This window comes from Rhinoderma darwinii, chromosome 10 (assembly GCF_050947455.1).
Source record: "Rhinoderma darwinii isolate aRhiDar2 chromosome 10, aRhiDar2.hap1, whole genome shotgun sequence".
NCBI classification, from domain to species: domain Eukaryota; kingdom Metazoa; phylum Chordata; class Amphibia; order Anura; family Rhinodermatidae; genus Rhinoderma; species Rhinoderma darwinii.
In genome coordinates this window covers 100317380-100441515 of record NC_134696.1, presented here as the reverse complement: position 1 = coordinate 100441515, position 124136 = coordinate 100317380, and the positions used below count along the sequence as shown (strand labels likewise).

Genomic DNA, 124136 nt, shown 5'->3' with positions numbered 1-124136 from the left:
TTTGACAGCTGTCAAACGACGACGCGTAAATGACAGGTCGTCTGCACAGTACGTCGGCAAACCCATTCAAATGAATGGGCAGATGTTTGCCGACGTATTGGAGCCCTATTTTCAGGCGTAAATCGAGGCATAATACGCCTCGTTTACGTCTGAAAATAGGTCGTGTGAACCCAGCCTTAGGCCACGTTGAAACGTGGCAGAATTTTTCCGCTGCAAATGTTGGTGCAGATTTGGGGCAATTACGCAACGAATCTGCAGCAACATTTGCATATTTGACATGTAATTCAGACGTTGCAGATATGACAGCGGACGCCACAGATTTCAGTTTTTGCATTGCAAAGGCTAAAATCTGCTGTGAAATTCCGCTTCTTATCCGCAATGTAATGAGCTGCTGCGGAGGGGAAATTCTGCACCGCAGCCTGATTTCCGCAGTTATTTTCTGCAACGTCTGAACTAAGTTTCCTAAAAATGTATAGAAAGAAATGTAAAAATCGGCCGCTGGAGAATTCCACTGCGTTCCAAAATTCCAAAGAATTTTCTGCAGGCTGTCTGTCTGCATTCCGTTTGCCGCGTTTTTTGTGGCATTTTTGTCCACGGCCATTGAGCGCCGCGGGGAAAAATGCAGCGAAAAACTATTTCTCTACCTCCCATTGATGTCAATGGGAGGTCATAGACGTAAACGCCAGAAGATAGGTCATGTCACTTCTCTTTCCTGTGTGCCGGTTTTACCGCTCGCGGGAAAAAACGCGTCCGCCTCGCATTGAAATCAATGGGACGCGTTTTCAGACGTTTTTTTGGGCGCGTTTTCCGACAGGGTGTGACGCCAGTCAGCCAGTTATCACCTTATGGGTAAGCTGCTATAATGCATATATGACCTATACATTTTTCTGTTTTGGCTAGGCAGACATTGTGCATATATGACCAGCACATATATATATATATATATATATATACATATACATGTCTGACCTCCATCTATCACATTGTGGCAACCATCTATGATTTTAATATGTATTATATGTTGTTGTAACTAATAAAATGTATATGTTCTATAGTATTTGTGTGGTATTGACTCTATTTGTAGGGTCATTATTTTTATTTCTATAAGTCCTCACCGGTGATATCATGTAATATTGGGCTTACATATCCCCTCACCCCATATATGATATATGACATATCTATTGGATTATGACTGAGAGGGGGATCTCGGTTGTTCTCCATATTGGTTTAGAGGCTTAGTATATAACTCTGGGGCTTTCTCGCGTTATAGACGTCACTGTCCAGGTTCCTCCTCTGCTTCTGGCTGTTCTGAGGTTCTTGGCGCTGCCGAGATCCTATCTAACAACACTAGGTAAATGTTTCCGTGAAGCTATTTATATTGTTGTATATTCTGAGTAATTACAACTGCCAGAAATTTTTCTTAAGGTGTCACAATGTTCTGTACCTTAACAGTACTGGGACAGTGCGCCAAAATATAATCTGCATGCTGCGAATATGTTCTTATTGGGCAGCGTTTGACTAGGTCACCTGAGGACATTAAAGCTCCAGCAGAAGAAAACCCTATTTGTAGATAACTTTAGAGCCAATCACTGACCACTAGTGTAATGACAGGGATAGGGAAACAGACAAGTGAGCCCTAATCTACCCGCCACTCAGTCCCTGCCTACTTGCAACGACCCGCCCTAGGCGACGGGGTACAACTGGGCGACGGTCCCTACACTCAATAAGTGCACGACAGACAACCAGACAAGGAAACACAGAACAAAGGGAAACGGGGCAGTTGCCCACGGCAACACCGTGAGCAACAAGAGTAGTACACAAGCCGAGTCAAACCAGGAGAGTACGAGGTGCCAAACGCAGAGCAGGAGAGTAGTGAACAAGCCGAGTCAAACCAGGAGTGTACGAGGTACCAAACGCAGAGCAGAAGAGTAGTCGGTAAGCCAGGGTCAATACGAAGCAGGGACAAGTAGTTCAAGAAGCTGCAGCAGGGCCAGGAAACAGACAGAGAAGAATCACAAGCAAGGAGGAACAGGAAAGGCAGGTATAAATAGACAGAGGGCGGGAGCTAGCTCCGTCTGGCCAGGCTGTGATAGGCTCTCCCACTCCTAAGCCTGCTATCCTGAGTGGTGGAAGATGGAGTCAGTCTCACAGACATAGAAGCAGGTGCAGACTGATTACCTATGGGCGTGGATACAGAAGCTGTGCCTGGCAGATCCTTAACAACTAGGGTCTATTTCTTATGGGAGGATTCTCGAACATCAATTTAGTCATTATTAAAGGGGTTATGTGGGGACCATAAATTATTAGCGTGTAGTCATTGCAGTATGTGATACATTCCGGTCCCCCGTCGCGCTGATTCTGAGATTTTCATAGATTTTTATAGCACTGCCAGGGGACCGGAAGTCTAGTAGTACAGTCTTCCTCGATGACGATACGACTCTTCGTCATGTGACCGGCCCCGCTGTACTCTATGTACAAGCAGGAGCAGCAGTACAGCGATTACATAGAGTACGGTGGGGTCGATCACATGATGAAGAGTCGTATCGTCATCGAGGAAGACTGTACAACTAGACTTCCGGTCCCCCGGTAGTGCTATAAAAATCTATGAAAATCTTAGAATCAACGTGACGGGGGAGCAGAATGTATATTAGTGAGCGTACTCACAAACTGCAGGGACTACACTGCTAAAAATTGATGGTCCCCACATAACTCCTTTAATGATGCATCATGTGAGTTCAATGATAATAAAGATTACAATGCAATTAAAAGCCGACGTGTACATGTTCTGTAGATGGAGGGTGGTCGTCAGGATCATCTCCTTTGGTCGGCCCACGGAACCCCAGTCCGACATAGTGTTACTTTCTTAAGGGATTGTGGGGCGGATTTTGCCAACTTTCTGATTCATCATCCATTTTATTCACATCTCTCGGGGGCACGGGTGTAAAGGGTGTATGATGAATAACATGAGACATATGTGACATTTCAATGCAGTCGTACTTGTGCATCAATGTCTAATTTATTACACCCTTGTACGTGTACCCGTGTCTATTTATAATTGAGTTTTAATGATATCTGATATTGGTGCTACTCCACTCAATACTCCCTACGTCTCCCCCAATGTCTAGCGTACACACATGACTGGAATAAGGAAATTGGGTTATTGGCTGCACTGCAGAATTTTTATGTAGTCTGCATTTTTGTCACCGCTGCCTGTTTTTAATGGAAAAACAAGCACAGGTGACACAGAAGGGAAGGATGAGAAACTGAACCCGATATCCTATTCCTTAGTGATAAACAACCCCCCAAATTCACATTGATTAGTCTTTCACTCTTCTCCCGTTTTAATGCAAATTAAACCCGTAAAGAGCAGTAAAGCATTCTTGTGTGAATATTGCCATTCCTTGTAGGCAGCATAGACTAGAAAAATTTTGGTCTTTTCATTTTTATTTTTTTTTTGAATTATCCTCCTATTTTAGGCTTTGTTCACATCTGCGTTGGAGGCTCCGTTAGGGGTCTCCCTCAAATTTGACGTATCCAAACATCATAGCCGGGTAGGGAAAGTATGGAATGGGCTCACAAAGTGAACACGCTCCATACGATGCGGGTGTTGGCTGTATGTTACAGCCGACACTTCAGAGTAATGAGCAGGATCGCGCTAGAGCGTGATACCGCTCGTTTAACCTGTTAAATTCGGCGGTCAACAGCGACCGCGGCATTTAAATCATTAGAAAGAGGGGGGCGACCCCCTCTAGCAGCTTATCGTGCCCCCTGCAATGCAATCGCGGGGTGGCGATGGTTGCTATGGCTGCCTGGGGGCCTAATGAAGACCCCCAGGTCCGCCATCTTTGTGCTCCTACTAAGCCCTGCCTCTAGCTCGATAGAAGCCAAACTGCAATACATTAGTATTGCAGTATATAGTGCAAGCGATCCAACGATCGCTGGTTCAAGTCCCATAGGGGGACTAATAAAAAAAGTTAAAATTAGTAAAATAAAGTCGTTGTTTTTAAAAAAAAAAAAAAAATTAAAAATTAAAAGTTCAAAAATAAATAAACAAACATAATTGGTGTCGCCGCGCCTGTAAAAGTCTGAAGTATTACAATATATCATTATTTATCCCGCACGGTGTGCACCGTAAAAAGAGAAAAATTGTAAACGCCAGAATCTCTATTTTTTGGTCACCTCATCTCCCACAAAAAATGGAATAAAAAGTGATCAAAACGTCGCATGTACCCCAAAATGGTATCAGTAAAAACTACAGCTTATCCTGCAAAAAATAAGCCCTCATGCCGCTTAATCGACGGAAAAATAAAAAAGTTTTGCCTCCCAGAATTTCGCGACACAAAATAAATTTCATTTTTTACACTTAGTTTTTTACTAAAAGTAGTAAAACATATAGAAAGAAACAATATATATTTGGTATCGCCGTAATCGTATTGACCCCAATTTGTTCCAAAAACTGGTGTACGTCTTCAATAAATTTGTCTCCTGTTATGACTCCTCTTTCATTCAATATATTCGTAAAAACGTCATTGTCTCGTAATAAAGTTGGCGCACACAACATTTGCCATAGAACTCTGCTTAGTAAATCTTCTCTATTATGTTTAGTCCTAAAAATGGCCTTGACCTTATCTCATGTGTAGGGTATAACAAGTACGCCTGCGGCCCCATAACAATACTCGGAGTGGGGTCCCATTCTACAATGGGCACAATCAGTGGCAAATGAGTTCACAAAATGGAATGGTCTCCACCATTCACCCAAGTGATCCTTAACTATCTCTCGAATGTGAGGATCCTTTAAGAGTGGAAGTTGGCCCCCCGAGGGTCATGGAAGCCGGGGATTTATTCTGATTGCTATAGTTGGGGTCGAGATGGAACAATTCATGAGTTCAATGTAGAATTTAAGGTTTTTTCTTTGCTTCCTCTGGATTATGGAAGTATTTAAAGGGGTTAATTGGGCTTCTTCCACCCTCTGGCACCATTCCCAATGAAGGTGTGAGAATATTTTATAATTGTTTACAAATCTAGTTACATTTCAGGAGAAGAGGAAGATTGATTTGGCTTTCGTGTAACATCTGCCCTCTTCAGCACCACAGGACATACTAGTTCCTGGGTAGATGCCATCGTCCTGTATCCACTCCTCCAATCTAGAATAGTATATATGAGCCCAGTCCACATCACTCATCACTATCTGAAGATTTCATCTCGATCACATCCTTCTGATCTGCTGTCAAGATGAACTCATTATCCACTACTTTCCTCATCGTCTTCTGTGCTTTGCTGGGCTCAGGTCAGTATATACACTACATGGACAAAGGTATTGGGACACCTACAAATTACTCCTGCAGGACCTTTTATGACATCCCATACTAAATCCATAGGCATTAATATGGAGTTTCCCACCCTTCCTTTGCAGTAAAGCACTTCCACATTTCTATAAGATTTTGGAGGATGTTTGTGGAAATTTTTTCCATTCATCCAGAAAAGGCCAGACACTGATGTTGGGGGAGGGTTGGTTTGGGTTGACATCAGGACTCTGTGCGGCCAGTCAAATTCTTCCACACCAAACTCACCCAACCAACCCACTTTGTCTTTATCAACCTCGTGCACTGGGGCGCAGTCATGAGGAACAGAAAAGTGCCGAACAGTTGTTCAAAATGTCTTGTTTGCTGAAGAATTAAGATTTCCCTTCACTGGAACTAAGAGGCTGACCCCTAAAAAGCAAACCCCATAGTATTATCCTTCTCCACCAAACTTTACAGATGGCACAATGCAGTCAGGCAGGTAACATTCTCCTGGCAATTACCAAACCCAGACTTGTCCATCAGACCCCAGATAGAGAAGCGTCACTCCACAGAACACGCCAGATAGAGAAGCGTCACTCCACAGAACACGCCAGATAGAGAAGCGTCACTCCACAGAACACGTCACATAGAGAAGCGTCACTCCACAGAACACGTCATATAGAGAAGCGTCACTCCACAGAACACGTCATATAGAGAAGCGTCACTCCACAGAACACGTCATATAGAGAAGCGTCACTCCACAGAACACGTCATATAGAGAAGCGTTACTCCACAGAACACGTCATATAGAGAAGCGTTACTCCACAGAACACGTCACATAGAGAAGCGTCACTCCACAGAACACGTCATATAGAGAAGCGTCACTCCACAGAACACGTCACATAGAGAAGCGTCACTCCACAGAACACATCACATAGAGAAGCGTCACTCCACAGAACACGTCACATAGAGAAGCGTCACTCCACAGAACACGTCACATAGAGAAGCGTCACTCCACAGAACACGTCACATAGAGAAGCGTCACTCCACAGAACACGTCACATAGAGAAGCGTCACTCCACAGAACACGTCATATAGAGAAGCGCCACTCCACAGAACACGTCATATAGAGAAGCGTCACTCCACAGAACATGTCACATAGAGAAGCGTCACTCCACAGAACACGTCACATAGAGAAGCGTCACTCCACAGAACACATTTCCGCTGCACCAGAGTCCAGTGGTGGCGGCTTTACACCCCTCCATCCGACGCTTGGCATTGTGCTTGGTGATCTAAGGTTGGCGTGCAGGTCTGTACTCTGTAGTTATTAAGTCAGCGGAGCATTGGCGACTTTTCTGCACTTCTCAGGACTCGGCGCCCCCGCTCTGTAACTTTACGTGGTCTGCAGTTCGTGACTGAGTTGCGTCGGTTTCTTCCACTTTACAATAATATCAGTCACAGGTGATGGTGGAATATCTAGGAGGGAATACATTTCCGGAAATGACTTGTTGCACCGGTGGCGTCCTATTACAGGACCGCGCTGGAATTCAGTGATCTCTTTGCAATGACCCGTTCTATCACTAATGTCTGTAAAGTGACTGCAGGACGAGTGCCGGATGTTATACACCGGGGGGATGGGACTGAAGGAAATGCCAGAATTCAATAATTAAGAGGGGGGCACATACTTTTCTCCATACAGTATATTATCAATATTTGTGGAACTCAGATAGAGGTTGGGATTGTGTAGCATACAGCATAACTTTCTTAGCCCCATATACACTAATATTTATTCATGTGTAATCTTTTTGTGTGTCACCGCTGCCTGTTTTCAATGGAAAAACAGGCACAGGTGACACCGGAGGGAATAAGGATGAAAAACTGAACCAGATGTCCTATTCTTTAGAAATAAAAAGCCAGCAACAAGTGTTCACCTTGCTTAGTTGTTCATTCTTCTCCCTCCCATTGTAATAGTCATGGAAACCAGAAATAGGGGTAAAGGAATGCTAGTGTGAAAATTGTCATTCTTTGTAAGCTGCAAACTCTGGACCTCCTATATGAAAGTTTTTTTCATCCAAGTTGCCAAGAGACCACTAGACCTCCTGTCTGGATGACCACTATTCATCTACATGTAGCTACATGTATTTAGGTGACCACAGAAAATTCCATCTGCTGTACAATAGACTGCCTCTCCAGGCTACACGGACTTGTTCAGGCCCCAAAAATTCAGGTAGCTGTAAGCATGAAAAGATCAATGTGATTTTTTTTACTCAGAGTGAGGCTTGGGTGGCAAATGGAGATTTTTAGATTATGGGATTATAATTATTATTGTCAATCCAACCCAAGAAAATAGTCTCTAATGTACAACTTCTGTTTTCTAGCATTTTCCCATCAATGCATATATTGCCTGTCTACCAACTCCACCGTGTGTAACGAAACTGAAGTTGAATGTATTGGAGAACGATGTATGACCGGCTCCCAATACTATCACAATGGTGAGTCGTTTTCGCATTAATAAGATGCTTATGTCTTTATTCAGATTTTGCACTATGAGTAATAATATAATCTATTTTGCAGACGACAAAGTATTCTATTCAATCTATAAAGGATGCGCCAATGAATCTCTGTGTGGAGCTATGGGATCGATGACTCGCGATTTCAATGTTAAAATCAGAATTTACGCATCTTGCTGTACTGGAAATAAGTGCAACACTGACGCATTTCAGCGTAAGTGATATGAAGGTGACATCACTTCCATCTATACTATGCATATAGTCTTACCTTTGTATATGTTATATAGGTTCCCTTACTCCCCCCACTGGAAGGGTGAGGAATGGCAGAAGACATGCAATGATGCCCCTTTGACTTCACTGAGGAATATCCAATTAGTACTAGATCTCCAGTGTTTCATATCTCCCATTCCCTATAGTAGAAAGTGACTGCATATGCGCACAGCGATTTCTTTATAGGGGGCATGGGATTAGACCCCCCCTTGTGGCCATTATATATCCCAGTAGTTGCACCTCCAGCGGACACATATTTACAGCAAACCTAATCTATATAATGTCAGTGATAGGAAAATATATTTAACACCTATATTCACCTTTAAACAGCATTTCACGGTTTACACATAGCATGACTCTATATAAAAAGTTGGTTCACCTTGTACATGCATTATATTATCTTGTTCTGATTCTGATGATAAATAATGTAATGTCTGTACACAGTGACTCCACCAGTAGAATAGTGAGTGCAGCTCTGGAGTATAATACAGGATATAACTCAGGATCAGTACAGGATAAGTAATGTAATGTATGTACACAGTGACTCCACCAGCAGAATAGTGAGTGCAGCTCTGGAGTATAATACAGGATGTAACTCAGGATCAGTACAGGATAAGTAATGTAATGTATGTACTCAGTGACTCCACCAGCAGAATAGTGAGTGCAGCTCTGGAGTAAAATACAGGATATAACTCAGGATCAGTACAGGATAAGTAATGTAATGTATGTACACAGTAACTCCACTAGCAGAATAGTGAGTGCAGCTCTGGAGTATAATACAGGATGTAACTCAGGATCAGTACAGGATAAGTAATGTAATGTATGTACACAGTGACTCCACCAGCAGAATAGTGAGTGCAGCTCTGGAGCATAATACAGGATGTAACTCAGGATCAGTACAGGATAAGTAATGTAATGTATGTACACAGTGACTCCACCAGCAGAATAGCGAGTGCAGCTCTGGAGTATAATAAAGGATGTAACTCAGGATCAGTACAGGATAAGTAATGTAATGTATGTACACAGTAACTCCACTAGCAGAATAGTGAGTGCAGCTCTGGAGTATAATACAGGATGTAACTCAGGATCAGTACAGGATAAGTAATGTAATGTATGTACACAGTGACTCCACCAGCAGAATAGTGAGTGCAGCTCTGGAGCATAATACAGGATGTAACTCAGGATCAGTACAGGATAAGTAATGTAATGTATGTACACAGTGACTCCACCAGCAGAATAGCGAGTGCAGCTCTGGAGTATAATAAAGGATGTAACTCAGGATCAGTACAGGATAAGTAATGTAATGTATGTACACAGGGACTCCACCAGCAGAATAGTGAGTGCAGCTCTGGAGTATAATACAGGATATAACTCAGGATCAGTACAGGATAAGTAATGTAATGTATATACACAGTGACTGCACCGGCAGAATAGTGAGTGCAGCTCTGGAGTATAATACAGGATGTAACTCAGGATCAGTACAGGATAAGTAATGTATGTACACAGTGACTCCACCAGCAGAATAGTGAGTGCAGCTCTGGAGTATAATACAGGATATAACTAAGGATCAGTACAGGATAAGTAATGTAATGTATGTACACAGTGACTCCTCCAGCAGAATAGTGAGTGCAGCTCTGGAGTATAATACAGGGTGTAACTCAGGATCAGTACAGGATAAGTAATGTAATGTATGTACACAGTGACTCCACCAGCAGAATAGTGAGTACAGCTCTGGAGTATAATACAGGATATAACTCAGGATCAGTACAGGATAAGTAATGTCATGTACTTGCAGAGTGACTTAACCTTTTATGTAGGTCAATGCAATTTAAAAACTGTAAATGTGTGACATACACTTTAAAGTGACTTTTTTGGCAGAAACAGAAAATCAAGGTTTGGAGAAATGTATCACCCTTAAATCTTCTCTTACCTGTACCCCACCGTTCCAGAGATCTATGGAGTCTTCTTAAACCCCTGCCGCCTTCTAGCATGTTCTGAACTTGATCCGTGGCTCTTATTGCCCTCTCAGGAACTTGTATAAGAGATACTTTGGAACTTTGAATACAGAGATTATAAATTAATTAAATATATAAACAATTAAATAAATACATAACAATGTTGAGAATTATCTAAACTTATAATAACCATAACAATTAATAATTCATGGCTATAATTCTATTTGCTTCTCCAGTTCCTGCAGAAGATCCAAAACCAAATGGTGTAAAATGTCCATCCTGCTACAGTAAGGGAACTACTAAGGAATGTACGAGCACCAGGCCTATGAAGTGCACTGGAAGCGAGAAACAATGTATAAACTATAGGGGGACAGTAAGCAATCCAGGTAACCAAATCTTTATTTCCTTCAAAATTCCAGGTTTACGTTTGGTGAACCTCAGATAATATATTGGGGAATTGCCTACATATCAACTGCTTAAAATGAATCTGTGGATCCAGAAGAAGAAGAAGAAGAATCATCAATGAATTTTATGGGATTTGAACCTGAGATAACATCCAGTTTCAGCCCATAAGGACCATGTTACGCAATAATTTTGGCCCTATGATGCGTTGTTCTAGGGGGTCACACAACTTAAGATGTACAACCTTCTTGAGTGATAGTCTGATAGAACTCAATGGTAACTGGTAAGAGAGCATCAACTTATGACACATTCCTATTGGAGAAATGCTAATTTCCATTTTAACCCTTAAATGTTATACATATATGTGTCAATTAATCTGATTATTATTAATAATTATACAATAATATAATAAAAAATAATTTGGTAAGAAAATTATTATAAATGATATAATAATATAATATCACTCAAATAGTATAGTAATACAACTATTAATAACTAGAAAAATTTAATATAAAAATAATAATAATGTGGTAATTATAGTATTAATAATTATACAATAATATAATAAAAATAATTTGGTAAACAAATTATTATTAATAATATAATACAAATCATATGGTAATATAATTATTATTAATTATATAATAATATAACACAAATAATTTAGTAATATAAATATTAATAACTATATAAAAATCTAATGCAAATAATATGGTAATATAATTATGACTTATATAATAATATAATATATAGCACAAATAGTATAGTAATATAACTATTAACTATATAAAATGTAATATAACAAAACTAATATGGTGATGGTAGTATTAATAGTTATACAAAAATAGAATTTACTACAAATAGTATTGTAATAGATTGAATAATAACTATATAATATAATTAATATAATAAAAAAGAATATTATAATAAAACTAATAGTAATGTTATTATTACAATTTATTTATAATATAATGTAGAAATAATATAATATTATAATTATTCATAAAATAAATAATAATGATGATGATGATAGTAGTAATAATCATAATAATAATAATAGCAGTACTGTGGCCACCAGGGGAGCAGCAGTATTCAGTTCATATAAAACTATACAACTTCCCATTAACCCCACCCCTGCAGACCCTGCCCTTCCTGTGCAGGAGCTGGCCAGTAGCTTCAGTGGTCACACATTTAATTGGTTGTACTCCCAGAGGTGATCTTCCCTTTTTCATGATATTTTTGCTTTATTTTTACAGATGGGAGTGTGGAGAAATACTCCGTAAAGTCATGTATTAACTATGACGGATGCTTGAATAATTTTAACTGTCTAATCAAAGTGGAGGAGCAAAATAGGGTTTTTCTGAAATGCTAAATCAAGAATCCATCATGAATCAATCACCTTCAAAGACGAACCAATTTTTGAATGATATGGCTTGACTAATTTTTGAAGTTCTTTTTCTCAGCTCTACAAATTTGCTTTACTCCCAAATGAAAGCCAACTGCATAAAGTGTATTATGAACGGGTATATTGGGGCGCTATGAACAGTGTGTTTCTTTAGTAAATGTTCTTTTATCAATCTAATCTCCTGTTGGAAACCTTTATCAAGCAGGCTAGCTCCTATTGACAGATCTTGCTCCATTTAATTCTAATTATGGATTGCATCTCTTTATTTAGTACTTTGAGTGCAGAAGGATGAATGACCCTAGAAGCCTGGCTACATATCAACTGACTAACCTCCAAATAGTCCAAATCATATATGGATACCAATACGTTCCTGCATTAGACTACCCATAGTTATTTATATATTAATGGTACAGGCTGCAGGCTACACTCTTGTGCACTCAGAGTACTAAGTAGAAATGCATTTAGCCCATAGCAAGATCTGTTAGTCATAGCTAATCTACTTGTTGATGGCTTCCAGGTAGTAACAGGAGATACGGTGAAAGTGAACTGCAAAATTAGTGGAAATAGCATAAAATGTCACAGAGATTTCATCCAGATACAATATCACATGGATAAAAAAAAAACATACCTGAACATTGAATGTTTATTGCTGAAACCTATCACTCCCCCAACCAGTTTCAAATACAGAAGGCGACTTTTAATTCTTTGCAGATTTAGATCAAGATGTGATTATCTCAATATTACAATAAACTATTTCCTAGCAGCATGTTGTTGTCACGTTTCTGTTTGACCTGTAACAAAAATGGCCCACTTCATCGCTCAGATGCAAGGGGAGAAAAAAAATCCTGTATTTATATTCACTCTTAGCAGAGTAAACATAAAAACAGTATTTTGCTACACAATAGGAACATTTATCCCAATCCTGAAAGGATGTCATCAAAAAATTACCTATTGTTTAAATCAAGTTTTTAAACACCTTTTTTGCACTCCAGTTTATCCAGTTTTCACTCTTGCTACTGAGACTCACAATAGACTGACCCTTCCTGTTCTGTAGAGATCACTTTTCAGCATCATCTCATTATCATAACAGGCAGGATTACACTGACAGGTAACAACTATATATAGATAACACAGGATCCACCATTCATAATAGACTGACCCTTCCTGTTCAGTAGAGATCACTTCTCAGCAGTCATGTCATTATAATCACAGGTAAGATTACACTGACAGGTAACACCTATATATAGATAACAAAGGATCCACCAATCATAATAGACTGACCCTTCCTGTTCTGCAGAGATTACTTTTCAGCAGGCATTATCATCACAGGCAGGATTACAATGACCGGTAACACCTACATATAGATAACACTGGATCCACTATTGACAATAGGTGATGGACACAGCTCCCCACTTCAGCCTCCCTGCACAATGGCCTTGGCACAGGTCACAGAGCTTGCCTATAACACGTTTCTATAGAAGTCAATGGGTCTTCTCCTGTTCACAGGTTCCTATTGTCCTTGTGGCCACTGTAAAGAATATCTCTAAATGCTGTTAACAGCAGCTCAGGCAAGATCGCTGTCCCCCATAATCCTGTACAGGAAATAGAATAAAATGGCACCTATCTCCAGTATGAGTGTCACCCCAAACCCTAGTAGGTCCAGCTACTTCCGTAACTCCCATAGAAATGACCGTGATAAGGACAAAATTGTGATATCTAGGCGACTGGGTCAGAGCATCTCCAAAATACCCGGGCTTGTGGGGTGTTCTCGGTCTTGTGGGGTGTTCCTGGAATGCAATGGTTTAGTACCTTAAAACGCAATACAATTGATATAAAGCAAAAGATAGATATAAAATGAGTCCTACAGTCTGTCCCGCTATTGGAATGACAGTCAGTAATATAAGACAAATATAGTATAGCGCTTCCTATGCATGAAAATGAATAATAGTACAGTCCCATGGACTTCTCACCATTCCATGTGGTTTCCAGTCTGTGAATTTATTTCATTTTTGGCCCGTTTCAGTGTTCTCGCCGAAAGCTCAATGCCTCCATTGCTGTGACTACAGATATACACCAGGTTCAAGCTTCCAGAATCCTTCACTGTTTTCAGATGGTGTAACACTCGGAGAAATCCCATTTTTTTACAGGGTACTTCTGGCAGCTCTATATGGAGGATATTAGGAAGAAAGCACACAAAGACTGCGTAGGACCAGATTAAAAAATATTTTCCTTCTTTTTTAATATATACTCACAAGATAAAAACTTCTATCCAACACATAAAATCACCATCTAAAATCCAGTGAATGTTGGCTGCCGGAGCAGCCGCCAGTGAGGATAAAGAGAGTGGCAGCGTGGACCAGGAGGCCGGGGACTGGTAAGTATAGAGTGGCGGGAAACAGGAGCCATTACAATTGTAAGAACAATGTCCTACTGAGGTTTTATGGGGTCACCAGAGTACATAATTATGAGGGCCACCCTCCATCTATACATGACACGTATACATCTATTTTTAATTGCATTATAGACTTTGTTGTCCTCACACAGGACATATCTTCATCATCCCATAAGACATAGACTGTAGTGACAAGTGATGGGCTCCAAAGTCACCTCTAGAACTGTCTTCTGCTGGAGCTTTGGAGCCCATTATTGTGTCAGAACCTGGGTGACCGGAGGATCGTCTGGTACGCTAGTAGTTCACTTGTGAAGCTCCACACCTATTATCTTGGCACTATGAAGAGTCAATATTCGTCCTTTGATGGTGTTATAGAGTTTTACCTCTCACACTTTAAATGGTGACTTGGTAGGAACAATATATAGTAAGTATCGCTGTTCAGGGTGCTAGTAGCCAATTTCTTTTTACCTCATTTGAAGCTGCTGCTTCCATATTATGTTGTCATTTCGAAAGATTTCTTTTTAGAAAATTTGGTTATTGATGATACAACACATATCTTCGGATAACGGAAGAAACCTGAGTCTACATGGCTTGATTATATTTCAGCTCCCCATAAAATATCCAATAGATTGCAACTTTTACATTCCAGCCCTCTCCCATACATGCCAATGCTGCCTCTCAACCAACGGTTGTAGATCAAGGTATGATTGTACCCAAATACTTTCACAATGATGCGTATGAATTACAAACCTATTATAAGAGGCCACCATTGACTGGAGCTTGATCATTGTGTAAGGGTGACACATCCAGTGCAATATATGAGCACAGGAACCAGACAGGTGGCAGATTTTACACAACTTTACTTCAGAAATAAAATTAATATCTGTGGGTGTTAGGAAAGTTTTATGAATTTATGTATCGGAAACTAAAATGTGTATTGAGCTATACAAGTTTCTCTGCAAAAGTTTTTCTGCTGACAAAGTGTTTAATATGTTATCAAGTAGAGGAGGGTGGGCAGCTGAATTCCTTTAGAGAGAGAAGTGAAGTATTTATATAAGTGTCGAGGTCGAATAAAGAGATAACAAAGCTGACTAAGGACTAGTTTGAACTAGGTTTATCCCATGTATACAAGCCATGATACTGAAGGTAGCGGCAGACATTTGCTGATGAATTTTTGATCTACCTGTCATAATGTTTCCTTATCGATAAGAATAAAGATGCACCATTTTTATTCAGATGACTCCTCGATTCTATTTGATAAGAACCTAAATTCTTCTATCAGTGGGTTATACAGTGACACTATATCAGTCTCTGCAAATATCCACATATCACAGTCACAGGCTTCTCCTCAGCTCCCACCTGCCACATCAGTGAGGACAGTCCCAGCAGTTCTCAGCCACACGCCTGTAACTGCTCTCTTTCCAGACTTTCCATTCAGGGGTCTCTCTTTATACTCTCCTCTCATGAGTTTCTCTGCAGTCTCTCTCCTTCACTCTCTTGTCTGCTCCTCCAGCACAGAGCTCCTCCTCCTGCTGCTCCTCCTGCACAGAGCTCCTCCTCCTGCTGCTCCTCCAGCACAGAGCTCCTCCTGCTGCTCCTCCAGCACAGAGCTCCTCCTGCTGCTCCTCTGCCACAGAGCTCCTCCTCCTGCTCCTCCTCCTTTCTAGAACTTTCCTCAGTCTGCTATGCTGGGCTTTCTGGGCATGCTCAGTACAATCTGTCAAATTATTCATTAATAAAAATATTCCTTCTACAAATATAATCAGACAGATAACAGTAATAACAAACTACAGTTACAGAATACGCAGAGTACAGCAGAATACAGGTTACACAGACTACAATCACTTATCCCAGCCATGTTCACCCCTCTTACAATTACTTACCAATTATAATTATACTTGCCAACTTTTGAGAAGTGACATCAGGACGATTCCAAAACATGGAAATACAAAGAGCAAAGAATGACAAGGGATGGAGTAAATTGAGTAGCCACTATCGCAATGTGGATTTACGATGGTGTCCAAACAGGTTTGCTTACGGTACATAGAGGACTCTGCTTACATAGATAGAGCACTCGTCTAAACAAAAAATGCAAATGTCTCCTTCCCTGACCTATTTGGGACATCACATTTCAGGTTCTCCCTTTGTTACATGTTCCTCCATTGATGTTAGCTTACAGCCTGGTATCCCCTACCCACAACCTTCTTAACTGATGGTAGCACATTACTTAATGTACCTCCGTGTCCTCTTTGTTATGTCACATCCCACCTCTAATGTTAGAAGAGGGATGTGGTGACTACAAAGGGGCATTTAGAAGTATCAATGTAACATACTTACATGGCAAAGTCTCAGACATGGGATTTCCTTAGTTTCCGCCATAGCAAGGAGCAAGCCCATGGAACTTTGAAGACTCCTTATTTTGGTAAACCTTGTTCTAGTCATACTGACTCAACATATAAGGATTAACCTTACCATCACAGTTGTCAAAAACTAAAGTGATTGAGCTGCAGGGTTTATGTGATTGCCTCATTGACGGGTTCCTTCCTAATATTGAGACTCATAAAGGGGTAGTAGTGTCAATCTCGAACATAGAGTAGAGGGTCAGTGAAATTCTAAGGATCACATTTGAGGACCATATTTGTTAGTTTGGAGGCAGAGCACATTATCTGTTTGCCCACATAACGAATCACAACCTGAAAACCATAACCCAAGATCAAAGACCAAAAATTACAGCAAGATGCATGACAACTTTTGAATAGGAGTAGAAGTTGGACATAAAGTAACTTCTGTTTGTGTATAAGTCATTTACTATTCAAAAGTCAACTATAAAAAGTGACTGTACACAATGAGAGTCTTCCTCCTTAGCATATAACTCGAAGGTATTTGTAATGTAACCATGATGGCCAATATTCTCCAATGCTTCTGGCTGTATTGATGTCCATGGTGCTGCCTACTCCGCAAATAAAGTAAATATTACTCCAGTTTTGCCCTTGGTAAATGTCCCCAATGATGACATAACCATCCATCATCTGAATGTATGACTATTATCCACTCTGCTCCCTTTTTGGTCTAGAGATTTCTAATGAAAGTACAATAATAACCCAACGGCTTGGCTTGGTGGTTCTAACCACAGGTCAATGTCCAAATGTAAATCTTTACCGAATCAGGGCATAACTGTCTGGGGAAAGGGTCACAGGTTGCTAAATAAACAGTTTGATGAAAATAATCTGTGTGTCTAGTTTTGAAAACCCATTTCCATACACCCTGTTAGGAAATTCTGAGGTAGTAGAGGGGGTCCTCTGTTCAAGATCCTCATCTCTTGGCTGGAGGGGAGAGCGGTTGGAAAGAGTATCTCTCTTCCTGGTGGACCTGTCCTCTTGCGTTACACAGACAACCCATCTATACTAATGGGCGCTGTGTAATACTTAGTTTTCTTTTGTGGTGGCGCTGTAGGATGCACACCTAGCTGGGGGACACTTTGTGATCTGTTTATTGTCAACAGACCCTTCTAACAAGTAGGAATTGTCCAAAGCGGAAAACCACTTAAAAAATGTAATACAATGAAAGAAAGGGATTGGGAATGTCCTGTTCTGTCTCGGTGATGTCACATTCAGGGTTTCCTTAGAAGTGGAGAAGATCCTAGGTCTGGTACGACCCATATAAGTTCTCCTATCTTAATTAAGAAATGTAGAGACCACATTGTCCCCCACTACCTCTAGCTAAAGCTCCTCTAACAACATGTAGTGGAATAAGTCGAAAAGGGGCAAAACTAAGGATCAGTACATGTATTCCCTATTTTTACTTACTTTACATGTAATACAGGATACCAAATAGAAGCATAGTGTAGCCCAAAAAAATCAAAACAGTAATAAAACAATGTATACAATACCCGGGTGGCCTACAAGAAGAGTTACTCCAGGGAGAAATGACCAAATATTGGTTAAAATTGACCAAGACTGGTTGATCCTCTGCATTTAAAGAAAAAGCTCCAGGGATATTATGGTTGGAATTAAAGCCAAAGGGCAAAACTATCCAAGACTATTTTCACTTAGAGGAGCCTGGCCAGCTGGGGAAGATGTATGTTTCTGCCACAAGCCATCTGCCTTGCCCAACACCACAGGGCATGGCACATGGTTAGTATATTTAATCATCCTATTTCCTCAGTTCCAAATAGGAATGGTATATATTAAGCCAATCTTGATCATGGTAAGACATCATCTCACTTGCACTCTTCGGATTACCTGTCAAGATGAATTCCTTCTCCACTACTGGCCTCCTCATCTTCTGTGCTATGTTGGGCTCGGGTGAGTGTATCGATTACCATATACTATATGCTGCTTCCTTATTACAATCTACAAAGGCCGTACATGTTGATACAAGGATAAGTATACGCTGTATATCAGTATGTATGACCTTTTGTCATCAAGATGTCAGTTATTTTGATCCCGCTTTGACCCACATACAGTAGTTGCATAGGTTAAATATTAATGTGGGGGAGACACTCCAATACATTATTTCTAGTCATGGTTTTATGAGGAACCCCCCCCCTTAAAATGTCCTCTTAAGGTTCTTCCTATGAAGTTCCTAGATCCAGCACCTGGACAGAGTTATTATATAGACCCAACTCTCAAACTTTCATATAACACCTACTCTAGCACTACCAACAGGGGTTTTATATGAACGCCACTCTCCCATGTACAGTTCAGGTTATATATGGATCCACCTTTTCTAGTTCCAGTGGTGGTTTTATATGGACTCACCTCTTATATTTCCAATGGTGTTTTTATATGGACCCACCTCTTCTACATCCAGTGCTGGTTTTATATGGACCCACCTCTTCTACATCCAGTGCTGGTTTTATATGGACCCACCTCTTCTACATCCAGTGCTGGTTTTATATGGACCCACCTCTTCTACATCCAGTGGTGGTTTTATATGGATCTGCCTCTTCCATGTCCAGTCGTCGCTTTATATGGACCTGACACTTCTACTTCCAGTGATGGTTTTTTATGGACCCACCTCTCATACCTTCAGTGATGATTTTGTATGGATCCACCTCTTATACCTTCAGTTGTGGTTTTATATGGACCCATCTCGTCTACATCCAATGCTGGTTTTATATGGAGCCACCTTTTCCATGTCCAGTGGTGGCTTTATATAGACCTGACTCCCACTTCCAGTGATGGTTTTATATGGACCCACCTCTCATACCTTCAGTGATGGTTTTGGATGGACCCACCTCTTATACCTTCAGTGGTGGTTTTATATGGACCCAGCTCTTCTATGTCCACCTCTTCCACTTCCAGTGGTGCCTTGAAATGGACCCACCTCTTCCAGTGGTGGTTTTAGATGGATCCACCTCTTCCACGTCCAGTGGTGATTTTCTATTGACCCTGCTTGTCCACGTCTAGTGGTGGCTTTATATGGACCACCTCTTCCACGTCCAGTGGTAGTTTTTAGTTGACCTTCCACTTCCATATCTAGTGGTGGCTTAATATGGACCCACCTCTTCAACATCTAGTGATGGTTTTATATTGAACCACCACTTTCACATCTAGTGGTGGGTGTCACAGGGCGGGGTGTGGAGCCACTGGGCCGTACCGCGTAGCGGGATGGCAGCTGGCCAAACAGGTATGGTACAAAGTCTATAGTCCAGAAAAGGGTACCTGAGGCAATGTAGACAGCAGCAAGGCAGGATCAGCTGGGACCAGGCGGCAGGTAGACGTCAGGCGTGGAGCAGCAAAACAGACGTGGAGATGAAGCACAACACGACAACAGCTCAGAACGGCAGTAGACCAGGATGGTACAGATAGCACGGGAAACAGGATACAGGTACGGGGAACACTGGGAAGATGGAAGACACTTAGGAGACCTTTCACAAGACAGACAAAGGGAAACAACAACACTCAGTCATAGAAGCAGGGGGCTGGACCCCTCTTATAGTCCAGGGTACTCACGGGTCAAAGTCTGCTGCCCCTCTAAGAGCGGGCACAAGCGTGCGCGCGCAGCCTACGGGATCCGGCTGAGGTGAGTGGACGCGAGCGCTGGCATCTCCTGTGGAGGAGGCTGGGGCCAGCGCTTGCCGACTCATGGCTGCAGCTTTCAGGGGGAGGTTGGAGCTGACGGCCCGCAGCCGCGGACATTGCAGTGGGTTTTATATGGCCCACCTCTTTCACGTCCAGTGGTGGTTCTATGGAGTCAATCCTTACCCTTTAGTAAAGATTCTAAAAAGTTAATTCCCTTAAAATACAAGTGGCGGTTGAAGCTTGTTCCCATATTCATAGTAGTCAAGTGAAAAAGAAACAACAAACAAAAATAAGGCACCTATCTTAACAAAAAGTCTGGTTCATGAGTCAAGAATTCAAGTCACTGAAGAGTCAAGGTGGCAATGTTGGCAATGACCAATGTCTGGGTCTCGTTGGCTATGATTATGATTCTGCTGTCAACCAAGGACCCAAAATAATTCACTTTACCTGCATCCCCCTATCTGACTGTCCCATAACATATCACTGGATTGTCTCCTTTATCTTCCAGTCTTTTCCTATAAATGTATTTCATGCTTGTCTCTGAACTCCACAACTTGTAACGAGACTGAAACTGACTGCATTGGAAACCAATGTATGACCGCCTCCCAATACTACTACAATGGTGAGTGCAACTTAATTCGTCTTTTTAACAAAAATATCACCATCGTAGTTCCGGTTTTGTGATGTCTATTTTCTTCTTTTGTAGGTGGAGATTGGTTTCAGTCAATATTCAAAGGTTGCGCTAATGATTCTATGTGTGAAGAAAAGGGCTTTCTCTCGCAGGAAAATGTCAAAGTCCGAGGTTATATACATTGCTGCACTGGCGATTTATGCAACACTCAAGGATATAAACGTAAGTGTTACAATGGTAGGAACTATAAGGGAATAATTGACACAATCACCAAAACCCACGACCTCTTAGGGGAATACTGATGTAATAAATGGGACCACTTTCTGTTAGACAAAGCGGAAAGCTATTCACAAAGGGCAGCTGTCGTTCGGCCTATCCATATATCAGATTCATTTGAATGGCCGTCATGTAATACTACATTTCCCCTGTAGTGGCCGCTGTATAGAAAATGCATAGCTGGCCTCAGCTACCTCTGGTGATAACCGCTGATCATCAAAGGCTTCTGATGCCAGAACCGCGGCAATTTGCTTATACAAGGTTTTGTCTTCATGAGGTTATCCCTTTAAATATGTGGTTGGATCATTCAGCCTTTAGGATGGTCCCAGTGCATTGTAGATTTTAAGGCTTACTGTATATTTTCTTAAAGGGATTGCTCCGCTCGAAGCGTATGAAAAGTTTTTCAACTTTTTACATTTTGTTTCAATTCCTATACAAAGATACCTGTTAGCTGTCAATGAATGGGACCATTCCTGTTTAAAGGCTTAAATCTGGTACAGACCTAGTTATACAGCTGATGGGCTTGTTACAATGTATTAGTATAGATTAGAGAACTGGAGATCACAAAAGGAGAGATTTGTCCCGCTGCTGTGTTTGGCTCATAGAAGAATTATTACATTGTAACAATGTGCAATTCAAAAAGGTAAACATGTTCCCTTTCATGACAGCAAGCAGAGATTTTGAAAATAATGGGAATTAAAACACAAAGTATATTAGAAAGTTGCAGAACTTTTTCCTTATAAAATGTTTAAGACTTACATAAAACTGGACAATCCCTTTAAGTAATATGATGAATAAATTAGTATTACCTGTGTATTGGAATGACATTTATACATTTTAGATGAAATATTGAACTAAACTTTATTTCTCCAGTTCCTAAAGAAGATAAAAAAACGAATGGTAAAAAATGTCCATCCTGCTACAGTAGGGGCACCCAGAAGGAATGTAAGACTGACGAGGAGGTGGAGTGCACTGGATCCGAGACCCGATGCTTTGACTATAGAGGGGAAATTATGCATCCAGGTGAACAAATCCTTTTTTCTTATAGGATGTGTATACTTTCGCAACCAATTGTTAATAATAATCCACTGCTTGTGAAATAAAAAAGAATAAAGCAACTTTGCAAATGATCAAAAATATCCTCCCGTTTTGTGTATACAGCTCTTGTGCAAACCTATGAGTTTCGATGAATACAAACTCTGTGTAGTCCGATCGTTCGGTCATGTTTTACTCCACTCTCTCAGACCCTTTTCTTGCCAATCTATACACATCTACAGACAAGGGCGTAACTTGTAGACTACAGACAAGGGCGTAACTTGTAGACTACAGACAAGGGCGTAACTTGTAGACTACAGACAAGGGCGTAACTTGTAGACTACAGACAAGGGCGTAACTTGTAGACAACAGACAAGGGCGTAACTTGCGGCTACGTCTGCACCCCCTATAGCTATGCCCCTATACGTTTTTTACTAATATTCTAGAATATTTGATAATCTGATACCTTTCAGGTTGCATTGATGCTGTATTAAAGGAATTCTACTGTATCCAAAATATAATGATGCCCATTGTTTTTGTGTCTACAGATCAGAAAGTGGGGAACTATTCCATTAAAGGCTGTTGTAATTCTTTTACCTGCATATGCAATTTTGACAGCGCCATTGGGATTAAAGAACTACACAGGAAGCACAAGAGCTGTTAGACGTTATTTCATAATCCACGAGCCTCCAATGAATGAATCAATGACTGAATCGGCCACATGAAATTCTGATGATCTTCCTCTGATCACAAATGATTGCCTCCTGCATCGGAATGATTATATAATAAAGAGTATAGAAGGATACAATGTATAACGCTTTCCATTGGGACATCTCAATGTTTTCTTGGCTTTGCCGTTGGGATCTGGGCTCTTTTCTGGGTACATGAATGTATAGAAATGTTGTTGGTCCGCACACTTTGGGGAAGTGCAACACTCAGGTTGTCAGATTATACTGGGAGTTGTAGTAGCTTTTAAACCATAAGGTGCAACATACAAGGTTAGCAGAAACCCTATAATCCAATGGAATACTCAAAATACTAAAAGTAAAGGAGCCATTTCTAATAATTTAAGATTTCAATTAAGATGTGATTTTCTGAACCCTTCAATAAATACCCGCTAAGCAATGTGTTGTTTCTATTTCTTTTGTCTAATGTGGAAAAAAACAAAAACCCATATAGCCATAGTTCCCTTGTATAACACAATGAAAGCTGGAATAGGGATCCATCAGTTAAAATTTTAGTCTCCATCATATTATTTGATTGAAATACAGCCCTGCAAGGGGAAATTACCCCTATTGTGAAATGTCGCAAAGTGAATTTTCACCGATTTGCTCATCAATTATAATAATAATAATAATAATATTAATAATAAACATGATATATAGAATATATTTTCTTCTCAAGCTCCATATATAATAATGTCATGGTAGAAGCAAAATGCATAAAAAAGGTTAAAACAGCAATTTGGGAAAAAATCCTATAGACTTCAGTAATCTAATTGATCTTTAGCACACACATAAATTTATTCCAACCACCCCCCTAACTGGTCCACATTATGACAGTGTTCTTCTATCTCATCCCATGCCACATTTAACTTGCTTTTTAGAAGCAAGATTGCTATATCTTGATTATAGAAATCATTGCCTGCAGTCAGTAGCTCTGGTAACTATGTGTCCCATAATGCCTTGCACAGGGAGGTGTGGCCAGATCACATCTATCAGAAGTTGTAGTTACATAGATCATTCTAAATATTGAGCAGAAAGCTGGAGATTCACATATGCACAGGAGAGGCCGCAGACTGTGAGCTGTGCAGCAGCATGCAGCATGTCACAGGCAGTGAGAAAACTTCAACCGACTGCAGTGAGGGGCAGAGATGATTGGTTGGTAATAGTTTTACATCATTTACAGGAAGCAGGTAGAAGGCTGGAGAAGATTAAGTGACAAAAACAGAAATAGAAGGGCTAACAGGATTTGCAGTTGACACCCAGTGGATTTCTGGATTGTCACTATGTCATTTATACTATGCAATGGTCCAGGCACATTCTGCCTGATATTTTATTACTCAGAGACCTGTAATAGAAGATAACATGATAACAGCTGGCAATTCACATAGGAAATATTATTTTCACCAGAGTTTCCCTTTAATAATAGAATAGTTGAACCTCATGGAAGAAGATGGGGAGTAAAATCTGCAGGATTACTGACAGAAGTGGATTCTGGAAACATGTAAAGGTTTATGCTACCTTCCACTATAATGAATTTTACCGATTTCCATTTTAGCTGAAGGGAAGATGATAAAGGATGACATAGAAAGTAATATATCCATATTCCAGCCCTCATTGTATTATACAAGGGACAAAACCAGAACCCCTATGACTTATCTATATGCCATACGATAAGATCCATCTTTTAACAACATTTCATTTTAGGGCCAACATTTTGTGCCAACATAATACAATTTTTGCTGCAGCGTCTGTGTAACTCCTTTACATAGGTGACTGTGCTGCTGCTTCTGACATAAATCCGACAGCACACTGCTCCTGGCTACTGTTGACTCAGGGCTGATGTCGCCTATCTGCTTCAATGAGAGTATGTTCTCTCTACTTTACCCCTAGAGAGGCAACAGAACACTAAAGGCAGAGTCTACTGGGGGACGGGGATATTGCCCAATCCGTCAGCATCAGTGTCTGCACAAACCACAATGGATCACACAGGGAATATATCAGTGTCTTCAGAAGGTGAAAGCAGTACACGAATGAAGCTGTGTTTGAGGCTAGACCCAAACTGCAAACTGAATATCAAGGGGTCTTAAAACGAATGAATTAATAAAAATATTGCAGCCTGTCCATAGCCTTTAACCCCTTTGGTGCTGCAGCTATTCTTAATTTTTGTTTTTCCCTCTCTGTCTTCCGAAAAGCCATCACTTTTTTATTTTTAAATTGACATAGACATATGACGACTTGTTTTTTGCCAGATGAGTTGTAGTTTTTAATGTGACCATTTAAAGTACCATATCATGTACTGAGAAAGAAAAGAAAAAAACACGGTGCCACATGAAGGTCACCAAAGCTAAATGATGCAGACAGACTAGGTATAGTCTAAGAGAGATGTGCAAATTCAGGCACAACCCTGATGAATGCAAAAGGTAATGGTGAGATGAAGCTGCAGCTTGGTCCGATCCGGTCACAAACACCGTTAACGCAAATAGTACAATAATTGATGAAGGCAAAAATAAACCATAGATAGCGCTGCTATCACCAAACCAGATCCACGATATTGGTAATGTAAATAAGAGCTTTATTAAGACTTGATATGGCTATGCGTTTCAACATTGCACTAGTGTCTTCCTCAGGCCACTGTAGCTAGTGCAGTATCGAAACGCGTAGCCATATCAAGTTTTAATAAAGCTCTTATTTACTTTACCAATATCATGGATCTGGTTAGGTGTTAGCAGCGCTATCTATGGTTTATTTTTGCTTTCATCAATTATTATATCATGTACTGGGAAACTGAAAAAAATATTTGTGGGGTGGAATTGGAAATTTATATAATTTTTTTATGATGTACCTTTTTTCGTAAAGTAGTTGCTAATGAAAAAAATCAGTTTTTACTTTTTTTTTATATTTCCATCGATGGAGCGGAGTGAGGGCTTGTTTTTTTGCGAGGCGAGCTGTCGTTTTTATTGGTACCATTTTGGGGTACATATGACCTTTTGATCATTTTTGATTAATTTTTTTGGGGAAACAAGGTGACCAAATATAACAGCAATTCTGGCATTGTAATTTTTTCCTTATGGCGTTCATCCGGTGGGTTAAATATTGCTTTATTTTATTAGTTCAGACATTTATGGACGCGGCGATACCAATTATGTTTACTTTTTTTATTTTTTACATTACTTCAGGCAAAAATGGGAAAAGGGTGGTTTTATGAACTTTTAATATTTTTTATTTCTTTGTGCATTATTGACAATCTTATTCAACTGTTTTTACTGGGTCCTATTAAAGGGTAACTAAACTTTCAAAAACTTCTGACATGTCGTAGACTTTCTATTGAGCCCGTACGCCAATTATATAATAATATAAAGTATGAGCAAGTGCTTGATCACCAGGTTTCCACAGCGTTTACTCCGTTTTCATCCAAACCACGTTGTCCATTTGAATGGTGCTCGTAGAGACGGGAAAATAAATCATCTGAGTTGGCAGCAGATATGTGAGGCAAAATTCAATGGTAAAGAATGTTGTAACCAGCAATCTTGGTAGTAAAAAAATATATGGATTTATTAGGCCATCTTATATTAGGTCATAGCTATGATTAAGAACCCTAGTGGTTTGAAACGCGTAAGCGCCCTCCCGGGATTTTAATGTATTTGTCCTGTTTTTAAGATGACCTAATAAATCCATATATTTTTACCTACCAAGAGAGTTGAATACAACGTTCTTTACCATTGAATTTTGCCTGTACACCAATTGATCGGCTTTTCGCGGAAAGCACCCGAGCACTTCTGCTGCTCCGTTTTAGCTGTCAGAAGATTTTGAAAGTTTAGTTACCTTTTAAGCCGTGCCCCTGTAAGGGCTTCATAGGAGTAGAAAGATGGCAGACCTGGTGGCCTTAACATCAACCCTGGGCTGCCATGACAAACAGCGGCAAACAGCGATCGTGTCACGGGGGGGGGGGGGTGATTGTGTGAAGAACGGGGCTACCCCCCTCTCTCGCTATGGACTGCAGAATCGAAGTGGTTAAATAGTTTGATCGCAGTTATCTGTTATCCCGGCTGCTGCAGTGTGCCCGCTCCATACTCCACCTTTCTGACTGGGATGTACAGTTACGTCACATGTAGCCGAGGGGTTAAATAATACAATTCTGATTTGCAGCCACCACTAAAGGGAGCTCACTGCATACATATCAATTATTGAGTATAAAGCACCTTGTATAAGTCCGTATACGGAAAACTCCCCCTAGTGGTGGCAAGAGTCAGCCTATGCTTACATAAAGGGGATTTTGAGCTCTACAACAGAAAAAGGGCTCATCGTACCCTACAATGATGTATTTGGACATTAATCAGCAACTAATTTTGGACCTATTTAGATTAAGAAAAATAATAATGATATTTAATGTTAAACATTTACCTTAAACTAAATGCTATATTGAAAAATGTCCATTGATTTGTAGAAAAAAATTGCAAAATCTTTATTAAGACACAAAAACAGTCGTACATACCATTAAAAAAAAAACACCCATAAAAACACATGTACACAAAGTAAAAAAAGAGGACTGATGAAGCCAGGTGCGAAACGCGCGTTGGGTGCTGGACATATACAAGGATTGCTTTGATATTTGGAAATATTGACCTGTGTTACCACCATATATGCCCTGCCTTATGATATACACTGTCCTCTTTTTGTACTTTGTGTACATGTGTTTTTATCTGTGTTTTTTTTTTCTTTTAAAACGGTATGTACAACTGTTTTTGTGTCTTAATAAAGATTTAGTATTTTTCTTTACAAATCGATGGACATTTTTCATTATAGCATTTAGAGTAGTCTTTGTCGGTTTACATATCTCATATGGGTTCCCATGTGTAGCGATCATGTCCTAATTGTATGACTTTACATATAGTGGGTATTCTTTCTCGGTTTGATTATTTACCTTAAGCTACCTGATATAGAAACAGAATAAAAGGAAGCAAATTTTCTTGAGCTATATAGTAAATATTGCACAAAAGCAAACACGACAAATCTATTCTTCTATTTTTGGCGAGATCGAATAGACAGATATTCTTAAGATACCTTGTACTATAGGCCATCACATCATTGTCTTATTATGGTCAAACCTTTTCTGAAGGCCATTCTTGTACCTTTGTCTAGAGGAGAAGAATGTCCTGCCAGGAAAACTTGGAATCTTGGTGTGCCAAGTCAAGTGTTATGGAAAAGATGTGACCCATCCCATGATACAATAGTCTCTTTGCCTTTCCAAACAGTATTTATATGAGCCCTGTGTACAGACGACAAGACAACCAGAAGAGAAACCGAGAAGCCACCCATTCATTCACAATGGAGAACCTGGTAGCTCTGCTTTGCATGGTCTATGCTCTTGTTCTCCCAGGTAAGTCTAGCGTAGTCACTTGACAACATATACACATAGTACAGTGAGGAGTCATCAAACTTTATTGCAAAGTTCCTTCATAATTTTTGGCAGGCAAACTAATATGGAATGCAAATTCTTGCTCTGGTGAATGTGATACACATTAAGCCATTTTCACAGACGGAAATATAATTGTTAGACCCTATATAAATGTATCCCAAAATCTAAAATGTTATGATCTTCTCTTTCTTTCTTTCTTTCTTTCTTTCTTTCTTTCTTTCTTTCTTTCTTTCTTTCTTTCTTTCTTTCTTTCTTTCTTTCTTTCTTTCCTTCCTTCCTTCTTTCTTTCTTTCTTTCTTTCTTTCCTTCCTTCTTTCTTTCTTTCTTTCTTTCTTTCTTTCTTTCTTTCTTTCTTTCTTTCTTTCTTTCTTTCTTTCTTTCTTTCTTTCCTTCCTTCCTTCTTTCTTTCTTTCTTTCTTTCTTTCCTTCCTTCTTTCTTTCTTTCTTTCTTTCTTTCTTTCTTTCTTTCTTTCTTTCTTTCTTTCTTTCTTTCTTTCTTCTTCTTCTTCTTCTTCTTCTCCTCCTCCTCCTCCTCCTCATCGTCATCATCATCGCCTTCCTCTCCTCCACCTTCTTCTTCTTTTCTTTTTGTTTCTCTTCCTCCTATTTCTTCTTTTTCCTTTTCTTTTCCTCCTCCTTGTCCTCATCTTCTCCTGTCTCTTCTCTTTATTTTTCTCTTCTCCCTCCTTTTTTTTTCTTGTCGTCTTCTCCTTCTTGACCTTCTTCTCTGCTCTCTCATCTCCTTCACCTTCTTGATATACTCTTCCTTGTCTTTAGTTTTCTCTTTCTTCTTTTTTTCTTGTCTTCTATTTCTTTTTCTTCTTCTTCATCATCATCATTATCATCTCTTCTTCTACTTCTCTTACTTCTTCTTTCTCTTCTCCTTTTCCTCTTTTCTCACTCTCCTCCACCTTCTTCTTCTTCATATTCTCTACCTCCTCTTTAGTTTTCTATTTCTACTTTTGCCTTGTCTTCTCCTTCTTCTTCTTCTTCATCATCATCATCATCATCTTCTTCTTCATCATATACTTCTCTTTATTCTTCTTCCTCTTCTCCTTTTCCTCTTCTCTCCCTCTCCTCTACCTTATTTATTTTCTCCCCACCTTCCTCTTATCCTCTTCATTTTCTTTAGTTTTCTCTTTCTTCTTTTTCCTTGTCTTCTTCTTCTTCTTCTTCTCCTTCTTCTTAATCTTCTCCTTATCCTTTCTCCTCCTCTCTCTCCTCCACCTTCTTAATCTTCTCCTCTTTCTTTTTCTTCTCCACTTCTCTTTCTTCTTCTCCACCTTCCCTCCCCCCTTTTTTTTTTCCTTTTTGTTCTCTTCCTCCTTTTTCTTATTCTTCCTTCTCCTTCATCTTCTTTTTCCTTTTCTCCTTCTTCCTTACTTTTCCGTCATCTTCTCTCACCCTTTTCATCCACCTCCTTACTTTCCTCTTCCTTCTCCCGCCACTCTTTCTGCTGTTTCTTTCACCTTAATCTTCTCATTTTCCTTGTTTTATGTAATTAGAAATTTGTCATAAGAAAACTATGGGTTCAAATGCTGTAATTGCACCAATAGGGACCATCTTGAACATAATATGACGTTATTTTTTAGGGGAATGCCTGATGTGTAAGTCCTGCTTGAACCGAAGTGGAGACACTTGCATCAAAGAGAAGTCAGTGAAATGTAAAAATGCCTCTGGCTGTGTCACAATTGCCGGATTTACAAGGTTCGGTAAGTATCTTCTCAATGTCAAAGATCAAAAAAGTCTAAACACCTAATTTGCTTTGAGTGTTAACCTTGTCCTGAAGGATCATTGTTGGGAAACTCACTACTGAATCTATATCAGCCAACCTTTCCTTTAACGTACATTGTCATTAGGCTACTTTATGTGTAGAATTCTCTGAACTCCCTGAGGTACAACCCAATTCCAATTCTTATTACTCAACATATTTCAAGCAGATCAGTCAATTTCTATCATTATTCTTCTCCGATAACCTTTCCATGATCAAGTACTCGGGATTTGGTGCACTATGTCCAATGAGTAACATACAACATAAGTCTGTTATGGGTAGTTGTCTAGTTGTCTCACCATGTCTTGTCTACCTTCACACTCAAAAATTTATTATATTTATTCCAGATTCCAACAAAATCCCGTTCATTTACAAAGGCTGTCCATATGATATAAAATGTGGAGAATGGCTCTGCGTTACAAGTGATGAGTTTGACTTTCAGTCCTATGTAAGCTGCTGTGAAGGAGAAAATTGCAACCCGGATTATTACAGTAAGTAAGGAGGACATATAAGTAATAGAAGAGGGTTATTACTAAAGAGTATAATAAAAGGAAACAGGAGAGTGGAGCAAATTACGAGTACCCCCCATGGGTGACTCCCATCATGCTATTGGTAGACACCAGCTATTTTTACAAAAGCCTCTAATCTTTAGATGAAAGTAAGATAGCCCTTGGGAATTTGGATAAAAAGACATTGATGATCCTGATATTGTCCTGATTTTATTTTGCAGTACCCGTTGACAACGAGCCGGTAAATAATATGACCTGTCCATATTGCTATGAAGACAACAATACTGAAGGGTGCAAATTTGAGACGACAGTGAAATGTAGAGGAACTGACAACTTGTGTGTAGAGTACCAAGGGACGTTCAGGAAACCAGGTAATGGATGAAGGTCGCCTCTTCAACATTTCAAAAACATTTCTAAACCTTTTTGTGACTAAGTAAAATGACATATAATAAACTGGTTATTACTTTCCTTCCACAGATGGATCTCAACCAGGAACATCTTTCAAGTCCTGTGCCAATGATATTGGATTCAGCAAGTTTTCTGCATTTTTTGGCATAACTGAAATTAAGAGAAAAGTATTTAAAATAATACCAGCAATTGAATAGGAATAAATATATAATCTATTATCCTGTTTTCATTGACTCGACTGTGCCACTGAAAGCAAATAATAAAATGTCTATTTGCTCATGAATATTTCTGTCCTGTTGTTTGTTTAGTATTTCATTTGTTTGAGCAGTAGTTTGGGCTTCAGATCTTTTCTTCCATTTGGAACAACTGTAAATAGCATTTTGGAGTTAATGTCCCTTTAGTCACCTAGTCACCCGTCTGCAAGTAAGTATACAGAGACTCTTCTCTGCTTTCTATAGCACTGATTCTAGCTGTGATATTCACTCCCCTGTGTAGGATTGCTCATCTCACAGCCTATACAGTATGTCCTCTTGGAGCTTGAACCAGTCATGTGATCCATCTGGACCAATCAGCTGAGAGGGACACTCTGTTTTACATACAAAACACACCTCTGCCCACTGATTGGTGCTATTACACCAATTAGTTTCATCAGATTAAATCATGTGGTTGATGTCCTAATTTAAACAATAAAAAGAGAAAAATTCTGTTACTTTTCAATCTGTGTACTGTATTATTGTCAGGATCTACAGGGACTAGAACTACTCCCCTCCCCCCTTTTCCTATTTCGTCATTGCTATAGAGGCCAGTCCAGGATGCAGAGAGGTTGGGACCTGATGCGTAGGAGGTGGTCATGCAATCTGTTACAGGTAAAGACAGATACATCAGGGGTGAGGTAAACATGTAACAGCCAAGCCAAGGTCGGTAGAGGAACGACCTGGTATACCGGCATCAAGATAACTAGAGGACAAGGAAAGTACCTGCACTATTGTAGTACGATAGGCAGCAGGTGTATTGGTACAGTGGACTGACTGGACAAAAGCTGGACATTATAGTGCAATAACCAGTAGGTGAGCTGGTAGAACGCCTCTATTTGGTTGGCAAAGCCAGGAGCGGACACAGACTGCAGAGGGCCCCGGTGCAAGAACAGTATATGGGCCTATTTCTCTTTATCACAGGGATCCCCCTGTACCTCTTTCTAAAAATCCACCAGTAATTGTGAGCCATGAAACTCATTAGGTCAGTCCCTTACATGCAACTAATAGATGGTAGGAAGCTGATTTAAGATGGCAGTAGTCCCCCTAACCTACTGGGCCCCTACTGTACAGGTTGCACATATTGTATGTCTGCCCCGGGGCACAGCCTAACCTGGGAGTAACTTTTACCCTGGCGATGAGGTCTGGACTTTGCTTCAGGGAATCCCTAGGTCGAGGTCCTCAAGACAGTCCCCAATAGATGTCCAGGAGTGATAGAAAACCGAACTCTATAATATAAGCCGGTAGATTATATCATTATATTATATCATAGAAGAACCTAATTACATTGTCAATAGTTCTAACATAATAAGATAATTAATTCAATTGTAATCCCAGAAATTTAGGTGACAACACTCAACTGTCGTTTTAGATTTTGGCAAGAAGAAATGGTCATAGAGACTCGTGGTCGGAGGTGACATGAGATCAACTCATTTCGACATCACCCAATTTTGTTGACAGAGAGCACAGAATTCCTCTGAAACCCCTGCCCCTGTATTCAGTGCCAGAACCCTTCTAGATAAAATGATGAATTTGAATAGATCGTAATAAAGTTTTGAAAGAGAATTTTAATGACCGGGACACAAAAGGAAAGAAACATGTTTAGGGTCATAATAAGTTGATCGCCACTCTTTTAAAGACCATTTTACAGCCCCGTGTAAATGAGCCTCAATAGTGGTGTTCAAGGAAAAACAATTTTTCACAGGCAAATGCTGCTTCCAACTGAATTTACAGAATTTGACCAATTGATTTTCATTAATGGCGTGAGATTTTATTCTAAATCTATGAATATGTAATTATGCTTAAATCAGGTTGTGGGGATGAAATGGAGATTTAATGCAGTTTTCGGTGGCACCGGATGACCATCTAACGTGTATGGTGGCGTCTTGACTCTCCCCGACGGCAGCTGAATTATAACATGCTGCATCCTTTTGTTTGCACATAGATAAGTCTCTGCTAGAGGAGTCAAGCTTGGCCAAGCCGTTCATGCATTTGTCTGGGGTTGTTGGGAGGAATAGCTGTTGGCCGAATGAGCATTCGCCTGACAGCTATCACAAGTGTATGGCCAGCTTAAACTTGATGGACGGATGGATTCCCAAAAGGCCTTAGAACGACATCTATGAACTGAGCAGATGTTAATAGTTTAGGGAGGGGGAAAAACACAAGAAAATTGTTGGCCCAGTTTGCTAAAAATTTAAAATATGAGCTCTGGAAGTGGCTATATTGGATTGTTTTAGACATTTTTTTTTTTTTTTGCAATGTACACAGCTCAGATGGTGATGAAAGTAGAATCAAAGTTAGTAGATATTTTTAATCTGTTGATCTGAAACATCTTAAGGTTGCCATGCGTTTTAGATGAGCATTGGCCGAGCCTGCCAATTTCTTTGGAACCAGCTGACTATCTAATAGGTATGTCCCCACTCTCCCCCGATGTTGGCTTTTAACAGGCCCACTTTTTTAGTTTGCAAGAAGATACGCTGCTGCCAGAGGAGTCATGCAGTGGTGGGATCGTATAAGTTAGGAACACTTCCTAAATCAATCGGCGAAAAGACGATCAGAAACAAAATAGCTCACCCGAGCACTTCTGCTGCTCCGTTTTAGCTGTCAGAAGATTTTGAAAGTTTAGTTACCTTTTAAGCCCTGCCCCTGTAAGGGCTTGATAGGAGCAGAAAGATGGCAGACCTGGTGGCCTTCATCACAACCCTAGGCTGCCATGACAAACAGCGGCAACCAGCGATCGTGTCACAGGGGGGGGGGGCGATTGTGTGAAGAACGGGGCTGCCCTCTCTCTCGCTATGAACTGCAGCATCTAAGTGGTCAAATTTGCATGTGTAAGAAGGATGAGGAGGAACAACTGTTGGCCGAACGATTGTTCGTCCGACAGTTTTCTAAAAGGTATGTTCGGCATTGGTGTAGAGCAGAGGGGTATATTGGACGCATCACTTACAGTGGAAAAGATAAGTCAAGCTATGAAAGAATCTAAAAGGAATAAGGCTTCTGGACCTGACGGCCTCAAAAAATATCAGAGCATTGGTAAGAGAACTGTTAGAGACATTGGTGGAATCGTATAAGTTATAAACACTTCCTAAATCAATGTGGAGATATATAGCAAAACAGGTCAAGGATGAGATGGATCCGGACTGCTATAGACCAATCTCTCTGCTAAACACTGATGTTAAAGGGATTGTCCAGGCATAGGACAACTGATGACCTATCCACTAGGTCAGATAGGTCATCAGTATATGATTGGTGGGTTTCCGACACCCGGACCCCGCGCCGATCAGCTGCTGCCTCCGGGCACGATTCTGCTCCTATTCACTATAAGTGAATAGAAGCAGAGTTGCTGTTCTGCAGCACGGCCGCCATGTAGTGGTCGGAGCCATCTGCCTCCGGCTCCAAATACTGCATACCCTACATAACATCCGGAGCCCGGGGGCAGCCGGAACAGCTGATCGGTGCAGGTCATCAGTTGTCCGTGCCTAGACAATCCCTTTAAGATTTTGGTAAATGTGTGGGCAGGGAGATTAAAAATGGTTATCAAAGCTTTGGTGGAACACGATAAATGCTCATTTATGTCAGGAAAACAGCAACAGATAATATATGTAGACTTTTTGTGAATATGTGTGTGAAGCTGACAATGTAAATGGGAGAGCAATCCTACATCTTGATGCAACTAAAGAACTTGATAGGGTAGAATGAACATTTTTACGAGTAGGATGTGGTTTGGCCCAAGTTTATTAGGCGGTTAAAACTGATTTATAAAGAACCCCAAGGATGGATTTGTTTGAATGGGGAAGCTTTGGTACAGTAGAGGAGAAAGTGTCTGTATAAGCGAACGATCTTGATCTTTTTGAGTAATACAGGTTTCTTTTATGGGAGGCTGTTGACATAGTTAAGATATGTGGGAAATTTTTTACTGGTTTGGGGATAAATCGGAAAACAATCAATATTGTTACCTTTAGATAAATTGGGCAAAAACATGTGAAGAAGACAGTACCCACATTAAAGGTGGTGAAAGCTACCGAATCCTTTAAGTATTTGATGATCAATATTTCAGGTCATGTTGACGATTACATGGGTCTAAATAGAGTCCCCTTGATCCATAGCTGGCGGACTAAGATAAGGGGTTGGTCGAAAATGGGGCTATCAATAGCTGCAAAGGATAGCCCTGTAGTAATAAGTGATCTTTGTAGTCATTGATACCAAATTGGAATTTTGTATTTTGTTGCGGCTCAGACATCTGCAGTATTAAGTGTCAATACTAGGAGTATTAGTAATATTATCTTGCACCTAGGTCAACATCAGGATAGAGGTCTTGACTTACTGGAAATGATAGAATCTGGGATTCCACATAGTTTGAGCACCTCTCCGGTATTGTATAGCTCTTATAAAATGTTGTGGGAAACTAAAAGTATATTGGGAATACAATATTGGTTAAAAAAATCATTGATACGGGATAATATTCACGTCAATAGAACTAAATTGAACGGGCTTCAATAATGGATTAGTAAAGGTATACAATTTATTTGTCAATTGTATGAAGGAGGCATTTTTAACGCGTACATCCAATTACAAAACAACTTAGTACAAGCGAAGATAAGAAACTCTGTAATCTATCTTATTGCAGAAAAATGCCTCTTTCTGTAAAACTGCTGAGAGGAAGCTGTGCAGAGCTGCTGAGAGGAAGCTGTGTAGAGCTGCTGAGAGGAAGCTGTGTAGAGTTGCTGAGAGGAAGCTGCGTGGAGCTGCTGAGGGGAAGCAGTGTAGAGCTGCTAAGAGGAAGCTGTGTAGAGCTGCTGAGAGGAAGCTGTGTAGAGCTGCTGAGAGGAAGCTGTGTAGAGCTGCTGAGAGGAAGCTGTGTAGAGCTGCTGAAAGGAAGCTGTGTAGAGCTACTGAGAGGAAGTTGTGTAGAGCTACTGAGAGGAAGCTGTGTAGAGCTGCTGAGAGGAAGCTGCGTGGAGCTGCTGAGGGGAAGCAGTGTAGAGCTGCTAAGAGGAAGCTGTGTATAGCTACTGAGAGGAAGCTGTGTAGAGCTGCTAGTAGGAAGCTGCGTAGAGCTGCTGAAAGGAAGCTGCGTAGAGCTGCTGAAAGGAAGCTGTGTAGAGCTGCTAAGAGCAAGCAGTGTAGAGCTGCTAAGAGGAAGCTGTGTAGAGCTGCTGAAAGGAAGCTGTGTAGAGCTACTGAGAGGAAGTTGTGTAGAGCTACTGAGAGGAAGCTGTGTAGAGCTGCTAAGAGGAAGCAGTGTAGAGCTGCTGAGATGAAGCTGTGCACAGCTGCTGACAAGAAACATTTTAGAGCTACTGAGAGGAAGCCATGTAGAACTGCTTAGAGGAAACTGTGTAGGGCTGCTGAGAGGAAGATGTGCAGAGCTGCTAGTAGTAAGCTGTGCAGAGCTGCTGAGAGGAAGCAGTGTAGGACAGCTGATAGGAAGCTGTTGTTTGACTTGAGTCTGTGGGATCTGAAGAGTTTGCTGGTGACAGGCAGGAGCCTCTCGTGGTGTGCAAGAGTCATGTGAGAAGTGGTGGCAATGGGCAGGAGCCTCCCCATGGGTGACAGCAAGCAATTAAGCAAGCAAACAAGCAGACAACCAGTTTGGCCTAATATTGCGGGACCAACCCCAGTATCAGGGAGCAGAGCCCTTGGCTCTGTCCAAGTCAAAAAGAGAAAAGCCAGCCATCCTCCGCCTGCCTGAGTAGTGTCTAAAGACTGTGCCTCTCATATTGATAAGTGTTGTTACTGTTATGGCCGAGTGTGCAGAGAACACCGCCATAGTAAAGCTGAGTTACCACAAATCTTCTGTCTCCATTCTATCTTTGCCGTGATAAACCTGCACCGGACCCATGAACCACTACCGGCAAGGGCGCTCCAAACTTACTGTTGAATACATGCAAAGAGTTGAAAAATACTAATATATTAATGGAAGAAACATGAAGCAAATGTGCAGAACAGAAGACGAAGCAGGTGTTATATACGAGGATGGAAAGACAAACAATGTAAACGCTCAGAAGCCTCAAATACATTGTCTACGGTTTTAAGATAATAAGATAATAATTAATTAAATTCTAATCCCATAACAGCTGTTTCAGTTTTTTGGCAATAAGAAATGGTCATAGAGTCTCCGTGGCATCATTTCAACTCATTTGGCATCACCCATACCTCACTCTCTCTTTACATAGGGCGGGATGGAATTGTGCTGCCAATGAAGCTTGTTATAATTAATAAAGCACTTCCAAGACTATCTCATAATTAGTTACACTTATTTACATAAACCCTGTGCCAAAATTCCTGGAAACCCAAAGACAAAAAAAATCAGTAGAGAACTTTTCCATTAGACATCCACAATGAAGGACCTGACCCTTTATTTATTCCTGTCTCTTCTGTGGCCTCTTAGGGCCTTTTTACACTGGGCAATTATCGGGCAAATGCTCGTCCATCGGCTGATTGTATCGTTTTTAAATGGCCAAGATATTATCGTGCCGGCGGCACATCTCCCTGACGTGCTGCCATCATGATAGAAATGTATGGGGACGAGCGATCGAAGTAACTTCATTTTTAATTTTAGATGCAGTTAGACAATAAAAAAGAGTTGGTCGCAAAACTGAACCTTAACTTTAAAGTTAATTTTTTTTTTTTTTCTTTCCCAGTATCTGAAGATGATGCAAAACATAATGGAAAATATATCTAAAATGCAACAAAACGCTGTGTGTGAATTCATCCTTAAAGGGCTTATTGACGTTAAAAAAATAACATTTTGTCAGAAGAGTCACCTGATCATAATCACAAGGTGCCCCGTTGCCGAATCAGCTATAATCTCAAGGCGGGAAATGTTAGTCAACTGATAAAATGTGGAATTTTGGACCTGACGGAATAGAGTGGGGATTATTCTGTCTTTTAACAGGAAATAATAAAAAGAACTTTAGTAAAATATAAAAAAACAAAATTGATATTTTTATACTAAGACCTGAAACAAGAACACCACGGTTTCCAAGTAAAAAAATATATATATCTAGGCTCCTAAGCAATGTCCTTGTGGAGGGTGTCAATGATGGTCTTCTGGAAAACTGTCAAGTCAGCATTCTTCTCTATGATTGAGTAGCCTACGGAACCAGAATGATGGACCATTTAAAGGCTTAGGAAACCTTTGCAGGTGTTTTGTGTCGATGAGCTGATTAGAGTGTCACAGCACGAGTCTATAACCTTGAACTTTTTCCCAATATTCAAATTTTCTGAGAGACTAAATTTTGGGTTTTCATTAACTAGGGTATGTGCACACGACCTATTTTCAGACGTAATGGAGGCGTTTTACGCCTCGAATTACGCCTGAAAAGACGGCTCCATTACGTCTGCAAACATCTGCCCATTGATTTCAATGGGTTTTACGATGTTCTGTGCAGACGAGGTGTCGTTTTACGCGTCACTGTCAAAAGACATCGCGTAAAATTACGCCCACTGCAAATGTCACTTCTTGGGACGTAATTGGAGCCGTTTTTCATTGACTCCATTGAAAAACAGCTCCAATTACGTACGTAAAAGTCGCCGCGAAAAACGCGAGTACTTGCAAAAACGTCTGATATTCGGGAGCTGTTTTCTCCTGAAAACAGCTTCGTAATTTCAGACGTATTTTGCGTTGTCGTGTGAACATGCCCTTAGCATAATCATCAACATTAAAAGAAAAAAATGCTGGAAATAGATCCCTCTATAGAATATATGAGAGACATTTTTGATGGTATTCTAATTCATTGAGAATGACTAGTATAAATATATATAACAGTTTTAACGCGTCTTTTAGAGCTCCACGTTATGAGACCGTAACGATCTCTTCCTCAGGACAATGCACTATTGTTAATATAATAATGTATTGTCTTGAGGAAAAGACCAATACGGTCTCTTAATGCGTAGACCTAAAACACACCAAATAAAACTGTTAAACCAACAACACATATACTTTGGATTTCTCCAACCAGCGCAGACAAAATTGACTATTTAAATTTCTTGAATTCAGTAACATTCACTGTCAGCAAGCAGAGATCTTGAAAAGTATTAACAGTGCTACGAAGCTGCATGTATTAACATGTGATTTTTTTATGCAACTTTTTAGCCTGCTAGACATTGCTGGGAGTTGTAGTTTTTTCATAGCTCTGGGGAGCCTGTTGTTGTTATGTAGCATTTTTTTTTACTACGGTTATAATGAGGAATGTTCCTACGGATACAGCAGAGCGGAGTTTGTCATTATCTTTGGTTTACATTATACTTGCCATTCAGGGGTTTGGAAGAGCTGGATTATAAACTTTTGCGGATATTAAAGGGCGACTATCTTTATTATCACACAGCTTTCCCGGAAAAGGGAATAACTAAAAAATGACTGAATAGATTTATCCATCAGGTACAGATTTCAAAGGGATTTTAATAAACAAGCTCCCCCAGGATCCCGAATGGCAGGTTTGCCTAGTTATGCTACATAATGAAGCATGACACATACCCCTATATAACTATATTTCCCATTCTTGGAAAGTTGCATGAAAACCTCTGTGAGTGCCAGGATGATATCTATATAGTTTCCCCAGAAAGATATAAGGAATTAATAGAATCATTGAAGACGATTCAAGGACTTAGAAAGTTGATATAATTTTATTACCCTAATATTCTACCCAACATGGGGCTTTGGGGCAGATGTGGTGATGGGGCAGCCAAGCACGAACACTTTCTGGACCCATTCTATTACATAGGTGATTCTTGAAGATATTCGAAAATATCTAGGTAGAGCCCTGCCAGGACCTTCCCCCTCATTGATGTCACCATAGAAATAATTTTCTCTGCAGTACGTAGTGTGGCTATTTTTGGAAAGCGTAGGCTTCGCTTCTCTTTAGTTTTCTTGACAAACCCAATAGGAAGTAGAAGGGTCATGACAAGGGACAGGGACATAAAAGAAGATGGGAGGAGGGTGAGGAACCCAGAGGAGAGAATGATATAATCCTAAAGACTTGTAGGCTAAGTAAGGAGATAGGAAGACCCGACATCAGTCTCATGAGTTATCAAGTTTGGGCTTTAGATAGTTACCTAAGGTTTATGTCACCTGAGATATGCACTTATCGCGTTTCTGATGCAGTACATGTAGGTGTTAGACTCACAGGGAAAGGCTTCCATGCCGTGGCAGCTCTTGCAGACAATGCCGTTCTTATTGGAGGTTATAAGAGGCACTGACATTGAAAAAGCAAAAAGAACAATTTATAAAAACCCTCAATGTCCAGCTGTCAGGGGGCGGTCCAGACTAAGCAACCAGACTGCTGTGCAGTAACCATCTGCTGCTGGATCTTTTCCTGGTCAAAATTCATTTTAAAAGTGAACTTACACATAAAGACGGGACTACGCCTTTAAGTAATGCCCTTTAACTTCTTAAAAGTGAGTTCCAAACTTCAAACTCAATTTTAATATCACTCAATGCGCCATAACATCTGTACTGCTGACTACTGCACAATCTAGAGGACCCAGACCTCCCTATAAAACAGCCCTCAAATGGGTTGTGCTTATGCAAATGTGGGTGAAATTTCAATTTCTGGGCTATTTTGGGGGCATTCCTGGGCTGATCATGGGTAGGGCTTAAAATGTTCCACAGATAGGAATTTAAGTGCTGGGAGGTATGGAAGATGGCTTCGCATGACATGGGCGATGCAGATATCTCTGCTATTTACGGGGCACACCTGCTCTAATGGGACAAGAACCCCACACCATGTATGATGTTGTGTATGTATTTTAGTACTATTTGTGTCTGGCGCTAGGATATGCCAGATCTTGTTTCCCGTGTTCTCTAAGATCACTAACAATAATATCACGTTAACCATTCTTCCTAAATAAAGGGTAACAATAAATAAAAACTGAATAAACACCCAGAAAAATGATTCATTTGGATAAAAAAAATAAATATATTTTTTTAAAAACTGGACTTTAATCTATTTTAGTGGTACAGCGATGGGATCAAATTTAACCCCATTCAACGTTTAGTTCTCAAATGCAATATCTTGCTCACCTGCCAAAGCAAAGCAGGGTCATAGCTGGAAAATTATTCTTAATTGCTGTTATAAACACTATAATGTTCTACCATACTATATGTGATAAAATTATCCATATAAGGTGTAAGAAGAATGCCTAAGAATTAAAGGGATTTTCCCATTCAGGTGACAGTATCAGTATATGGCTAACATGCCATCACTTGCTAATCAGTGGTGGTACGACCCCCATCAGTTGCCTATGGTTCAAAAAGTCTTCTCATGAATTTTTTTCTGTTCAGCTCCAGTCTCGTCCAGTAAATGTCCCAGTACTGCAACTTGAATAAGACTGTGTTACAGCTGTCTGCACAGCTCTTAGATTGGACAATGGCTCCTTCTTGCTTGTCATTGGTAGAAGTCCCAAGGATCATACCCTCACTGACGAGCAAGTGATGACAGGTCTTAGAAATGGGCCATAAATTGCTAAGATGGGAAAATCCTTTAATTTACCTATAATCAGTAGTTAGTTTGCTTATTCTATAGAGACCAAAGCATCTTCATTTACATCATTTGTACCAATTTGTAAGATCCAAATCTATTGGAATTTTTTTTTACAATATATATTGTGCAAATGTCTTCACAATATCTAGCTCAATGCTCAACGCTAAATTGAAGTTTTGTGATTAAAGTGGAACCTACACATACATACGTGCCACATACATACAAAGAAAGCAATAGTCAAATTGTGTCATTGCGGATACATTTCAGCAACCACTATAAATTTCCGGGGTTAACATGAGAATTTCCAAAAGAGCCCGAGAGAGATGATCGCCAGGAGCAGACTGGATTGTACATCGATGCCACTGTTTGTACAAGTGTTTTCTAAGTAAACGGTCATCTTGCCCAAATTCCACACTTGTCGAGCGGGTTCACACATGTCTTTGGTGGAACAACCTCGTACAACTGTTGTGGTGGGAACGTCTCCTATGAATAAAAGTAATAAGAATAATAAATTAAGTAATAATAACAACCAAGACAGAAAAAAGTACAAAATGTAACAAACAGGACTATATAGGAAAAATGGCTAAGGTCTTTTTTTGTATAACATCACTATGGGTACAATGGGCATGGTATAAATATCCAGTGGCAAGACAAAAGACGGAGGTGTTGATACTTCTTATCATGATCAAAACATGGTCTAAATGGGAATATATAGTAACAAGGTGTTCCTGAAGAAGACAACCCACTTAAAAAGCTAAGCACCCCCCTACTTCGGACCCCCCTTGAACCAGAATGGAAAGCAGCTATATAAGAGGAGCTCTCGTTCTGGTGGAATCAAGTCGTTCTTGTTTTACATGGACGGCCATTCATCTGAATGGCCACCATATGATACTACATTTCCCTTGTAGTGGCTGATGGCCGTGGCGGCTCCGTTCTGGAAGAGGATGTCTCGATGAGGTTAAAAAGATCCACTAGAATAGCCTGTTAACATTACTAGAATAGCTTCCTTGATTAACAAAGTCATGACGAAATTTACCTATAAGAGGGTCAGTTGGGGTTACAGTATTTTTAACAAAAGGAAGACTACCTCAAAAGAATAGGAAAACACCAATGATAACAGAGCCTTATACGGACTTTGTAATTGGAGGATTCCTGTAAAATATTTTGTTCATACTAAAAACATAAAAGAAATAAAAATAAGTTTAAAAATTAGTTGTTTTTTTTTACCTGTTCTCGTCGTGACCTGATTTATACACATAGTCTCAGTTCCAACGCAGTCGGTGAGCAGGTCAGTGTCACAAGACTTCGAATTTGGAGCAAAACATGTTTTACATGATAAGCCATTTTTTGTAGTGGAGTCTGGAGGAACTACAAAAAAATAAATAAATCAGTAATTATCGTGAAAAGGGCACAACAAAGAAAATTCAGAGCTCAGTGCGTAGGGTCCGGTCACCCCTCCGGACATGTCTGTTTTATTAAATAGTTGTATTTCCCATAATATAACTTTTCTGGAACATCTTTTCTTAGAACTCTGCACTGAGTCTTTCTTTGGTTATTCCTCCTGGAACTTTATGAACAAATTGACAACTGATTCTAACCATTGCCCTCCATAGTCAGGCACTCTCAGCTCTGATTGGGCAGTGTCAGACCGTGTAGTGATACACCCCCAACTGGTAACATCCAATTAATTAATACTTTTCTAGGAGGAATAACAGAGGAATGGCGAAGTGTAATAGAGTTATAAGAAAATATGCTCCAGAATTGTTATATTCTGGGGAATACAAGTTTTTACTAAAATAGACATGTCAGGAGAGATGTCAGATCCACTTTAATCTTCCCATACATATAACTATCACCAATCCCTGTTGCTTCCTTCTATCCTGTAGGGTAATATTTATCCAAATTATTAAGCCAAGTACCCCCTACTAAGCCTAGTACCCCTACTAAGCCTAGTACGCCATACTAAGCCCAGTACCCCCTACTAAGCCCAGTAGCCCCTACTAAGCCAAGTAGCCCCTACTAAGCCAAGTATTCCCTACTAAGCCAAGTATTCCCTACTAAGCCAAGTATTCCCTACTAAGCCAAGTATCCCTTACTAAGCCAAGTATCCCTTACTAAGCCAAGTACCCCTTACTAAGCCAAGTACCCCCTACTAAGCCTAGTACCCCATACTAAGCCCAGTAGCCCCTACTAAGCCCAGTAGCCCCTACTAAGCCAAGTAGCCCCTACTAAGCCAAGTATCCCCTACTAAGCCAAGTATCCCCAACTAAGCCAAGTATCCCCTACTAAGCCATGTATTCCCTACTAAGCCAAGTATCCCCAACTAAGCCAAGTATTCCCTACTAAGCCAAGTATCCCCTACTAAGCCAAGTATCCCCTACTAAGCCAAGTATCCCCAACTAAGCCAAGTATTCCCTACTAAGCCAAGTATCCCCTACTAAGCCAAGTATCCCCTACTAAGCCAAGTATCCCCTACTAAGCCAAGTATCCCCAACTAAGCCAAGTATCCCCTACTAAGCCAAGTATCCCCAACTAATCCAAGTATCCCCTACTAAGCCAAGTATCCCCTACTAAGCCAAGTATCCCCTACTAAGCCAAGCATTCCCTACTAAGCCAAGTATCCCCAACTAAGCCAAGTATCCCCTACTAAGCCAAGTACCCCCTATTACCCCAAGGCTATTTTCATACTCTGTGTTGCCTACTAAAATTACAGCATGAGCCCCCTGGATACAAAGCATGTACCCCTGGTGTATATACAAGTTGAGAACCTAGGAATATGGGAAAGAAGAATTTCCTCAGATCTGCTTTTAGTGTTGATGACCAAATCAGTAATGGAATGGGTGACTCCTTGTTTCCGGTTCTCAGAAGATTAATGTCCAGCTGGCATCATGTATGGTTACCTTTAGATAGTTGTAGTATAGATCTACTGACTAAGACTTGGACTAAGAAGCTCTCCAGAAATCGTTTAGATGTGAAGAACTTTTTATTTTTACATTTTTCTCACTAAGAGACGGAGGATTGATGTAGTAGAACTTCAGTGTTTGAGACCCACCACACTGTCGGAGATGATATTAGAAAATAATTTGCTCAATTTATCCTGAATGGAGAACTTACGGATAGGATTAGCAGGAATACAGTCATTGGTCTTACAGCAGGTGGTCCCGGCCTTTATTCTACCATTGGGAAGGCTAATACTCCCAGTTTTTAGGCACAAGTTGCTTTGTCCACATTGTCGGATGTACATTTTTGATATTTCCATTCCACCTAGAAATTAAGAGACATTTATTTAGCATTGGGCTCCAGACTTTAGTGGCAATAGTGCTCCATGAGGGAGGTTCGATTCAGGTCAAGGTTGGAGGAAAGGCCTGGAGTTTTATGGGACGGTATAGAGTAGCTTCATGACCAGGATTTTAGGGAAGGAATGAGATTTGGAGAGTCTGCGCTGGACCTTTGACAGATTTATCTGGTGAGTAATGGATCTTTTATTATTTTATGGCATCCCCCCCCCGCCCCCCATGGCCAGATTTTCTCCAATCTTTGAAAACTCCTTTAAATAAAGAAGGAGGTGTAAAAATGTTTTGAAGTTGAAGGAAACTGGAGGAGAAGAAGGAGGTGGGTGATAAGTTAGATAATAAACAGACTATGTGGTAAGGTCAGCCATAGACATTTGTTTTTTTTCAGAGGATCCCACTAATTTTGAAGGGATCCGCCAACAATTGAATCTACGGGAACTGTCCGACAATCCACACATGTCACCAGATGCGGGAAGCAATATTGCTACATATCGACTTTTAACCTCTCGTATTGTTTCCATTAAGGTAAATGGTGATAAAGTTGACGGCTGGCAGGTATCTCACTCGACAGGTATCATGTATCTATAGCCCAAGGAGATGATTCAAGACAGAGAGCAGCAGAGAGTTAAAAACAGAAACACGGCCCGGAACGGAAACAGAACAAATGCAAAACGGCCGAGAAAAAGGACCAAAATGGAAGTTTTTATTGGCCAACAACCGGACCCTGAATAGAGCCTTAGGATAGAAGACAGAAAGTAAAGAAGAGAGGAGGCCTGGCGCACGGACAGTTTTAGGGGGTGGTAAATTGGGCAATTGCACAAGGCCCTTGCTTCCTACGGAGCCTCATAAGCCCCTTAACCCCAGGAGCAAACGAAAACCACCCAATATTATTTAGCAGTGTATGGTGGTATTATTTGGGAATTGAATTGCAGTATTATGTGGTAACTATATGGCAGTATTCTGTGGGCTCTTTAAGGGAGTATTATTTGGATGCTATATTTTATTTTGGCTCTGTATGGCGGTATTGTCTTGGCTCTGTATGGCGGTATTGTCTTGGATCTGTATGGCGGTATTATCTTGGATCTGTATGGCTGTATTGTCTTGGATCTGTATGGCGGTATTGTCTTGGATCTGTATGGCGGTATTGTCTTGGATCTGTATGGCGGTATTGTCTTGAATCTGTATGGCGGTATTGTCTTAGATCTGTATGGCGGTATTGTCTTAGATCTGTATGGCGGTATTGTCTTAGATCTGTATAACGGTATTGTCTTAGATCTGTATGGCGGTACTATGTCAGATGAAATTATGGGGAAAAAAGCCCGGTATAAAAATGCCAAGTAAGGGGCCGTACTTTGCTTGTTATCCAGGGCCTGATTTTCTATAAAGCTGGCCCTGGCCTGGACATGTTAGAGAGTAATTACGGAGGTTGCTGATACAATCATCACAAAGCCAGTTACTTGCTTCTTTTTTCCCCATTGGGAGTAACATAAATCCTGATGGTCATTTTACGGTGATTTGCAAACCGTCTGAAAGTCACTGTGTACCCCAGGCTAACATTTCAATAATTTCGGAAGAAATCGTGTGAGTACGTGAGCATTGGGTAAGCGCTAAGATGTTCTTTGTGACTTGTAATTAATAATTGTGAGAGTTGGTGGACCATTGGATTTGGTGCTGGATTATCAGAATTAGAAGTACCCATTCCCATACACCCTATAGGTAATTCTGAGTTAAAGAGGCTCTGTCACCAGATTTTGCAACCCTTATCTGCTATTGCATGTGATCGGCGCTGCAATGTAGATTACAGTAACGTTTTTATTTTTAAAAAACGAGCATTTTTGGCCAAGTTATGACCATTTTTGTATTTATGCAAATGAGGCTTGCAAAAGTCCAAGTGGGCGTGTATTATGTGTGTACATCGGGGCGTTTTTAATACTTTTACTAGCTGGGCGTTCTGATGAGAAGTATCATCCACTTCTCTTCAGAACGCCCAGCTTCTGGCAGTGCAGACACAGCGTGTTCTCGAGAGATCACGCTGTGTCGTCACTCACAGGTCCTGCATCGTGTCGGACGAGCGAGGACACATCGGCACCAGAGGCTACAGTTGATTCTGCAGCAGCATCAGCGTTTGCAGGTAAGTAGCTACATCGACTTACCTGCAAACTCCGATGCTGCTGCAGAATCAACTGAAGCCTCTGGTGCCGATGTGTCCTCGCTCGTCCGACACGATGCAGGACCTGTGAGTGACGTCACAGATCTGCACTGCCAGAAGCTGGGCGTTCTGAAGAGAAGTGGATGATACTTCTCATCAGAACGTACAGCTAGTAAAAGTATTAAAAACGCCCCGATGTACGCACATAATACACGCCCAGTTGGACTTTTACTGTAAACACGCCCACTTGGACTTTTGCAAACCTCATTTGCATAACTACAAAAATGGCCATAACTTGGCCAAAAATGCTCGTTTTTTAAAAATAAAAACAAACGTTACTGTAATCTACATTGCAGCGCCGATCTGCTGCAATAGCAGATAGGGGTTGCAAAATCTGGTGACAGAGCCTCTTTAATAGAGGGGGGGGGGGGGGTCATTTGTTCAGGATCCTCATCTCTCGGTCAGAGTGGAGAGCCGTCACAAAGAGCGTCTCCATCTGGAGGACCCGTCCTGTCCTGTATTACACAGACGACACATTGATATGAATGGACACGGTGTAATGCCTTATTCCTCCTGTGACGGCGCTGTAGGGAAATTAAACAGTTACTGACAGGTTTCCCCAGGGTCCCAACAGAGGGACTCTTTGGGATCAGCTTATTGTCAAGGGATCTTTCTTACAATTTGTGACCTACCCATTGATGTAACAATGTAAGACAAGACACAAATATCATTTCCAGCGGGGCAGGTCTTCGATGTCCCATTACATAGAGTGTCACCCAGGGATGTGCATTCAATACATGACAGAGAATAACCTGCAGGACAAACACAAGACGGAGAATCAATCGATGGATATTCACAATTAAAATTTCTACGGGACATTAGCGTCCATTATAAAACGGTCCATGCATTATACAAAATATTATAAATGTTTTATCAATTATAAATGTATTAGTTCCATTAACAATATCAGAGAAAACATTACAGAGTTACTAGCATATTTAACCCTTTCATGATTGGCATGGGGTGGACAGACAGCCGAGAGTCCCGGAGCAAAAGCAGTATATACGGGTGACTTTCTCATTAATGCCTTATTATAGAGCGCCCCCTTATGTCTCTAAGAATCCACTAGTCATTGGGAACCATGGAATTCATTAGTTCAGGTCTTTACATGCAATCTAATAGACATTTTAGCTGCTTTTAAGGTGGCACATATGGGATATTCACTCATGATGAGCTACAGTTTTGCTAAAAACCTGTTGCTCCTTGTTGGACAGAAATTAAAATGCCTATTCCTATGATTTCCAGCACTAGGTTAAAAAAAAAAATAAAAATAAAAAAAAAAAAAAGGGAAAAAAAATAACTAAAAGGCCATAATAAAGTAAAAGCAAACAATCAAAAATAAATATACCTACCTTTCTCATATTCCCGGCAGGTCATAAAGACGTGACCACCGCCTACCCTTTTGATCTATGGGCTTTCGGCAATAGTCACCGAAGCAGCTCAGCCTGTATTCTCAATATACAGGTAGATAAATATCCCACAAAGGCTGTGAACATCCAAATAACTCCACAAAGACGTTTTAAGAAGGTAATGAATATTTTTTATTGTATAATTCATATATTAAAAACTAGAGAATATGGGGAAGAATCGATAACAGCACAGAATCTACTTGTCTGACTCCAGTGGCATCACTATAATAAATTGTGGTATAAATCTATCTATCTATCTATCTATCTATCTATCTATCTATCTATCTATCTATCTATCTATCTATCTATCTATCTATCTATCTATCTATCTATCTATCTATCTATCTATCTATCTCTCTCTCTCTCTCTCTATCTCTCTATCTCTCTATCTATCTATCTATCTATCTATCTATCTATCTATCTATCTATCTATCTATCTATCTATCTATCTATCTATCTATCTATCTATCTATCTATCTATCTATCTCTCTATCTCTCTATCTCTCTATCTCTCTATCTATCTATCTATCTATCTATCTATCTATCTATCTATCTATCTATCTATCTATCTATCTATCTATCTCATATCTATCTATCTATCTATCTATCTATCTATCTATCTATCTATCTATCTATCTATCTATCTATCTATCTATCTATCTATCTATCTATCTATCTATCTATCTATCCCATATCTATCCCATATCTATCTATCTATCTATCTATCTATCTATCTATCTATCTATCTATCTATCTATCTATCTATCTATCTATCTATCTATCTATCTATCTATCTATCTATCTATCTATCTATCTATCTATCTCATATCTATCTATCTATCTATCTATCTATCTATCTATCCCATATCTATCCCATATCTATCTATCTATCTATCTATCTATCTATCTATCTATCTATCTATCTATCTATCTATCTATCTATCTATCTATCTATCTATCTATCTATCTATCTATCTATCCCATATCTATCTATCTATCTATCCCATATCTATCTATCTATCTATCTATCTATCTATCTATCTATCTATCTATCTATCTATCTATCTATCTATCTATCTATCTATCTATCTATCTATCTATCTATCTATCTCACTGATCATGATCAATTGATTATTTAAACCAAGAGGTCTGTGACCGAAACCTACACGATCAAGCAGTAAAAGATGAACATAGTAAATCTGGTCAACTACATATTACCCTGTGGCCTGGAGACAGGTCGAGCCCTCGACGCTTCGTCTATGGCTTTTTTAAGACGAGTATTCGGGGACTAGACTTGTGTACCTTAAACATCTTGCCGTGTCCAATCAGAGCGTGAGTAAATAGGCTACACCTACCAGATCCACGCCGCTTGCCTTCATCTGTTGGCGCTAGACAATGTCAGCCATACGGTGGCATCCCACGGAAAGTCTATCCCGACACATCAGGAGAGGGTAAGGACACTTTGCACGGCGGTATTTTGGATCAGTGATTGGAATCCAAAACCAGGAGTGGATATAAAAACAGGGAAGAGTAAAACTATTTTCCATTATGATTTATCACGGTGTAGGTTCCACTCCTGGTTTTGAGTTACTGATGTAAAATACTGACAAAAATACTGCTGTGTGAAAGAGGCCAGAAGCGTTGGTACACGGCAACCTGATTACGCTTTGCCATGGTGAAAGTGCTAGCGCAGATGCCGACATGTGCTCCCTGGCGGTGATTATGACATATACTGTAGCATGCTGTACAGTAAAAAATTGTGTAGTACCGTGTTAGCCAGAGACAATATGAAATGTTAAATACTTTTGTGTCAAAAAAGACAAAAGTATAATAGGTATGATACCTTTATTGGCTAACCATAAAAGTTCTATATGCGGCTTTCAGAGCACAGAGGCCCCTTCTTCAGGCAGTTTACAAATGAATGACTTAGAAAAAAGCACAACATTTAGATGTTACACAAAGACAATTAGTACATGAGGTGATACATCATTAAGATAAGCCGGGGCAATAAAACTGAGGTTATAGGGGTGATGACTTAGGAGTTAAGGCATCTGGAGTCAGTCTGATGGGGGACGTGACGTGTGTCCATGTAGTGGCTCATAAATCCTGGTGTTAGATTGAGGCCTTGTGTCAATGACTGGAATTTTATCATCATCTTGAATTCCCAAATTTTTCTTTCTCTGTTGTTTTTAAAATGACCCTTCAGAATGAGTACCTTTAAATCTGCCAAACTGTGGTCTGGTCCAGAGAAGTGTTTTCCCCGGGTGTATCCACCTCCTGTTTTATTGTATGTCTGTGAAGATTCATCCTGGTTTGTAGTGTTTGTTTTGTTTCTCCAATGTAGATTCCTTTATTGATGCACCTTGTACACAGGATCATGTACACTACATTGGAGGATGTACAGGAGAACGTGCCAGTGATTTTATAGTCCTGCTGCGTGTTTGGTATCTGGATGGTGTTTGATGACCAGATGTTGGTACAGGTCTTGCATTTTCTACTGTTGCAAGGAAAAGTGCCAGTCTCTGATGGTGGTGAGAGGGCACTTCTGACCAGGAGATTCCTTAGGTTTGGTGGCTGTTTGTATGCAAGGAGTGGTAAATCTGGGAATATTTCCTTCAGTTTATTGTCTTTGTTAAATATAGGTTGGAGATCAGCAGCAATTTTCCTCAAGATGTTCATTTGGGGGTTGTATATGACCACTAGGGGAACCCTGCTGTTGTCTTCCTTCTTTTTGTACTCCAGAAGATTGCTCCTTGGAATTCTTGTTGCTCTGTAGATCTGATCATCTATAATCCAGAGACTGGCACTTTTCCTTGCAACAGTAGAAAATGCAAGACCTGTACCAACATCTGGTCATCAAACACCATCCAGATACCAAACACGCAGCAGGACTATAAAATCACTGGCACGTTCTCCTGTACATCCTCCAATGTAGTGTACATGATCCTGTGTACAAGGTGCATCAATAAAGGAATCTACATTGGAGAAACAATACAAAAACTACAAACCAGGATGAATCTTCACAGACATACAATAAAACAGGAGGTGGATACACCCGTGGGAAAACACTTCTCTGGACCAGACCACAGTTTGGCAGATTTAAAGGTACTCATTCTGAAGGGTCATTTTAAAAACAACAGAGAAAGAAAAATTTGGGAATTCAAGATGATGATAAAATTCCAGTCATTGACACAAGGCCTCAATCTAACACCAGGATTTATGAGCCACTACATGGACACACGTCACGTCCCCCATCAGACTGACTCCAGATGCCTTAACTCCTAAGTCATCACCCCTATAACCTCAGTTTTATTGCCCCGGCTTATCTTAATGATGTATCACTTCATGTACTAATTGTCTTTGTGTAACATCTAAATGTTGTGCTTTTTTCTAAGTCATTCATTTGTAAACTGCCTGAAGAAGGGGCCTCTGTGCTCTGAAAGCCACATATAGAACTTTTATGGTTAGCCAATAAAGGTATCATACCTATTATACTTTTGTCTTTTTTGACACAAAAGTATTTAACATTTCATACTGTAGCATGCTAAAATTATAGTAAATCAATCAAAATTATTTTATAAATAAAAAAGGTATAATATATATATATTCAATAGACCGTTGCAATCCAACCAACAGGGGGTAAAAGTAGTGCTTTATCGCCACCTAGTAGGAAAATATTGAAATGACATATCCGGGGAAAATTCGTTAGAGGAGATTGCGTCAAAATTCAATCTACATAAACCATGTATAACAATCAGGGGTCCAACTGTAAATAATAAAGTGACTAAAGTGCTAGAGATAAAGAGAGTGCGGGCCAAATGATTTAAAATAACCAAATAAGCTGAAATCATTCTGAAGAAATGACTCCTGAGGCCAAAATGTATAAACTGCTGAATGTGATCGAAGCTGAACACGGAACCAGACAAGGTGTAGGAAATAAGTAATAAAATAAGTTATGCCAATTGTTTATTTACAATTATTTACAGTTGGACCCCTGCTTGATATACATGGTTTATGTAGATTGAATTTTTACTCAATCTCCTCTATTTTTCTTTCGAGATGTCATTTCAATCAGGAGGCGATGTCTGGTCATTCTCCCGACACTATGGTGAAGTTACTGTGGGAGTAATTCACGGCACAGCGTGATCTCGCGAGATCACGCTGTGCTGTGAGTACAGCTGGACATGAATGAAGAAAAGTGTATGACGCTGATTGGTCAGCGTCAGAACAAATTAGCATAACACTAAAAATTGTCATAACTCGGTTAAAAATAAACATTTAAAAAAAAACAAAAGACAAAAAAACGTTATCTACATTACAGCGCCTATCAGATTAGGTAGGAGATAGGGCATTTATAATCTGGTGACAGAGCCTCTTTAAAAAAGGATTAGATAATCTTCTGGAACGAAAAAAAATCAGCTCCTATGTCAATGTGTAAAAATTTTTCCATTCCCTTTTCCCATCCCTTGGTTGAACTTGATGGACATGTGTCTTTTTTCAACCGTACTAACTATGTAACTATGTAACTATGTAACTATGTAATGTATGTAAACAGGAACTCCTCCAGTAGAATAATGAGTGTTGCTCTGGAGTATAAGGCTATGTTCACACGGAGTATTTTGGGGGAGGAATATCTGCCTCAAAGCTCCAAACGGAATTTTGAGGCAGATATTCCTCCCCCAAAATACTCCGTGTGAATAGCAATGATCGCGCCGTTTTTCGCCCGCGGCCATTGAGCGCTGCGGGCAGAAAACACGCTTTCTCCTGCCTCCCATTGAAGTCAATGGGAGGTCGGAGGCGGAAGCGCCCGAAGATAGGGCATGTCGCTTCTTTTTCCCGCGAGGCAGTTTTACTGCTCGCGGGAAAAAGACGCCGACGCCTCCCATTGAAATCAATGGGAGGCGTTCTCGGGCCGTTTCTGCCGAGTTTTGCGACGCGGTTTCCGCGTCAAAAAACTCGGCAAAAGACCCCGTGTGAACATAGCCTAATACAGGATGTAACTCAGGATCAGTACAGTATAAGTAATGTAATGTATATACACAGTGACTCCACCAGTAGAATAATGAGTGTTGCTCTGGAGTATAATACAGGATGTAACTCAGGATCAGTACAGGATAAGTAATGTAATGTATATACACAGTGACTCCACCAGCAGAATAGTGAGTGCAGCTCTGGAGTATAATACAGGATGTAACTCAGGATCAGTACAGTATAAGTAATGTAATATATGTACACAGTGACTCCCCCAGCAGAATAGTGAGTGCTGCTCTGGAGTATAATACAGGATATAACTCAGGATCAGTACAAGATAAGTAATGTAATATATGTACACAGTGACTCCACCAGCAGAATAGTGAGTGCAGCTCTGGGTTATAATACAGGATGTAACTCAGGATCAGTACACGATAAGCAATGTAATGTATGTACATAGTGACTCCAGAAGCAGAATAGTGAGTGCAGCTCTGGAGTATAATACAGGATGTAACTCAGGATCAGTACAGGATAAGTAATATAATGTATGTACACAGTCATTCCACCAGCAGAATAGTGAGTGCAGCTCTGGAGTATAATACAGGCTGTAACTCCGGATCAGTACAGGATAAGCAATGTAATGTATGTACATAGTGACTCCAGCAGCAGAATAGTGAGTGCAGTTCTGGAGTATAATACAGGATGTAACTCAGGATCAGTACAGGATAAGTAATATAATGTATGTACACAGTCATTCCACCAGCAGAATAGTGAGTGCAGCTCTGGAGTATAATACAGGCTGTAACTCCGGATCAGTACAGGATAAGTATTGTAACGTATGTACACAGTGACTCCACCAGCAGAATAGTCAGTGCAGCTCTGGAGTGGGTGGAGTAGGACGTGTGGAGAGAGCTGCTGAGACTTCCGTGCAGGCCTTGGATCCAGGGACTTTCCTTATCCTATCTGCCCAGGCCTCATACCATCTGCCTGGGCTTGGAAAGTACCCTGAGGGGGGTTCCATCCTAGGATGGAGCCTCAGACCTCTACCTCCCGGAGCATGCCAGCGGGGGGTAGAGGGTCATCCCAGCTGGCTGGGAATATGCAAACAGTCGCGGGGGTGAGGAGATCATCTCGGGGCAAGGCTGTCCTGGCTCCCCCTGAGGTTGGAACCCTGGATAAGGGTATGGAGACGCGGTCCGGCAGGGTGATCGAGGTGTTGTCGTCTGGAGAAGGACCAGCACCGTCCGGAAATATGGGAGACGGTCGTGTGGAGGAATGGGGACAGCTGAGGACCGGAGAGACGGTGGAGAACTTCAGCTCCCGTCTGGCTATGCGGTTGGAGGAGTATCGGGACCTCAGGAAGTCGCTGCAACGGCTCCGTGCGGACTTGGCGGTCGCCAGAGGAAGAGCTGCAAAAGCCTCAGGAGGTAAGAGGTCCCGATACCTTTTAAATGTGAAATCCTTGTTGGAGGAAATAAAAGAAGTGGAAGAGAGACGTGAGGAGATTTTGGCAGGCGGAGGGGTGTTTGGTGAAAAATTAAAAAATGAAGAGAGGTTTGCCGAGATGGCAGCACCTATAAAAATAGAAAGTGTGGAGGAAGACACAGCAAAGGAAAATGTGGGGGAGAAAATGGAGCATGAAAATGCAAAGTCCAGAGAAGGCTCAGATTCTGAGGCACCCAGGAGCAGTGAGGAGGAGGAGGGTGGACTCACAGCTGGGAGAAATCAGGAGAGTTTTGATACTGACAGTGAGCGGCCTCCAGGATTACTTACACAGATCCGTAACGTGGAGTCGCCGGTATCCTTCCAGGGATTTTGTTTCGGTGCGGAGTTACCCGCAGAGGAGGAAAAGCAAAAGAAAAAAAAATTTAAGAAGAAAAAAAAGACAAAGGAAAAAAAATCTGCTGAAGGTTCATTTAAAATGGTGTATACAGCAAGATCCTTCCTGTGCTCTGAGCCTGATGAAAGTCAGGATCAGGGCGCAGGTCCCGCAAGACCCCCAGCTCAAGCCTCTGCAGTGGGGCTGGAGCGGGAATGCGGGGAGAGTGTTACGGGTCCGGCATTAGAACACGTGGTGGTCAAAATGGCGCCGGACGCCAACCCCTGCAAAGGGGGCGGTACTGGTGGCCTGGTGACGCCAGGGGGTGTGTCCCCGTGTCCGGTTAATGGCGAGCCCGGGAAACTGGTCTCTGATGCGAGTCAGCGGTCTGGAGAACGGGTAAACCAGAAACCGGATGTGGTGTCTGAAAGCCGGAAGTCTGTCGGTGTCAAGCCGTCAGACGTTCCGGACAAGGGCGGTCACAGAGGGGGCTCCGGCTCTGTTGGCCACTCCTCTGTGGGAGGGGGGAGTGGTCCGGCGCCGGAGGCGGCTCCAGTGACGTCAGTGGCTCCTTCGTCCGCATCACTGAAAAGTGGTGTAGGCGAGAAGGAGGCTGCTGGCGTCGGGGGCGGCGGTGGCCCCTTTCCCAAAAATGTTCCGCACATAGAAAAGATGGAGGTTAATGAGGCGGAGGGCACAGCGGGGACACCGCTTATAACATCTGGTGGCGTCCCTGCAAAGGTGCCTGATGATGCGGAGACTGAAGCAGTGTCTACCCACACAAAATGCACAGAAAAAATACATAACATAGGACCAGGCCTGGCCAGAAGGATGACTGCAGGGGGACCTGGTGGGTTAAATAAAAAAGTTGCGGCTGTGGATGTGGGAACTGCTGGGGGTATGCAGGTGTCTGTAAATGAAGATGCTGGAGTGTCTGCTGGTAATGGGGTGTTGAGTGCTGTGTCTGTAGGTGGTGAGGTGGTGGGTGGTGGGGATGGGGTATCAACCAGGGGCAATGGGCCTGGCGCTCCTCTTGCTGTGACATCCGGCAGGTCTTATGCTGGTGTGGCAGCGGGGGGACAGCGGGCCCACCCATCTTCATCCTCAAGGTCCGGGGACGGTAACTTGCAACAACGTCTCTTGGACGCTTTAAGAGAGGGAAAGCAAACCCTAACCATAGGGGGAGTGCAGAAGGACCTGTCTTTCTGGATAGACAGATATGGTCTAAATGCCTTCCGAGAGCAACGAGGAGATCAGTGGTCGCTCCCAACAGCCGGGCAGGCTGTAGCCAGGAGGAATGTGGTCCGTCTCCGGTGGCGTGGCAATGATGCGTGCCCTCCCAGAAAGAGGGTGGTGGAGCTGCTGCTGGGGATGGGCTTCAAGGCGAGTGACATCTTTGCCTTGATACATCCTCATGGCTCGGTCGAGTTTGACATCAGCTTTGTTCACCTAGGGGGCCTTGAGGTCTTCTGGGGGAACTACGAGCTGATGAAGGACGAGCCTGGCTGGCGAGACTTTGCTGCACAAGCAATTTCTCGCCAAAGTGGTCCCAAGAGAGTGACCGTTCTTACCCGTAACGAGTCACTCTCTTGTATTGATATCATGACCTGGTTGGGAAGGTACGGAGAGGTAGTAGAGATGCCACGGAAGAACATGGATGAGTTTGGCATCTGGTCAGGGGCCTGGACGTTCATGGTTAAACTAAAGCGTCTGGGACAGACGGTGTCCCACATACCATCGTCTGCTTTCCTGGGAAGAGATCGGATCCTTGTCTTCTACCAGGGGCAGCCGAAGTTGTGTCACCGGTGTGGCGACCCCTCACATTTGAGTGCAGGCTGCAAGGTGCAGAAGTGTGCTCATTGTGGGGGGATTGGTCATCTAGCCGCATCGTGTGACCGTATTCGCTGCAACCTGTGTGGTGACTTAGGTCACCCGTTCAGTCGGTGTCCTCGCTCTGTTGTCAATGCCTGTTCCAAACCTGCGGAGGATGAAAGGAGGGAGGCCTCCGTGGGTGAGGGTGCGGGCAGGGACGATGGGGCACAGGGGCAAGGGAAGAATGCAAAGAAGGGTCCCCCTTCTCGCCAGAGAAGGGCGGAGAAGCGAAGGAAGGAGAGGATTTGGAGGGCGTTCCAGGAAACTGGGACGACCTCTGATTCGGATCTGGATGCCCCCCCTGAAGCTGATGCCTCTGGGGAGGCCGAATTGAACGGGGAGATGAGGAGGATCCAAACGGAGCAGAGGGCTGAGGACTCTCAGTCCTCCCACTATGAAAGTGTGGGAGAGGAAGAGAGGACTCAGCCTACAGCAAAAGGGACACCGGGCAAAACCCAAGGGCCAAATACATCTGGCCCCGCCCTGGCCCAGGAAGGTAAATCCTGTACCCCCCTGGTGCGCTCTACTGATCGATACCATGCTCTCGTGGACATTCCAGCCTCTCATACTAAGAGGGAGGGCATGGTAGGGCACCCTAGAGTCGTTGAGCCTCCCCTGCTGCAGGGGCCGTTGCCCCCAGAGGGGGAGGTTGACCCGGAACTTGGGGATGAAGATGGGAATAGGGTGGTGAGTATGGACTCCTCAGTTTGCAAGAAGCGAGGCAAAGAAGGGGGGTCCTCATCAGATAGAGGTGGGGGTGGGAAGAAGAAAGCCGTCTAACTCAAACATCCATGATGGCGGCACCCACTCCGTTGACGCTGGCATCAATTAACGTTGCCAGCATTAAGTCAGATAGGGCGAGATTTGCAGCCTTTGATTTTCTTGGCCGAGTTGAAGCCGACATTTTGTTTTTGCAGGAGACCAGGCTGTCACTTTTGGCAGACGTCGTTAAATCTAGGAGGGAGTGGCGACGCGGGCCCTCCTACTGGTCTCTTGCGGCTGAGCCCTATAGCGGAGTGGCGGTCCTTTTCACCGCACCGGTAACATGCCGACGGATGATTGAGTTAGAAATGGGGAGGTGCTTGATCTTAGATGTCCTCATGAGGGGACAGGAATTAAGACTAATCAATATATACGGACCCCAGAGCAAATGGGACCGTAAAAGTCTCTTCATGAGGATTAAGCCTTTCCTTTTTTCAGGTCGACAAGTTATCTTTGGAGGGGACTTCAATACTGTCGTGAGGCCCCGAGATAGAGGAGGTTCCGGAGATAAAAAATTGACCTATGATAGTGTAGCATTAAAAAATATAGTTAGCGATGCTCGCCTGGTGGATATCCACATCAGGCATACCCCAGGCCACTCGGGCTTCACCTATCGTAGAGGTAGTTGTAGGTCTAGGATAGACAGGTTTTTCTTGAAGGAGGAAGCCATCTCTTCACCAGTGTCCGTTGTTGAGGTGGAGTTCTCCGATCACTGTATGATTATTTTCTCTTTGAACATTGCAGAGTCCCTCCAGATGGGAAGAGGTATATGGAGGCTGAATTCTACTCTCTTGGAAGAAGCGGAGATAAGACAGGCCTTTGAGGATTTTCTTCAGAGCCAGGTACCTTTGTTGGATCTCAGTGGTACTAAGTCTGAGTGGTGGGAGTTGTTTAAAGTCCGGGTGGCAGGATTTTTCCGCAGGCTCTCGAGCCTCAGGTCCATGAGTAGGTACCGCCTATATCAGGAACTGAGGGGGAAACTCGAACATCTGGTCTCAACCGGGGGTAGTGGGGAGGAGATCTCCGTGGTGAAAGCTTTGCTCAGGAGGTGTCAGTATGATAGGCACACATCTTTAGTTCTTGAGAGGGATTTCGGGAAGTACCGTTCGCCCGACCCCTACAGGAACTGTAAGATGTCAGTGAGTCGTAAGGTTGTGACAGGACTGATTGATAGTACAGGATCTCTGAAGAGATCCAAATCAGGGATCTTGGAGGTCGTCAGATCCTTCTACTCGCACCTCTTGGGGAAGCAAGATCCAAACCGAGACGAGATGTCGGCTTTCCTGGCTGAAACCATCCCTGAGCCAGGGGTAGACCCCTCTCTCGGTGTTTTGATAGACTCGATCAAGGAAGAGGAAGTTGGATTGGCGATTGATGGGCTTGCCCTCAAAAAATCGCCAGGGCCGGATGGCTTAACATCCGAGTTTTATAAGACTTTTAAAGGAACCCTAGTTCCCCTCTTGACTGAGGTGTTTAATGAGTGCCTTTCCTCGGGTACTTTGCCAATGTCAATGAGGAGGTCGGCCTTGATCGTTTTATCGAAGGGTAAAGACTCGACCCGTATTGAGAATTGGCGTCCCATAGCGCTGCTCAATACGGACAGAAAGGTTCTCGCAAAGGTGCTGTTTAATCGGCTGGTGAAGTTTGCATCCCGGCTCCTTTCGCCGGTCCAGCATTGCTCTGTTCCAGGCCGCAGCACATTTAGTGCTGTCCTCAGTGTCAGAGAGGCAGTGGAGCAGGGAAATTCTGGTCGGTGGGAGGGGTACATCCTGTCCTTGGACCAGGCCAAGGCTTTTGACCGGGTGGACCACGAGTACCTCTGGTCGGTCCTTCTGAGGTACGGCCTACCGGGGGGGTTTGTCAATTGGCTACAGACCTTATACACTGGGGCTGAGACTTTTGCGCTGGTGAACGGTTGGGTTGGAACCCCCTTTGAGGTTGGGTCTGGTGTCCGCCAGGGTTGTCCCTTGAGCCCTTTGCTATATGCGTTCGCAATTGATCCTTTTCTTAAAAGGATCGATCGTGGGCCATTGGCGGGAGTCGGGGCCGGCCTGGAGGGGCCGGAGGCCACTCAGAGGGTGGTTGCGTACGCAGACGACGTCTCCATTTTTGTCTCCTCGAGAGGGGAGGCAGAGTGGGTGATGTCTGAAGTGGAGCGTTACTCATTGGCATCTGGGTCCAAGATCAACCGGGATAAGTGCAAAAGTCTCTGGCTGGGAGGAGGAGATCCTGGTTTTGATCTCCCGGACACCCTTCCAGAGCCTCAGGGGTCTGCTAAGATCTTAGGAGTCGAATTTGGCCCGGGTGATTACCCCAAGAAGAACTGGGAGGATAGGCTGAATCTAGTTGCCCAGAAGGTTGACCAATGGAAGGGTTGGTCCTTAACCCTGAGGGAAAGGGTTCACTTGGCCAAGGCCTACCTGGTGCCCATGTTGCTTTACCTGGGCAGTGTGTGCATCTTGCCAGAACCTCTCTGGACTCGGGTCTATAGCCTGTTCTTCCAGCTGTTATGGGGGAACAGGCTCAACCTAATCAAGAGGGAGGTTACTTACCTACCAAGGACACTAGGCGGGTTAGGTATGGTTAACCCGGTGGTGTTCCTAGTGAACACCTTTGTTAAGATCAACCTGGCAAACCTCTGGCAAGAGAGGGCTCCTTGGTGGATATCCTCCTGCAGGGGGTGGTTTCGGCCTTTCTTCCAGGAATGGGAGAGAGGAGGGCAAGTGAAAGACCTGCGTACACCTCACGGACATCTCCCGGCTTATGCCACCCTGGCGCTGAAGATTGTTCGCCGGTGGGGTCTGGAGGTGTGGGAGATCAGGACCATGTCGAGAAAATTTCTTGACAGGAGGGTCCTGATGACCCACTTCCAGAAGCCCCTGGCGCTCAAAGACTGCCCAAGTAGTGACCTCGGGGTGGGATTAAAACTTTTAAATTCAGCGAGGATTCCCCAGAAGTTTTGGGATCTGGCTTGGCGTTGCTTCCATGGGAGACTGTATGTGAGGGGCAATCTAAAGTGCAGAAGCTCTGATGATCGGGATTGCCCCCGGGAGGAGTGCGGCGGAGTGCTGGAAAGCATGGAGCATTTCCTGCTTCATTGCCCTTTCAATACAGAGGTATACAAAAGGGTGGGAGCCTCCATTGGTTGGCCAGGCCTAACCAGCCTCTCCTATGCTGGGTGGGCCTATGGAGTGTTCGGAGACCTCGGTGGTAGGGACCATTGCACCTTGTTTCTAGTCAGTATAGTGGTCAGGCACTTTATGTGGAATGCACGATGTCTAGTTTCTACCCAGAAGAAAATCCTCCTAGTGGATGAGGTTGTTAGCAATATCATGGGTGACCTGATGAAGGTGCATTCTTTGGAGGTTGGCAGATTGGGAGCATCCAAAGCCTCTCGTCTTTGGAGGGGCTTTTCCTTTTGGGTGCCTTAATGTGTCTGCCTTCATGAGGGAGGGGGGGGTCGTCACCGGTGCTCAACTGGAGGTGGGGGTCTGCGTTCCGCTGAGGCACCAAAAAAAATATAGCGATAGGGCTCGGAATAAGGGAAAGGTGAGGGTCAGCATAGGGTCAGCTTTCAATAGGGTCAAGAAAGGGCTAGTAATAGGGTAAGGAGATAGGGCAAGCGATAGGGAGGGTGCAGCGGTGGACGTGGTACCTTGGCCTCTGGGGGGGTGCTGGGGGGGGGCTTTCCCTACTCTCTATCTGGTGATGGGCTAGGTAAGCACAGGAAGATTTTTGTTTTGTTTAGGATTGAAATGGCAGGAAAAAGGTTTACAAGCGACCGAACTTGGTGCTTTCGGGTACGGTGTATTTTGTATATGGTTTGGTATTTGGACAAGTTGGTGATGTGTATTGTATTATATTGTAGAAATGTTGTTAGAATAGGGATAGACTTAAGTGGGTTAATAGATAGGTTGGGAGGGGGTCGGGTGGGGGGGGGGGGGGGGGTTTGCCTGACCCAGCCCCGGACTATGCGGACATGGGAGGACATGGGGCGGGGGGCTGGGCTGGGGTGTTGGGTGTGGTGGTGGGGGCCAGCATCTGGACTATGCGGACGTGAGAGGACATGAGGCGAGATGCTGGCTGGGGTGGTGGAGTTTAGGTAAGAAGGGTAAGGTTAAGGAAAGTCAGGATGTGTATAGTGTGATTAAAAAAAAATAAAAAAAAAAAAATAATTTAAAAAAAAAAAATGATAAAAAAAAAATTAAAAATTGGGATTAGTATTATTATATTTTGGATTGTTTTTGTTATTATTATTATTATTATTATTATTATTTTATTTGTTATTATTATGTTGTTTGATTATTATTATTATCATTATTATGTTGTTTCTTTAGGCCCTTGGTTGACGCGGGTCGGGGGATTTTCTGTTAGTACTTTGGATTACGTTTATATGATGTTTGTATATATTCTAGTTATTGTTTAGCTTCGGATGAAGTGTAGATGTAAGTATATAAGAGTGGGGTGTATGTGGCCGGGTCTGGTATAGTTTTCTCTTCTCATATACAGAGATGTATATAAGAAAATTTGTTTATAAGAATTGGGTTGTGACTTTTTGGTTATATGGAATTAGTTATGTATTTGTTTTTCAGTTTATGTTTTGTAAATTTATATAAAATAAAGAGATACAGGATGTAACTCAGGATCAGTACAGGATCAGTAATGTATGTACACAGTGATTCCTCCAGAAGAATAGTGAGTGCAGCTCTGGAGTATATTACAAGATGTATCTCAGGATCAGTACAGGATAAGCAATGTAATGTATGTACACAGTGACTCCACCAGCAGAATAGTGAGTGCAGCTCTGGAGTATAATACAGGATATAACTCAGGATCAGTACAGGATAAGTAATGTAATGTATGTACACAGTGACTCCAGCAGCAGAATAGTGAGTGCAGCTCTGGGGTATAATACAGGATGTAACCCAGGATCAGTACAGGATCAGTAATGTATGTACACAGTGATTCCTCCAGAAGAATAGTGAGTGCAGCTCTGGAGTATAATACAGGATATAACTCAGGATCAGTACAGGATAAGTAATGTAATGTATGTACACAGTGACTCCAGCAGCAGAATAGTGAGTGCAGCTCTGGGGTATAATACAGGATATAACTCAGGATCAGTACAGGATAAGTAATGTAATGTATGTACACAGTGACTCCACCAGCAGAATAGTGAGTGCAGCTCTGGGGTATAATACAGGATGTAACCCAGGATCAGTATAAGTTTAATGTCACTCAATGTTTTATACAGTATATATCTACATATAAGGTATAAAATGTTGTTCACAAGTGGTTGGACGCTTTAACCTCAAACAGTGAAGCATATACCCTGTTTCATATGTACAGCGCTCTGGAATTGATGCCGCTTTAAAATTAATAATAACAATAATAATACATCATTAATGTGTACATTTTTCTGTTAGGTTTACTGTAAACTTGCCTTTTTTGTATTACATGTGTTTACTGGATAAACCGTGGCTACATATAAAGCAGCTTACCATGTTTGCCCATAGAGACATTACATTACACTGAGGATATATATATATTACATAGTTACGTAGTTAGTACGGTTGAAAAAGACACATGTCCATCAAGTTCAACCAAGGGATGGGAAAATATGTACAATTTGGCTTGCAGTGAATAGATTGTCTATGTTTGGGCTCAATATAGTACAGTAGTTAATTACTAAAGGGGTTGTCTGAGATTAGATAAAGGGTATCTAGAAACTGTGCCACCCATGTACATGGCTGAGTTTGGTATTGCAGTTTGTACTTAAGTGAATGGGACTGAGTTGAAATACCATGGACATAAGAGGCGCTGTTTTTGGAGCAGACACTTTTTCTAATTTCAGACAAACCCTTTGATGTCTTTCATAGGTCTCTGGTGTTTACTTCTAGGAGGTTAGTTCCACTTCATTTTTGCAGACTTAATCGCATTGTAATGCTTAGTTATTTAACAAATGAAATAATTACTTATATCTTGCACTGATTTTTGAGTTACTACATGTCTTATACTCTAGTTAGCTCTGAAGCTGCACCCAAAATCCTGTTGAAAGCCACTTGGAATTTATCAACAATGTGTTGACAGACGCATTCCTAACAACTGAACTCTTGCCATGCACTGGGCTCTGGTGTGGTGCATTGTGGGATATATTATTTTCTACTCTACGATGCCATACTGTATAAGCACTACATATCCCACAAAGTAGACTGTGGCTCAGCAAAGGGCTCCAGAGAGATGTGATGTCCTGCAACCTGAGAGCTAACAGCAGAACTGTGAATGCTCTGCATACTGGATGCAATTCAGGATACGCCATGATGTCACTCAATGTCAGTATGGAAGTAATAAAGCAAAGTATTTTCAAGGTTGCAGAAGTTACCCAGAATGGAGACTGGTGGAGAGGTTCTAGACGGTCTAGGGTCCCACACTGGCTCTATGGGTTAACATACATGAATCAGAATTCCAAAACCCCCAATTCTCTTCATAAATTGCACTGGGCACAACATAGCGGTTCCTAGGATTATTCATAAACAGGTGAAACTTCTCATGTGCTGATCATTATTGAGGCCAAATATATCATCCTTTTCTCCTCAATTCTAGCACATACTACATTTACCCATGGCCATAGCTGTCATCTGGGGTAGGGTCCTGCTGAGATAGGGCACTTCCATTAAGGAATACCACTGCCATGAAGGGGGTACTTGTCTGCAGCGATGTTTGGGTTGGTGGTACTTGTCACATTCACATGAATGCCAGGACCCAAAGTTTGCCAGCAGAACATTGCTTTTTGGGTTTGCAGCACCGGATGCTATTTTAAAGATTAGATAAGGGATCACATGACCTTGGGTGGGCTTACCCATAATGCCTTGCAGGCAGCCTTCCCAAAATGCACTGTGGTTATCTCTCCCTTTAGCACAGCCAATCATGAGGGGTGTAGGAGGATGACATTATTAATGCTGGATTGGCATTAAAGAGTTGTAAAGGGATTCTATACAGTCCTAGAAGTGTTAGGAAACGTCCGTCCCTTTAAGATTACCATGACCACTAGTCTAGATTCTGGGCGGTTCTGGTTTTAGTTGTTGAGCCTATTCCACTTCTCTGTCTTTCTTCCTATCAGATTGAAGGGTGGAGTATTTAAATCTTGGTTGGATCTGTTTTCTTGCCTTGTGATTATGTTATGGAATCACCAGTTGAGCAATTCTCAGGGTGGATGTTTATGGAATTGCTAGGTGAGAAATTCCCCAAAGGCTGCTGGGGACTGTAAGGAATGAGCATGCAAATAAATCTGCAACCCAAAATCCATCACAACTCTGATAAACAGAGCCTAAGGCTACTCTATGGTTTTCGCCAGAGCCCACCGCAAGGCAGGTTGGATTTTGCGGCATAGAACCCAGGTTGTTTTAACAGAGTTCAGTGTTGGATAAGAGGTGCAATGCAGGTAATACCAGAGCAGATATGGGTAAGCAGAAAGTCAAAATCACAAAGCTGGTGGATATCAGGGATTGCAGAGGTCAAAACCAGCCGGGAGCAGAAAGTCCAAATCAGTACCAAAGGGTAATCCAGAGACAAGCGGAGGTCCAGTTCCAAAAAGTCCAAATAGTCAAAGGTACAGGGTATAGTCAGAAGCTTGATCAAACACGTGCAATCAAGGAGAATCACAAGCAAAGAAGACAGAACCAAACCAAACTTAAAGGAACAGTGTCATGGCAAATAATTTTTTTTATATGTTAAAGATGTTAGTGCTTTAATAAAAACGTTTTTATTCATTTGTGTGTTTGTGTTTTACTTTTTCTTATTTTTACACTTTTTCTTCCCTATGGGGGCTGCCATTTTTTGTTCCATTTCTGTGTGTGCCGATTAACGACACACACAGACATGGAACACGGCAGCCACAGTCCCATAGGGACTGTGAACGGCTCCCGTCCCATTCACGTCCGTGTACGGCGTCTGTGTGGGAACTGCGCATGCGCCGCTCCCACACAGTCCTATTCGAAATTGGCGCCGTCCGGCGCCATTTTCCTGTGGACCGGAAGTCGCGGCCGGACAGTAATATTACTACTTCCGGTCGCGGCTTCCGGACTCGTGCACATGGAACAGCGGCAGCAAACGGAGCGGACGGGCCAGAGGGAGCCGCGGCGGCAGGAGCAGGTAAGAGATTTCAATGTATGTTAGTGTTTGTGTGTGTTTACTACTGTATGTAAACCTACTACACTGTGGGTTACCTCAAAAAATGGCGACACGCAGTGTAGCAGGTTAAACCTTTCAAACCCCTCGTTTATCCCGGCACTAGCCAGGATAAAGGAGGGGGGGATGCTGAGAGCTCACTAGAGCGAGGGCTTTTAACCCAATGTTGCAATGCTGCAATTTTGGGAACAGCCCCATCTAGTGGCCAAAAATGGGTAGTATTATAAATTAGAAATAATTTATAATATTACATGGCTCGTGCCAAAAAAAATAAAAAAATTTGAACAATGTTTAATCACCCACACACTAAATGTTTAATTTTTAAAAAAAAAAACATGTTTTTAGGGCAACACCATGCCTTTAAATACTCCACCCTTCAATCAGATAGGAAGAAAGACAGAGAAGTGGGATAGGCTCAACAACTAAAACCAGAACCGCCCAGAAGCTAGACTAGTAGTCATGGTAATCTTAAAGGGACGGAAGTTTCCTAACAAGAAGATATCAATGAGGCACTTTCAATGGCACTTTTATATGGACCGAATCGGAAAGGCCGATTTGCACAAATTGGACCCGAAATATATTTTGGAAAATTCGCTCATGTCTGTTAGAGATCCAATAATAGAGCAAGAAAGGTAGTGGGACATAAGACTCTGAAGTTTCCCCTAAGACCATGAACAGACTGCTGACTTGATGGACAGCACTGACAAGAGAGTTGCACTGAATTTGAGTTCCTTGTGATCCCCCTTGGTCTAACATTGGCTTGTTCCTTCTCATGAATAAAGTAATTACAATATCAGAAGTTTATAAAGGAATTGTTACACTAGCTGTTCCCTAATATAGGAGTACAGATTTTAGGTAGCTTCATCAAACTACAATAAAGTGTTGTCCACTTTGCACAATCCCTACTTATTAGAGGAGTCCTTTACAATAAGTAGATCACAAAGTGTCCCCTTGATAGGATCCCCAGCGATCAGCTGTAATCTGTGGGGAAACCTGACTAAGTGTTCTGTTTCTCTGCAGCGCCACCACAGGTGAAATCAAGCATTACACAGTGTCCATTGATATCAATGTGTTGTCTGTGTAATATAGGACAGGTCCTCGAGAGAGAGAGAGAGACAGAGAGAGAGAGAGAGAGAGAGAGAGAGAGAGAGAGAGAGACGTTCTATGTATCCGATCTCCACTTTGGCCAAAAGATGAAAATCCTAAACAGAGGACCCCCCTCTATTAACTCAGAATTCCCTAATAGGGTTATAAAAATTGTTTTTCTAAACTTGACAACCCCTTTAAAGATGTAGCTAGATGCTCAAATGTAATATGGAGAAGAACAGTTGAAACAATAGCTAGAGGCACACATATAGACGAGGTCAACCTGTAGCAAAACACACCGATTCCCTCCGTCCTGAATCATATTTTCAGACAGGGGCAATATGGCAATGGCCAGTTTGGTCTACCTTGTCTGCTAATTTTTCTAATGGATAAATAGAGTGAGGTAACCTGTGTCGGGGGTGCGATTTCCACTGGCCCTATAGAATCTGTATGTTCTGCCTTTCTAGCACACATGGACATGCTATGTTGACAGTTGTTTAAGTCATTATCAGTAATGTCCTTTCCTTAACCCGTAAACAGAACGCAGCGATTCATCTTCCCCAGATGATGTCTAGACCCAGCCAAGGTACACACTGCACCCTAATTCCTATTCAGGACAGAGGAACTCCCTCTTGGCTTTGAGATTGTAGTTTTAGAAGTCTTCCAATGTATTGAGGTTTTTTTTAAAGTCGTATTTTTTACTGTCCATATTCTTGTCTTAAACCAGACATCTTATTTAGTTTGGGCTCGAGAAGGTACACCAAACCATTTTCTTGAAGGCAACTGATTTGTGCTATTCTAATTTTATGTCTTGTGGATGAGGGATGTTGACCATTAGGTCATTGTGATACCTGGATTAGAGACTTTTCTTTAAGCTTCCTTTTCTTTGACGATATCTCAGTTTTTTGTTAAGGTAGCACTCCGAGGAAAATGAGAATCCATTCTCAGATGAGTTCCTTATGAAAGACTATCCTCCATCCCTATAATCCCTACTTCAGTTAGGTCTCAACTCCTGGCAAATAGCTTTTATAATTTAGGGAAGTGGCGGCCACTGCAGGGGTAAAGTGGTATTACATGCCCTCCATTCAAATGAGTGACCCACAATTTAAGAAGAACGAAAGCAGCTACTGTATTTGTTAACGGCTCTTTGCTTTGGCTTAAAGGGAGGTGATACGATTGGGGGACCCCACTCTATGATGTCTATATGCCCTAATAGGGCAATGGAAAGGGGTTGTCTACATGAGAGAAAGGAGGAATCAAGATGTTGTGTGTTTTGCTTTGCCGCATAGCTTCAGACTTCCTCTGCATACATGACATTATTAGGTTTTCCCTTATCCTGGTTATGGGTTGAAGAAATGCCCTTTTTGTGGAAGATGACAGTCTACTATAGCCAAAGGATTTTATGGTTGATCATTTCCAATTAATATATCCATAGTTTAAGCTTCTTAGAATAAATATGCAGGGGTTTCTGGCTGCACTATAGAAGAATTCCTTACTCTCAAAGCACGTCTCTGGCGCAGAACCGAGGAATCTAGAATGTAGAAGTCACAGTAATGGGACGAGTATTAATAAACCAAAAGGACATGAACTCCTGTACTTATTGAAAGGGCAAAAGACGCATTCCACATCACAAGAACGATCACAACAAGAAGGGCGGTAACTGCTCGGAAAACAAGCAATGGCTTCACCAGAGCTCGGTATCATCAAATGAAAGGACACAATTCTATTATACTCTATACATAGAACACTACAACCCCCAACATGACCCAACCACTGACATGACAATACAATTGTATTATACTCTATACATAGAACACTACACACTTATATTATACCCTATACATAGAACACTACAAGCCCCAACATGACCGACTACTGTATATGATCATAATATAATTCTATTAAACTATATACATAGAACACTACAAGCCCCAACATGACCTGACCACCGGACATGATCATAATACATTTCTAGTATACGCTATACATAGAACACTACAACCCCCAACATGACCAACCACTGGACATTATCATAATGCAATTCTATTAGACTCTTTACAGAGAGCACAACACCCCCAACATGACCCGACCACTGGACAAGACCATCATACAATCCTTTTTAACCTTTTCCATAGGACACTGCACCTGTCAACATCAATTGGCCACTAGACAATGTCTGGCTACGTATGATTTTTTATTATACCTTTGTTTGTTCTATGTAGTCATCTTATATTTCATATCTATTATATAGTTGGGTTGCAGTGGTAGGAAATGCGGGGGGGGGGGGGGGTTAATTATTTTCTATGCATGGCTGAGATGTATTCTTTCTGTGTATATAAATATAAATGATATGTCAAACAGAATTGCACTGGGTGTGGTACTCTCTTCACTATAAAATCTGATATGTCTGGCCATGTCCCAACATTCTGCTGGCAGTGGTCCCTTGTCATCTCCCTGCTATCCCTACTATCAACCAACAACACTCTCCATATAGAGCCATGTCTTATTCCTCTGTTTTTGTGTATATAATTACAGCAATCACGTGCAGCTAAAACAAACAAGAAATAAAATAACATAAAATAGAAACATAAAAAGAAAAATGTCAAAAAATGACAAAATTCGTTACAAATAAACTGTAAATTATCCAACAAATTCTATTACAGTATGTCTTTTCTTGGTTCAACCTGGTTCTGGTCAAGCCAGTTGACAATGCAGCCAATATAGCTCCGATAGGGATGGTTGTTCACAGAAGAACTAGGGGGCTGGGGGACTTGCTGCTGAAATGGTTTGAGTTATTCAATACTGAATGCTGTGGTGGTGGACACCAGGGGGAGATATATCAAATGTGGAACCCCTATGGAAGAAGGCAAGAGGTGCCAATGGTTCCTGTGCCTCACAATTGCCCAGTTGAGGGATTTGCCAGACCGCCATTGGGTGAATTGTCTGTTGGAGGGAAAGGGACTCATATACTGTTCTTGCATTGGGACTCTCTGCTGTCTATCTTTGCCTCTATGGGTCATTCCTATTAGCCACTGGGCTCAGCTGAATCTGTAGACCATTTGAAAAAGTTTGTCAACAGGGATGGATTAGAGTGAGGGCAAAATGCCCAGTGGTCTCCAACACCCTGTTTTCTCCAATGCATCCCAGACAAGACATGAGAATGTAAAAAAAATTTGAGGCGTAACTCCAATATTAAAAAAGTTTTAATAGGTGGCAGAAGAGGTTATTTTGCAGTTTTTACTCATTTCTATTACTAATGGCCTGAGCTCTGTTCTCTTTTCACAGAGCTCCGATGTCCAATCTACTTTTCTGTTGCCCTAGGGAGAGAAAGACAAGGAGCTAATTTTTTTACAGAATTTTCCCTGAAGGTTTCTTTAAGAGATTTTTCAAATTTTAGGAGATAAAACACATAAGAACGTATATACTTCTTGGGATAGAGGCTGAAGTTCCCCTCCAATAGGGATTGTGCCAGTCCCCTTACTAACCCCAACTTCTCATCCCCGTAGTAGTGGCATGTTCACTGGGTGGGAGGTACATCAATGGTTTTGTGTAGGTCTCTGCAGTCATTGTGTGCACATAAAAAAAATTTTTTCTAGCTGGGTAAAATCCATGCTAAGTACTACGGCGAGGGCTCCACGGCAATTTATGGTCATGTGATGGTCGCAGTAAAATTGTGACCTTGATGTTACACTATGGGGGGTAAAAGTTTCACTAGAATCGCAACTGTTCACTATATCAGAGTTCTTGCAATCATCACAAGTCTCCCGCAACTGGTTGATAGGGAGATAATGTACTACCGAAGCCTTAAACGTTCCAATGATCATTCATCGGGTGACTTTTTGGTTTTCTTAGTAGCTGAGGCTTGTTGTTTCACAGATCTTCCGAGTGTAACAGCTGCTGCCACTTGTCCCATCTCTGCACGCTCCTGGTGATATATCCCTCCTTAGAATACCTTATCTCCAAACATAGTTTCATAACATACAAGAACTTTACTTAAAAAAACAATAATCCTCATCATCAACTCCAGTGAGTGTTGTCATCAATATTCTGTTATTATCAAGTCTATTTATATTTTATAATTTAGAATTGTATCTTATAACACATGCAGGTGAACAAATAGAGGTAGACATAACTTACAGGACGTTGCTGACATCATTACTAAGTTGATGATGATGACGAAAATAAAAATTTAACTTAAGACTGTAAAAAAAGATGAAAGACAAATGACCAGTGAACTTTAGACGTTTATATAAGGATATTGAGGGCCAGAAAGGCAGAGAGTGACAGACAGATGTAGCAGGGCTGAGTTTGTCATGATATTACCATATGTTACCTGTGGGTTTGTCTAAGAAACCTACTGTATTTTAGGATCACTATGATGATTAATGCAGATACATTTGCCCTTATAATTTCACCTATATATTACATGTAATTCCCATTACACTTGATAACATCATTAGGATGAGTGAGCAGCCCTATGTGTGCTTCTATTTATATGCAGTCCATACCCGGTCAATAATCATATTACAGTAATCACCATTACATGTTATTTCTTTAAATTAATTTCCTTACCTGTAGCCGCAATAGCAGACAGGAGACAGGTGACCAGCAGACAGGAGCTCATTGTCACCGCAGCTTCCAGGACTATTATAGAAACAGAGCTTTAATCCCAGCTGCCTGTGTTCTGTAATAATTTGTCCATGGGTGTTGCCAGAACTAGGCAGATGGGATAGGGAGGGGGTAAACTGGGACAGGGTACCTTCGACTAGTAAAAGTACACAACTAACAGTTTACTTGTGAATTTTTGTTATTAACCTGTGACCAAAAGAGCTTTAAAAAATATATTATATTATAATAGATAAAAAATAGAACAAAAATCAATATCTTTTGTAGAGAAAATTAACAAAAAAATTAGAAAAAAGTATCGTTTCCATTTATAATGTAATATTTTCCCAAGATAAAGGGGTTGTTCAGGATTAAATAAATATGGCTGCTGTCTTCCAGAAACAGCGCCAATTCTGTCCATAGGTTGTGTCTGGTATTGCAGCTCAGCTACATTGAAATGAATGGGGCTGAGCTGCAATACCACACACTACCTGTGGACAGAGGTGGCGCTTTCCTGGAAGACAACATATATGTTTTTCTAATACTAAATAACCCCATTTGTATCTGATCTTTGAATATTCTGCAATCTAGTAGCAGTGAACTATTTATGGTATTGATTGGCTTTAAATTTCCGAATATAAATCGCTCTGATTTGCTTCGAATTGCCAATCACTAAAATGCCCAAAATCACTAAAATCTAGTGATTAATAAATGTGCAAATAATAAAGTATGAATTGAAGGTCAATTATATTTTACAATACAGTTATCAACCCCCCCCCCATGTATTCTAGATGGGGAGCGGTAGCAGAGAATGAGGATTATTTATCAATACTCTCATAAGAAAGTCTCTTTATAAAGAAATACAATTTGGCAAATTGCATAAATTTTTTTTCAAAAATTTGCATTGTTTTTGATGCATGGGCCCCCATGTCGCCCAAGTTTTCCACATGAGCAGAAGAGAAGTAGAATTTTTGTGTTTTTCTTTCTTCCTACCAAAATGTACCTTGCTACAAATGTAACAACATCTCAAACAAAGCCTACATTTATAAAAGGGCACATGTGTTACAGTGATTGGTATTGAAGACAGATCTCTGTCCGCTTTCTTTGACCTTGCTGGGGCAGAACAATATAAATTAAACAGACGTTTATGGGATTAATCTTCATAAAAAATAAAAAAATTATTGAATGGGACCCTTTAAAGGTAATGTGTCGCTAGAATTTTTTTTTATTTTTTTTAGTTAAACAGTTAGTGTATAAATGATTAAACATTCTCCTAAGTTTTTTAATTTTTCATGAGTCAGGAAATATTATAAATTAGATTGTAATTTATAAGATTTCCATGTGCTGGTCACTAGATGGAGCAATTCCCAAAATTGCAGCATTGGCATGTGGTAAAGCAACCACATTGCTTTATGCTGCAAAATTTGAGAATACACACTCGCTCTACTGAGTTCACAGAATCCCCCCTCCTTTATCCTGACTAGTGCCGGGAGAAACGAGGGGATTGAACGTTCAAACCTCCTACACTGTGTGTCGCCATTTTTTGAGCGAACACACAGTGTAGTAGGTTTACATACAGTAATAATCACACACTAAAACACGAACATACATAGAAATAACTTACCTGCTCCTGCCGCCGCCGCTCCCTCCGGTCCGTCCGCTCCGTCTGCTCCCTCCGCTCCAAGTGCTTGCATCAGAACACAAGTCCGGAAGCTGCGACCGGAAGTAGTCATCTTACTGTCCGGCCGCGGCTTCCGGTCCACAAGAAAATGGCGCCGGACATCGCTCGGCCGAAGACGTTCAATTTGGACTGTGTGGGAGCGGCGCATGCGCCGTTCCGACACAGACGGCGTACAGCATAGTGAATGGAACGGGTCCCGTTCGCATTCACTATGGGGCTGTATGTGCCGTATTCCATGTCTGTATGTGTCGTTAATCGACACATACAGAGATGAAAAAAAAAATGGCAGCCCCCATAGACAAGAAAAAGTTAAAAAAAAAAAAAAGTAAAACACAAACACAAATAAATAAACTTTTTTTTAATAAAACACTAAAAGCAAATTTATCTAAAAATTTTTTTTTCTCGACACCCTTCCTTTAACTGATCACTCACTCAATAATCCTTGATGAAATCCGGATTATTAGCTTCACTGAGAGATCTGCTACCCATAGAAGTCTATGGGGAGGGGGAGGAAGAGGAAACAATAGCAGGAGATTAGCAGCTATGGTATCGCACATACACAGCATACAGAAGAGATCCTGCTCCCCTAACACATACAAACACACACGCACACGCACACACACACACACACACACACACACACACACACACACACACACACACACACACCGCATGGAAGACATTATACAGCAGTAAGAAGCAGTGTAGCTGTGACTCCAGCATTGAGGTTAGATAGTAAAACACTTAAAAGATGCTGCAGCAGCTTCTTTTGTGTGTCTGTGCCTTTCTCTGTCTCTCTCTCTCTCTTTCTCTATCTTTCTCACTCTGCTACTCCCCTTCCATCTCCACAGACATCTATGGGCAGCTGTAACCTCAGCTGTCAGTGAAGCTGCTAATCCATCTCCTCTCTGCTGTTTGGATTTTATCAGTGAATTCTGAGTAAGGGAGAAGCTAAGGAGGCAGGGAGGGGGTAGAGGGGGGTTGCAGAAGAGGAAAGGAGTTTGATGAGTGGAGAAGCATTTATCTGTAATTAGATATATTGCAAAGTTTCTTATCGTTTCATGTACTATTGATTTATGAAATGTTATTTATAGTCGGAGGTACATTTTAATTAGATGTCAGTCTGTAGAAAAGGAATAGTGTGTTCAATGTTATACAAATGTTTTCCTTTAAGCCTCATTGGAGGCACACACTTTCTTTCTGTATTGTTGGTACGTATAGACAGTGCAGCAGGGGGTGTATGCTTTATGGTAGCTGCAATGAATAGGAGTTATAGGGAACTTGTCACGAGGTTTTGGAATCACCAACATATTGTTATGCGGCTGTGGAGTTTAGTTTACCAAACATGTCCACGTCCTTGCGCGTGTGTCCCTGATGCCGCTGGACTCATCTTCCAGACTCTTCTCAGTAAGTTGTAAGAACTTTTACTAACTATTGCCGGAACATCAGGTTTGGAATACTAAACCGCAACTGCATAATAACAACCTAGTGACAGGTTCCCGTTAAGGTCAGAATAATGTGTATAGATTATTACAGTCTCCAGGAAGTAATGGAGTACAGTCTCTCCACCAGAGACCGTGGAACGACAGGGGAGCTGCATACAGAGCCTTATATGTTGTCATCTTCATTAAATATCCTTAATGGTAATTAGATGACTGCTGCCCCAGACCTCTAATTAGATCTCTTAAGACCCCGGCCTCTAATGATAATGGTATGACTATGCTGACTTCACGTTCTAATACTAATGAGATGACTCTGCTAATTCTGTTCCAGTCTACACAACAAAGCTGAAATGTGAGCTGCAGGAAACAGGAAATGTTAGGTCTTTTTATATTTAAAAAAAATACAGTTGTGGAAATACCATTTATTGTACAACATGGAGGATGAGACCATACAATTCCTTGTCCCTGTTCATTCAAACATTTATTGGTCATTTTATGGGATTACAATTAATTTTGTGTGGCAAATCTTTGGTTAAAGACAACCTGTCGGTTTGGGAGCCCTTAAAATAATGATATCAGTGTGATACCCTAATAAAAGTATACTAACGGGTGAAACTACACCCACTGAACAGACCCCAAAGTACCAAACAGACGGTGAAAACAAAGCACTTCCTGTTTCTGTGGAGTCTCAGCAAGCATCACATGACCTCTATCAGTGCTGCTTATTGGCTAAGAAGGATCATGTGATACTGTCTATGACTCAAGATGGAGTCCTGGAGATTAAAGGTACAAGCTTCCACAATATACAGTAACAGTGAATATAGACAGGACGTAGTCTTCATAATAAGCAGGGAAAATAAAAACAAACATGAAAAATTATATACAAGGAACTATCAAAAATCTAGTTGAAAGCTCCTTTAATATGCGTTGCAAAAGTTTAGGTTGTGGGCTGAGAAGAAATTTGAAGCCTATGTCCCTATGACAACACTTCCTGTCCCTGTGCTATGGCAGCTCTGCGTTAACAAAGGAACATTGTGTCTAATAGTTACCAATCAGATCTGTTTTTGTTACCATTGTTATACAAAAAAATACAAAAAAATAATACTGCATCCTGATTGGTTGCTATTTGGCAGATGGAGTTCACTAGTTTATTGGTGTACTAACAATACCCAACATCGGCTACTCTCAAACTTGCAAACACTCCTGGAAAAAGGGGGAGATCCCTCGGATTTCCAGAAGAGCCGACGAATCTACCGCATGCCGGGTCCTTCAAAATATACTCGCCTCTCCCTGTTCCTGCAGTCCTCTCCGCTCCCGGAGCCCTGGCAGACGGTATTGGGACGTTATCTGCGGTGGCACCCGGGTGTGGAGAGGACTACAGGAACAAGGAGAGGTGAGTATCTGCACGTCTGGTCTGTATTTATTTAGGGGGGTCTGTATTTACTGGGTCAGGGGTCTGCATTTATTTAGGGGTCTTTATTTGCTTACAGGGACTGGGGTCTTTATTAGTTATGGGGATCTGTATTTATTTTGGGGTGTGTTGAAGGGTCATATACACTATTTATGATCCAAATGCAGTAGTTTGGGGGCGTGTTCTATAGAAATGGGCGGAGATAAGCAAATAATCTCCCTGAGGCCCCTTCTCAAAAGTTGGCAAGTATGCTGCTCCTTTAAAAAGCTACCCCTGATCATTCGATTGAGGGTCCATTGAAAACTGGCGACTGATGAAGAGGTGCTGAGGGTTTATTTTTTGATATATCAGAGAAGGATAAGAAGCTGCGGACAGTGGAGATCTAGAAGAATGCGCTCAACTCTACACATTTATATCAATTCTCTTAAAGAGACAGCGTTAATGGGGTTTTACACTGGGCGATTATCGGGCAAACGATCGTTCATAAAACCCTCGTTGGCAATAATTGTCCTGGGCAGCGACCAGCAGATAAATAAGCAAACGCTCGATCATCTGCTGACCGTATCGTTTTCAAAAAATGAAATATTATCGTTGTCGGCCGCACATCTCCCGGTGTAAAAGGGAGACGCGCTCCTGACATGATGATAATGTATGTGGATGAGCGATCAGAGTAACGATCGCTTGTCTCCATCCATAGCTCCTTGTGACAAGAGCAAACGAGCGCCGATCAACGATCCGTCTCGTTGATCGGCGCTCGCTGGATCGGCCAAAATCGGTCAGTGTAATAGGGCCTCTACTCACAACTGATAATATGGTCAAGACGTTTTACAAACAAAAAAAGTTCTGCTCTTTACCCTGGGAGGAGCTTTTTATTGTGCTCATTATCGCCCCCTGTTGAGTAATGTATTTTTTAAGATCTACTTAGGCTTTGTTCACATCTGCGTCAGGGTTCCGTCGAATCTTTCCGCCGGGGGAACTCATGAACGGAATCCCGACGCAGATGTGAACAAAGGTAATTGGTTCAAAATAAATGCTTCATGGTTTTCAAGATCTCTGCTTGCTGTCATTTAATAGAATCCTTCATGGCTTACTCGCAGGGGATACAAAAAAAAATCAGTCCAGGTCACGTGACGCTACAAGACACAGCTCTGATACACACACTGTAACCAGCCCTCCACCTGTGTGTCCATCACATGACCAGGACAGATTTGTATCCCCTGAGAATAAACAATGAAAGTTCCAAGTGTATGACAGCAAGCAGAGATCTTGAAAACCGTACGAAATAGATACAGAAACTTTATTTATTAAACCCGGAATACCCCTTTAAAGAGCGCACATGGAACATTCGGACATATTGGTACATATGAAGGTTTAATAAATGACTTTCATGATAAGAAAGGCAGTCAGCAGCAGGAGCGGGAGGCCGGGAGGTAGGTTATCATTCCCAGCGGAGCAAGTAAAGGAGAACTCTGTCGTCTGTCCTCCATATGGAATGACTCGGTCCTTTACTTCGCACCACTCTGGCGTGCCGCAACCACTTACAAACTCTGTGGATGACGTTTGCCCTGTAAAAAGAAGTTAATGTCACATCATTCCGATATAAATGCAGATTATGTACTTAAAGGGGGTTTCCACTTTTATGTTAATGCAGAATAATCACTGTAGAATGAAAAGATCTGCAACTTTTTATTGACCCTGCGTTTTAGTCACCATTAGTCACTATTATTCAAGATGTCGGTTTGCTGTCAGTGAATGGAAACATTCTTGTTTACATCCAGAAGATAAAAAATTGTTCTGTTGATGTCCAACTGACACAGGTGCATGATTTGTTACAGTATATCGGAGCTCTCTCTTGTAACAAGCTTTGCAGCTGTGTCAGTTGGACATGATCAGGACGGGTTTTCACGAGATCTAGAAAATGGTGAGAAATGAAAACGCATAATATGTTATCAAAATAGTATTTCCAAACCAATAGGCAGCACAACACAGACTCCAATACAGTGAAAAAAGGTTTATTCCCCCAGCTGAGGTGTGTATTATGATGTTCTGCAGCAGCTGAGGTGGGTATTATAATGATCTGCAGCAGCTGAGGTGGGTATGTATTATGATGTTCTGCAGCAGCTGAGGTGTATGATAATGTTCTACTGCAGCTGATCGGTGTATTATAATGTTCTGCAGCAGCGCTGGTGTGTATTATGAGGTTCTGCAGCAACTGAGGTGCGTCTTATATTGTTCTGCAGAAGCTGAGGTGTGTATTATAATTGTCTGCAGCAGTGGTGGTGTGTGTTATGCTGTTCTGCAGCAGCTTAGGTGTGTATTATGATGTTCTGCAGCAGCTGAGGTGCGCGTTATGAGGTTCTGCAGCAGTAGTGGTGTGTATTATAAGGTTTAGTAGCAGCTGAGGTGTATTATGAGGTTCTGCAGCAGCTGAGGTGTGTATTATGAGGTTCTGCAGCAGCTGAGATGTTTATTATGAGGTTCTGCAGCAGCTGTGGTGTGTATTATGAGGTTCTTCAGCAGCTGAGGTGTGTATTATGAGGTTCTGCAGCAGCTGAGGTGTGTATTATGAGGTTCTGCAGCAGCTGAGGTGTGTATTATGAGGTTCTGCAGCAGCTGAGGTGTGTATTATGAGGTTCTGCAGCAGCTGAGATGTTTATTATGAGGTTCTGTAGCAGCTGTGGTGTGTATTATGAGGTTCTTCAGCAGCTGTGGTGTGTATTATGAGGTTCTGCAGCAGCTGAGGTGTGTATTATGAGGTTCTGCAGCAGCTGAGGTGTGTATTATGAGGTTCTGCAGCGGCTGAGGTGTGTATTATGAGGTTATGCAGCAGCTGAGGTGTGTATTATGAGGTTCTGCAGCAGCTGAGATGTTTATTATGAGGTTATTCAGCAGCTGAGGTGTGTATTATGAGGTTCTGCAGCAGCTGAGGTGTGTATTATGAGGTTCTGCAGCAGCTGTGGTGTGAAGTATTATGGACTATAGTTTACAAAAAGGTATTTTGAGTAATTTAAAATGAAAATACGGTGTATTTGTACCTGTTTTAGTCATGGTGGTCATTGAGACACATTTCTTTTCATCCCCAGTGCAGTCTATATTGGCGCTTGATTCACAAGACGTCCCCTTCTCAGTGCTGCAAGCTTTACAGGAAACGCCGTTCTTTTCCGTTTTTTTTGTTGGGACTTTAGAAGGAATATAAAGAATATAATATTGTGTAACACAGTCATTGACCGCCCAGGGCTCTATTCTGTGGCTGAATGACTTGGCTATATTAACCCCAAATGCAAAAATCATCTAAACATATAAAACATAGAAACCATTAATTTCAATAGAGAATACATTTCCCCTCTCCGATCAATATCGCTGATCTCCCTGGCGGTCGGGGTGGGGGATGTATATAAAGTTCAATCATTGTATAATAAAAAGTTCTTCAATTTGCTAATCCCTATCCCCAGAATTTTAGAGTAGCCCCACCTTGAGCCGTCTACAAATCATGGAGAAATGAACCCCTGCTTTCTCAGAAAGTTTTAATTTCTAGGTGTACTGTTCCTTTAAGAGGTACTTACCCTTTGGTGTTGGGGGGGAGCAGTTACTGGTGTGGCAACAAGTGGTGCTGATTATTCTTCCACCGAAATCTGTGGTCAGACTTCCAGAATAAGTGCACATATCATTTTTTCCACAATACTGTCTGGACAGCAAGATTTCTTTTCCATCTACAAATAGAATAAAGAGGAACATGTGACATAGAAGAAACAGATTTTACCGGGGCATAGGGGGCTGCAGAGGCGTAAGTTGAAATTTCTGGGCCAATGCAAAATTGATATCAGGAGCCCCACGTACCATAATACTGGAGACTTCTTATGTAACAGAGAAGGTCTTTGGCCCCTTCGGGCATAACGGCCAAGGGTTCGATTGCTACCTCTGCACCCTCTAAAGGTTTTACAGGGGGCTGTCGAGATGGCTATCAAACCCTGGCCATGGAGCCTGAGAAAGCCCAATTGCTATGACACATAAAAGTATTATAAATGGCCCATAATACCTTGCGGGCCCTGGTACAAAATGTGCATTGGGGTCCAGGAGCAACAAGTTATGTGTCTGGCAACAACTTTTGAGCCAAATGTATAAATTAGTCAATAAGGTCAGTGATGACCATGGCCGTTGGCCAACTAGATATGTGGAGTTGAGTTGCCCTCTCAACAATGGGCGAGTTTCCCGACCATATTTTAGAGACCCAACCGGCAATCAGCTGACATTGCTGTGGATGTTAAAGAGGCTCTGTCACCAGATTTTGCAACCCCTATCTGCTATTGCAGCAGATAGGCGCTGCAATGTAGATTACAGGAACGTTTTTATTTTTAAAAAACGAGCATTTTTGGCCAAGTTATGACCATTTTTGTATTTATGCAAATGAGGCTTGCAAAAGTCCAACTGGGCGTGTTTAAAGTAAAAGTACAACTGGGCGTGTATTATGTGTTACATCGGGGCGTTTTTACTACTTTTACTAGCTGGGCGATCTGATGAGAAGTATCATCCACTTCTCTTCAGAACGCCCAGCTTCTGGCAGTGCAGACACAGCCGTGTTCTCCAGAGATCAAGCTGTGACGTCACTCACTTCCTGCCCCAGGTCCTGCATCGTGTCGGACGAGCGAGGACACATCGGCACCAGAGGCTACAGATGATTCTGCAGCAGCATCGGCGTTAGCAGGTAAGTCAATGTAGCTACTTACCTGCAAACGCTGATGCTGCTGCAGAATCAACTGTAGCCTCTGGTGCCGATGTGGCCGACACGATGCAGGACCTGTGAGTGACGTCAAAGATCTGCACTGCCAGAAGCTGGGCGTTCTGAAGAGAAGTGGATGATACTTCTCGTCAGAACGCCTAGCTAGTAAAAGTAGTAAACACGCCCCGATGTACGCACATAATACACGCCCCGATGTACGCACATAATACACGCCCAGTTGGACTTTTACTTTAAACACACCCACTTGGACTTTTGCAAGCCTCATTTGCATAAATACAAAAATGGTCATAACTTGGCCAAAAATGCTCGTTTTTAAAAAAATAAAAACGTTACTGTAATCTACATTGCAGCGCCTATCTGCTGCAATAGCAGATAGGGGTTGCAAAATCTGGTGACAGAGCCTCTTTAAGTCAGGCCACACATTTCCTCTGCAGCGGCCACTGCTGGAGAAATGTAGTATTACATGGTGGTCGCTAAAATAAAAGGGTGACCATGTAATATGCGGCTGGGCTGAGTCCTCCAGAGTGGGAGCTTCTCATGCATAGTGCCACTCCACTCTCCCTGATTGAGTGGTCCCAAGTGTGGAATTCACCTCTACGGTGTCCGTATTCCCTAATAGTTATACGGACAGGTGTTACCTTTATGAGACAACCTCTACTGAATATTACAATATTATTTACAGTTATGTTTTATGGCTTACCTTTAGTGTCATTCTCTAATGTTGCGACACAGACATTAAAATCTGGAGGACAAGTTACTATGCTTCCTTGGCAGGGTTTGCCACCTACTCCAAAACATTCTAAACATGACAGAGAAAAGCCTGAAATATATAAATGATGAGGATTAAGACAATATAATTTCAGAGATCAACATTGGTTTTAATTCCCCATACTTGGGGCTTCTTAACCCCCCTGTCCTATAAACTATTATGTTTTAGAATGTTTAAAAAAATGGTTTACTTGCAATACCCAATTTGACCACATGGTGTGCTGTTACATGTAAACATGACCTTCAACAACTTAAAAAATACAAAAGTCCAGGCAAAACTGAACAGTTTATGCAACACAGATTTTACGCCAACTTCAAGGACTGAGGGGGCAGTGCATGACACGGATTCAAAGAACATCAAAAAGAGAATCCTTGTATGATGCACTACCCCAGTCACCCTGCACTAGGCATAGTTTTCCCTGCACTGTTTCTTTGAATTATTTTAAGATGTTCATGGTCATATTTACATGTAACAGCTCACCGTGTGGTCAAGAGTGGTATTGCAAATAAAACATATTTGAGATTTGTTTTAAACAATTTTCTAAACTGCCACCTAGTGGTGACAATTACAATTTTATACTCCGAATAACACAAATAAATACAGTGAAATTGAAGTCCATGAGTCATTCTTTTCCATCAATTTGCTAGAATTACTATTTAGATGTTTCCTAGTTACTTCATATTCTGAGATAGTGGGGGTGACAACCCATATGACTGTAATTGACACTCCCACTGGGGCTGTCACATAGCTAAACCTGCAATCACTATATAATTAGAAACAATAGCACCAGGAAAGTTGGGTAACAACCCCTGGGGCAACTATAATGAAACCCATATTGTTAAGCTTTGATACGTTTTTTTTTATTATCGATGTATTTAAAGAAGTTGTCCCATTTGTGCAACTCCCCCTATAGATAAGAACCTGCTGGAAATCAGCTAATTCAGTGTGGCAGTTTAATCTCCCCTTGCGATCATCTGTTAATTTCAAACAGGCTCACATTTCTCCTGCAGTGGCCACTACAGGCAAAATATGGTATTACATGGTATTCATTCAAATGAATGGCTGACCATATAAAGCATTATTGTGCAGAATCATTCAAAGCAGGAGAATAGCATTTGTAGCAGCTCTGGGTCATAGAGGGATATCCTGAGCAGGGGACCCTCTTCTACGATGTCCTAATAGGGCTCATGGAAAGCGGTTGCCAACCCCTTCAACCCATACTTGATCGAGTTGTATGAGATTTTAGAACAGGCTCTGATTTCTCTCCTGAAACAGCGCCCCTTTTGTCCATAGGTTGTGATTGGTATTTCAACTTAACAAAACTCACTTTTTTAACCCTTTAAATTGACAGTAAATTGGTAAAGACTGGTATCTCGATTGGGCTCCTCCTAATAATATGAGAGTAGCCGAGTAATGTCTTGTTTCATCTCACCCCTCTACTCTGCCTGCATAGCTTATACTGTATAGCAATTAGTAACGGATTGCTTTCCACTGTAAATAGGGTTTTGGCCATAGAGGGGATGACATTCCTCTGCTAGAGTTACTTGCCAGTGTTTCTAAATTTAATCCACGCTCTAGAAGAATAACGGGGGCTCGGATTTTAGAGTTAACCAGTGAGAGACTGCGCAGAATAAAGAACCAACTGATGTGTCAGATTTTCCTTAAATTTAAGCCAAGTCGTAGACAAAAATGGAAAGGAACGTTTTTGTTTTTTTCTTAAGGGGTGGAACTTTCTAGCTCCTAAGATCCAAGTACGGAATAACCTTCTAAAAATGTCGCAAAACTTGTATAGAAAAAAAATGTTGCTTAATGAAATGCAAAAGATCATGAAAATAAATGCCGATCTTTTATTTTTTATCAAGTTAAATAAAAAGTTTTCGAATTTATCCGTTTTTTTGCAACTTTTTTTTACAAGTTGTTAACTTGTTGCCAAATCAACTACATCGTTAGTTTTGCCAAATCAACTACTAGATTTTTAGATTTTTGAGAAAAGTTTAAATACAATGTAGATACAATTAAATTATTTCAACTTTTTGATTTTAGGTTTTTGATTTAAAATAAATAAATAGAAAAATTCAGACATCGAGTTAAATAGTTACTTACTTGTAGTTACCAGGGTGGAGAGGATGAAGGAAAGCAGGAGTGCGGTGCTGTCCATGATTCCAGGAGGATTATATGAGAACAACTGCGCGACCCACAGCAGACGTCTGTTATTTCTTTTTTTTTTTTTCAGAAACCAGGGCGTTGGTTTCCCAAAATGACTCAGATGTGTCTACTGTATGTGTGTCTTAGTCTTCTTATAGTCAAAAAGGAAACTCAAAGAAATACAAATAATTTCATTTGTTTCCTGTGCAGAGTGATGACTCACAGAGTTGATATAATGCAGGAGGTCTATCTGCAGTCCCATGTAAAAGTGCATTATGAGATAAAGATGCGTTGAATAAAATAACAAACTCAGCTCTGCTACATCTGTATTTCTTGGAACTCACCTAATAATTCGGAATTTGGTTTTGGAGGCACAGAGTTAGTAGTAAATTAAGGTACATGTAATAAATATATAAGTACTGAGCTACCTGACAGTATCCAAAGGCTGGGATTGCTAGTACTGGTCACTGATCACATACAAGTCACCCGAAAAAAACATACTAAGAGCACCTGTAGCTGTTAGATAACACTAAGATAGTACCCACCGGAATATAGCTGGCGCTAGTGACGGAGGACCTGAGCCTGCACATAAGTTGTATATATAGTGATTAAGGTCGTGGTGGTGGTATCTTGTATATAATCCAGAGGGATAGAAGAGTTGAGGAGTAGGTACTGTCATGGAGGGTTTGCCAGGACCGATGGCATCCTACATGCAGTCAGTTCACAGAACAACTTCGTAAAAAAAGAAGTAATATATCACTTCCTGAAGCATTTTACAAGCTAATATTTCCCACTTCCCCTTAACATTTCAAAAAAAGCTTCAAAAATACATCTGAAAATACACTTTGAAAAATCAAAAACACTTTGAACATATGATCTGTCCACAAAGCCTCACTTCCCCCACAGCCAGGTCTCTGCATAGTAATTCTTTGTTAACTGCAGAGGAGCCAATAGAAACAGCTTTCTGCTCTGCTTGTCAGGGAAGGAGCAGAGTCTCTGCAGTAGCATGGCGGTATAACGGAGGACACTACTTCTATTACTTCTTGTCAGTAAAGGAGCATCTTCTCAGGTTGTAGCAGTAGCATGGCAATATAGCTCAGGAGACTCCTTCTTCTCAGCTTGTCAGGGAAGGAGCAGAGCCTCTGCAGTAACATGGCAGTATACAGTGGCGTAACTACCGCTATAGCAGCCGTAGCGGCTGCTACGGGGCCCGCGGCTTGAGGGGGCCCGTGTCGCCCACCGGCACGGGGCCCCACCATGGCCGGAGGCTCCGCTAGCTGCCGCTATGGCTGCTACAGCGTGACGCCACTTAACACTACGGCAGAGCAGGGAGGTATCTCCCCGCTCTGCCATTAAAGGGGTTGTTCCTACATAAGACATGCATCCCCTATCCACAGGATCTCCACAGGACAGGGGATACATGTGTGATTGCTGGCAGCGATAGGGAGAACGAGGGACTGAAAGTCCCCTGAAGTTCTCCATCACAAACCTCAGACTTCCGGGGTCTGTGTCGGCAGCTCCGTAGAAATGAATGGAGCGCCGGTTGCGCTTGTGCGCATGCGTGACCAGTGCTCCTTTCATTTTTCTTGAGCTGCGCAGACGCCGAAAGTGAGAGGTTAGTCATGGAGAACTTCGGGGGACTTTCGTTCTCCCTATCGCTGCCAGCGATCACACATGTATCCCCTATACTGTGGATAGGGGATACATGTCTTTTGTAGGACACACTATAGGTCAGATTTTTTTTGGGGGTTGGGGCTGCATGGCGTTACCTACAGGGGGGCTGTATAGCGTTACCTACAGGGGGGGCTGTATGGCGTTACCTACAGGCGGGGGGCTGTATAGCGTTACATACAGGGGGGGCTGTATGGCACTACCTACAGGGGGGCTGTATGGTGTTCTCTACAGGGGGGCTGTATGGCGTTACCTAAAGAGGTTGGTTCTGTATGGTGTTACCTACGGGGGGCTGTATGGCGTTACCTACAGGGGGGTCTGTATCGCGTTATCTACAGGGGGAGCTGTATGGCGTTACCTACAGGGGGGTCTGTATATCGTTAGCTACAGAGGGGGCTGTATGGCGTTATCTACAGGGGGGCTGTATGATGTTATCTACAGAGGGGGCTGCATGGCGTTATCTACAGAGGGGGCTGCATGGCGTTATCTACAGGGTGGACTGTACGGCGTTATCTACAGGGGGATGTATGATGTTATCTACAGAGGGAGCTGTATGGCGTTATCTACAGGGGGGGCTGTATGGCGTTATCTACAGGGGGGCTGTATGATGTTATCTACAGAGGGGGCTGTATGGCGTTATCTACAGGGGGCTGTATGGCGTTATCTACAGGGGGGCTGTATGATGTTATCTACAGAGGGGGCTGTATGGCGTTATCTACAGGGGGGCTGTATGGCGTTATCTACAGGGGGGCTGTAAAAAAGGGACTATCTACAAGGGGGGGGGGTTGTGTGACACCCATGGGAGGGGGGGGCCCCAGTCAAAGGTTTTCTATGGGGCCCAGTCTTTCCTAGTTATGCCCCTGGCAGTATAACTGAGGAGACTCCTTCTTCCTTGCTTGTCAGGGAAGGAGCAGATTCTCTACAGTAGCATGACAATATAGCTCAGGAGTCTCCTTCTCAGCTTGTCAGGGAAGGAGCAGAGCCTTTGCAGTAACATGGCAGTATAAGTGAGGAGACTCCTTCCTGCTTGTCAGGGAAGGAGCAGATTTTCTACAGCAATATGGCAGTATAACTGAGGAGACTCCTTCTTCCTTCTTGTCAGGGAAGGATCAGATTCTCTACAGTAGCATGGGGGTATAGATGAGGATACTCCTTTATAACTTGTCAGGGAAGGAGCGAAACCTCTACAGTAACATGGCAGTATAACTAAGGAGACTCATTCTCCCTGCTTGTCAGGGAAGGAACAAAGTCCCTGCAGTGGCATGCCGGTATAGCGTAGAATACTCCTTATACTCAGATTTTTGGTTGGGCCCCTGGGGTGTGCACCCATCTATATTTAATATTCTCATGCTGCTGGATGGTGATCTATCTATCTATCTATCTATCTATCTATCTATCTATCTATCTATCTATCTATCTATCTATCTATCTATCTATCTATCTATCTATCTATCTATCTATATGGAGTTATCTACAGGGGGGCTGTATGGAGTTATCTACAGGGGGGCTGTATGGCGTTCTCTACAGGTCTACAGGGGGGGGCTGTATGGCGTTATCTACATTGGGGCTGTATGGTGTTCTCTACATAGGGGGTGTATGGCGTTATCTACAGGGGGCTGTATGGCGTTATCTACAGGGCGGGCTGTATGGCGTTATCTACAGGGTCGGCTGTATGGCGTTATCTACAGTGGGGTCTGTATGGCGTTATCTACAGGGTGGGCTGTATGGCATTATCTACAGGGGGCTGTATGGCGTTATCTACAGGGGGGCTGTATGATGTTATCTACAGAGGGGGCTGTATGGCGTTAACTACAGGGGGGCTGTATGGCGTTATCTACAGGGGGGGGCTGTATGATGTTATCTACAGAGGGGGCTGTATGGTGTTATCTACAGGGGGGCTGTAAAAAAGGCACTATCTTCAAGGGGGGTTGTGTGAAACCCAGGGGAGGGGGGGGGGCCCAGTCAAAAGTTTAGTATGGGGCCCAGTCTTTCCTAGTTACGCCCCTGGCAGTATAACTGAGGAGACTCCTTCCTGCTTGTCAGGGAAGGAGAAGATTCTCTACAGTAGCATGGCAATATAGCTCAGGAGACTCCTTCTTCTCAGCTTGTCAGGGAAGGAGCAGAGCCTCTGCAGTAACATGGCAGTATAAGTGAGGAGACTCCTTCCTGCTTGTCAGGGAAGGAGCAGATTCTCTACAGTAATATGACAGTATAACTGAGGAGACTCCTTCTTCCTTCTTGTCAGGGAAGGATCAGATTCTCTACAGTAGCATGGGGGTATAGATGAGGATACTCCTTTATCACTTGTCAGGGAAGGAGCGAAGCCTCTACAGTAACATGGCAGTATAACTAAGGAGACTCATTCTCCCTGCTTGTCAGGGAAGGAACAAAGTCCCTGCAGTGGCATGCCGGTATAGCGTAGAATACTCCTTATACTCAGATTTTTGGTTGGGTCCCTGGGGTGTGCACCCATCTATATTTAATATACTCATGCTGCTGGATGGTGGTCTATCTATCTATCTATCTATCTATCTATCTATCTATCTATCTATCTATCTATCTATCTATCTATCTATCTATCTATCTATCTATCTATCTATCTATCTATCATCTATCTATCTATCTATCTATCTATCTATCTATCTATCTATCTATCTATCTATCTATCTATCTATCTATCTATCTATCTATCTATCTATCTATCTATCTATCTATCTCTCTCTATCTATCTCTCTGTCTGTCTGTCTGTCTCTCTATCTATCTATCTATCTAGACCTTGCGGTGGTTTCACCTAGAACGCTTTAGTGTCCCACTCTAGTGTCCTTTAATTTTATCAATAACGGAAAATTAACGTAAGCAAGGTTCACACTTATTTTATATATTTATATATATTTATTACCCAACATAATATGATTCCAGTTGTATTCGAAAGCTGTGCACACAACATATATTAACTCAAATTGGTCCCAAAAGGGGATCACATTCAGATCCTGTTCTCATCTACTCAATGGAATTTAATTTACCCATGAATGTTTTTGGAGAAGAACATTTACACTCTGTTGATCTGGTTGAAGTCCATGGTTTTTATATGACCCATAGCAGCCTATTCTGGTTCCAATTAAGGTTAGAGAAGGAACAGAAACATCTAAGTGGTTACTTTCGTAAAGATTTTAACATTTCTTCCAACTAGGATTTTCTTACACCCCCCACCCATAACAGATCTCGATGGCTATTTGACCATTTCATCTCTCTGTCTAATGCACGAATCTTGAACTTTTTGACTTTTTGAATTTTTTTTATACTATATGTGAAGATAATTCTTGAGATATTCCACATTGGAACCTGCTGTTTAGTCGAATGTAAACTGTTTCTTCTACATTATGCTATTTTAAGGTTAGAAGGCACTAAAATATTTTTGGGGATATTTTTGGATGTAATAGCTAAAAACGTTACATGATGCTTATCAGGTTATATTATATGTCTACTATCTCTATTCTTCACAAGTTTCAAACAAATTCAGCAAGTTTGAAAATACAGTACTTTGCTTTATTATTGTGCCCTAATTTTTCATTATATGATGTTTTTGTCTCCATTCACATTCAAAGCAAAGGTAAAGATTCTGCTTGTTGTCACTCAGACTATGTCTCTGGTTTAAACAGACAGCTATATGGCAGCTTAGCATTACCTGTCACACTGTGATGTGAGCTTGCACAATGCACTGCCCTATATTTACAGGAAATCTGTAGATTTTTTTTAACTAGCTTTGGATGTGAATGGAGAAAAAGCAAAAATCATCACAAAACCAATCAATAGTAAGTAAAACAAAGTTACTCTAAAGATTGTTATACGTCAGTAGTTTTGCACTGTTATTCTCGATATATTAATATTATACAGGGGGGGGGATATGTAGACAGGCTTCACGTGGTTGTTGTACACTTGGAAAACAGGGTGACAGTAAGGACAAGCAATAATAAACTGTTGTGGAGACAGTCACTTTCATTTGAGCATGTAAAACTGGTTTTCACTTGGGTGGTATTTAACGTTTTTTCTATTACTTGGATATCACACATCTCTTGGGTGGTGCAACCTCGTAAGGCGGCTCCATGGGGGTGTCCTCCTGCAGATAAAAAAAAATAATATGTGTGTAATGATAGGGGTAGGGAAACGGACAAGTGAGCCCTAATCTACCCGCCACTCTGTCCCTGCCTACTTGCAACGACCCGCCCTAGGCGACGGGGTACAACTGGGCGGCGGTCCCTACACTCAGTAAGTGCACAAGACAAACATACAAGGGAATATAAAGCAAAGGGAAAGGGGCAGTTGCCCACGGCAACACCATGAGCAACAGAGTGGTGAACGAGCAAAGTCAAACCAGGAGAGCACGGGGTACCAAACGCAGAGCAGAAGAGTAGTCAGAAAGCCAGGGTCAGTATGGAGCAGGATCAAGTAGTTAGGAGCTGTAGCTGGGCCAGGAAACCACACGGAAAGGATCACAAGCAAGGAGGAATAGGAAAGGCAGGTATAAATAGACAGAGGGCGGGAGCTAGCTGAGTCTGGCCAGGCTGCGATAGGCTCTCCCACTCCTAAGCCTGCCAGCCTGAGTGGTGGAAGCTGGATTCAGTCTCAGAGAGATAGACTCAGGTGAAGACTGGTTACCTATGGAAGTGAACCCCGAAGCTGTGCCTGGCAGATCCTTTACAATGTGTATCTTTTAATCTAATTTTATAGGTAAATATCCAAAAATAAAAAATGCACTCTCACTGGAGAACTTGGCACATTAGTGCATTAAATTATTTGAATAGGTTCCATGTAGTGTCTCATTTCTCCTGTGGTGGCGCTGCTGGGAAACTGAACACTTGTTGCCAAGTTCCCCCACAGATTACAGCTGATCCCTGAAGGTCCCAGGAGTAGGGTACCATGTTATCAGCCTTTTTTTGGTCTAAAGGTCAAGTTGTCCATACAACATTTACATTGCCCAGTGTCCCCATTATCACATACATTCAACTGTGTATTAATCTTGTCAGACAGTAAGGGTGGGGTGCACTATGGAAAGGTCGGTGGATATACAAAACGACTAATCTTTTTCTATTACCAATAGGAGGTGTCGGAGGTGTTCGGTAGTCCACATAAACATGAGATAGAAAGAGTCAGAGACCTAAGGATCCAGGAGTGTAATGTGTATGCCGGTGGACTGGCATTGTTTGGCATATGTAGGATAGAGATACAGATTTTAGGGCAAGATAGAAGTTAATCAGTGTGCTAGTTAGACAGGCAGCCATTGCTGTGAGTCAGTGCTGCTGCAACTATACAATTCTTACATTAATTTATGAATCACCAATCTTCATCACATGATTCACAAATCTTCTTCAATAATATTTATGCTGGTGCCGATAGCAGGTCATTGCCTTCTGAAACAGACGTCACAGACGTGCTGTCAGTCACTAATTGTTTTGCATGTATCTGTTACGTTGCTGGTGCTCAAGACCGCAACACCAGACAATCACTATCAAAACTGACAGAAAACAAATGGCACAAGTAAATCTCCAATGGATGAGAATAACTGAACACCGAAGGTAGTAGAAGATAGAGACAATGTATAAATGGAGTGGATGGCAGATGAATAGTATGCAAGCAGTTAACAGGTGAATAGACAGTGGGCAAGAATTTTCAGCACTCAATGAACCTATCTGAATACTATCCCACAGTAGGGTAAGACAACAGCTTGCCAGCAGACCAAACACACAGGAAAGGCAAACAAACCAGTGAAACAACTGGTGATACCCAAAAACCACTATACAAAAACTAGATCTCTCAGAGGACCAACAGGTTCCATGATACAAACAAACACATAGACAATAAAAAAGTCACCAACAAGATTCTGGAAAGAGTTTAGCACATGCCAGAAACAGTATAACCAGCACCGGAGTAATCCAGACCTGAAGTATACATAGGCACAAGAAAAGTAATCCGCCCTAATTAACCAGGCAAAGCTAAATGAAGACCATATCCAGACTCAGACTAAAGGCATTGCCTAGCAATGCCCAAAAACAGAGATAACAGAAATAATTGATTAGCAGCGGTCCTGTGTGATTTCTGAATTTCACTAATTTAATATAAACTATAGATCTTGTGGACAGAATAACTGGCGCAGGCTCAGCTGTGCCTCATTTAAAAAAAATGGCTGTTAAATGAGAAAGTGGCACTGGATGGGGTAATGTAAGAGGAAACATCTGTGCCACTTCATCCACCAATAAGAATTCGGGTGGCTGCGGTGCAAGTAGCAGCAGCAACACTGTTGGCACTAGCTGTCCGGCCAGTAGTAGCAGGCCACAGTTGTCCATTGCCTCTGATAGGCGTATTATTGTGGAGGTAGCGTATGACATTATGGAACGGATGGCTTACTCATCATCTCAGTCACAGTCTCTGACACTGGGACTTTGTGCCAGTGTTCAGCGCATTTCTCCTGGTCCTCCTCCTCTTTTCCAGTTATTCTGCAGCACAATAGAAGCAATTGGTGGTAGTGGTGGCATTGGCACTGGTAGCCATGGTGGTGGCATTCGGGAAATATATAGAGATGGGAATCATGAGGTGTAGCAAGGAACCCATGACATATCATAGTCTGAGAAAAGTAGCGGGAATGATGATGATGACAATGATGATGATTGTATGTTGGATAGGACCTGGGAACCGGATCAGGGGGAAGAGAATGTGCTGACATCAGAGGAGGAGGGGGCACTAAAGAGCAGAGCCGACATACGGGCAAAAATTCAAAACCTGCTAGGGGCAGATCGGAGTCCACCGTGGTCAGCTGTTGTTGGTGTAGGCTTAAAAGATGTCAAACCTTGGGCAAGCTGATGGAAATGGCGGCAGAAATGTTGCAAGCGTTGCTGGTGGTGGCTTTGTGTGTGCATCTATTGTGTGGGAATTTCTCATGTCCAACGCCCTCCTGGTCTTGCAGCGACAGAACGGTCTGCCTTTGTGCCGCTTGATCTGCGAAGTTCCAACTTGCTAGATATCCTGGATCGTCTGTACGAGCATTGTAAAGTGGTCAAGGATTACATCATGCACCAGACCACCAACGCAGGGAGCATGTGCTATTTTGAGCTAGTGACATCTCATCGGGGACGTGGGTTGCCTACTCAGACTCTCGAAGAGGCCACCAGATTTGTGAGTAAGGACAACAGCAGCATCAATGTCATCCCCTCATATTCATTTTGGAGCCAACGCTCACACTGATGCAACAGGAGATGCAGGAGTAACAGCTTCCACATCTTGCTTGCCGTCCTGTGCCTGTTGGGGACCCGCATGGACAATATCACGTGCAATTGGAAGTGGAGGAAGATGATGAGCTAGGACTTGAGGAGGATAAGGAGGAGGACATGTAGTCTTCAAAGGCACAGCTAGGGGACCAGGCTGACACTCATTGAGGCAGACGATGATGATGACGCTGGCCATAACCAACCATTGTAGAGCGACATTCTGGTGAGCACAGCAGGCGGAATGCTTGGTTGCTTAGCGCCGATTACGTATCATTAGCATCAAGCAACGGGATGACTATTAGATCGCCACCCTCCCTATAAAAGCAAAATTAGGGACTTTTTCCCTGCCTCCGAGAGGGAGGCAAAATTAGTGTATTACCAGGATACTCTCTGTGTCCAGATTGCCGCAGCTTTCGCCGAGCAGACACCTTCCGGCCACATGTCTGGCCATTCCTCCTTGAGCTGCCTTTACTTTTATGTGACGCCCATCAGCACATGGATACGCACCGCCCGAAGAAGTAGTATCAGCCATACATGACAGTGAGGACTGACTGTATATCACTGGCCCAATGATGCAGTCCTAGAAGACTTCAGACTGTCATACATTACTTTTCAGGGCATTTATCATTTGCCACAAATTATTTCGGACCAAATTGAATCTGACGGCCAGTTTGACTGAAACAGACCAGAAAATAATTTCAGGAAGTTTTCTCATCTCTACTCATAATATGACTGGAACAAGCAGCCGAACGCAAGTCTGTAGCTCAAGTGGAAGATTCAGTTAAGGACTGTCATCCTCGGTGTTCTCCAAAAACTTCACCAACCCCAAAGTTGAAAGGTATCAATGCTTGGAGGTGTGAACATTGCAGCTATCATCATACTTATCTTTGAAGGTCTTACCTGTAGCATATATATGCCGGACCATACATCGTGTCTCCTCCTTGGTGCAGTTCATGAAGATGTTACAATCACAGGTTTTAGAGTTGGAAGCATAGCAGGATTTACATCTTAGCCCATTGCTTTTAAATTTTTCATCTTTAGAAGCAGGTTTATCTGGTGGAACTTACGGTAAAAGAAAAAAAATGAAACAGAGAAAAATTACTGATCAACTTTCAAAACTAAGTATGATAAAACAGCAGTTTTCATATTGGCCACTAGATGTCAGCAGAACAGTTCATACTACAGATCCTTCCTTTACAGTCTACAGTAAAACAATGTTATCTCCTTATTTTCACTGGTAAAGTTGGCCATACATTAGTGATTTCAGACTTGTCGTCCACGTTTGGTCTGCGAAGGATGTCATTTTGTATGATAGCGCCATAAGAGAAAAATGACAAAGAAGTGATCGATCTCGATCTTGATCTGTGGCCTGGTCCTGGCTTCTAGTAATGGAATGCAGATATGTCGTTAAACGACTTTTCAAAGACAACACTTGACAACGACCCAAAAAGCCGAACCGGCAGATCAACTTTTTACAGAAATTTGCTCGTTTATGTTAGCTGAAAATGGTTTATATCAGCGTTTTCTGCCATCCAAAATCTCTAGTGTATGGTCCTCAGAGAGTACAATTTGTCACACACAATTGTACCGTGTCCATCGTGCGATCAGATGCTGCTGCTATGAATTATTCCTCTATCGTTCCATTACCACTTACTGGTGGGGACGAGGGGAGTACACTTGTCAGTTTCGCAGCAGGTCGCGTTAGTCTTCAGTATACCTTTTTCAAAACGCACAGTCCCAGTCTTATGTTGTGAACAGTTGCCACAGAGTCTCATGAAGAAAGAAGTTTCCCTTGCACCTGTGTAAAACATTAAAATAATTAGTGACGCCATCAATAGATGAGTGTGATTCACCGGGGACGTATCAAATAAAGCTGTATAACATGACATAATATATCGAGCTGCTTTATAAAAGGGGGGTTTATGTGTGGCGCTTACATTACATAAAGAAATTACCTAATAACATTTATTTATCTATCTGCCATTCTGACTGTCTCATGCCCATGGCCGCGGGCCGTCAGGCTCATTCACCTCCTGACGCCCGCAGCCATGGATCTGTGAGTGCTGGTCCCCATCTCCTCCTCAGGAGACGCCAGCGCTCACTACCGCTTCTCCCGGCCGGGTCCTGTAGGGTGTGCTGGCACGCTTGTGCCCGCTCTTAAAGGGCCAGGGTGCGCACCTGAATTCAAGTTCAAAATTAGCCCATGAGCACCTTGGACTATAAGAGGGGCCCAGCCCCTTCCTGCCTTGCCTGAGCCTTGTTGTCGTTATCCTAGTCTGTCTATGCAAATGGTCTCCGAAGTGTTTTCCAGTTCCCAGTGTTTCCCGTTCCTGCTACCTGTAACCTGTATCCTGTGCTATCCTGGTCAAGTGCCGTGTTGAGCTGAAGTCGTGCTGTGCTGCATACCACACCTGTCCTGCTACACAATGCCTGGCGCCTGGATGCTGCCTAGTCCCAGCCGAGCCTGTCTTGCTACTGTCTGAGCTACCACTGGTACATTATAAGAAACAATAGACTGTGACCTGTGTCCTGTTGGGCAGCAGCCATACCATCAAGGCAGTACAGCCCAGTGGGTCCATGAACCCAATGTGACAGTCTCCCTCTCTCTCTCTCTCTCTTTCAGGATTTTCTTAAGGGGGAAGGGCGTAATTTAGCCCGTCCTCATCTAGCCCAGACAGTAGTGTATAAAGGTACTGGCTGGGCCACCTTCTCTTCTCGGCTCCATCTGAGCTCGCCCCCCTTCTGCTCCCTCATCTACCCAGTGCCCAATTACTTCATGGCACAGGCGCTTCTTGCTTTAGGTTTCTTACAGCAACTTTACAAAGATCTTCTCCCTTCCTTGGCACTCGGTGAGAGACGCAAATCTGTGTAGCCGTGTACACCAATGATATTTTATACATATAATATAAAGTGATCTAAATTAACATGTGTAATAAAATAAAATAAAATAAAGGTATTTTGCACTTTTTTTTGTATTTTCTGAAAAAAAAGTGACTTCTCCTAATTGAATCTTCCTTTTTATTGTGACTATTGTAATTAGCGGGTTCAGTTCCGCGGCCTGATGTCCTCACCTTCAGGAAGTCATTAGCTCGGTAATGTGTGTTCTTTCTTTTTTTAATGTTTCCTGTTTCTTACTAATTATTTCCAGATCTCAAACCACTTAGATGAAAAAAAGAAGAATTTACAGATAGAGATGCCAGGTGTGTTTGATACTGAGGGTATAATAAGGGCACGGCGTGGCAGAAACACAATAGAAACATTATTCTTACTCCAAAAGAAAGAAGAAAGAAAATAATAATGAGGGTGAGGCCAGATGTGGTGGGGGGGGGGGGGGGGGGGGGCGACATGCTGGTGCTGAGGACTTGCCATGGGTTTAATTGAAAACATTGAAACCCGCATGAAAAAAATTGCATGTTCTGATTTCTCCCCAGAATTTGTCCACTACTTGTGGATGAGATTTTAAAAATCTTATCACTACCCTGACATGGACACATGGAATGACATAGTTTTGTAAGTAAGTACACACTAATATACACTTATGCATACACACAAGCACATACATTGCATTAACACGTACACATATACAGACATACACAACCTGTACACACAATTATACACAAACATGTAGATAAAAAACTATATAAACACACATACAAAAATGCACACACACACACACACACACACACACACACACACACACACACACACACACACACACACACACACACAGTACCCAGAGATACATATGTACAGCCATACATTGATATTCACTTGTACAAACATACACACATATAAAGAAATATGTATATACAAATATATATCTATATATATATGTCTATCTATCTATCTATCTATCTATCTATCTATCTATCTATCTATCTATCTATCTATCTATCTATCTATCTATCTATCTATCTATCTATCTATCTATCTATCTATCTATCTCATATCTATCTATCTATCTCATATCTATCTATCTATCTATCTATCTATCTATCTATCTATCTATCTATCTATCTATCTATCTATCTATCTATCTATCTATCTATCTATCTATCTATCTATCTAACTATCTATCATCTATCTATCTATCTATCTATCTATCTATCTATCTATCTATCTATCTATCTATCTATCTATCTATCTATCTATCTATCTATCTATCTATCTATCCATCTCATATCTATCTATCTATCTATCTATCTATCTATCTATCTATCTATCTATCTATCTATCTATCTATCATCTATCTATCTATTTATCTATCTATCTATCTATCTATCTATCTATCTATCTATCTATCTATCTATCTATCTATCTATCTCATATCTATCTATCTATCTATCTATCTATCTATCTATCTATCTATCTATCTATCTATCTATCTATCTATCTATCTATCTATCTATCTATCTATCTATCTATCTATCTATCTATCATCTTGTAAAGGATCTGCCAGGCACAGCTTCGGGGTTAACTCCCAGAACTAATAAGTCAGCACCTGAGAATACATCCCTGAGACTGACTCCTGCTTCCACCATTCAGGCTGGCAGGCTTAGGAGTGGGAGAGCCTATCGTAACCTGGCCAGACTCAGCTAGCTCCCGCCCTCGGTCTATTTAAGCCTGCACTTCCTGTCCCTCGGTGCTTGTGGTTCTTTCCTTGTGGTTTCCTGGCCCAGCTACAGCTCCTGCTATTTTTGATCCTGCTCCATACAGACCCTGGCTTACCGACTACTCTTCTGCTTTTCGTTTTGTACCTCGCACACTCCTGGCTTGACTCGGCTCGTTCACCACACTGGTTGCTCACGGTGTTGCCGTGGGCAACGGCCCCTTTTCCTTGCTTGTGTTCCTTTGTATGTTTGTCGTGTTTGTCGTGCACTTACTGAGCGCAGGGACCGCCGCCCAGTTGTACCCCGTCGCCTAGGGCGGGTCGTTGCAAGTAGGCAGGGACAGAGTGGTGGGTAGATTAGGGCTCACTTGTCCGTCTCCCTACCCCCTGCCATTACATAATCACAAGCCCATACCTAGTCTACCCCTGGTCCCTGACACCACTATGGACCCCCGTGAGACCCTGGCTCAGCAAATGCAGGGTCTCTCCCTACAGGTCCAGGCCCTGGCTCAGAGGGTCAACCAGCCTGATGCTACCCTGGTAGTTCCCCTCACCGCACCTCTTGAACCCCACCTCAAGTTGCCCGACCGGTTCTCAGGGGACCGGAGGGCTTTTTTCTCCTTTCGGGAGAGTTGTAGGCTTTACTTTCGTTTAAAGCCTCATTCCTCAGGTTCTGAGAGCCAGCGGGTGGGTATAATTATGTCCCGGCTCCAGGAAGGGCCCCAAGAGTGGGCCTTCTCCTTGGCTCCTGACGCCCCTGAACTTTCCTCCGTTGATTGTTTCTTTTCTGCTCTCTGACTTATTTATGACGAGACTGACAGGACTGCCTTTGCCGAGAGTCAGCTGGTGACCTTAAGTCAGGGTAAGAGACCTGTTGAGGAGTATTGCTCTGACTTTCGGAAGTGGTGCGTAGCTTCTCGGTGGAATGACCCTGCCTTAAGGTGCCAGTTTAGGTTGGGTCTGTCGAATGCCCTGAAAGACCTGCTAGTTAGCTATCCCTCTTCTGACTCCCTAGACCAGGTTATGGCTTTAGCGGTACGACTTGACCGACGTCTCAGGGAACGACAACGTGAACGTTTATGTGTTTTCTCCTCCGACTCCCCCATGATGCCTCCCGAAGCTCCGTTGCTTCGTTCCTCCCCGAAATATTCAGAGATACCTATGCAACTCGGGGCCTCCGTGTCCCCCCAACAACGTAGAGAATTCCGCAGGAAGAATGGTCTCTGCTTCTACTGTGGGGACGACAAGCATCAAGTGAACAACTGTCCTAAGCGTAAGATTGCTGTAATGACCGGGGGGTAGGGAAACGGACAAGTGAGCCCTAATCTACCCGCCACTCTGTCCCTGCCTACTTGCAACGACCCGCCCTAGGCGACGGGGTACAACTGGGCGGCGGTCCCTGCACTCAGTAAGTGCACGACAAACACGACAAACATACAAGGGAATACAAGCAAGGGAAAGGGGCAGTTGCCCACGGCAACACCGTGAGCAACCAGAGTGGTGAACGAGCCGAGTCAAGCCAGGAGTGTGCGAGGTACCAAACGAAGAGCAGAAGAGTAGTCAGTAAGCCAGGGTCTGTATGGAGCAGGAACAAAATAGAAGGAGCTGTAGCTGGGCCAGAAAACCACACGAAAAAGAATAACAAGCAAGGAGGAACAGGAAATGCAGGTATAAATAGACAGAGGGCGGGAGCTAGCTGAGTCTGGCCAGGCTGCGATAGGCTCTCCCACTCCTAAGCCTGCCAGCCTGAGTGGTGGAAGCTGGAGTCAGTCTCAGGGATGTAGATTCAGGTGCTGACTGATTAATTAAGGGAGTTAACCCCGAAGCTGTGCCTGGCAGATCCTTTACAGTACCCCCCCTTTTATGAGGGGCAACCGGACCCTTTCTAAGTGGACCTGGCTTACTGGGGAAACGCAGGTGGAACCTCCTGACCAATACCCCAGCGTGAACATCCCGGGCGGGTACCCAAGTCCTCTCCTCGGGCCCGTAACCTCTCCAATGGACCAGGTACTGGAGGGAGCCTTGGACCATCTTGCTGTCCACAATCCTGGCCACCTCGAATTCCACCCCCTCAGGGGTGAGGACGGGAACAGGAGGTCTCCTCGAGGGAGCCAAGGACGGGGAGCAGCGTTTAAGGAGGGAGGCATGAAACACGTCGTGTATACGAAAAGACGGGGGTAACTCCAGCCGGAAGGAGACAGGATTGAGGACCTCAATGACGTTATACGGCCCAATAAACCGGGGAGCAAATTTCTTGGACGGAACCTTGAGACGCAAGTTCCTAGACGACAACCACACCAGATCCCCGACCATAAACAGGGGGTTAGCAGAACGTTTTCTATCAGCCTGAGTTTTTTGTACGCTCTGAGACGCCTCTAGGTTCTTCTGAACCTGGGCCCAGACTGTGCACAGTTCCCGATGAACGACCTCTACCTCGGGATTGTTGGAACTACCAGGTGAAACGGAGGAGAACCGTGGATTAAACCCAAAATTACAGAAAAAGGGAGAGACCCCTGACGAGTTACTGACCCGGTTATTAAGGGAAAATTCGGCGAGGGGAATGAATGAGACCCAATCATATTGACAGTCAGAGACAAAACACCTTAAGTATTGTTCTAGAGATTGATTAGTCCTCTCCGTTTGACCATTGGTTTCAGGATGGAAGGCAGAGGAGAAGGACAGATCAATCCCCAACTTCATACAGAAGGCTCTCCAAAACAATGAAACAAATTGTACCCCTCTGTCCGAAACAATATTGACAGGGACCCCATGGAGACGCAGGATGTGTTTGACAAACAAGGTAGCCAACGTCTTGGCGTTGGGTAGTTTCTTGAGGGGCACAAAGTGGCACATCTTACTGAAGCGGTCTACCACCACCCACACCACCGACTTGCCTTGGGATGGAGGCAAATCGGTGATAAAATCCATGGAGATCTGTGTCCAAGGTCTCTGGGGAATGGGCAACGAACGCAGTAAGCCCGCTGGTCGAGACCTGGGAGTCTTGGACCTAGCACAAACCTCACAAGCGGCGACGTAGGCCTTAACGTCTTTAGGCAACCCAGGCCACCAATAATTTCTGGTAATGAGGTGTTTGGTACCCAGGATGCCTGGATGACCAGATAGTGCGGAGTCATGATTTTCCCTAAGTACCCTTAGCCGGAACTGCAGGGGAACAAACAGCTTGTTCTCAGGAAGGTTCCCGGGAGCTGAACCTTGATCAGCAGCAATTTCAGAGACTAAATCAGAATCGATCGAGGAAATGATTATACCTGGAGGCAAAATACAAGCAGGATCTTCCTCCGAAGGAGGGCTGGCCATGAAGCTACGCGACAGTGCATCAGCCTTAATATTTTTAGACCCAGCCCTATAGGTAACCAAAAAATTTAATCTGGTAAAAAATAACGCCCATCGAGCTTGTCTCGGGTTTAGCCTCTGGGCAGATTCTAGGAAAACCAGATTCTTGTGGTCGGTAAGGACCGTTACCTGGTGTCTAGCCCCCTCCAGGAAGTGGCGCCACTCTTCAAATGCCCATTTAATGGCTAAGAGTTCGCGGTTGCCAATATCATAGTTACTCTCAGTTGGCGAAAACTTCCTGGAGAAGTAGGCACAGGGGCGGAGATGGGTGAGGGACCTGGTACCCTGGGACAAGACAGCCCCCACTCCCACCTCAGATGCGTCAACTTCCACGATAAATGGCTCCATTTGGTTGGGCTGAACCAGCACTGGGGCCGAGATAAAGCACTTCTTAAGGACCTCAAAAGCCTGGAAAGCCTCAGGAGGCCAGTGGAGGAGATCAGCACCTTTGCGAGTGAGGTCCGTAAGAGGCTTAGCGATGACCGAGAAGTTAGCAATAAATCTCCTGTAATAATTAGCGAACCCCAAAAAACACTGTAATGCCTTCAGGGAGGCAGGTTGGACCCATTCCGCCACAGCCTGAACCTTGGCGGGGTCCATGCGAAATTCATGAGGAGTGAGGATTTGACCCAAAAATGGTATCTCCTGTACCCCAAACACACATTTTTCGGTTTTGGCAAACAGTTTGTTTTCCCGAAGGACCTGGAGCACCTTCCTGACATGCTCAATGTGGGAGGACCAGTCCTTGGAAAACACCAGTATGTCATCAAGGTACACTACAAGAAATATCCCCAGGTAATTTCTCAAAATCTCATTTATAAAATTCTGGAAGACCGCAGGGGCATTACACAACCCAAAGGGCATGACGAGGTATTCGAAATGGCCTTCGGGCGTGTTAAACGCAGTCTTCCACTCATCCCCCTCTTTGATGTGAATGAGGTTATACGCCCCCCGTAGATCCAATTTAGAGAACCATTGGGCCCCCTGAACCTGATTAAAGAGATCAGGAATCAAAGGAAGGGGATACTGGTTCCTTACCGTGACCTTATTCAGGCTACGGTAGTCAATGCATGGCCTAAGACCACCATCCTTCTTCCCCACGAAGAAGAAGCCAGCACCTACCGGAGAAGAAGAGGGACGAATGTAACCCTTGGCCAGGGATTCCTGGATATACTCTCTCATGGCTTCACGTTCGGGACAAGAAAGATTAAATATCCTACCCTTAGGAAGCTTTGCTCCTGGTACCAATTCGATAGCGCAATCGTATTCTCTATGAGGAGGTAACACTTCGGAGGCCTCCCTAGAGAAAACATCAGCGAAGTCCTGAACAAACTCGGGTAGCGTATTCGCCTCCTCAGGGGGAGAAATAGAATTAACAGAAAAACATGACGTACAACATTCATTACCCCATTTGGTTAGCTCCCCAGTATTCCAGTCAAACGTGGGATTATGCAACTGCAACCAGGGAAGGCCTAGAACCAAATCGTACGATAATCCCTGCATCAACAGTACAGAGCATTGCTCCAAATGCATGGAGCCAACAAGGAGTTCAAAAACAGGGGTATGCTGTGTAAAATAACCATTACCAAGAGGAGTGGAGTCGATACCCACTACCGGGACAAGTTTAGGCAAATCAATCAGAGGCATAGCAAGAGACATAGCAAATTCCACAGACATAATATTAGTAGAGGACCCTGAATCCACGAAGGCACTGCCGGTAGCAGACCTACCACCAAAAGAGACCTGAAAGGGAAGCAAGATCTTAGTACGTTTCCTATTTACTGGAAATACCTGTGCGCCCAAGTGACCTCCCCGATGATCACTTAGGCGCGGAAGTTCTCTGGCTGCATTCTTACGCTTAGGACAGTTGTTCACTTGATGCTTGTCATCCCCACAGTAGAAGCAGAGACCATTCTTCCTGCGGAATTCTCTACGTTGTTGGGGGGACACGGAGGCCCCGAGTTGCATAGGTATCTCTGAGTCTTTCCTGGAGGAACGAAGCAACGGAACTTCGGGAGGCATCATGGGGGAGTCGGAGGAGAAAACACATAAACGTTCATGTTGTCGTTCCCTGAGACGTCGGTCAAGTCGTACCGCTAAAGCCATAGCCTGGTCTAGGGAGTCAGAAGAGGGATAGCTAACTAGCAGGTCTTTCAGGGCATTCGACAGACCCAACCTAAACTGGCACCTTAAGGCAGGGTCATTCCACCGAGAAGCTACGCACCACTTCCTAAAGTCAGAGCAATACTCCTCAACAGGTCTCTTACCCTGACGTAAGGTCACCAGCTGACTCTCGGCAAAGGCAGTCCTGTCAGTCTCGTCATAAATAAGTCCGAGAGCAGAAAAGAAACAATCAACGGAGGAAAGTTCAGTGGCGTCAGGAGCCAAGGAGAAGGCCCACTCTTGGGGCCCTTCCTGGAGCCGGGAAATAATTATACCCACCCGCTGGCTCTCAGAACCTGAGGAATGAGGCTTTAAACGAAAGTAAAGCCTACAACTCTCCCGAAAGGAGAGAAAAGCCCTCCGGTCCCCTGAGAACCGGTCGGGCAACTTGAGGTGGGGTTCAAGAGGTGCGGTGAGGGGAACTACCAAGCTAGCATCAGGCTGGTTGACCCTCTGAGCCAGGGCCTGGACCTGTAGGGAGAGACCCTGCATTTGCTGAGCCAGGGTCTCACGGGGGTCCATAGTGGTGTCAGGGACCAGGGTAGACTAGGTATGGGCTTGTTATTATGTAATGACCGGGGGGTAGGGAAACGGACAAGTGAGCCCTAATCTACCCGCCACTCTGTCCCTGCCTACTTGCAACGACCCGCCCTAGGCGACGGGGTACAACTGGGCGGCGGTCCCTGCACTCAGTAAGTGCACGACAAACACGACAAACATACAAGGGAATACAAGCAAGGGAAAGGGGCAGTTGCCCACGGCAACACCGTGAGCAACCAGAGTGGTGAACGAGCCGAGTCAAGCCAGGAGTGTGCGAGGTACCAAACGAAGAGCAGAAGAGTAGTCAGTAAGCCAGGGTCTGTATGGAGCAGGAACAAAATAGAAGGAGCTGTAGCTGGGCCAGGAAACCACACGAAAAAGAATAACAAGCAAGGAGGAACAGGAAATGCAGGTATAAATAGACAGAGGGCGGGAGCTAGCTGAGTCTGGCCAGGCTGCGATAGGCTCTCCCACTCCTAAGCCTGCCAGCCTGAGTGGTGGAAGCTGGAGTCAGTCTCAGGGATGTAGATTCAGGTGCTGACTGATTAATTAAGGGAGTTAACCCCGAAGCTGTGCCTGGCAGATCCTTTACAATTGCAGCCAGAGAACTTCCGCGTCTAAGTGATCATCGGGGAGGTCACTTGGGCGCACAGGTATTTCCCGTAAATATGAAACGTACTAAGATCTTGCTTCCCTTTCAGGTCTCTTTTGGTGGTAGGTCTGCTACCGGCAGTGCCTTCGTGGATTCAGGGTCCTCTACTAATATCATGTCTGTGGAATATGTCCCTTGCTATGCCTCTGATTGATTTGCCTAAACCTGTCCCGGTAGTGGGTATCGACTCCACTCCTCTTGCTAATGGTTATTTTACACAGCATACTCCTGTTTTTGAACTCCTTGTTGGCTCCATGCATTTGGAGCAATGCTCTGTACTGTTGATGCAGGGATTATCGTACGATTTGGTTCTAGGTCTTCCCTGGATGCAGTTGCATAATCCCACGTTTGACTGGAATACTGGGGAGCTAACCAAATGGGGTAATGAATGTTGTACGTCATGTTTTTCTGTTAATTCTATTTCTCCCCCTAAGGAGGCGAATACGCTACCCGAGTTTGTTCAGGACTTCGCTGATGTTTTCTCTAGGGAGGCCTCCGAAGTGTTACCTCCTCATAGAGAATACGATTGCGCTATCGAATTGGTACCAGGAGCTAAGCTTCCTAAGGGTAGGATATTTAATCTTTCTTGTCCCGAACGTGAAGCTATGAGAGTGTATATCCAGGAATCCCTGGCCAAGGGTTACATTCGTCCCTCTTCTTCTCCGGTAGGTGCTGGCTTCTTCTTCGTGGGGAAGAAGGATGGTGGTCTTAGGCCATGCATTGACTACCGTAACCTGAATAAGGTCACGGTAAGGAACCAGTATCCCCTTCCTTTGATTCCTGATCTCTTTAATCAGGTTCAGGGGGCCCAATGGTTTTCTAAATTGGATCTACGGGGGGGCGTATAACCTTATTCGCATCAAAGAGGGGGATGAGTGGAAGACTGCGTTTAACACGCCAGAAGGCCATTTAGAATACCTCGTCATGCCCTTTGGGTTGTGTAATGCCCCTGCGGTCTTCCAGAATTTCATAAATGAGATTTTGAGAAATTACCTGGGGATTTTTCTGGTAGTGTACCTTGATGACATACTGGTGTTTTACAAGGACTGGTCCTCCCACATTGAGCATGTCAGGAAGGTGCTCCAGGTCCTTCGGGAAAACAAACTGTTTGCCAAAACCGAAAAATGTGTGTTTGGGGTACAGGAGATTCCATTTTTGGGTCAAATCCTCACTCCTCATGAATTCCGCATGGACCCCGCCAAGGTTCAGGCTGTGGCGGAATGGGTCCAACCTGCCTCCCTGAAGGCGTTACAGTGTTTTTTGGGGTTCGCTAATTATTACAGGAGATTTATTGCTAACTTCTCGGTCATCGCTAAGCCCCTTACGGACCTCACTCGCAAAGGTGCTGATCTCCTCCACTGGCCTCCTGAGGCTGTCCAGGCTTTTGAGGTCCTTAAGAAGTGCTTTGTCTCGGCCCCGGTGCTGGTTCAGCCCAACCAAATGGAGCCATTTATCGTGGAAGTTGACGCATCTGAGGTGGGAGTGGGGGCTGTCTTGTCCCAGGGTACCAGGTCCCTCACCCATCTCCGCCCCTGTGCCTACTTCTCCAAGAAGTTTTCGCAAACTGAAAGTAACTATGATATTGGCAACCGCGAACTCTTAGCCATTAAATGGGCATTTGAAGAGTGGCGCCACTTCCTGGAGGGGGCTAGGCACCAGGTAACGGTCCTTACCGACCACAAGAATCTGGTTTTCCTAGAATCTGCCCGGAGGCTAAACCCGAGACAAGCTCGATGGGCGTTATTTTTTACCAGATTCAATTTTTTGGTTACCTATAGGGCTGGGTCTAAAAATATTAAGGCTGATGCACTGTCGCGTAGCTTCATGGCCAGCCCTCCTTCGGAGGAAGATCCTGCTTGTATTTTGCCTCCAGGTATAATCATTTCCTCGATCGATTCTGATTTAGTCTCTGATATTGCTGCTGATCAAGGTGCAGCTCCCGGGAACCTTCCTGAGAACAAGCTGTTTGTTCCCCTGCAATTCCGGCTAAGGGTACTTAGGCAAAATCATGACTCCGCACTATCTGGCCATCCAGGCATCCTGGGAACCAAACACCTCATTTCCAGAAATTATTGGTGGCCTGGGTTGCCTAAAGACGTTAAGGCCTACGTCGCCGCTTGTGAGGTTTGTGCTAGGTCCAAGACTCCCAGGTCCCGACCAGCGGGCTTACTGCGTTCGTTGCCCATTCCCCAGAGACCTTGGACACATATCTCCATGGATTTTATCACCGATTTGCCTCCATCCCAAGGCAAGTCGGTGGTGTGGGTGGTGGTGGACCGCTTCAGTAAGATGTGCCACTTTGTGCCCCTCAAGAAACTACCCAACGCCAAAACATTGGCTACCTTGTTTGTCAAACACATCCTGCGTCTCCATGGGGTCCCTGTCAATATTGTTTCGGACAGAGGGGTACAATTTGTTTCATTGTTTTGGAGAGCCTTCTGTATGAAGTTGGGGATTGATCTGTCCTTCTCCTCTGCCTTCCATCCTGAAACCAATGGCCAAACGGAGAGGACTAATCAATCTCTAGAACAATACTTAAGGTGTTTTGTCTCTGACTGTCAATTTGATTGGGTCTCTTTCATTCCCCTCGCCGAATTTTCCCTTAATAACCGGGTCAGTAACTCGTCAGGGGTCTCTCCTTTTTTTTGTAATTTTGGGTTTAATCCACGGTTCTCCTCCGTTTCACCTGGTAGTTCCAACAAACCCGAGGTAGAGGTCGTTCATCGGGAACTGTGCACAGTCTGGGCCCAGGTTCAGAAAAACCTAGAGGTGTCCCAGAGCGTACAAAAAACTCAGGCTGATAAAAAACGTTCTGATAACCCCCTGTTTATGGTCGGGGATCTGGTGTGGTTGTCGTCTAGGAACTTGCGTCTCAAGGTTCCGTCCAAGAAGTTTGCTCCCCGGTTTATTGGGCCATATAAGGTCATTGAGGTCCTCAATCCTGTCTCCTTCCGGCTGGAGTTACCCCCGTCTTTTCGGATACACGACGTGTTTCATGCCTCCATCCTCAAACGCTGCTCCCCGTCCTTGGCTCCCTCGAGGAGACCTCCTGTTCCCATCCTCACCCCTGAGGGGGTGTAATTCGAGGTGGCCAGGATTGTGGACAGCAAGATGGTCCAAGGCTCCCTCCAGTACCTGGTCCATTGGAGAGGATACGGGCCCGAGGAGAGGACTTGGGTACCCGCCCGGGATGTTCACGCTGGGGTATTGGTCAGGAGGTTCCACCTGCGTTTCCCCAGTAAGCCAGGTCCACTTAGAAAGGGTCCGGTGGCCCCTCATAAAAGGGGGGGGGTACTGTAAAGGATCTGCCAGGCACAGCTTCGGGGTTAACTCCCAGAACTAATCAGTCAGCACCTGAGAATACATCCCTGAGACTGACTCCTGCTTCCACCATTCAGGCTGGCAGGCTTAGGAGTGGGAGAGCCTATCGTAACCTGGCCAGACTCAGCTAGCTCCCGCCCTCGGTCTATTTAAGCCTGCACTTCCTGTCCCTCGGTGCTTGTGGTTCTTTCCTTGTGGTTTCCTGGCCCAGCTACAGCTCCTGCTATTTTTGATCCTGCTCCATACAGACCCTGGCTTACCGACTACTCTTCTGCTTTTCGTTTTGTACCTCGAACACTCCTGGCTTGACTCGGCTTGTTCACCACTCTGGTTGCTCACGGTGTTGCCGTGGGCAACGGCCCCTTTTCCTTGCTTGTGTTCCTTTGTATGTTTGTCGTGTTTGTCGTGCACTTACTGAGCACAGGGACCGCCGCCCAGTTGTACCCCGTCGCCTAGGGCGGGTCGTTGCAAGTAGGCAGGGACAGAGTGGCGGGTAGATTAGGGCTCACTTGTCCGTCTCCCTACCCCCTGCCATTACACATCTATCTATCTATCTATCTATCTATCTATCTATCTATCTATCTATCTATCTATCTATCTATCTATCTATCTATCTATCTATCTATCTATCTCATATCTATCTATCTATCTATCTATCTATCTATCTATCTATCTATCTATCTATCTATCTATCTATCTATCTATCTATCTATCTATCATCTATCTCATATCTATCTATCTATCTATCTATCTATCTATCTATCTATCTATCTATCTATCTATCTATCTATCTATCTATCTATCTATCTATCTAACTATCTATCATCTATCTATCTATCTATCTATCTATCTATCTATCTATCTATCTATCTATCTATCTATCTCTATCTATCGACATAAATATACATATGGACAGAGAGATAGATAGATAGAGAGATAGATAGATAGATAGATAGATAGATAGATAGATAGATAGATAGATAGATAGATAGATAGATATGAGATAGATAAATAGTTAGATATATAGATAGATAGATAGATAGATAGATAGATAGATAGATAGATAGATAGATAGATAGATAGATAGATAGATAGATAGATAGATAGATAGATATGAGATAGATAGATAGATAGATAGATATGAGATAGATAGATAGATAGATAGATAGATAGATAGATAGATAGATAGATAGATAGATATGAGATAGATGGATAGATAGATATGAGATAGATAGATAGATAGATAGATAGATAGATAGATAGATAGATAGATAGATAGATAGATATGAGATAGATAGATAGATAGATATGAGATAGATAGATAGATAGATAGATAGATAGATAGATAGATATGAGATAGATAGATAAATAGATAGATAGATAGATAGATAGATATGAGATAGATAGATAGATAGATAGATATGTGATAGATAGATAGATAGATAGATAGATAGATAGATAGATAGATAGATAGATAGATAGATAGGTTCCCAAGGAGTAAGCAGCACTGAACATGAGCTCCTGAGTCTACATCAATATATACCTTGTAATGAGCAAACTGTAAGGCATAACCTGGATAATACAGACTCCATGGAAGACAGTAGGAAGCAGGACTAAAAGTTCTTCATGAAAAATAAGAAATGTAAAGATTTGAAAGAAAAAACAAGAATTTTGCTTAGAGGACAGACTGCAGCAGAGAACATCAAGTCTGACCGAGTCCAGAGAACTGAGCATCCAAAAGGTAAGAACTTCCTGCAACACCAACACAATCCTACTAGAGAGAAAACACCATAGATATAAGGATTTATCTAAAAATGGAAAATCACAACTTAGAACAAGAAATGCAGAATAAAGTAAATGTCCATAAGACGGAGTTTGGGATAGAAGATTCAGACAACAGGGGGTCAGGCACCTTGGAGATCACATACTCCGAAGAGCAGAGGAGCATTCAAGCGAGGAAAGCAGTAAAACATGCCACAATCAGACACAATCCAGAGACACTTTTTGCTGACTTTACCTCTAAAGAAGAAGTCAAGAGGAAAACAAATGTATTATTCTACACTGAGCACCGCTCCGCCTGGCACACAGCCCTGTGCCAGCACTATAAGGACATATCAAAGTGTGGCATCAATAAGGGCCGACAGATCAGAATAAAAGACCCAGGAAATGATGGGAGTATTACACTTACCATAAGTCTATACAATAACGGCACCGTTCTCATACAAGGCAATGAGGACAAGCTAGAGGAATTCCAAGAAATCTTTCATCATATTAAAGACCAGGCCCAAACTTACAAAGAACAACAAACTCCAGCAACCCAGACCAGAGATGGACATACAGAGACAATCTCCAGCGACACCCCCGCTGCCCCATGTCCCAATGTCCCACACCCCTCACCCGACACCCTCAGAGACTGTTTATCTCAATTAGAAAGAGACTTTGTACAATTCAAAGAAGAACTTCAAAGAAATCTCGGTGACAAAAACACAAATGACCAAGTAATTAAAGAGATAAACAAACTGAAGTGTGAACATGCATCAGCTCTGCAGGAAATACAATGTACACTCCGAGAGCTGCAACAAGAAAATACAAAGCTCAGATTAGAGATAGACAATCTAAAACCACAAACACAAAGTCTAGGAGCAAGGGAGAGCGCTGACATAAGGACTGCCAATGACCAGGGCGCTAGTACATCAAATCACCCAAACCCAATAAATATTCCTGAAATTAATGAAAACAAACTAGGAGAAAACAGAGCGATACAAGTGGGTACAAAGCCGACCGCCAACCAATCCTCCAGCACAGAACCACAGCAGCACCACATAACACCACCAAGCAGGACCCAGGACACAAGCATCAGACAAGCCACCCGCAAGTCACAATGTCCTGATACTGTCCTAATAATTGACTCAAATGGCAAATACCTTAATTCACGGCGACTCTTCCCAGGAAAAAGGGTCAGTAAAATTCACTGTGCAACTATCCAACAAGTCACATCAGTCATCAATAACCCACATTTTACCAATCCAAACCATCTCATTATACACACGGGTACAAACAACCTCCAAGACCAGCAACAGCAGATTGCAGAACAACTGACCCAACTAGCAAAGACGGCACAACAAAAGTTCCCTGACAGTAAAATAATTATATCATCCGTGCTCCCAAGAAAAGATGTACCCAACGAGATCACCCAGGCCATCAACACAGAGCTGGCAGCGAACATCAGCTCAATGTCAAACATCAGCCTGGCACAACACCCCTCCATAGAGCAGCACCACCTGTATGATGACAAACACCTCAACAAACGAGGGGTCAGCCTTCTGGCCAAAGAACTGAAAGACATTGTGCTGAACAGACCCCCCAGACCTGGACCCCACACCAGCCAAAGCCAAAACATGGAGACATCACTAACAATGAAAAGACCTCAAACTCCACACACCTCACTACACCCAGGAGAAAAACCCCTTTACCCAAGGTCAGACCAACAGAGGCAAAAGCCATGGAGAAAACCCCCTGCCTCACACAGAGACACGCAGAGCAGAGACATGGAGGAAACCCCCTGCCTCACACAGAGACACACAGAGCAGAGACATGGAGGAAACCCCCTGCCTCACACAGAGACACACAGAGCAGAGACATGGAGGAAACCCCCTGCCTCACACAGAGACACGCAGAGCAGAGACATGGAGGAACCCCCCTGCCTCACACAGAGACACGCAGAGCAGAGACATGGAGGAAACACCCTGCCTCACACAGAGACACGCAGAGCAGAGACATGGAGGAAACCCCCTGCCTCACACAGAGACACGCAGAGCAGAGACATGGAGATGCTAAAGACCCTGCTCAGCACTCTATGTAAAAAACTAATGTGACTGTACAACACGAGAACATCTACAACACATCCAACAGTCACATCTCCAGCCCGTCCTACACAGCGCCGCTCATTACAAGGTATATGGACACACAATGACGTCCTTTATAATCAGCAGCTGGAATATTCAAGGCCTCAACGCCTCAGCCTTTGGATGCAAAATTAACGATCCAGACTTCATCCAAAGACTGAAAAATATCGATATACAAATCCTCCTGGAAACATGGACTAGGACAGAGAATGAGTCCCTGGTGCCCACTGGATACAGGGAAATCTCTGTCCCCGCCCTGAAAAATAAACACATCAAGCAGGGTCGGTGTTCAGGAGGAATATTAGTCTGGTACAAGGAGGAGCTCCATGAGCAGATCAAAGCCGTGAAGCGAGGAGACAGCCACATCTGGATAAGAATAGGCAGCTCCATCCTCACCTCTCAGTCTGACATGTATCTCTGCGCAACGTACATCGCACCGCCAGAGTCCCCGTACTCCAACCCAGACAGCTTTGAGATTATACAAAGGGAAGCCGCCCATTTCCAGACCCTGGGCAGCGTTCTCATCTACGGAGACCTCAATGCAAGAACGGGGAGAGATAAAGACTACCTGACCAATGATGGAAATATCTTCATCTTTGGAGCAGAGGCCGACTGTCATAACTCCCTACAGAAAGAGAGAAACAGCTATGACAGCACCGTCAACAAAAGCGGGAAAAAACTACTGAATCTATGTCGAAGCTTAGGACTCCACATACTGAATGGCCGCACCAAGGGAGACTCTTTAGGAAGGTATACACTAAACTCCCATGTAGGCAGCAGTGTAGTAGACTATGCCATCACGGACATGGACCCCGCAAACATTGGCGCACTCATAGTCACTCCACAAACGCACCTGTCAGATCACAACCAATTACTTCTATACATCAAATCCACAACCAAACCATCTGCACAAAAACCACATCAAACCGGCCTCTTCAACCTGCCCCCATCTTATAAATGGTCCAAAACGTCAACTATAAAATATAAAGAGACAATGAACAGACCAGAAGTGCAGGAGATGCTTCACAACCTCTACAACAAGGTGTATGAGACAAGCCCAGGAGGGGTCAATCAGGCCGTAAATGACCTCAATAATATATTCTATACCATGGCAGAGAAGTCTGACCTGAAAAGATGTGACTACAAGAGGCCACAAGAAATACATCCTAACGGTTGGTTTGACCGTGAGTGCAAAGAAGTACGGAAGACCCTAAGAAATGCCTCAAATAAGAAGCACCGAGACCCAAACAACACCGGTCTGAAGGAGGCCTACAGCAACATACAGAGGCAATACAAGACCATCCTCCGAAAGAAAAAACAAAGGCACATCTCCACCAAACTTACCCAACTCCAAGATGCCCTCCATGACAACTCGTTCTGGGAATTATGGAAACACATGGGCAAAAATTGCAAGAAAAACAACCTTCATATTCAAAATGGCAACATCTGGCTCCAATATTTCAGGGACCTCTACAAAGATATCCCGAAAGAAGAACAAAGCCAAGAACAAAAACAAATAATATCAAAATTGAAGGCGATGGAGGAAACACTTAAAGATTCTCAAAACCCCCTGGATACACCAATAACACTGCAAGAAGTAACAGAGAGAACCTCAGACATAAGGTGTAAAAAATCCAGCGGCCTAGACAGAATCTCACCAGAAATGATAAAACACAGCCCGCCAGAAATACAGGCCGCAATAGTCAAACTATTTAATATAGTGCTGAGTGCCGGCTACTTCCCGCAAATCTGGAACCAAGGCCTTATAACACCAATCCACAAGAGTGGGGACAGGTACGACCCGGCCAACTACCGAGGGATATGTGTCAGCAGCAACCTGGGGAAACTGTTCAGCAGCATCCTGAATAAGAGAATCCTCAGCTTCCTCTCCCAGCACAATGTCCTCCACCAAAGCCAAGCTGGGTTCATGCCAAACCACCGCACCACTGACCACATCTACACCCTGCGCAGCCTCATCAAGAGCCACGTCCACAATACAAAGCATGGGAAGATTTACGCCTGTTTTGTGGACTTTAAGAAGGCCTTTGACTCAGTGTGGCACCCGGGCCTATTCCTGAAACTGCTGGAGAGCGGAATAGGAGGTAAAACCTATGACGTCATCAGAAGCTCCTACACAGAGAACAGATGCAGCGTGAAGGTGAACGGGAGAAGAACGGCTGATTTCCAGCAGAGCCGAGGAGTCAGACAAGGCTGCAGCCTCAGTCCAACGCTCTTCAACATCTACATCAATGAACTGGCCACAGCTCTGGAATCCTCCTCAGCACCAGGTCTCGCCCTCCATGACACCCAGGTGAAATTCCTGCTGTATGCAGATGACCTTCTGTTACTATCACCAACCGAGAAAGGTCTCCAAGACAACCTGCAAATCCTAGAAAAATTCAGCTCCACGTGGGCACTACCCATCAATGCCAAGAAAACCAACATCATGGTGTTCCAGAAGAGAAACTCAAAATCCCCCAGGCACCCGACCTTCACACTAAATAACGCCACAATCACAGCGACCGACAGGTACACTTACCTGGGCCTAGAAATCAACCAATCAGGAAGCTTTAAACAAGCCATAGAGATTCTGAAAGACAAGGCGTGCAAAACCTTCTATGCCATCAGACGAAAACTCTATCATCTCAAACCACCAGTGACGGTCTGGCTGAAAATCTTTGACTCCATCATCTCCCCAATCCTCCTGTATGCCAGTGAAATCTGGGGTCCGGACACATACCCAGACTGGTCAAGGTGGGATTCCAGCCCAACAGAAATCTTCCACCTAGAATTCTGCAAACACCTTCTCCAAGTCCATCGGAGCACCTCAAATAGTGCCTGTCGGGCAGAACTGGGCAGATTCCCACTACACCTCACAATCCAGAAGAGGGCGCTATCATTCTGGGCCCATCTACACAGCAGCAGGCAAAGTTCCTATCACCATAAAGCCCTGTTACACCAAGGGGTCCCAGGTAAACCAGGCCCCCCAGAACATCTCACCCTGACCCGGCCTGAAGAAAATGTCACCCAGCGCGGCCTCACAAAAGCCGAAATCAAGAAGACAATAAACAAAGGCCAAGAGGAATATATCAGTGACTGGAGGAACGACATAAAGACATCCCAGAAACTGACAATATACCGGAGTCTACAGCGGGAATATAAACTGGCGCCATATCTGGAGAAACTGCCAAACCACAGAGACAGACAGATCCTGAGCCGCTACAGACTGAGCGCCCACAACCTGCTCATCGAATCCGGGCGCCACAGACAGACCTACAAGCCCAGGGAGAGCCGACTGTGCCAACAGTGCGACCAGGAGGCCGTGGAGGATGAGGCCCACTTCCTGCTACACTGCTCCAAATACTCAGCAGTAAGGGACACTCACTTCAGGAGACTCTCTGATCTCTTACCGGACTTCAGCTCCATGGAAGAGGAAGAGAAACTCTACATCCTGCTGGGTGAAGAGGAAACCACAGTGGGCACAGCGGCACAATATGTCACTGCATGCCATAAACTGAGAGAGACATGATATGCCATGGACTTGTATAACCCCGACCCTAGATATGTCCCTATCCCCAAGCCCTCAGTCCCTATCCCTCATTCCCTTACTTCTTACTTGCTTTGGCAATGCTAATATGTATTTGGTCCTGCCAATAAAGCTTCTTTGAATTGAATTGAATTGAATTGAATTGAATTGATATGAGATAGATAGATAGATAGATAGATAGATATGAGATAGATAGATAGATAGATATACATAGATATGAGATAGATAGATAGATAGATAGATAGATAGATAGATAGATAGATAGATATGAGATAGATGGATAGATAGATAGATATGAGATAGATAGATGATAGATAGATAGATAGATAGATAGATAGATAGATAGATAGATAGATAGATAGATAGATAGATAGATATGAGATAGATAGATAGATAGATAGATAGATAGATAGATAGATAGATAGATAGATAGATAGATAGATAGATAGATAGATATGAGATAGACAGATAGATAGATAGATGATAGATAGATATGAGATAGATAGATAGATAGATATGAGATAGATAGATAGATAGATAGATAGATAGATAGATAGATAGATAGATAGATAGATAGATAGATAGATAGATAGATAGATAGATAGATAGATAGATAGATATGTGATAGATAGATAGATAGATAGATAGATAGATAGATAGATAGATAGATAGATAGATAGATAGATAGGAGATAGATAGATAGATAGATAGATAGATAGATAGATAGATAGATATGAGATAGATAGATAGATAGATAGATATGAGATAGATAGATAGATAGATAGATAGATAGATAGATAGATAGATAGATAGATAGATAGATAGATAGATAGATAGATAGATAGATAGAAAGATAGATAGATAGATATGTGATAGATAGATAGATAGATAGATAGATAGATAGATAGATAGATAGATAGATAGATAGATAGATAGATAGATATGAGATAGATAGATAGATAGATAGATAGATAGATAGATAGATAGATAGATAGATAGATAGATAGATAGATAGATAGATAGATATGAGATAGATAAATAGATAGATAGATAGATAGATAGATAGATAGATAGATAGATATGAGATAGATAGATAGATAGATAGATAGATAGATAGATAGATAGATAGATAGATATGAGATAGATAGATAGATAGATAGATAGATAGATAGATAGATAGATAGATAGATAGATAGATAGATAGATAGATAGATAGATAGATATGAGATAGATAGATAGATAGATAGATAGATAGATAGATAGATAGATAGATAGATGATAGATAGATAGATAGATAGATAGATAGATAGATAGATAGATAGATAGATAGATAGATAGATAGATAGATAGATAGATAGATAGATAGATATGAGATAGATAGATAGATAGATAGATAGATAGATAGATAGATAGATAGATAGATAGATAGATAGATAGATAGATAGATAGATAGATAGATAGATAGATAGATATGAGATAGATAGATAGATAGATAGATAGATAGATATGAGATAGATAGATAGATAGATAGATAGATAGATAGATAGATAGATAGATAGATAGATAGATAGATAGATAGATAGATAGATAGATAGATAGATATGAGATAGATAGATAGATAGATAGATAGATAGATAGATAGATAGATAGATAGATAGATAGATAGATAGATAGATAGATAGATAGATAGATATGAGATAGATAGATAGATAGATAGATAGATATGAGATAGATAGATAGATAGATAGATAGATAGATAGATAGATAGATAGATAGATAGATAGATAGATAGATAGATAGATAGATAGATAGATAGATAGATAGATAGATAGATATGAGATAGATAGATAGATAGATATGAGATATATAGATAAAATGAATGCATATAGACTTATAAAAGCTTCAGAGGAAATATCTGGCCCACGAGCTTCTTTCCAGCTGATCGCCGGGGGTTATAGGAGCCGGAACCGGACTCTTGTTGAGAGAATCCCTTGAAATAAACTTACCAATTTTGGTTACTTCGAGGACTGAGATACACTCACGAGTGGCCGATGGGCATTGCTGTTCCACTCCTTTACAGGACTTTGTGTCTTCCCCCGCACACTGTACACATGATATAGTAGAACCTAAGACAGATCAATGATTCATACAGCTGAGAATAGCCAAAAAAAGAACAATATCAGATATTCATGTGTAATACCTAAAACGGGAAAGGGAAAAATGTCAAACTCATTAAGAGACTCATTGGGGAAGGTTTACTGAGTCTGGCGTTTCATACGGCAATCTTAACCCAGACTTTGCTGGAGTAAAATGCGCTATATTTCATTTAAGGTCGCATGCCTCTTAATATATTTCACGTATTTTTGGCTGTCTCTGCGGCAGACGTTGAAATGTACACCTGCGATGAACAGGGGTAGATTTGTACGATAATTTACACCAGTATAAGAAATCTTTCGATGCATTTCTTGGCTAAAACCACAAATTTAAGCGCTTATATGGCATGAAAAATTTGCGACTTTTTAATGCCACAAAGGTAGCGTAAAGCCATTAACAAATTTCCTCCATTGAGAGGCATTTAAAGTTATTTTGTCCATAGGGGGCAGTATTATGGTAGTGAGTACCAGTTCAGTTTAAATATTCTTGTTAGTGACCACTTTTATGACCAGGAAATGAACGCAGAACAGTTGTCACTTCCCTTCCCACTATGATTATGGCAGCTTATACAAAGTGCATTATACTCCAGGGGGCGACAAAGAGCTCAATAGAAAACTCCACCCACAGAATATGAAATCTGTGCTTCAGCCTGAGACATGATGGGAGGGATGTAGGAATTCATTAAAATCCAAAAAGTTTATGAAAACATCTTCCCTTATGTATAGGAATGAAGAGTAAAAAAATAAAAACGCTATAGGCCAAATATAATTTCTTATTAGGGTATAAAGTATGTAAACCTCAGTGGTTAAACCTTCTTTGATCCTGCTCCGGCTACAAAGGGGATCAACTTTTAATTTGACCGTAAAAAGTTGGACAACACCTAACCATTCACCTTACAAATCGGCAATTGGATGGATCTTCGACTCCATAGCCGCTTCTACTCAACTATCTGAGGTCACAATCTCGTCAACTTATTGTCCTTCCCACCAAAACGATTCAAATGTTACCTTTCATATATAAAGGGCTTTGGTCACTTTAAATAAGTCATCTAAAAAAATTCCCTCATAGAGGTGAGCATTTGCACCCAATAAATGTCCTCCCCAACCCCAGGCAGAAGGGCTCATGTGATAACACATAGACTTGTTTGACTCACTTTCCGGGATGTGCCTTCTTGATGCTCCTAGTTGGTTGGGAGGACTCATTGGGATGGTTTTGGGGGCTATTTACACCTGGTATAAAATAGAATCCTGTCTCTTGATTGACACTTCCAGTGATGGAGGGCAATAACTCAGTATAAATGAATCCACTTGATGACTTATTATCTTGTATAAAATGATAATATTAATAAATAAAAATATATAGCTTTTAATAATAATAAAAATAAATAACAATAATAAATAAAAAAAATATTACTGCTATAAATAATATAATAATTATAATAATTAAAAATAGATAACTGCTCCAAATATTATAACAATAAAATAAATAACAATAACAAATAAAAATATATCACTGCTATAAATAATATAATAATAATTATAATAATTAAAAATACCCAAATGTTCTAAATATTATAACAATAAAAACAAATAACAATAATAAATAATAAAAAATATTACTGCTATAAATAATATAATAATTATAATAATGACAAATACACGACTGCTCTAAATATTATAACAATAAAATAAATAACAATAACAAATAAAAATATATCACTGCTATAAATAATATAATAAGAATAATGATAAATAAATAAAACATTGTTAGAATTAAACATCTAATATAACCATCACTTTTAAAATTAAAATAATAAAACAATTTAAAAAAAAATTTTTTTCTTGTTATCTGTGTTATTTTATATGCAATTTTTGCTGAATATTTTATTTATTTACAAAAAAAATAAAATAACACTAGAAATGCGTCTTGGAATATTGAGGTCACTTGAGTCTGTTATGGTCTTGTCTGGTTACCCACCTGTAGCTGTGATCGCTGATAAGATGCAGACGAGCAGGAGACATGAGCTTTTCATGACTTTGATTTTCCTTGAGGATGCTATGAAAACAAGTAGTTTACTGTGCAGCCTGTGTTGGGATTTACTTTATAACAGGGCGTTGGCTTCATAAGATTATGCCATCAAAAACAGAGAGGGGAGGGGATAAATAAAATGGAAATGGCTAAGAGCTCCTGGCAGAACAGTAAAAGCTTCAGCATTACATCAGACATGATTGAACTATCAGGGAATGGGATGTGTGGCCAATGTGAGCAGCAGAAATACCAGCAACAGTTGGATTATAATGTTATTATGGGTAAGGGATAACCAGCCGCGACAACACAACGGATAATATTAACCTGGATATTATAATATTTTACATCTGTGTTCGTTTTAAGCATAGAAAGACTTAATAATAATAATAAATTACAATATAATATCAGGCAAACATATGTAATATTATATATATACTGAATCGATACATCTACACTATGTAAATACATTGTATTACTTATCTTGTTACAACTTGTATTATACTCCAGAGCTGCACCTACTATTCTGCAGACTTCAGAGCTGAAATCTTGAAGTATTCCCTGCTTGTTCCGAGTCTGCAGCACAGAGCTTGTTCTGATGATTTGGATTCTGGGAAGTATCATCCTTACACCAGGCACTGCAAAGAAATCTGTTGGAAAAGAAAAACTTTCCGCCGCATTATAGGAGATTAGATAAGGATTTAAGGGGTGTCTGATGACAAATTTGCTGACTGTTTTCAAAAACAACTAGCAGAATAGTGAGTGTAGCTCTGGAGTATAATACAGGATGTAACTCAGGATCAGTACAGGATAAGTAATGTCATCTATGTACCCAGTGACTCCACCAGCAGAATAGTGAGTGCAGCTCTGGAGTATAATACAGGATGTAACTCAGGATCAGTGCAGGATAAGTAATGTATGTGCACAGTGACTCCACCAGCAGAATAGTGAGTGCAGCTCTGGAGTATAATACAGGATGTAACTCAGGATCAGTACAGGATAAGTAATGTAATGTATGTACACAGTGACTCCACCAGCAGAATAGTGAGTGCAGCTCTGGAGTATAATACAGGATGTAACTCAGGATCAGTACAGGATAAGTAATGTAATGTATGTACACAGTGACTCCACCAGCAGAATAGTGAGTGCACCTCTGGAGTATAATACGGGATGTAACTCAGGATCAGTACAGGGTAAGTAATGTAATGTATGTACACAGTGACTCCACCAGCAGAATAGTGAGTGCAGCTCTGGAGTATAATACAGGATGTAACTCAGGATCAGTACAGGGTAAGTAATGTAATGTATGTACACAGTGACTCCACCAGCAGAATAGCGTGTGCAGCTCTGGAGTATAATACAGGATGGAACTCAGGATCAATACAGGATAAGTAATGTAATGTATGTACACAGTGACTCCACCAGCAGAATAGTGAGTGCAGCTCTGGAGTATAATACAGGATGTAACTCAGGATCAGTACAGGATAAGTAATGTAATGTATGTACACAGTGACTCCACAAGCAGAATAGTGAGTGCAGCTCTGAAGTATAATACAGGATGTAACTCAGGATCAGTGCAGGATAAGTAATGTAATATATTAACAAAATGACTTTTATACAAATAATATATATGTGTGTGTGTGTGTGTGTATATATATATATATATATATATATATATATATATATATATGTTTATATATATATATATATATATATATATATACACACACACACACACACACACACACACACACACACACACACACACACACATCTATCTATCTATCTATCTATCTATCTATCTATCTATCTATCTATCTATCTATCTATCTATCTATCTATCTATCTATCGTAAAATGTAGTTGAGTTTGGTCTTTGATAACTTTGTGTATACAGAGTGAGTTCCAATGAATTACGGTATAGTATTGTTAATTCTAGACACTGGCTAAATACCTCAACAAGTAGTCACTGATTTGCGGCAGATGTTCTGGTGAAAATGTCAGTAAAGAATATGGCAGTAAATACAGATGTGTCAGTCAAAGCATATCCAGGGACAGTACCATGAAGAAGTATAAGGGATAATCCAAAGCAAAATATGAGTCAAGGTGAATATTAGGAGGTCGAGCTAGGAAGGTACGAGATGTAATCCAAAGGAGAAAGACGGAAGTGGTGGCCAGAACATGGGTATCAGATCATTTACAAACAATTCAATAGGAAGTAGCAGTTGGTGAAACTAACCTGAGGTCCAGGCAGTGTCTGGAGCGCCAGTGGGGGTTCATATTGACCACCTGTGGTGATGCCATTGGGCCATTTAGTTGCCATCACTAGTAGCCAGGAGCACAGCCATCGGCAGAGAAACAGGAGAGCGCCGCTGGCAGCAGGGTACCAATCATAGAATAAGAGTAACAATCTTGTGTTAATATTTGAAAGTTTCTTAAAGGGAAGGTGTCACGAAATTATTAGTTTTTTTTATATCTTATTGCTTTTAGTATGTCATTAAAATAATTTTTATTTATTTGTGTTTTTGTGTTGTACTTTTTTCTTTTTTCTTTCTCTTACTTCTCTATGGGGGCTGCCATTTTTTTTCATCTCTGTATGTGTCGATTAACGACACATAAAGAGATGGAATACGGCACATACATCCTCATAGAGAATGCGAACGGAAGCCGTTCCATTCACTATAGCGTACGCCGTCTGTGTGGGAAAGGCGCATGCGCCGCTCCCACACAGTCCAAAAGGAAGGTCTTCGGCAGAGCGACATCTGGCGCGAATTTTTATCTGGACCGGAAGCCGCGGCCGGACAGTAAGATGACTACTTCCGGTCGCGGCTTGCGTCCATATGTTCAGAAGCAAGGACTAGGAGCGGAGGGAGCGGAGGGATCGGAGGCAGCGGCAGCGACAGCGGCGACGGCAGAAGCAGGTAAGTTATGTTTGTGTGTGTATATGTTCGTGTTATACTGTGTGATTACCACTGTATCTAATCATCCTACACTGTGCATTCGCTCAAAAAATGGAGGCACACAGTGTAGGAGGTTTGAACATTCAACCCCCTTCTTTCTCCTGGCACTAGCCAGAATAAAGGAGGGGGGATTATGTGAGGACACTAGAGCGTGTGTGTCTTCTCTAATTTTGCAGCATAAAGCAATGAGGTTGCTTTACCACATGCCATAGCTGGAATTTTGGGAATTGCTCCCTCTAGTGACCAGCACATGGAAATGTTATAAATTAGAATCTAATTTATAATGTTTCCTGACTTGTGAAAAAATTAAAAAAATTAGAACAATGTGTAATCATTTATATACTAACAGTTTAACTAAAAAAAAATATATATATATTTTTTTCTAGCGACACATTCCCTTTAAGAACATTTTGTGTCATAGGGGCCACGCACCCAGTGGCAAATTTCTGTAGACTCAGCTTGGTATCTATGGTGGAAATTCATGAGTACTTATATTACATGAAACTATTACCTTGAAACTCATCTTTAACTGGTGAAAAACAAAAATCTCTAAAGCAGGTTGTTGCATCTGAAAAAAATGCATAAATTTGAGTCCGACAGGTGGCGCTTTGTTCCTGAAATGCAGCACCACCTAGAAGTAGAACATTAGCTCCATGCTGGCACATGCAGCGTTTTACAAAGACGTGTCGCTGAACCTTGTCACACTCTTACTAGACATCCATGTTGTGTTAGATCAGTCCAAAAACATTACCATTGCCACTCATATTGAGGAAATTATATTGTTTGGCAATCCCTGTCCAAGTCATATCTTATCATATCCCATTAACATCTATTAGACACATTATAAATGAAGCAAATATCAAGGCCAACAACAGATCAATGTAATGGACGTGTGCACAAAGCATCAGGGAGGTTGGACGAACATGAAAATAATGGAAAGTAAGTCGAAGTAACCTTGAAATAGCATTGCCTGCAAATCCCTGGACAGAGGCGGTTTAGGGTAGGGGGTCTCACTCCTCACAATCAGCTGTTATCTGCGCAGGGGACAACGTGGGCTTCTGCTTTATGATACAAGTGCCCAAGTGGATGATTAAAGGGTTATTCCTGGGATATGCCATTAATGTCTGACAGATGCGGGTCCCAGCTCTGGGACCGACACGTATCTCCAGAAACGGGGTCACCCAACCCTCGTCCCTCCGGCCGCCGCATTTAGTCGGAGATTGAATTGAGAGGCGGCTCTCCATTCTGTTTTATGGGAGTTACGGAAATAGCCGAATGCGTAGATGAAGAGCGCAAACATTCGAGCGGAAGGACGGGGATTGGTTCTGGAGATAAGTGCCAGTCCCAGAACTGGAACCTGCATCTATCAGTCATTTATAGAATATTTTATGGATATGTCATAAATTTCTAACATAGGAATAATTATGTTACCTCTTTTAGTTCTTTATGTTTACAATAGGTTATCAAAAGAAGATGGGTGAAGGGTGACATTTAATTGAGGGGGTGGTGCCTAGTGTTTCTGGGCTCCTATTGCAGACAGGCAGCAGAGGAGGGCTCATGCAGCAGCCAGTTGCCTTGCAGCCAGAAACAAGTCTGATCTGACATTTATATGGAGGAGAAGGAAATAGCTTATTTTTTTTAGGACACCTATAGAAGAATTCTTTATATATTTCTCATAGTTTTAGTGTTGTTGAGGACTATAAATGATGGCCAACTCCATGTAGACTGTGAGGCTACTGTGAGCAATCCTCTTTGATTAGGAGCATCACATTATAGACTGAAAGCGATAATAAGCAAGTGACCGATAATAATCTCTCAGCTAGTGCGAAT

The 124136-nt window shown here is 42.4% G+C and overlaps 4 protein-coding genes and 1 pseudogene across 4 annotated transcripts; 2 read left to right on the top strand and 3 right to left on the bottom strand.

Annotated features, from left to right (window-relative positions):
* The first annotated feature begins 5232 nt into the window (after nt 1-5232).
* On the top strand, nt 5233-11791 carry LOC142662696 (protein RoBo-1-like). Its single transcript, XM_075840908.1, has 5 exons — nt 5233-5287; nt 7661-7774; nt 7857-8006; nt 10254-10403; nt 11676-11791. Exons 1-5 carry the CDS (start codon nt 5233-5235, stop codon nt 11789-11791), a joined length of 585 nt encoding a protein of 194 aa, XP_075697023.1.
* Nucleotides 11792-20564: 8773 nt separating this feature from the next.
* On the top strand, nt 20565-22848 carry LOC142662695 (phospholipase A2 inhibitor CNF-like). The gene is made up of 5 exons (XM_075840907.1): nt 20565-20622; nt 20751-20864; nt 20949-21095; nt 22023-22172; nt 22658-22848. Exons 1-5 carry the CDS (start codon nt 20565-20567, stop codon nt 22846-22848), a joined length of 660 nt encoding a protein of 219 aa, XP_075697022.1.
* An 18357-nt stretch (nt 22849-41205) lies between these two features.
* Nucleotides 41206-72029, bottom strand: LOC142661633 (phospholipase A2 inhibitor NAI-like). The gene is made up of 5 exons (XM_075839054.1): nt 71929-72029; nt 47883-48002; nt 44863-45012; nt 42976-43116; nt 41206-42231 (listed from the first exon to the last, which is right to left on the bottom strand). The coding sequence occupies exons 1-5, from the start codon at nt 71978-71980 to the stop codon at nt 42038-42040; spliced, it is 657 nt and encodes a 218-aa protein (XP_075695169.1). The 5' UTR covers nt 71981-72029; the 3' UTR covers nt 41206-42037.
* Nucleotides 72030-75543: 3514 nt separating this feature from the next.
* Nucleotides 75544-84215, bottom strand: LOC142661632 (uncharacterized). The gene is made up of 5 exons (XM_075839053.1): nt 84106-84215; nt 81934-82053; nt 80059-80205; nt 79531-79674; nt 75544-78060 (listed from the first exon to the last, which is right to left on the bottom strand). The coding sequence occupies exons 1-5, from the start codon at nt 84158-84160 to the stop codon at nt 77867-77869; spliced, it is 660 nt and encodes a 219-aa protein (XP_075695168.1). The 5' UTR covers nt 84161-84215; the 3' UTR covers nt 75544-77866.
* Nucleotides 84216-88722: 4507 nt separating this feature from the next.
* On the bottom strand, nt 88723-119446 carry LOC142661631 (phospholipase A2 inhibitor and Ly6/PLAUR domain-containing protein-like; annotated as a pseudogene).
* Nucleotides 119447-124136: the final 4690 nt, after the last annotated feature.

What these genes read in the sequence shown, in the direction of transcription:
- LOC142662696 (XM_075840908.1), top strand. Translation starts at nt 5,233, where the DNA reads ATGAACTCATTATCCACTACTTTCCTCATCGTCTTCTGTGCTTTGCTG. An exon ending in CTGTGCTTTGCTGGGCTCAG is followed by an intron (nt 5,288 to 7,660) that starts GTCAGTATATAC and finishes TCTGTTTTCTAG; the next exon opens with CATTTTCCCATCAATGCATA. An exon ending in GGGGACAGTAAGCAATCCAG is followed by an intron (nt 10,404 to 11,675) that starts GTAACCAAATCT and finishes TTATTTTTACAG; the next exon opens with ATGGGAGTGTGGAGAAATAC.
- LOC142662695 (XM_075840907.1), top strand. Translation starts at nt 20,565, where the DNA reads ATGAGTCAAGAATTCAAGTCACTGAAGAGTCAAGGTGGCAATGTTGGC. An exon ending in CTCCCAATACTACTACAATG is followed by an intron (nt 20,865 to 20,948) that starts GTGAGTGCAACT and finishes CTTCTTTTGTAG; the next exon opens with GTGGAGATTGGTTTCAGTCA. An exon ending in AGGGGAAATTATGCATCCAG is followed by an intron (nt 22,173 to 22,657) that starts GTGAACAAATCC and finishes GATACCTTTCAG; the next exon opens with GTTGCATTGATGCTGTATTA.
- LOC142661633 (XM_075839054.1), bottom strand. Translation starts at nt 71,980, where the DNA reads ATGAGCTCCTGTCTGCTGGTCACCTGTCTCCTGTCTGCTATTGCGGCT. An exon ending in GTCTGCTATTGCGGCTACAG is followed by an intron (nt 48,003 to 71,928) that starts GTAAGGAAATTA and finishes TTTGTCCTGCAG; the next exon opens with GTTATTCTCTGTCATGTATT. An exon ending in TCAGGTCACGACGAGAACAG is followed by an intron (nt 42,232 to 42,975) that starts GTAAAAAAAAAC and finishes TTTTATTCATAG; the next exon opens with GAGACGTTCCCACCACAACA.
- LOC142661632 (XM_075839053.1), bottom strand. Translation starts at nt 84,160, where the DNA reads ATGGACAGCACCGCACTCCTGCTTTCCTTCATCCTCTCCACCCTGGTA. An exon ending in CTCCACCCTGGTAACTACAA is followed by an intron (nt 82,054 to 84,105) that starts GTAAGTAACTAT and finishes TATATATTTCAG; the next exon opens with GCTTTTCTCTGTCATGTTTA. An exon ending in ATTAGAGAATGACACTAAAG is followed by an intron (nt 80,206 to 81,933) that starts GTAAGCCATAAA and finishes TTCTATTTGTAG; the next exon opens with ATGGAAAAGAAATCTTGCTG.